The 121896-nt window shown below is 39.9% G+C and overlaps 2 protein-coding genes across 5 annotated transcripts in view; one reads left to right on the forward strand and one right to left on the reverse strand.

The window, feature by feature from the left end:
* The window catches only part of max (myc associated factor X), a 20342-nt gene extending 3682 nt beyond the window's left edge, over window positions 1-16660 (forward strand). For 2 of the 4 annotated variants that reach the window (XM_043698072.2, XM_043698074.2), the window contains 3 exons: window positions 826-945; window positions 11464-11587; window positions 15419-16660. In XM_043698072.2, coding sequence (XP_043554007.1) covers window positions 826-945; window positions 11464-11587; window positions 15419-15606 — 432 coding nt within the window. In that variant the 3' untranslated portion in view covers window positions 15607-16660. The remainder of the gene's footprint in view (window positions 1-825; window positions 946-11463; window positions 11588-15418) is intronic. The other 2 variants (XM_043698073.2, XM_043698075.2) reach the window with 1 other exon arrangement.
* Window positions 16661-33507: 16847 nt separating this feature from the next.
* fntb (farnesyltransferase, CAAX box, subunit beta) lies at window positions 33508-113661 on the reverse strand. Its single transcript, XM_043698076.2, has 12 exons — window positions 113390-113661; window positions 95110-95174; window positions 81051-81123; window positions 72696-72787; window positions 71558-71704; window positions 63743-63826; window positions 56828-56914; window positions 55662-55791; window positions 44357-44489; window positions 39153-39264; window positions 35897-36011; window positions 33508-33963 (listed from the first exon to the last, which is right to left on the reverse strand). The coding sequence occupies exons 1-12, from the start codon at window positions 113486-113488 to the stop codon at window positions 33859-33861; spliced, it is 1242 nt and encodes a 413-aa protein (XP_043554011.1). The 5' UTR covers window positions 113489-113661; the 3' UTR covers window positions 33508-33858.
* Between the last annotated feature and the right edge of the window lie 8235 nt (window positions 113662-121896).

Consider the following 121896-nt stretch of genomic DNA (forward strand, 5'->3'; position numbering starts at 1 on the left):
ACTGCTGTTCATAAAATCTACAGTTAACAAGACAGAAAATGTTAAGAATGTAAATTGTTGGAACTCCAGTGAACAGTCAGGCGACACACTTTTTTCTCTTTTTTATTCCCTCCGTCATTTTTCTTAAATGAAAAATTCAAACCTGAAATCCTAAGTTCATTTACTAAGGAACTTTAACTTTTAAATTTAATATCATTTGAAATCAACTAAATTTTTATTCCCTTAAAAGAAAGCATCCTTAAGTTGGGTGTGATATTGGCTGTTGTATTTAAGTGTATTTTCTTATTACCAGTTAGTTCAGGGTTGTTATTACACACATCTGGAGCATGTGAGAGTTGAACCTAGGCCTCTTGCTTTAGAAGTAGGGATGTTTTCACTGCCACAAGAGCCCTCCACAAGATCCTTTATTTTCACCTTGAAGGCAACAAGGATGGGAATCCCTGGCAGATGTTGCATTTCAAATCTAAACTAGTTAACGTTTAAAACCTGTGTGCCTTGTAAATGCTGAAAACAGATTAAATGATTCATTGGCTATATTAAAATAATTCGTTAATTTTAGCTATTTCGAATTTGGGACTCTAGCTGATGCAGCTGCAGGAGGGTAGGCTAGCACCAGATGCTGGCTGGGTAGAGAGAATTTGAAGACTTTGGTGTTTGTGTACTATTAACGTATGATTCAAAAATGATATTCTTTAACTGGATTGTCCATAGTAACTTGCAATTTCAGCACTATTAAATATCATTAAGATATGACTCATGAACATGTGTTTACCCTTTTATGAAAAGTACTTCAAGCTAACTGATGGTGTCATATTATTTTTTCAGGCAGATAAAAGAGCACACCACAATGCGTTGGAGCGCAAGCGCAGGGATCACATCAAAGACAGCTTTCATAGTTTACGTGACTCCGTACCATCACTCCAGGGTGAAAAGGTTGGTAATAGAGTTAAGTTCCAAAGGTCTTTTTTTTTTTAAATGGAATGTTTGTGTTTTGGCATTTAATAAAACCTTTGTTTGAGGAATGTGGGGAAATGCACTTGGGGAATGTTTGAAATATTTATTTTGAAATGATGTGTAATAGATTTGAGGGAAAATTATCCATTTGATTTCCTATGCTGTTCACTTTCTAATTGTGCTCCAATTCTTTAATTATCTTATTAAGAATTGTTTCAATATATTTCAAATACAACATAATGTTCCCACGCTTACATCTGTCACTTAAGTGCTTAAAATAAATATTACTTTTGTAAAATCTTTTGACACTGATATCTGTCTTATGATTGAAATAAATGCAGAACAATAATCTTACTTTCAGGTTGTTAAGACATAGCTGTGTGAGGGGTAGCAAAGTCTATCACATACCTCCTGTGCATTTGTTAATCAGGCTTTGAGTTCACATGTGTTCCATAGTCTGTTCTGGGTGACCTGTTGCAAATTTCCCCATATATACAACAATTATCCACCTCAGCTGTAACCTACGCACATGTCCATGGGTTTTGCTGAAGATTGAAACTTTCCATGCGGAAGATTCCTTCTGCTAAACTTTAGCAAGGCATTTGCTTGGAACTTCTTGTGAACTTAATTTAAATTTCATCCCAGTTGAAGTTGCTTTGTCAAGATTAAACGTAATCAAAATTTCAGTGTTGAAGGAAACAACATTGGGCTGAGTGGAGGAACGCATGAGTCTAATGTCATTTCTTATCCTGAATTTTTAAAAATTACATCATATGAACAAGCTGAATCTCAAACTCTATTCAAGTATTAAAGTGGATTGGGATAAATATGTTAAGTATATTATTGTATTAATTCAGTTTAATTTTCTTACAGTCGGAAGTGAATTTATTTGTTACAGGTCATGCAATTGCTTTCCTACACAGGAATTCATCAGAGGTGTATTTTCAGGTTATTTAGGCACAGGTGCAATATGTGGGTAACAAATGGTGCTTAAGCAATATTCCCAGTATTTCAGTTCAGAAATTTGTGTTTAGCTTTGTGTGCAAACAACAAATGTACAAACCTTGCATGCATGGCATAGAATACATTGCATTTGTTAATGTTTCAAAACTGAGTGAAGAAGGAAACTACTGTTAATGGATAGTGAGTTTTTTGGATCAAAATGGGGAGTAATTTTAGCCACCAAAATATAGGGATGGTTCGTATGTGGTTTAAAGAGCTAAAAATCTGGATCAGCGCTTGAACGCATCAATGTTAGATTTTAACCTACATAGATGATGTATTTGTGATCAAGCTACTCTTATTGGGTCAGTGGTTATCTTTTTAAGAAAGCTGTGGATTATTTTTACAAGGTTTCTGTTGTTGGCCAAAACTTGTGAGGTTTGGGAAACATGCTTTGGGTGAAAATGGCTAGATCCATTGGGTGTATGGCCTTACTGGTTAGGGCAGAATAAGAGTGCTTCCCAATGATCTATTCTGTCATCGCCCACATTGTGCAACAGTCCCACCTGAATTAATATCAAAGTTGATTTCATTAGTAATGAGTTAAGGACCTTCAATTCTTATAGATAACTGAATACTTGCACATTTTCATTTGGCATAAAAATAATATGTTAAATGAGACTGTTGTAAAAAGTTTATAACAGTGCTGGCAGATCAACCATTGTTTATGGCTAGCTGGAATATGAAACAGCATTGTGATTATTCAAGTGCAGATTATGTCTAATTATGAGTAACTCCTGAGCTCCATATCATGAGTCTCTCTCTTGTGGATACATAATTTCAATGTCATTACAATGTTGTAATTAATTTGGGAGAACCATTGTAATTTTGGCATGTCAGAGAAGATTTGGTACCTTGCATAGTATTTTAAAGTGCCTTTTTAAAAATGTTAGCTTTTTTTGATAATCTGTCAGATTATTGAAATATAAAAAATTGTTTAACAATTTGAACTAATTTAGTATTCTGCACTAAAACGGGTTCTAATGATATCAGTGCTTATTGTATTAGAAGTCCTGATTTCAAGGAGTAGAATTAATAGGGATGGAAGTATGGATGAATGGGGCTTAAGTTGTGAAGAGCTAGAAACCTAGCTGAGTGCAGTTTCTCATGTACATTGAAGCCAAAATACTCCAGTCAGGAGGTGTATTCAGAAAACAAGATTTTCTTGTAGATTTGATGGTGACATGATCAGGAAATCTGGCTCAGTTTATCAAGTGAAACTCCACTTTGTGGATCAATAGGAAAAGTCAAGGTAAGAGACTTTGAATAGCTAGTGGCATTAGTAAGATATAATACTCAAAATGGATTCTGTGAATGTTTAGAGATATCTTTTAAACAGCTTGTGTTATTGTGTGATCTTAGTGCTCCAAATCATAATTCCATCCATCTCATTTTATACCATTTGGTCCTTACTGGAAAGGATTTTGATATTTGAAGTTGTATCTAAAATGTTTCAAGCAGCTTTCACTCTGTCTTTTGAAATAGCTGTAGATATTAAGGGATAAAATTTAAGTACTGAGGCCAGCTTATAGAATTTAATTAATACCGTAGATTCAGTTATCCCTTCACAGAATTATCACCCAATTGACCTACATTTGTATCGTACCTTAATGCAGTTATATGAATCAAGGTGTTTTATTGGGATTTATTAGGCCCTGTGTATTTTGAACAGCACTAAGGTGATTTTGTTTTTTGGAGGCACGCTCAAATTGAGTTTCATCAACTGAAGAGAAGGACAGAAGGGAAGGTCTAAAATGGTAGAAGGCAGAAAAGACCAAGTGATGGTTCATGCAACAAAAGCTGAAAGGTATAGTAACAGGACAGGTGACAAATCAAAAGCTGTATAATGTGTAGATGTTGCATAGCAAGCATCCAGGTGCAAAGGGGAGGAATAAAGAATGAAAAATACATCAGCAAAAATAAACCTTCTGGAAGGAGAGGTTATGATCTAAAGTCATTGCACTTGGTCTTGAGTCCAGAAGATTCGAGTGTCAAGTTGAAAAGTGCAGTGCTTCTTGAATTCATGAAAGATCATGTTTGTCAAGTCTGTTTCTATCTGACATGCTTCCCCTGCGGAGTAATTTTAGCATTTTTTAATTCCAATTTCCAGCTTATGCAGAATTTTATTTTTATAGAAAGTTGTCACTTTGCCTGCCTTCCCTCTCTGCTATTGTATAAGTTCAAAATGCTTGAAATTGATTTGGACAAATAAATAAATCATAGCCAATGTTCTGTTATCAGAAGAAGAGTACTAAAGTAAGGAGATTATGCAGAACTTACATAATACACTTAGTAAAACCTCACCTGGAATTTGTCCAATTCTGGTTGCCATACTGTAGGAGGAATTGAATATATGCAGGAGTGTGCAGAAGAGATGTACAAGAATTGTTCCAGGGGTGCCAAACTTTAGTTATGAGGGTAGATTGAGGTTAGGACTGTCCTTGGAGAGGTAAAAACTATGATGAGATCTGGTAGACATTTTCAAGATCATTGGATAGAGTAGATAGGGAGAAGCTGTTCTTGGCTGTCTTTAAAAAAATCGCAAATGAGAGGACACAGATTTAAAATTGTGTGCCAAAGAAAGAAGTGTATGAAAAATCCTTTCTGGAATGCACTGCATGGAATGTGGTAGATTCAATTGAGGCATTCAAGAGGGCATTTGATTATTATTTAAATAGAAATAATATGCAAGGATTTGGGGAAAAGGAAGGAAATTTGCTCTAAGTCATGATGCTCATTTGAAGAGCCTGTATAGCCTGATGGGCTAACTGGCTTCCTTCTGTGATTCTGTGACACTTCTATGATTGATGTATGAAAGTTGGCTGAAAACATTGAAAATCAGTGGTCAGTAAATATACGTACAATTGTAAATTTGTAAGTTGTTTAACACACTTTGTTACATTTGAAGGTGCTTTGTAAATGCAAGTTGATGTAGATGGAAGCAGAATGTTGATGGATTGAGTGAGTGGGCAAAACCATCCCAGCTGGAGTTTAATGCATTGATTAGGCCTGTATTCCCTTAAATGTAGATGATGAAGGGATAATTTAATTTGAGATTATTTTAAGATGATCAGAAGATTTGTAAAGTAGGATGAGAGGAACGGTTTCCTCTTGGAAGTGCAGAACAGTCCATTCGATTGTGTCAGGCAGTTCAGGAAGATGCCAGCAGTAATCTCTTCTTCAAAGGGTGGTGGTAAAACACTTCCACTAAGTATTGGCTGAGTTGAAATTTCTTCCCAACTAAACATTGAGAATGGCAAAGCTATTATTCTCCGTCCTCTCCATAAACTGTTCCTTATCCCTCATTCTGGAAAAATGCATGAAGCTGAATCAGAATATTCACGACCTTGTCATCATGTTTGACCCTGAGCTTAGCTACTGATCAAATATTCATGCTTTTGTTAAGACTGCCTGTTTCCACCTCTTTAGTATTGTACAGTTACTGTTAAAATCTCTCATCTGTGCCTCTGCTACCTATGGCTCTGATTTATTCCAAGGCTATCCTGGTCTCACCTAAAATTTAGGTTACTGCTACGCTGACTGCAACCAAATTCTGTTGCACCCATCACTTCTGTACAGCATTCCCTACTTGCAAAGCGAAGAAGAACACCATTAGAGTCTTCACCAAGAACATATATCCCCACAACTTCATCTGCAGATGCCAAAAAGACAGACAACGCGACGAGGACGTGCCACAACCCACCACACTAATCTCTCTGCCTTACTTAAAAAAAACAGTCTCAGAACTGACAGCCAGACATCTCCGACAACTCTGATTCCTGGCAGACCATAAACCGACAACCACGCTCAAGCAACAACTCACCAGAACAAAAGACCCTATACCCATCATGTGCAAGACAAACGTAAAAGATTCCATGCAAAGACTGCACAAAACACTATTTAGGAAAAAAGGCAACTAGCAATCCACATCCACAAACACCAACTAGTCACTAAACGCCGCAATCAGCTGTCCGTAGTAGCCATACATGCTGATGAAGAGGACCATAAATTTGGCTGGGACAATACAACAATCGCAGGACAAGCTAAACCAAGGACAGTCAGAATTTCTAAAGGCATGGCATTCATCCACTGACTCCATCAACAAAACATACACACTGAGACCCAATATACCGGCCATTATAACAATCAATTGGAAGCAGCACCAAATAAATTCCAGAAGACAGTACCGCAGGATTTCACAGGAAGCTTCAAAGCCCTGAAGATGTCACTGAGACAGGGGAAGGAATGTCTGCAAATCAACTTCTCAGCTCGGCAAATATTCCCATGGCAAACCACACCCGAGCTACAAATCTTTATATAAACCTGGAGCACTGCTATATATTGGGTCTTAATTCAACAATTGATTCTGGTCAATTAATATGTTCAAAATTTAACTTAATTTTTAAAATTAAAGTTTAATTTTTGTTCCTATATTGGGGAAAATGGAAGCAAAGCATTAAAAAACAGATCAACAGTGTTCTATTTGAATGTCAGAACACCTTGATTGTCTGAATGAATGGCATCTTTTCCAATATTCTTTTGTTCCTATTTCAGTGTGAAGGGGTTACAAAATATGTTTGAAACTTTGTATTATACAAGTACTTAGTTCAAGTTCAGAAATTAAACTTGGACTTTACAATAATAGAAGCAAAATGCTGGAAATGTAAAATAAGCACAGATTGTGCTAGAGAAATTCAGTCTTGGCAGCATCTATGGAGAAAAAGGCACAACATTTCAGTTCCAATATGACTCCTGTTTAGAACTAGTTTTTACGGTGTTAGCTTATCAGTTAAGATCAAGGAACAAATATTAGCCAAGAAATTGTGAAGAACCACTCTGCTGTTAAGGGATTTTGAGGTTCTAACACAAGGCAGATGGATAGATTTTTCAGTTATAGAACATCCAGTTGTATGGTGGAATAGACTTAAAAGGGTGTTTCCTGTTCCTGTATAACAGATTAAAGAGACAGCAAGGCGTAGGTGTATGACCTGGAACTGAGAGCAAAAATATTAATGGTCGGTTTCATGAAGTAACTTAGAAGAAAGGGAATACCAAAAACATTCCCAGAAAAAGGACACGGTCCATGATTTATCATATTAATCCCATTTCACAAGGAAAGAATTGAGATTTGGTTAAATTGCTATAATTTACTTTGTTTCTAAAAAGTCATTAATCATGCGTGTGAGACAAGGTGGTTCATTGATGAGCACTACTTCGTCATAGCGCCAGGGACCCAGGTTTGCTTCTAGACATGTGTGACTGTGTGGAGTTTGCATATTCTCCCAGTAACTGCGTGGGTTTCCTCCAGGTTTTCCAGTTTCCTCCTCATCCAAAGGTGTGCAGATTAGATAGATTTTTTTGGCCATGCTAAATTGTACTGTAGTCTCCATTGATGTCCATAGGTTCATTAGCTTCGTAAATTTGTGGCTACGGGGCTTAAGTCTGAGTACAACACTGTCAGGGCGGTCGGTGCAGTTTTGATGGGCTGAATGGCCTCTTTCTGCACTGTGTGCATTGTATGATTCTATGATTCTTATCCATCAAAATTTGACAAAGTGTACATTAGCGCATGCAAGTCAAAATATCGATTCAGATAGCTGGATAATTCCTTTGCATTTCTTGAATGTTGTAATGTGCTATGATCAGAAAGAACATCTTGTGTTCTATTGAGAATTCTGTTGAGCAAATTCTCTCACCTCTTAACCAAGTTAAAAATATTAATTGTTTTGTGAGGACATTTTTCACAATTAGTGTGTGTAATGAAGGCAAGCGTGCCAAATGTTGCCTCCATCGCCCTGTCTACCTGCGGCTCCACTTTCAAGGAACTATGCACCTGCACCATTGGGTCTCTGTTCAGTAATACTCCCCAGAGTCCTACCATTAACTGTATAAGTCTTGTCCTGGTTTGCCTGACTAAACCAGTTTGTAAAGGCTAGGTATCACTGTGGAAATGTATTTTTCAGACTGGTTTGAGTAATTACCTGCCTTATTATCCCAGATGGAATACCTAAAGCTGATCCAAAACACACCATAAGATATTTTTGGCAGACAACTTTCTAATGATTCAGTTTTCCTCTCCAGTTATGCAACCAGGAGTGTGAAACTTCGAACCTAGAATCAAATGGGAGTTGGGGCGGGGGTGAGGGGTGATTGCCCTAAACTTTCCCGAAGGTAATATCCTTTTTATGTTATACGGCTACAAAAGCAGTAATGAAACTTCTGTCAGAATTAAAAGTGAGGTGTTTCTTAGAGTCATACAACATGGAAACAGACTGTTCAGTACAACTTGGACATGTTGATCAAACGTTCCGATCTGACCTCGTCCCATTTACTAGTATTTGGCACATATCCATCTCAACCCTTCTTATTCATGTACCCATCCAGATGCCTTTTAAATGTTATAATTGTACTCGCCTACACCACTTCTGGCAGCTCATTCCACACACTCATCATCCTCTGCATGAAAATGTTACCCCTCTGGTCCTTTTCAAATCTTTCCCCTCTCACCTTAAACCTGTGGCCTCTAGTTTTGGACTCCCTCCCCCTAGGAAAAAGACATTAGCTATTCACCCTATCAATGCCAATCATTTTCTAAATGTCTATAAACCCTACAGCCACTGATGCTGCAGGGAAAAAATGCTCCAGCTTCTCTATATAGTTCAAACCCTCCAGTCCTGGCAACATAGTTGTCAATCTTTTCTACACTCTCAAGTTTAACAACAACTTTCTTTGAAGGGAGAGCAAAATTGTATGCGGTATTCTAAAAGTGGCCTCACCAATGTCCTGTACAGCCACAACATGATGTTTCAACTCCTATACTTACTGTTCTGACTAATGAAGGCAAGCGTGCCAAATGTTGCCTCCATCACCCTGTCTACCTGCGGCTCCACTTTCAAGGAACTATGCACCTGCACCATTGGGTCTCTGTTCAGTAATACTCCCCAGAGTCCTACCATTAACTGTATAAGTCTTGTCCTGGTTTATCTGACCAAACCAGTTTGTAAAGGCCAGGTATCACTGTGGAAATGTATTTTTCAGACTGGTTGTACTTTGAGGATTCATGAAAAATTGAGCTTCGGGAAGTGCTGCATGATTGCTTTATCATAAACATGACTTTTTTTGGTAGCAGAAGCCACTGTTGGTTAATGACAGGTGTAATTCTTTGATTAAAGGTGAAGAGTGTGATGCTGGGAAAGCACAGCCGGTTAGGCAGCATCAGAGGAGTGGGAGAATCCACGTTTCGGGCATAAGGAACGAGGCTTGTGGGCCAAGGGGGCTGAGAGATAAATGGCAGGGGGTGGGGCTGGGGGATAGGTAGATGAAAATGGGAATGAAAGTGAGAGGAAGGTGGAGCAGGTAAGTGGAAAGGAAGATGGACAGGTAGGACCATTCGAGGGTGGTGCCAAGTTGGGAGGTTGTTACTGGGATAAGGTGAAAGGAGGGAGCACTTCAACCACATGGGATCAATGTGGATTTCACCAGTTTCCTCATTTGTCCTCCTCCCACCTTATCCCAGTCCCAACCTCCAACTCGGCATCGCCCTTTTGAGCGGTTCTACCTGTCCGTCTTCCTTCCCACCTTTCTGCTCCACCCTTCTTTCCAACCCACCACTTCCACCCCTTTCTATATTGATCTTTTGCATTCCCAGCTACCTTTCCCCAGCCCCACTCCCTCCCATTTATCTCAGTCCCCTTGGCCCACAAGCCTCATTCCTGATGAGCTTATGCCCAAAACTCCTCCTCGGATGCTGCCTGACCGGCTTTGCTTTTCCAGCACCACACTCTTCAACTCTGATCTCCTGCATCTGCCGTCCTCACTTTCTCCTACTTTTGCTTAAAGACTATCTTGACAACCTGCTTTGACAATTTTTAAATTGTAATAATTGCTTGGTTCTATCATTTTTGTTTTTCCGTAATGATAAGATATGAATCTTAACTGAAATCCACCTATTTCATAGAAGTACAAAGGTTTTACTTGTGAAATATTAGTCTTCATTATAAAAAGTTAGTATATAATGGTTTTTAAAAATAAATTAAGTGCTTGTAGAAATGACTAAAGGTGAAATAGTAATGATTGTGGAAATGTCTTCATGTTCTATTTAGTCAAATTTGATCCTGATTAACTGACTACTATGATGTTTAAAATTCCATTTATTAAATCTAATGTTTCTCAGAACCATAAGAACAACACTGAAGGAAGGCAATACAGTACAACCTCGATTATTCGAACGAGCTGGGCGGGGAGTATTTTGTTCGGATAACTGATCTGATCATAAACAAGCGGTAATTTGAGTGTCGGTTATCTGGCAATACATGCCATAATGCCATTTTACTGATATCTGATCGTAAACAAGTCATTTGAGTGTCGTGTTATCGAACATGCTCAGTTATCCGGCAATGCACGCCATAATGCTGTTCAACTGATAACTGAATGCTGAATTACCGTAATGCCATTTTTATGGGGCATTAAGATCTTGTTCGGATAATCCAAAATTCAGATCATTGATGTTCGGTTTATCGAGGTTGTACTGTATATTGCAGCCAGTCTCAGTAACCCAGACAATTTATTTCAACACTACTGTTATTCAGTCAAGATATGGATGTTTTATAATAACAAGATATTCACATCTACTGTCATATGCATCATTGAGATTCCTGCATGAAAATACTTTCACAGCTGTTTTATAATCAAATAAGAAAACACTAACTTGTATTTTAAGATAATGTTATTCTAGAATGTATCTATAACATCAGATAATTACACATACTAAATGGTAGCACAGTGTCTCAATTAAAATACTTCAGATAGGTTTTTCTCTCTTTTGACCTCCGATCTTTTGAGATAAAAATCTATGTGCCAGCTACTTTTGCAGTACCTTATTTTGTTGTTGTCATGTGAGCCTTATGTCACTAGCTATCAGGCCTGCACCAGGGAACCAAACCCCTTTCCCTTTAAGATTTGGAGATGCCGGTGTTAGACTGGGGTGTACAAAGTTAAAAATCACACAACACCAGGTTATAATCCAACAGGTTTAATTGGAAGCACACTAGCTTTCAGAGCGCCACTCCTTCACAATCACCTGATGAAGGAGTGGCGCTCCGAAAGCTAGTGTGCTTCCAATTAAACCTGTTGGACTATAACCTGGTGTTGTGATTTTTAACCTTTCCCTTAACACAGGCCAACTACATTGGCCTGCCACAACTTATCTTTCCCCAATCCAGATTAAGTAGTGGATTGACAGAGAACATGAATAGTTTGTAACAACCCCAATCTGGTTATTCACTGAATAAACTCTCAGTTCATTGATTTCATCTGTTTAAGCTAATTTTGATTAAAAATCTACTCTTGCATGGTACTTTTAAGCAATAAATATTTGGTTGGTAATTGTTCTGTTAACTACACAATGTGTTTTGCTCTTTGATACAATGAAGATTTGAATTTGAAATTAGATGGATTGCAGAACAGTTCAATAACTAACTTGGTCTTTCTTGAAAATTGTTTCACTAGGCATCCCGTGCCCAAATCTTAGATAAAGCCACAGAGTATATTCAGTATATGCGGCGGAAAAACCACACACATCAGCAGGACATTGATGACCTAAAACGACAGAATACTCTGCTTGAGCAGCAAGGTAAGATTCTAATTAAGTTCATTTGTATTTTGATTTGTAGTCTGGAAATTGTTGCAGGTTTGAGCAAACTTTATCTCTAATGAGGGAAGTGTCCCTTATACTTTGGCTCACTGTGAAGGTGCTTTTGCAATGCGTTAACTGCTTTTCCAAAAATGCACAGTACAATTTTAAAATCAATTTTTTTAAAAAAACTAATAATTGTATTAAATTTGTAGTTAGAGCAATCCCTTTCAAAGGATTTTATTAGTCTTTCTTTGTGCTGTTTGAAGGTTCATTTTAAAAAGCTTAGATGATTGACCCTGCATTCAGGATATGTGGGCTATTTGAATAGAATAGTTTGAGAATCTTTGGAAAGGCCAATAATGGGGTGGGGGGTGGGAATCTACTGTAACTATTTCTAAATTTCAAATTTATTGCAGTCTTGGCAGGCTGGCTGAAAATAAATAGACGTGATTGAAAATAGGTGGTTTTAAAACCAGCTCTTTCAAACAAACCTGTACAAATTATTAAATGAGATTATTCATGTCTTGACAACCGGAAGCAGCAGAGACAAACCACTATAAATGTCGGAGGAAACATCACAGAAGCGCATCACAGGAGGCTCCCAAGCACTGAGGGTGTTACCTAGACAGGGGACGAAACGTCTGCAACACAAATTCCCAGCTCAGTGAACAGAACCACAACAATGAGCGCCCGAGCTACAAATCTTCTCACAAACTTTGAATTATTTTCTGTTTTATAATATCTAAAAGGTTACCTCATTACCTAAATTCATATTTTCTCTTTGATAGACCAAATGTTCACTGATTAATATTGTCAATGAGATGTAGAAGTAGTCAATGTTTAATTATTAAGTATTTAGATGCAAAATTCATGCAGTGACTTTACTTTGTTCAAGTACTGATTTTGGTCTAATGGTAGGGGCGATGGGGAACATAATTCTTAAGCATTGAAATGCAAGATCGGATCTGCTTTGCCCACCACTCTTGGACATATCAATAAGGATGGTTCAAGTTTCAACTGACAATGCCACTCAGTTTCTATGTGATTTGAAATATGACATATCAAGACTGTTGTTGGTGAACCAGGCCTTGTTCTGAGGTATATCAAAGTTCTCAGTACAGTTGGCTGTTAACTTGTGAAGTGTTCTGGTGCTGCCATTGCCAACTGTAGCTCAGTTAGAACATTGTGCCTCATGAGTTAAAAGAGAGCGTTCTATTCTCTAAGAACTTAAAACGTAAAAATCAAAGCTGACACTTCAGTTTCGGACTCCAGGAGTGCTGTACTGTCAGACCAGATGCCTGTCACTTGAAATTCCCAAAGGACCTTCAATTCCATGTGGCACTATTTTGAAGTCGAGTTTCATCTTAAGCAAAGTGGACTGGCTAATATTTATCCCTCTATCAGCATCGCAATGAACAGTTATCTATTAGTCGACACATTTGTGGAAGGTTGCTGTGCACTCATTAGCTGTTGTGTTTCTCTCACTTGAAAAGTACTTGATTGGCTATTAAGTGCTTTGGATGCCCCATAGTTGTGAAAGTTGCTTCCAGAGCATTACAGCACAGTACAGGCCCTTCAGCCCTGTGCGCCGCCCTGTAAAGCCAATCCGAAGCCCATCTAACCTACACTATTCCATTCTCGTCCATATGTCTATCCAGTGACCATTTAAATGCCCTTAAAGTTGGTGAGTCTACTACTGTAGCAGGCAGTGCATTCCATGCTCTGACTACTCTGAGGAAACAAACTACCTCTGACATCTGTCCTATATCAATCACCCCTCAACTTAAAGCTATGTCCCCTCGTGCTAGCCATCGCCATCCGAGGAAAAAGGCTCTCACTGTTAACCCTTTTTAACCCACTGATCATCTTATATGTCTCAATTAAGTCACCAAAACCCCTCTAATGACAACAGTCTCAGGTCCCTCAGCCTTTCCTCGTAAGATCTTCCCTCTATACCAGGTAACATCCTGGTAAATCTCCTCTGAACCATTTCCAAAGCTTTTACATCCTCCCTAAAATGCAGCGACCAGAACTGCACACAATACTCCAAGTGCGGCCGCACCAGAGTTTTGTACAGCTGCAACATGACCTCATGCCTCAGAAACTCAATCCTTCTACCAATAAAAGCCAACACACAGTATGCCTTAAAAACCCTATCAACCTGGGTGGCAACTTTCAGGGGTATATGTACATGGACACAGATCTCTCTGCTCATCTACACTATCAAGAATCTTACCATTAGCCCAGTACTGTGCATTCCAGTTGCTCCTTCCAAAGTGAATCACCTCACGTTTTTCCACATTAAACTCCATTTGTCACCTCTCAGCCCAGCTCTGCAGCTTATCTATGTCCTGCCCTCATCGAGGTCATTTATAAAAATGACAAACAGCAGTGGACCTAAAATACGTTCTTGCAGCACACCACCAGGAACTAAACTCCAGTATGAACAATTCCCATTGACCACCACCCTCTATCTTCTTTCAGATATTCAATTTCTGATCCGATTCTGATTGATAAAATTGTTTAAAATATGCTGTATAAATCAGCATAAGCTGAATTGTATATAGCAGCTGTGTCCAATCTTTAGTTGGATTGCAAGTATAGAAATACTTGGGCTGCCTCAATGTTGGCATTTACTCCTTGCATTTTCTTTCAAAGACAAATGATTTCAAACTGAGGTGAAAAAACTTAACCGCTATCCTACACACGAATCTCTGTAGTCCATGGAGTATTTACTGAAATCTGTGCATGTAATTTGCTAGACATTAATTTTATACAATATGATATGGACTTTTCCATTCACACTCTTGACATGTATCCAATTATGTCAGAATTTCACCTGGAAGTAAAATGTTCTCATCAATCAGTGTCTCGGTTTTCATATGAAGATGTACTTCTATTGAGTGCAAAACATTTTGAAGTGAATACATTATAATGCCAGAAAATGATTTGAATTAAATGCTCTGCATGTACTGTTTCTGTCCTGCAATTTGACATCTAAGCATGCTGCTCCTTTGTTTGAGATACAGTTGATGACATCCTTTTTAAGTTATTTTCTTGTCATGTCACAAAGTCCCTTATATTGTGTTTTACCCAAACCACTTTTTTTTTGTCTCCTTACAATCCTTTCTCTGAAGCTTTGTAATGGGTTCTATCTTGTTTGTTGAATCCCCCTATTTCCAGTACTATAAGTGGCACAACTACTTTGTGTGCTGTCAGTGTACAACATAACTGCTTAACAAATATTTACCACAAGGTGGTAGTAATAGTACATTGGACATGGTTCATGCACAATCAAGCAACTTAAAATAATTCAGTGTACTATATAATAATTTAGTATACTAAAAGAGAGCTTTGCAGTGATTTACTTGAAGCTTGGTCAAATGTGGAACAATGTGTGACCACTCTCAGCTTATGCTGGAATTGTAGAACTCAAAAGTTAGCTGCTACCAAAGTAGATATGGACTAACACAATAAATCCATGAGCTGAACAATACATAATGTGATGAGATGGAATGAGATGTGAGTGATGTCCAAACTTTTGGGCAAGAGGAAGTGGTTTTAAAGACATTTTAATGGTTTACTTCAGATGCATTGTCAAAAGTAATTATAAGTTGGGTTCTTGTGAACAGAACAATCCTGTGGTACCCAGCACCAATTCACTTGTTTGATCTCAATTATGTAAAGTAGCAAAGCTGTATGATATGCTGAAATACAAGAATTTTAGATTCGTGCAGTGTGGAAGTCAGCAGCAAAGAATTTCACTGTGTGTGTAGTATATAAATCTTTTGCTTTGGTTTTTATCAGTGAACTGCCTTTCTTTTGCAGTACGTGCACTGGAAAAGGCACGGGCGGCTGCCCAGCTCCAGGCCAACTTTTCATCCTCCGACAGCAGTTTATACACCAATCCCAAGGGCAGTGCAGTTTCTGCCTTTGACGGAGGCTCTGACTCAACTTCAGAGTCAGAAACGGAAGAACCCCAGACGAGAAAGAAGCTGCGAATGGAGGCATGCTGAACCCCTTCAGGCAATAAACTGGCTGGCTTTTACTAGGGATTTTTGTGTATAGCTTTACTTTTCAGTGTGTCTTCTGTCAGACCCCTTTGTGCTTTAAGGATTATAACAATTGATGCTGTTAGCAGGACAGCATCTTGGTTCATCGGTAGAAGGACTTCCTGCTCTTCCTCATGAAATTACAACATGGCAGCTGTCAAACTTATTAAGGAACTCCACCTGCTGCAACAGGAACTTTGCAGCAGTTCTTGACTCACTGGCTGTGGCACCCAGTTTGGGCGTGGGGGTCGTCTAGATTTAAAATATTAAAAGACTAAGGAAGCAAGGCACAAGTTATTTGATGCACAATGAATCTGTATGTGTGTCTATTACAAACTGTTGGCCATGTAGAACTAATCTTTAATTTTTTTTTTAGATGTTTTTGCTCTTATTTTATTCATTTCAATTATGAAACAGAAATTCATTGTCACTTGGCATGGAAGAGATATAGACTTCAAAACTGTATACTTCAGGCATGTTTTATTTTTCGTATTTCCTGTGTTTTACAGATTTTTTTTTAGAACCCTCAAATATTCTGTGCCTTGTATTGCTTTTATGTAACCCTATGAAATGATGGAACAGCTTAAGTGCCCTAAAGCTATGCTTAATGGTACTGAAATGTCAAAAGTCAATACATCCAAAATGGGTATGTTAAGTTTAAATGTTTTAGCAGGAACCAAAATAATTGTATTTAAGCCTCAGTCTGCATAATACAATGTACAAAATTAAATTGATTTACATTACAGCTAATTATTGATGTCTGAACAATCAGCTGGCTGCCAAGCACTATTCAGGCTGTGTTGGGGGGGGGGGGGGGTGTACATTTGTCTGTCTCTGCCTTTTCAATTATTGGTCAAAGCTTAAACTAGCTTGTAGCATTATGTAGATTTGTCTCTTGTTATTTGATTCCATTCCATGGAAATTACAGGTATGTTGTACATACTGCCACGAATTGTCTTGCAAGTTGAGGCTGACCTTTACTATGAGACTATAAATAAAAACTATTTTATCCTTGTTATTTGTGATAGTTAATGGTCTTTACTAACGTCAAAGGGAAGAACACATTAGCTTCATTCAACCTACTTGCAATTGAATGAATTTGATATTGCTATCCAGTTGTCCAAAGGGGGAAGAAACTGTTTGAGGTTTATGCTAAATTGAAGTGTGAAGTGCATATCTCTCTCCTCAAGAACAACTGTTATTTTGTCCTGAATAGTTGCATTAATATTAACAATGTAGTTCTTTTATTTCTGTGAAAAGGAATAGGAAGTTAGATTTATGTGTCACGTTCCTTGACCTTTGATTGGAAGTACTCCAGCCAATGAAGTATTTTTGAAATGAAATATCTTTCCTGATATCCTAGCAGTGTCTCAGTAGCTGTGTTCATAGTTTGTTTTAAATCTTGTGTCTTTGGCAAATCATTCTGATTTGAAGTTTAAGTAAAGCTTGTTTTAGGAAACTTTTTTTAAAATGCTCCTGTGACAAAATGACTCTAGGAATACAGTATATTTTAAGAAAATACATCTAGACGTGGGGTATTCCACCTAAATCTTGATTGTGTATGGCTGTATTGTAGGTTAATCTTTGGTCTTTGTAACAACTGTTTGGAATATGTCTAACTCAGCTTGGAGCTTTAGTCCATTGCTGTTCATTTGGAATGGAAATTGAAGTATATGCTGAGTTCAGTCCTTGAATCGAATGCCGATTTATTGAAGATTTAACATGTTTGAGAATTGTTTATATTTAATTTCTTGAATTCTGCCCAAACTGATGGCAATTCATGTCACTCTGCTACATTGGTTGTACAAGTTAAAACTAATCTTTTTGTTCCCCAAACTAATTTTTGAGAGAGTGTAAGCTCAGTTATGTAAATATACAAGCATTTGCATTTTGCTCACCAAGAAAGTTCTGGATGGTGAACTTTAAAACTGCTGTGAAATTTCCTGAGGTTAAGGAAGTGTGGAAGAACATTGCTGGCTTTCTCTAGAAGCTCTGCACTTTTTCTGATGTACTGATAAATGTTGTAAAGCTGGCATTCCTCACTCGGAGTTACCTTCTTAAATAAATTACAGAGCAAGAGAACAGTGACTTCTGTGCCAACAAAGAAAATCTGAACAATATTTAACATTTAAAGCAAGGTATTTTTAATAACAGGTTGAGGTTCCATGTGCAATGCATCATGGAATGTTAATGGAAGCTCCAACAGCAGGAATCTGATTAGTTGAGCTTGCACAGAAGAAGCTTGTTTGTAACACCCCTAATGCAGTTGGAATTTTCTAAGTTCAGGCCCCATTCTGGAGCAATTCTATGATTTGCATAACAGCAATTCCATAAACATGAACAATTCCCATAAAAGTAGTCAATATTTTATGATGCAGTGATAAAGAAGTAAAGTATAATTTGCAACTAACTAGCAACGTAGGTAAGCTTTTTAAACTTTCTGTAGAAAGGAATATTGGAAGAGCCTATTTTGTCAACAATGCTAATGTTCACAGTATTTAAATTTAACACTTGCTTATGAAAAAGGTTCTTGCTCTTTCTCCAGAAATGAAAATATAACTAATGGAAAGTCTAGTTCCCAGTTTGTATTCAAAAGCTAATGTGGCTTGCATAGTTCTACCTGCAGGTCCAGTTTCTTTCTTTGCATGAATTATTTGGTGTTAGCCTTTTTATTTTGACTATTGTGTAAATTCTACAGCTCAGAAATAACTCATTTGATGCAACTGGTCAAAACTGATTATCAGTATAATGTATTTCTTTCTGCTTTGTGTGTTTATCTGGCTTTGCCTTAAATGCATCCTTAATGTTCTCAACTACTACTTGAATAAAGTTACGCAAATTCCTACTTCTGGCCAACTAACAACACTGGTTTCGAAGACAACAACTTGACTGGTAAGAAAACTGCTGTTTGGAAATGAAGCCTGGATGTCCATCTACATCTACATGGAAAGACAAGGTGTCCAAGGCATTTGTGATTTTGAGGGCAAGTATGCGAGTCCTGATCAAGGTCTGTATGCTAGGCCTGTTGGAAGATACCCATGACTGAAGGATATTCAATACAGGGAGGTAGCTGGGCTAAGAGAGCGGGGCTCTCAAAATTGCTTTAAAGATCCTGTGAAAGCTCTGTGTCAACTAGGAAACTCTAACTGACCATCTGTGCATTTGCAGTAAGTGCTACCACTTTGGCTTCAGAAGTTTCAAAGTTTAAAAGCCCTGCAACAAGACATCAGCAGTGATCACCCTGCGGCACCAGCAAAGGACAACTTCATGTGTGGTACTTGTGGCAAGTAGAGTCATAGAGATGTACAGCACGGAAACTGGCCATTCGCTCCGACTCGTCCATGCCAACCAGATATCCCAACCCAATCTTGTCCCACTTGCCAGCACCAGGACCATAACCCTCCAAAGCCTTCCTATTCGTATACCCATCCAGATGCCTTTTAAATGTTGCAATTGTATCAGCCTCGACCACATCCTCTGGCAGCTCATTCCATACACGTACCACCCTCTGCGTGAAAATGTTGCCCCTTGGGTCTCTCTTATACCTTGCCCCTCTCACTCCTTAGGGTGGCACGGTGGCTTAGTGGTTAGCACTGCTGCCTCACAGCACCAGGGTCCCAGGTTCGATTCCAGCCTCCGGCAACTGTCTGTGTGGAGTTTGCACATTCTCCCTTTGCGTGGGTTTCCTCCGGGTATCCGGTTTCCTCCCAAGTCCAAAGATGTTCAGGTCAAGTGAATTGGCCATGCTAAATTGCCCATAGCGTTAGGTGCATCAGTCAGAGGAAAATGGGTCTGGGTGGGTTACTCTTCGGACGGTCGGTGTGGACTGGTTGGGCCTAAGGGCCTGTTTCCACACTGTGGGTAATCTAATCTAAACCTATGCCCTCGAGTTCTGTTCTCCATCACCCCAGGGAAAGGACTTTGTCTATTTACCCTACCCATTCCCCTCATGATTTTATAAACCTCTGTAAGGTCACCCTTCAGCCTCCGATGCTCCAGGGAAAACAGCCCTAGCCTATTCAACCTCTCCCTATAGCTCAAATCCTCCAACCCTGGCAACATCCTTGTAAATCTTTTCTGAACCCTTTCAAGTTTTTGTTCCAAAAGTACAATATGTCTTGTCTGATGTCACCAAGGTTTGGAGCTGCATTCTTAACACCTCTCAGAAGAATACCAGTCGTCTTCCATTGATGATATTTGTTTTGTTTCCCTGTTAGTGGATTAATCTTTCCACACCTACCTGATCAAACCTACCGTACCTTCATTCTTTTAATAGCTTCTATTGGATGCTTGGAACTGGTTTATCACAATTTTGATTAACCCAATACTGAAAGTGATTTTTCCTCTTACAGCACTTGCTGGTCGATTTACAATTATGGTTCAGAGATACTACTGTGGCAATGTTGTCCACAGTTAATTCTATTTTAGGAATACTAAGCAATTTCAGGTTTGTCCCTGCAATTATATGAAACACAGCGCTACCCACTTGTGACCCACAACCACTACATTGAGTTCTTGATACACACTTAATAACATGGTGGAATTTTAGAACCATTTTTAATTGCTACTTAAGATGCCTTGAATTTTCCAGTTATTAGTATTCAAATTACGCCTGCATTAGTAGGAGAATCTTTGTCATTGTTACAATGGACCATGATCTCCATGTCACGGAAATGATCTGTCATTGGTATAGGAAGAACACGTGTTTATGCTGTTTTGCAATGTGCTGAAAAATCAGCTTCCTCAGCTGCCTGTATATCTAAATTCATATTTTAACAAGTTCTCTCTCTGTTCCTTCAGATAGCAAGGTGGCCAGAAGGGTAAATATTGGCAGCATTGTAGGTGTGAGCACCCTGGTAACAGCTGAACAGATCAGAAAATTTAATTGTATGGAGGGAGCTAATGCAAAGAATAAACAACAAAACGTACAGTTGTCAATGTAACATGCAATTGAATAATATTTGGAGCATACTTGTGCTGAGATTTTGGGGACTTTAAAAGTTCATGGTAAAGTCGCCAATTGCAATTGTTAAATGATTTTCAAAACAAATTTTCTTTTAAAGTTAAGTTCAAGGAGAAAATGACAGGAGTTTCTGCTACCCTCTATTGACATTGTTTGATCTTTGCAACGTAGGAACAAAACTAGCTTTTTGACCCAAAAAAATCAAGTAAGCTCGTTCGAACAAACCCTTGACAACAATGACATTAAAATGCCCTTTGTCAGAGCTCAAAAAGAATGGACTTAATCCGTTGCACACTTGTTTGCCTATAATGACCATTCATGTAATTTAGGAAGTTGTGCTGAGATGTTTCAAACAGTTGCAATGACACAATGGCATGCATTCAGCTGCTATATTGGTACCAACATTAAAAACATTCATCAACTGTAATTTTACTGCCTTCTATACTTTCATTTGGCCCAGCTTCAAATCCAACCCAAGAGAGCAAGGAAGGAAAATAAGAGCAAAGAAAGCTGGAAAATCTCGGCAGGTCTGATAGCACCTGTGATGAAAGAAACAGCTAACATTTCCAGTCGCTTAGCCAGTCTTGCTCCACAACCTTGGAGCTTGTTCAAGATACACAAACAGAACTGATTGTTTCACCTTGTTCGTGACTAATTTTCTCCTATCTCGGATCATCACTTTTCCCCTTTGTCCATCTCTACTTGTGCATTTTTCGATGCTCTTTCCAACAACAGAAGTTTCAAATTCTCCTGTCTCACAGTTGAGGATGGGGGCGAATGTTTCTTTGTACCATTTATAATCTGCCAAGTTGAACTTGTTCCAGTATTGGAGAGCCCTTGCCTCCGCTCTTCCTCCAGATAAATATTGTTGGATCGGGAGACAAAATGGTTCCAACCTCTTTGTCAGATATACAAAACACTCCTAACAGTTGTTTAAAGTCACGTTTTTTAATGTGTAGTTGAATCTGGATTGGCCTAGGGGTTGGGGAACAAGTGCATTGTCAGCATGACATCCTGCAGTTGGGACAACTTTATTTTTCTCTTCATCCATTTCATTCCTTTTTGTTCATATGGTGCTCCTTGCTCACTTCTGAGTGAGGAGCACCTGTATTCCTTTGACCGTCTAATGTATGGTCATCTTACTGATGATCTGTTATATCAGCAGTTTTCAACCCATTTAACTCTTCACCCTGTCATCAAAGTCTCATGTCTTGTTGTCTTCATTTCAGTCATACAAAAATGTCTGCCTATGTTTCAATAACCAGACTTGCTCAGGGTAATGGTTCTGAAATGTCAAACCCCTGTGTATACAAATGTTGACTGATCTGTTGTGTGCTTTCTATATTTTCTTCCCTGTGTTTCCTGCAAGAGTTCCTGAACATAATTCTTCAAAGATCATGTTTGAGGTGGGAAATAGTCTCCTCGGACCAACGATAGCAATTGTGGAGAGGAGTTGTCCCAGTTTCGAGATTCGGGTGGGACAATCCTGGACACGCTGGATCAATGTGACCACACAACATCGGCTAATGGTTGTGTCCAAAATATTCTTCAATTTCAGAAAATGTTTCTGAGGCCTGAGGTGTTTGTGTCAAATTGTAACAGCTAGGGGCTCACAAATAACGCTCTATCATTGCATGAGGTTGGGGGAAAACCGGCATACACGTGCCCAAGCCTGTAAAAAGGGGCGGCTGACTAAGTGTTTGGAATGAGAGGTTGGGAAGACGAGCTGCTGTGCGAATGAGGGTTAAGAATCTGTGTTCGGAATAGGGGTAAGGAGAGAAGGTCTGATTACGATGCACTGTGCATAACCTTTTAAAAAGCTAAGTGCTTTAAAACATATTTTCACATGATTTGTTAATTTTAGTATGTGAACTTTAATAATATGCTGAATTCTGTGCTGTTTTGTGGTAACTGTTATGTTTTGCCTTTGCTAAGTTTGAGTTAATTTTCAGGAGTTTAAATGGGATCACATGAGAAAGTAGTTTGGGAAGCTTTGGTTTAGTATGTTCCTCCAGTTTGTTGAATTTATTTCTGTATTACAGATGAATCTTAAGAAGTTGTAATGTTTGTATAAGTCATGTTATCTGCCTGCCATAGGATACTACTGAATGCACTTGTCTTATAACATGTGCCCATTTGGTCATGGAGAAAAAGCAGGCGCGCACAAGCCTATAGATCAAAAATTTAGGTAATTCTTATTGCTGAACACATTGTTGCAATTGCCCAACAGTTTGTGGCATTTCCGTCCTCATTGCAAAAGTTATCTCTTGTGAACTACTGGCGGAAATGAATATGATATTAGAACAAATACACAACATTTTAACGCACAAATTGCATTCAGGTATTTGTTTAACTCCAACCATTTCTCACCTGCAGTGACCTGATCAATGTCAACAAAATAAGTGCTGTTGAATGAATGAATGACTTTATTGTCATGGGTATTTTACAGTAAGATAAGCAGTAAATACAGTGAAAAGTTTTTCCAATGTCACCATGATTTGGTGCCATTTTGAGAATAGTTTAAGAAAAAGAAAGAAAGATATAGCTTAAAAGGAGTCTGTCAGTCCTGAGCCAGCTCATGTTGATGCCTGTGCCACCATCCCTCCACCACCGTCTATGCCTGACCCAACCACTGTCAGAGTTGTCACTCTTCAGGTCCCATCTTTTGCCACTGGGCTGATTCTCCTCTGCCACTACTTCGCAACCACCTATACCAGACCCACTAATGGCCGAATCACATCTTAGGCCGTTGGGCCCAGCTCAATGACATCTCTGCTTCACACCACCACCATCGGACCCAACCACTGACGATGTCTATCTTAAGGTACCATCTTTTGCTGCTTGGCCTACCTTGCCAATGCTGTCTTTGTTGATGTAGCAGCTGCCAATTCCAATGCCAGATCCCATGCTCATCTCGGTAAAGTAAATAGGGACTCACTTCAATCCACACCGAAGCCACTCATCACTGCCATGAGGTCCATGCTGGACCCACTCGAGTCCATGCTGGGAATCCCTCCCTGCCATTGATGCTATCTGAGCTCAAGATAAGAAGGTACTGGGGAAGAAAAGCAGTGGGAGTGGACGAGTGCTACAGCAGGAGCCCTACTCTACCACTATCTTGATGTTGTTACAGGTGAAGCATTTAGGTAAAATTGAACATCCCATTTGAATAAAAAGCAGCAAACATACTGCAGCAAGATGGGAGGTAGCTAACCCAATAGTTTCTCAAGTGTTGAGCATGATGCCTGATAGCAACAAATTTGTGAAGATATGTTCTTTGGACAAGATTGTTATTAAGATACCAGTACAACAATTAAATTGCAGGTTTCCAAAGAACAATCCATCTGGATTTAATTTTGCTTTCTTTCTTAAATGGCCACAGCCTTCAGTGGTATGGAGAAAATCTAAGCCAAATTGTGTTGGTTGGCTGTGTTAATAATAGTATCCAACAAATCTCACTCAATTAGCTTAAAAGTTGTGTTTAATGGTGAACCCAAGCCAGGACAACGGTGGCAAAGCCAAACCACTTGGAAAAGCCAGAGGGGGAAGATAAAACACAAATCACAACCTCACTTGAAATCAGATCTAATAACACTGGACAAAAGAGGTATAGCCAAGATCAATCCAAAGCTTTAAGTAATCTTGATCAAATAAAACAAAAAGTATGTTCTGACAATTAAAAGAAAGATTTATAAAATAATCCAAAGAAATATAAAATCAAAAGCCAACATCTGTTTTGCGGGAATTTTGGGAGTTGACTAGCCAAGGTCTTAGCTTGGTTTGCAAGTTTGAGCTTGCTCTTGTCTAAGGGGAGAAATGTTCAATTGTGTTGGACAGAAAGACAGAATGTTAGATTCAACCTTACGGCAACAGCAGGGTCAGAAATAGGCTGCGGTGTGCACCAGCAAACTCTCAATCACACGACTTTGTGATGCTTTCACGATCACAGGAGCAGCAAGATCATTTTCATGGCAATAGTAATGTTCAGAGTGGGTCTACAAAGTTGATAGAGATAGTGGTAGAGTGCCTACGTTATGCAGTTCATCCTCAGAATAATGCAAAATTTCAAGTCTCTGCATGGTCCCAAATTATGATATAAAAGTTTCAAAAGATTTTGATCTTCTAAACATCCAATAAGTTCACATTGTGATTTAGACCTGTTTAATGTTAATGTAAAATTCAGAGGTATATTGTTCTTAGTATTAAACACACAGCAACAAAGTTTGAAAATTCCTAGCCTTAACAGAGTCCAGAACTAGAGGGCACAGGTTCAGGGTGAGAGGGGAAAGTTATAAAAGGGACCTAAGGGGCAACCTTTTCATGCAGAGTATTAAATCAGCTGCCAGAGGAAGTAATGGAGGCTGGTACAATTGCAACATCTAAAAGGCATCTGGATGGGTATATATGAATAGGAAGGGTTTGGAGGGATATGGGCCGGGTGCCGGCAAATGGGGCTAGATTAGGTTGGGATATCTGGTCAGCATGGACGAGTTGGACTGAAGGGTCTGTTTCCGTGCTGTACATCTTCATGACTCTTAAGTTGGTGAGATATGACCTCCACTTAAAATATCAGTGCTATTATTGAATCATCTTGATTCTAAAATGATGATGTCTACCGTATCTCTGATTCTTTTTCCAATAGTTTGTCTGCCACCAAGATTAGGTTGTCTGCCTGTACTAGCTCAGGCCTTCTTGCCCTTTCAACAAATATAAATCCTAACAGTCCTCCAATCCCATTGCTATAATCAAGAAGGATTGGAAAATGACTACCGAAACATCCACCATCTCTTCCTTTGATTCCCTTTATAGCATAGGATATAATTCATCCGGATCAGGTGATTTATCCATAAATCCTCCCTCACTTTGTTTATCTCATCCAGCGTTTTGCACTCCTGAAATATACTGTCTGCTTCATCCCTTTTGTAAACACAAGCACAATGTATTCATTAACAGCTATGCCCAAACTCTGTGTTTCTACCCACAAATTACTTTTTTGGTCTCTCGCTCTTTATATATTTATAGAATGCCTTTGGATTGTCCTTGGTTTTAATTGCCAATATGTTTTCATTCCCTCTCTTTGCCTTCCCAAATTCCTATTTTTAAATGTCACCCTTGTACTTTCTACATTCCTTTAGCTACCTGTAGGATTGTGCTTTTGGTAGTTGACAAAAGTTTTCTTGCTTTTTGCCTTGTCCTAGTCGATGTGTTCTTTGATACTAGGGCAATGTCTTGATTTGGACTTTTTTCTTTGTGAGAACACATACATTCTAAACTGTCTTCCTTCAACAACCCCCATTCTTTAGAATCAATCTATGTTTCTGAGCAACCTGTTCAGAGATGTTATTTACATACCTCTGGAGCAGGTGGGACTTGAACCTGGGCCTCCCAGTCTAGAGGTAAGGGCACTACCACTATGCCACACAAAGGCCCCTACCCCCATTGCTTTGACATTGATTTGATTTCAAGCAGCATTTTCCAATCCACCTTTGTCAAATCATAGTTCTGCTTGGTTATTTCGGCTATTCCCCAATTGATAACTTGTATTCCAAATCTATTGTTATCCTTTTCCATAATTCCTTAAAATCCATCTGAATTATGATTACTACTACCACAAATCCTCCTCCACTGATATCTTTTCCCTTTGACCACATAAATTCTTCAAAACAAAACAGAAATTGCTGGGTCAAACTTGGCAGGTCTAACAGCATAATTCAAGAGGAAAAAAAAAGTTAATATTTTGAGTCCCACAAATACTGCCAGACCTGCTGGAGATAGGAATCAAAATCTTTGATCATCTACAGTTATTTATTTTACTTTTGTTCAGATCTGCCCCTTTGAGAGTTGGGCTGTGTACTGACTGAAGAAGTTCTAATAACATGTTTTAAGAATTCTGTACCCTCCATACATTTACAATGAAATTACCCCAGTTAATATTAGGGTAGTTGATTCCTTACTTTTCCTCTTCATTTTTCAGCAGTGCCCCTACATATTTGCTCATCTGTCTGGGGATCTGTAATTTACTTCCAGCAATGCAATTGCCCTCTTTGTTCCTTAGTTTAATTGAGTTTGATGTTCTTACAAACATTAATCTCTTCACAGCTGTATTTATTTCTTTAACCAATATTGTAACTCCCTTCCATTTTATTCATCTCTTTAAATCAAATGAAAACTCCATAATTTTGAACACTGAGCTGCCATTCATTTCCTCCTTAATGTAATGAGTGAATTTTTTAATGAGTGGATTTTTCAAGGAGTGGCAATTGGCATGAGATCCTACTCAGCCCTAGATTTTTTTAATAACAAAAGTGGAAGATTTGTAACATAAGATTCCTGTCAGGTCTCCTCCTGAAATGCAGAGCCAGTTGACAGTTTGTTCATAAAGCAGTGCTGTTGGGAGAAAGCAAAACACAGCCCCCTTTACACAGCAGTCTGTTGCTCTATTCTACATTTAAAGCTCAAGACTGTTGCTTTGACAGCTATTATCAAGGGTGCCATGAAGGTGAGGTGTCAGATGGGTGAGGGGGGAGAGATAGGGTTCTGGGGGCATAGTACCAGGTAAGTGGCAGGATATCAGAGTGTCAGGTGAAGAGGAGGCTCACTAAGAAGGTTATTGCCCAGTGTGGGTAAGGTGCCAGGATAAGTTGAGATGGGTGGGAGAAATCAGGTCCACCAGGGTGGGTGTCAGGTTGTGGGGTTCAGATCCCCAAAGTATGTTGAGTTCACAAAAGATGAACGGGGAATTGATTGTGGAACATTTGAGCAGCAGAGGTGTGGAGTGGGAGAAGTTTTGAGTGGAGGAATATGTCAGTGATGAGGGAAAAAGAGCACAGTCAGTGGCAAAGTAAGGGGGAGTCATGCAGAGGGGTGTGGATGCCCAGTGAGATAAATTATCTGGGAGGAATGTCCCCATTCACAACAACCAGACTTGGGCTGATAATGTGCAACAAACTTCCGTTTCTCACCAATCCTCCATTTACAGCCCTACCTTACTACCTTATTTATTCAATTCACCAGGACACTGATTCCAGCCTGATTTATAGCCAATAGGTGCAGGAGTAGGCCATTCTGCCCTTCGAGCTAGCACCACCACTCATTATGATCATGGCTGATTCATCCTCAATCAGTATCCTGCTCCTGCCTTATCCCCATAACCCTTGATTCCACTATCCTTAAGAGCTCTATCCAACTCTTTCTTGAAAGTATCCAGAGACTTGGCCTCCACAGCCTTCTGGGGCAGAGCATTCCATACACCCACCACTCTCTGGGTGAAGAAGTTTCTCCTCAACTCTGTTCTAAATGGCCTATCCCTTATTTTTTTTAAACTAAGTGGATAGATTCACTTTTCCTCAGTCTTAGTGCCAATGACTAATGCATCAAAAATACATTGCTGTCTAAGCCACCATATTTAACCTTCTGATTTGTTTGTTCCTAGGCTAATTTGGACTGCAGTTAGGTAACAATCCAGAAAATAGTATCCATGATGATATGCATTTTATCTTTGATCCTAGCTCCTCAACCTCTTAGTTGGTTCTAACTATAACTTTGTTTTCATATCATCAGCCAAAATCTGAACATCATTTAAATATTGCCACATGTCAACACATTATTTCAGTTTCAAAGCCATGAATGATATAGAACACTATATAATCATCAGTGAATATCCCCACTTCTGTCTTTACATCAGTGAAGGTAATTGATGATGCACGTGAAGATGGTTGGGCTGAGAACAGTACCCTGAGGAATTCCTGCAGAAATGTCCTCCAGCTGAGATGGTTAACCTCCGACAACATATGTTTCTTTGTACCACATTAAGACTCCAACCGTGGTGAGTCTTCCCCTTAATTACTATCAAGCTTCAAATTAAAGAAAGGCACTCAACAAAACTGCAGTACAGGAATTGTTGAAGATGCTAACAATGTATGAAGAATCTTATTAAAATTGAATTTAGTAAAGATGGTAGAAATTATGAGGTGAGAAGAAAGAATTCATCAGTTGATGCATAACCTGTGATGTGCCACAAGGATTAGTGCTGGGTCCACTGCTTTTCGTCATTTATATAAAGGGAACTTAAGAGGTATAGTTACTAAGTTTCCAGATGACACCATCATCGGAGGTGTAGTAGACAGCGAACAAGGTTACCTCAGAGTACAACGGGATCTTGATCAGATAGGCTGGGTGGTGGCAGATGTGGAGTTTAATTTAGATAAATGTGAGGTGCTGCATTTTGGAAAGACAAATCAGGGCAGGACTTGTACACTTATTGGTAAGGTCCTGGGGAGTGTTGCTAAACAAAGGGACCTTGGAGTGCAGGTTCATAGTGCCCTGAAAGTGGAGTCACAGGTAGATAGGATAGTGAGGAAGCCATTTGGTATGTTTTCCTTTGTTGGTCAGAGCACTGAGTGTAGATGGTGAGAGGTCATGTTCCATCTGTACAGGGTATTGGTTAGGCCACTTTTGGAATATTGCGTGCAATTCTATCAGAAAGATGTTGTGAAACTTGAAAGGATTCAGAAAAGATTTACAAGGATGTTGCCAGGATTGGAGGGTTTGAGCTATAAAGAGAGGCTGAATAGGCTGGAGCTATTTTCCCTGGAGTGTCAGAGGCTGAGGGGTGACCTTATAGAGGTTTATAAAATTAAGAGGGGCATGGATAGGATAAATAGAAAAGGTCTTTTCCCTGGGGTGAGGGAGTCCAGAACTAGAGGGCACAGGTGAGAGGGGAAAGATTTAAAAGGTACCAGAGGGGCAACTTTTTCACACAGAGGGTAGTGCACATATGGAATGAGCTGCCAGACCAAGTGGAGGCTGGAACCATTAACATTTAAAAAGGCACCCAGAAGGGTAGCTGAATAGGAAGGGTTTAGAGGGATATGAGCCAAGTGCTGGCAAATGGGACTAGATTAATAGGCAGGGAGCCATTAAAATTAGGTGGCTTTCGGACAATCGCAGCATTGACTTACGGTTCCAAAATTGCTGCTGTACACAGACCCTGGAGGCTCGTGCACCTAGAAAATCAGTGTATGCTACTGAGGACTAACTGGGCTGATTTTTTTTTTTAACACTAATCTGACTGCAATAAAATTTGCCATTTCTTTCTACCTGAAGCAGTCAGGAATTTTGCATTGTTTTTCATCACTTGTGGAATGTGTGAATCACTGGCTGGGCTAGCATTTATTGCCTATTCATAGTTGTCCTTGAAATATTGGTAGTGATCTGCTTTGTTAAACTGCTGCAATCCAGTTGGTAAAATGATTATGGGATGAGGGAGGCCTGTGCTGCCCACCCTTTCCCTGATGGAGGCCCTTAACTGGACACTTTCTACCTGGCTTCAATTTGCAGGCTGAAAGGTGGTGAGAGAGAATTCACAATTGGGGAGTTAGCCTGGAAAACCATTTTGCTCCGTCTTCAGGCACAAAGTACAGCACGCCCCTCTTAGTGGATCCTTATCAACATCCCTCCCCCAAAGTCTACAATCCACCTCCTCCATCCGGCCATCAAGACTTTCACCCACGCGACTACATGAACCCCAGAATTACCCAGTCTGAATATGATGGCTTAACCTCTGGAGACTGCCTACCATACCATGTTGGGTCACTCAATAACTGGTGCTGGCAGGATTACTGAGTCTTTGGCCAATCTGATTATCTGACAGCTTTCTGAAGTAGGCCCTCCTCCCAAGTGGGGGGCAGAGGTTTCCTCTCCGGAAAATTAATGCTCTATTGGTTATATTGGGTTTGAGGCAGCCAGCATTGGGTAAGTGTGTTCCCCACAGACTGTTCAGAGAGTGGGATCGGAAATCCTTTTATCTGAAAAAGCTTTATCTAAAAAACATTAAAAAGATCAAATAAGTGGAGTTCTATTTTAAAAGCATGCTGTCATTATGCTTTGATGCTACTTAAAATTATGAGCAAATAAATGTAGGTGGCCCGGTGGTCAGCACTACTGCCTCACAGCGCCAGAGACCTGGGTTCAATTCCCACCCCAGTGTGGAGTTTGCACATTCTCCCCGTGTCTGCGTGGGTTTCCTCCGGGTGCTCCAGTTTCCTCCCACAGTCCACCAGGTTAGGTGAATTGGCCATGTTAAATTACCCATGGTGTTAGGTGATGGGGTAAATGTAGGGGGATGGGGATGGGTTTGGGTGGGTGGCGGGTTAGTGTGGACTTGTTGGGCCGAAGGGCCTGTTTCCACACTGTAAGTAATCTAATCTAATCTAACTGGAACTCCAGTATTAGGTTTGCATAATGGCTTGTTGAGGCAATTGCCCTACTTTGGCAAAATAACATGACGACTAGAGATCAAAGGTATAAATAGAAGGTGTAGAAACGTTTATTTTAATTACTGCAAGTATAAAATTGATCCGTATTTCTGCTTACGTTCAAGTTAAAATCCAACTGCAAAACAGAGGAATTTTGTCATATTTGCTGAACAAACTAACCTCTCTCAAGATAATGGTCATGTGTTAAAAGACTCTGTAACATGCCCAACTTGCCCAACATAACTGGATTCTGCTGTCAACTACTGACAATCACCATCACCCAGTAATATTAGTAACATCAAATAGGTTGCACAAAAACTGATTGAAGAGTTTTCACTGATGAGAGTCAGGAAATAAAATGTACTGAACATCCTTCATTTGTTAATCATTTTACAGAGAATAATTTAAGGATTGTGTCTTACTGTGATTAAGGTATAGGAAGGATCATAAACTTCAAAACAATTAAAAACCTTTCAAATATATCACTGTACACATTTGAGATTTCACAAACAAAATTAGATTTTCAGAGAAGTTGTTACATTAATTATGAACTTAGTGTACTGTTTCAAAATAAGTTGCACCTTATTCAGCAAGTTGCAACATTTATCAAGGAATTTTACAGCAAAATGGTGGTGTAACACAAAAAAATGAAAGTGCAGAGCTCTGATGAAGTGTCAATGTTTTTTCTTCCATAGATGCTGCAGATATGCTGAATATTTCCCACACTGATTTTATTTGAGATTTCCAACATTCACAGCAACTTGTGATTTATGATGTTTTCATTTCTAGGAACTACATAGGCACAATCTGGACTAGCTGGGAAGCACTGACAGCAACATCTGGATTTCTGCATTTAACACTGAACTGCAAAATCCAGGCCAATAAGTATCACTGCACAAAACAAAATATCATAATATTTTATTAACGTATGCCAGATGTGAACAAGGTGTGAATAGCTGCATATCTAAATAAAAGGTACATTTTCTAGCACAGATGCTTGTGTTGTGCTAATCTTTGTCCAATTTGCAGTTGGTGTTAAAAGCAAAACTGGTTCACCCCCTCAGATACAAACAGCAAGATGTAAACATGCAGAAGCAAGATTAGAAATTCAAAACCAAAGGTGATTTTTAATTTTTAAACAAGTGAAATAGGTATAAAAATTGCACACCTATGTGCTGTAACAGACAAGTTCACACAATAAATTTGATAGAAGATAGTCGAAATTACAATGTCCTTGAAGAGGTTTCATTTAAACTAATCCGTTTGGAACATCACTTACCACATTTCAACATTTCCACATTAAAACAAAGAATTCACATGGAAAATAATTATTTACAACCTGGAGCAAGTTTAATTTTGATGGCAAGCAATCCAAACATTAATTTTCAGATAAACCACAGAGAGTATTACTCATTTTTAAAATTACTAACATGATGGGGTTAACTCTTGGTCATAGCCACATAAGAAGTTCAATGTTTATACCTGCAATCAAACTGCTAAGTTACTTTAAAAAAAGCTTTACAGAAATAGTTTTAATGCAACAGTTAGTATACCCTCTGATGTGGGCTCAGGAGTATTGCAATCACAGACAATATGTAGTGAGAGGCACCAAGTGAAGCTTAGGCACTTATCTGTCAATGTTATTTCACAATAGATCCATTGTGAAGAGAAGCAACTTTATTCACTTTGTACATATATTGCCAACTTTAATTAGAAAAATCAATCTTTGCACTGCAAGATCTTTCCATTGGCCAACAAGGCAAACTACATGCATACCGAAGTGACTCCAGTCAGGACATGGGTGGAATTGGAACCATTCATATTCCTGACTGACTGAGAATCTGTGATTGAAGTTCCAGTAAAACAGCTGGTTTGAAACCTCGGACTGTCAAGTGCAATTCTCAAAAATGTTTGAGACTTCTATGTTTTACAATGTTGGCAGAACAGGACCAGGTGATACAGCTGTGACACTCAGCAAGCCTAAAACCTGTCTCTTACATTTGTCTGTCATTAAGCAGTGCTGGGTCATATTACAGCATAAAAAACAAGAGGAAGGGATTCTTGTGGTGAAGTGGTAGTGTCCCTAGCTCAGAGTCAGAAGTCCAAGGTTCAAGTCAAACTGTATCATTACATTTCTGAACAAGTTGATTAAAATGTCGAAAACATGAAGACAAAGCTTTTTAAAATGTACTATTATTGTAAGAGCAAAATACTGCAGATTTTGGAAATCTGAAACTAAAACAAGTGCTGGAGAAAGTCAGCAGCCTCTGGCAGATCTGTAGAGAAAGAATCAGTTAATGTTTCAAGTCCAGTATGATTCTTGCACACAAACTATTAAATATGTTTTTCTCTCCACAGATGCCATTACTACTGCTGACATTCTGCAGGCCTTTCTATTTTTATCCCATTGATTATTTTGCGTTTCCAGGCATGATTTTCATCCATAAGGTATGATGAACTATCACCTTCTCAGTTAAACACATTTTATTATGACAAGTTTTCAAAACATACAATAAACTGCTCAACTTAAGTCTCAGGCATTCAACAATTCTTTGGTCATCCAATAAGCAACATAATCCTTTATATAGAAAAAGAAAAGCACAATAAAACAATGAAACAATGAAAATTCATTCAGACAAAATGGAATGCTTGAAAAGATTATTTTTATTGCAACTGTGATAAATTATTTCTGAAGCCAATATAAAGCACAGTGCTATACTTGCACTAATCCTATTCGGTTTTACTGAGGAATTCAGTTATAAAACTAAGAACACTTACAGATACCACACTTTCTCCAGCATTGAGGAGCAAGTTGCTGAACATAGACTAGTCAGTCACAGTATAGGCAGTGCCAATGGCTTGTTGTTGTCAGAAGAAAATAACTTGATACTAGTCCCTGCTTCAAGTGAATCATTTTACTTTGTAAACCACAATTCTTTGCACTCAGGTTACACAATTTGTACTTGGAAAGTTAGTTACTTTGAATACATAATGAATTTAATTTGAATTGCTTTTCATCTGTGGTACTGGTAGCTTGAGGAAGTGCATAACAGCTTGTGCTACTTTTTCAGGACTAATGTTGTATACAGGATGGATTGGTTCCTGTTGAAGGAAAAGAAATATCAGAGTATATATTTCCACTTTTAACCTACATACGTAAATGTACATGAAACTGCAAAGAGTCAGTTATTTGTCTTTAGAATTCTCTTCCACAGACAGAAATGGAGGCCGGGTATTCAAGGCTCAATTACTCTGATGTTTCATTGTCAAACAGGCGAGAGTCATGGGGCACAAGCAGGCAAATAGAATTAAGGGCACAATCAGATCATCCTCAATCTCACTGAATAGCAGGTGGACAAAATGGTCTACTCCTGCTCCTATTTACTCCAATCTAACAATTTTATACTTTTAAAATATCAATCACTTGGATAGTGTTTAAAAAAAAGAGACAAATGCAAAGAAGAATGAAAAGATGTTAATGATCAACATATTGGAATAATCTAGAAGACTTAAAAAGTGTTAACATCTGTAGAATTATTATCTGCAGAATTACATGTCTCAGTTCTTTGGCCATTGCAGAAAATCAGATACTTTTGAAAAGACAGAGGATTCGCTGCCTGGAAGAGAACAAAAAGGATGCAGAAGTGATTGGCAGGATGTGATAAGTGGAGTCCTGCAGGCATCTGTGGTGAGGCCCAGTTTAGAATTAGATTTAGTGGGATAGAGAGATCAGGTATTTTTGCTAAATTAGAGATGATGCCAATATAGATAGGCAAATATGCTCTGAAGACAAAAAAAGGGAATTGCAGGTGGATATAGATGGGTTGTGTGTGCAAACATCTGGCAGATGAAGTATAATATGGGAAAATGTGAAGTTGTTCCCTTTAACAGGAAGAATGAAACACAGAATTACTTAATTGGAGAACAACTGTGGAATTCCAAGGTATCCTGTAAAGGGATTTCGGTGTTCTTGTGAATGAGTTAGTTTGCAGGTACAAACACAATCAAGAACACTTATGGCAGCTAGTCTTTATTATGAAGGCATTGAATAGAAAAGGTCTATGTGGTAGAAGCTGGGGCACTGAATAAATTTAAAGAAGAGATAGATTTTTAAAGGATTGTGGGGAGCAGGCAGGAAATTGCAGTTGAGACTGAGATGAGGTCAACTATCATTGTATTAAATGACAGAGCAGGCTCAAGAATTGCCTACTTCTGCTCCTAGTTCTCATGTGGGTTGTCTTCTAAGGATGGGTTGGACAGGGCTGGGCTTGTTTGAACTAGAGTAGAAGAGTTAGGGATCACATAGGGCAGAAGTAAGCAATTCAACCCAGTGAATGGATGAGCAGATTCAATGAGGTCATGCTCAATTTGGTAATTCCTCGAACTCCACTTTCCTGCCTTATCCCATAATCCTCAACTCCCTTAGTGATTAGAAACGTATCGGCCTTGGGTATACTTAACGACACAGTCTCGACAAACTCTGTGGCAAAGAATTTCACAAATTCACTAACCTCTGCACCTGTCTCTTAACGGAAAACTCCTCACTCCGGGTTTATGTCCTCTTATCCTAGACTCTCCCAAAAGAAGAGCCCTCTCAACATCTACCATATCAAAACCCGTAAGAATCTTACATATTTCAATATAATCAGTATATGACCGAAGTGTATAAGACGCTGAACAGTCTTGAAAAAGTGAATATGTTTCCTTTTGTGAGTCCAGAACTAGGCCACAATACTTTAAAATTCAAAGATACTCTGTCAAGACAGAGGTGAGCAGTCTTTTCTTTTCCCCTCAGTGTGCTACTTTGGAGCTCACTGCTCAGGAGGCAGTGTGGGTGGGATCATTGAACATCTTAAAACATAGAGATGGGTAGATTCTTGTTAGACAGGGAATTAATTATTGGGGGTGATGGGAACGTGGAATTCAGAACACAAATGGATCAACCATGATTATACGGAATTACGGAGTAGACATGAGGGGCTGAATAGTCTATTCTATTTTGTAAATTCATGTGTACGTTTTGAATAATGCTTACCAGCCGATTGTTTATTTCGCCAACAATAACTTCGTGTAGAAGTTCTCCACTGCCAAAGTGCTGAGCCACTGAAAGACCACTTAGGCAATAGCAGGTATGGTAAAAATCCCTTGACCTGCAGACGAAATATATATATATGATGAGGTTCAATACCATATACGTATGGAGTCAGATTATTTGTCCATGAAAGCTGGTATGTAAATGAACCACATTTAATTTCTCAAGCCACAACGTTTCTTTGGTCAATCCATTGAATAATCTGAACAATCACAAATTAAGTAAGAGTGAAGGTTGCCACGGTGCTTATGCACTGGTCAATACTACAAGAAAGTGGCAGACTACACCATATAGTGACCAACATCCATTTCTTGAGATTATACAGTTGTTAGACTGAAGCTAACCAATAATGGAACTGGTTTGCTTTACTGCAGGTTACTACAAACTGCAGTTAGCTTGCTTTTTCCAATTCCCCATGATGTAAAATAGTTCCCTTACTTGCACATCTTGGACACCAACCAAACCTGTAATCAGCTAAACTCTGACTCAAACCAGAATCCCAGCACAATATTCAAACTGAGGGAAAACTTGCTGCTTAGGTCACATTGGAAAAAACTGACCTTGCTTTATGAAACCAAAAGGGAATTAGTCACAATCAGAGTGATGCTGAAGTAACCCTAAACATTTAAGAGACAATCTCACCGCTGGAAACACCATTCTCTAATGAAGCACCTTACATCATTCTTGATGAAAAACAGATCCAATATGGCAATTTTTGTTTATACTTTAGCAGCAAAGTAATCCACAGCATGATAGTGTAAACTTCAGAACTTTAATAACTGTTCAGGGATTAAAAGAATCATCAACAACTCTTTCTGGAATAAACGGTTTCCTGAGATTAAAAAGGTCAAGGAGAAACTATTATAACGGAATTAAAACCAACATGCCAATTAACCTGGAAAAAGGAGTTGAAACAACATAAACTGTTTCCTGGGAGAGAGGAGGTAACAAGTGCTTAGTAACTTGCTGCCTTCTGACAAATGGGCAATTAAGATTGCTTGCATGAGGAATGTTCTGAGATGAAGGGACTAACGATAGGGCAAGTTGTGTTTCAAATAGACAGTTAACAACGAATGTAACAACAAAGCTACTTTTGATTAAGGCGGCAAGCTACAGACTTGGACTCCTGAAATGTAATCAATGTTAAGAATAAATGGAACTAAAGGATTCCTTTATTGGTCAGAGCATTGAGTACAGGAGTTGGGAGGTCATGTTGCGGCTGTACAGGACATTGATTAGGCCACTGTTGGAATATTGTGTGCAATTCTGGTCTCTTTCCTATCGGAAAGATGCTGTGAAACTTGAAAGGGTTCAGAAAAGTTTTACAAGAATGTTGCCAGGGTTGGAGGATTTGAGCTACAGGAAGAGGTTGAATAGGCTGAGGCTATTTTCCCTGGGGTGTCGGAGGCTGAGGAGTGACCTTATCGAAGTTGACAAAATCATGAGGGGCATGGATAGGATAAATAGACAGTCTTTTCCCTGGGGTAGGAGATCCAGAAGTAGAAGGCATAGGTTTAGGGTGAAAGGGGAAAGATATAAAATAGACCTAAGGGGCAACCTTTTCATGCAGAGGATGGTACGTGTATGGAATAAGCTGCCAGAGGAAGTGGTTGAGGCTGGTACAATTGTAACATTTAAAAGGCATTTGGATGGGTATATGAATAGGAAGGGTTTGGAGGGATATGGGCCGGGTGCTGGCAGGTAGGACTAGAAGGGGTTGGGATATCTAGTCGGCATGGACAGGTTGGACTGAAGGGTCTGTTTCCATGCTGTACATCTCTCTGACTATCTCTCATCAGAAACTTCACAAGGTAGAAAATCCTGTAAGAATTCAACCTCAGGATTCTTTAGTAGCAGAACCCAAGAGAATCACACTGTACAAGGATCGAACCCTGGACATCAGAGGCAGAGAGTGTTGCCTGGAATCATATCTAAATTTCACCATTAAATTGGGTAGTCACTAAGTTGGTTGTGAGGCTTAAACTTACTTATTTGAGCAAATTTATTTTGGTTGCTACATGCACTAAAGTTTAAGTAATCAGAGTCAGAGAATTATAGTACTGAAACAGACCCTTCAGTCCAACTCGTTCATGCCAACCAGATATCCCAAATTAATCGAGCCCCATTTGTCAGCACTTGGCCCATATCCCTCTAAACCCTTCCTATTCATATACCCGTCCCGATGCTTTTTAAAATGTTATAATATTGCCAGCCTCCACCACTCTGTCTGGCAGCTCATTCCATACACGCACCACCCTCTGTGTGAAAAAGTTGCCCCTTAGGTCTCTTTTAAACTGTGAGCAGCATGGTGGCACAGTGGTTAGCACTGCTGCCTCACAGCACCAGAAACCAAGTTCAATTCCCGCCTCAGGCAACTGTCTGTGTGGAGTTTGCACATTCTCCCCGTGTCTGCGTGGGTTTCCTCCGGGTGCTCCGGTTTCCCCACACAGTCCAAAAATGTGCAGGTTAGGTGAATTGGCCATGTTAAATTGCCCGTAATGTTAGGTGAAAGGGTAAATGTAGGGGTGGGTCTGGGTGGGTTGCTCTTCGGAGGGTCAGTGTGGACTCGTTGGGCCGAAAGGCTTGTTTCCACACTAAGTAATCTAATCTAATCTAATCTTTTCCCCACCCTAAACCTAAACCTAGGCCCTCCCTCACTACCCCAGGGAAAAGACCTTGTTGATTTACCCTATTCCATGTCCCTTATGATTTAAAAAACCTCTCTATAAAGGTCACCCCTCAGCCTCCGACACTCCAGGGAAAGCAGTCCCAGCCTATGTTTTATTTTGATTGTCTGTCATACTTGTTAACAAGTACCGAAAAAAAACGCTTATAGTAATTTAAACACCAGCTTCTTAAAGCAGCTTCTTAAAACTATATCCTTGACAAACAACCAAGTATTCAGCATTGCACCCTGTCTTTTTGGTCCCCAATGTTACAATGTATTCAGGTGTCACAGAATCACAAAGTTATTAGTGCACAAGGCCATTCAGCCTATCATGCCTGCACCTGTTCTATCAGTGTACAGTATATTAGAGTCAGGTAGGGACTTTAAACACATCACAACAAATATGCATTGACAAAGGATGCACTTATAATTAGTATTTTATTTCACCAGTCAGGACTGGTAAGTGCATACATCAGTTGTGTTAAGTCAAGTGACAATATATTGTGCACACAATAAAAAGGTACCACTCACTTGCCAGGTTTGTCCAGCAATCCCCCAGTAGAATTCTGACAGCAAAGTAGGATGTACTCTTGTAGGGCTCCTTGATGGAACATCCAGCGTGTCATACTGAGAGTATCATTCCCTACAAAGCATTACATAGTATAAGGAGTTCACATCAACCTGAAACTAGAATCACTGATTCTCAAGGGCAGAAAGGATGGACAACAAGCTTTAGTCATGCCAGCAATATCCACATTCCATTAAAGAATTAAGAACCACCAAATATTTTGAACCAAATAAACATACTTGTGTCCACTGACATCAATTCCTTAACATATATGTGAATTCAAGGAATGTGGAAGACTGTCCTTCTGGAATATGGTGAGAATCCAGTCTTCAGCAAAAGAATGAAATGCTCCTTCCTCTAACAATCTCATACTGAACTAAGCTTTTGCAGTTTTGGCTCAAGTACTTATGGAAATACTGATAAACTCGAATGGAAATATCACATTGCTACCATGGGGAAACACTCAGACACAAATTTAAAAAAGGTCTAAGGACAAATATATAATCCAGAGAGAATATGCAAGTTAAGGAGCAGGGAGAAGTGTACATTATGGCATTAATACTTCAGCTTCACTGCAACAAAAACAAATCCTCCACTCCTTATTACAAGGCAAAGCAACAAAGTTAGTGGAACTGGAAATAACTTCACCATTCAAATAAATTCAGAGAGAAAACCCCAATGTCAACATAATTCAGCTGTTGAAATTAGTTATAATGCTCCTAATAATGATAATCTCTGACCATTTCCTTGCTCAATGCTTAAAAACACACAAAATTTTAAAAACATCCCCCATTTTCTACAAAGCAAACAGCTTCCTACCAGAATCTGAAGCTTCATTGTTGACTACTTTCTCCCCCATCTGATCTCATGCCACCTCCAAACTATTCTCCAAGATCAACTACGTTCCCTGGTGGTAATCGCTTCTTCAAAGTTCTGTGGCTTTGAAAATCTATGCCAATCCTCCCTGAAGCACAGATTTTGAATTTCTGGAATTAGGTTGCTACATATTTGTATCATCGATAGTCACAGGTGAGGTACCGGAAGACTGAAGATTGGCAAACGTGGTACCACTGTTTAAGAAAGGTGGTAAGGATAAGCCAGGTAACTATAGACCAACGAGCCTGATGTTGGTGGTGGGCAAGTTGTTGGAGGGAATCTGAGGGACAGGATGTACATGTATTTGGAAAGGCAAGGACTGATTAGGGATAGTCAACATGGCTTTGTGCTTGGGAAATCATGTCTCACAAACTTGATGGAGTCTTTTGAAGAAGTAAAGAGGATTGATGAGGGCAGAGTGGTAGATGTGATCCATATGGACTTCAGTAAGGCGTTTGACAAGGTTCCCTATGGGAGACCGATTAGCAAGGTTAGATCCCATGGAATACGGGGAGAACTAGCCATTTGGATACAGAACTGGCTCAAAGGTAGAAGACAGAGGGTGGTGGTGGAGGGTTGTTTTTCAGACTGGAGGCCTGTGACCAGTGGAGTTCCACAAGGATTGGTGCTGGGTCCACTACTTTTCATCATTTATATAAATGATTTGGATGTGAGCACAAGAGGTACAGTTAGTAAGTTTGCAGATGACACCAAAATTGGAGGTGCATTGGACAGCAAAGAATGTTACCTCAGATCACAACGGGATATTGATTATTAGATTACATTACAGTGTGGAAACAGGCCTTTCAGCCCAACAAGTCCACACCAACCCGCCGAAGCGCAACCCACCCATACCCCTACATTTATCCCTTACCTAACACTATGGGCAATTTTGCATGGCCAATTCACCTGACCTGCACATCTTTGGACTGTGGGAGGAATCCGGAGTACCCGGAGGAAACCCGCGCAGACACGAGGAGAACGTGCCAACTCCACACAGTTAGTCCCTTGAGGCGGGAATTGAACCCAGGTCTCTGGCACTGTGAGGCAACAGCGCTAACCACTGTTCCACCGTGCCGCCCAAAAACATTAGCCCAAATAATGGGTCAATGGGCTGACAAGTGGCAGATGGAGTTTAATTTAATGTGAGGTGTTGCTTTTTGGGAAAACAAGTCTTAGCAAGACTTATACACTTAATGCTAAGGTCCTAGGGAGCGTTGCTGACCAAAGAGACCTTGGAGAGTAGGTTTATAGCTCCTTGAAAGTGGAGTGGCAGGTAGATAGCCACTGTTAGAATATTGCATGCAATTCTGGTCTCCTTCCTATCGGAAAGATGTTGTGAAACCTGAAAGGGTTCAGAAGAGATTTACAAGGATGTTACCAGGGTTGCAGGATTTGAGCTATACGGATAGGTTGAATAGGCTGGGGCTGTTTTCCCTGGAGCATCGGAGGCTGAGGGGTGACCTTATAGAGGTTTATAAAATCATGAGGGGCATGGTTACAATATATAGACAAAGTCTCTTCACTGGGGTGGGGGACTCCAGAATTAGAGGGCATAGATTTAGGGTGAGAGGGGAAAGATATAAAAGAAACCTAAGGGGCAACATGTTCACGAAGAGTGTGGTACATGTATGGAATGAGCTGCCAGAGGAAGTGGTGGAGGCTGGTACAATTGCAACATTTAAAAGGCACCTAGATGGGTATATGAATAGGAAGGGTTTGGTGGGATATGGGCCCATTGCTGGCAGGTGGGACTAGATTGGGTTGGGATATTTGGTCAGCATGGACAAGTTGGACCGAAGGGTCTGTTTCTGAGCTGTACATCCAAATTTCAGATTAACCGAAGGTCGGGACCTTGCGATTTTGTATGGATAATCTGAAATTTGGATAATCGAATGCTGGATAATCGAGGTTCCTCTGTAGATTCTCTCCCCCCGCTCCCATCTTTATAAATATGGCTAAACTATGTTATGCATGGCTAACTTATGTTATCCGACATTCGATTAACCGAACAAAATACTCCTTGCCCCTAACCTTCAGATAATCAGGGTTCCTCTGTCATTGAAACATACAGAATACTGAATGGCCTGGACAGAGTATGTGTTTCCATTGGTAGGAGAGATTAGGACCCGAGGGCACAGCCTTAGAGTAAAGAGACCTTTCAGAACAGAGATAAGGAGAAAGATCTTTCGCCAGAGAGTGGTGAACCTATGGAATTCACTACCACAGAAGGCTGTGGAGGGCAGGTCATTGAGTATATTTAAGACTCAGAGATAGGTTCTTGAGTATCAAGGGGATCAAAGATTACAGGGAGAAAGCAGGAGAATGGGGTTGAGAAACCTTTCAGCCATGATTTAATGGTGGAGCATACTCGATGGGTTGAATGGCCTAATTTCTGCTCCTATGTCTAATGGTCTGCCACAGCACCAAAGCAGGCCTCACCAAAGGCACAAATGATTAGAGAAAGAGTATGGCAGCTGAATTCACAGATGATACCATGATAGGTGGGAACTTATGTCAGATTAGATTCTCTACATACTAGATTCCCCACACTGTGGAAACAGGCCATTTGGCCCAACAAGTCCACATTGACCCTCTGAAGAGTAACCCACCCAGACCCATTTCCCTCTGACTAAAGCACTTAACACTATGGGCAATTTAACATAGCCAATTCACCTGACCTGCACATCTTTGAACTGTGGGAGGAAACCGGAGCACTGGGAGGAAATGCACGGGAGAACGTGCAAATTCCACACAGATAGTCGCCCAAGGCTGGAATCGAACCTGGGTCCCTGGCGCTGTGAGGCTGCAGTGCGAACTACTGATCTACCATGCCATCGTTAGTGAAGACATAAAGAGGTCGGCAGACTGAAACAGATGCAGTTGAGTAAGTGGACAAAAAGCAGAGTATTAGATGGAGAACAGCGCAGATTTCTGAGGTGCAGAAGGATCAAGAAATTCTAGTGACTGAGTTGCAAAAATATTAGTATGCACATACATAATAATTAAGGCAACTAATACAATGCTATCCTTTTTTATGATAGGAAGTGAATATAAAAGTAAGGATGTATTGCTTCAGTTATACAGGAAATTGGTGAGATCACAACTCAAATCCTCATTTAAGGATGTATGTATGTGCACTGAAGACAATTCCGAGGTGGCTTATTAGAACAATACCTAGAATGAACAGGTGAAGTTATGAATGTAGGTTGCATATGCCTGGGCTGTTTCTCTTGGAATTCAGAAGAACAAGTTGCACATGATTGAAATGTACAAGGTCCAGAATGGAGAAAGTGAGGACTGCAGATGCTGGGGATCAGAGCTTAAAAATGTGTTGCTGGAAAAGTGCAACAGGTCAGGCAGCAAAGGAGAAGGAGAATCGACGTTTCGGGCATAAGTTTTTCCAGCAACACATTTTTAAGGTCCAGAATGGACTTGATAAGGTGGATGCAACAGGATATTTCCTCTTAATTTTAAAATGCTTCACTTTTTAAAATTAAGGGTCACTCTTTTAGAACAGTGATTGAGAGATTTTTTTTCTCTCAAAGTTTTGAAACATTTTGCAACTCTCTACCACTGTAAATAAGGTTATTAAACAATTTAAGACAAAGATGGATAGATTCTTGTTGGGCAGGGGAATCAAACATTGTTGGAGTAGATTGGAATATGGAACGTGACAATGATTTTATTGGACTGCAGAACAGAGTCACAAGCCAAAAAGCCTACATCTACTCCTATTTCACGTGTGCCAAATGTCCACATGTCCGCGTGTGTATGGAAATGACATTGTGGTGCATTTTTTTTCTCATCCTATTCAGCTGCTCTTGTCTGGTGATCACAACATCCTTCTCCAAGAACTCTCCTTTGTCCAGCTTACTAAGAATAACTTATTTTCTATAGATAAGATTTTAGCTATGGGGTTGATGCCACAGCATATTCTGCAATGGTTTGTTTTCCTCTGCTTTCACCAAAGTCTGCCAGGACCAATTTTACTTCCTACATGTTTTCACTTGCTTCATTTGGCAACAGCTAAAACAACAATTAAAACATGATAAAACTATTATTGTTCCAGATCACCTGTACAGTGAACTGTAGAAAACTCCAAATATGTAATGCTTTAAAAAATGACAGCAAGCCTACTCTGTAAGTTTCAATAAATAAAGCTTATGTTCTCTTGAAATGATGTTTTTGAAACTCAATATTTGTCTAATAACCCTTTCATCCATTTGCATAAAGTATATGCCTTGATAATAAGAATGAATCATTGTTTACCAGATGCGTTTACACTCACCGTGTGCATGCAACGCACGATGCAGGAGTGGTAAGAGTCCAGCTTGCCAGAATGAGTAACAACCATCCACCAATTTGTTGCACCGACCTTGAAATCCACCTTCAAACCGCATCTGCCGACTGGTCACCCAGCGCTATACAAGACAAAATGATATTGTGTGGAACATCTGAGCTACAGGGAGAGACTGAACAGGCTGGGGCTGTTTTCTCTGGAGTGTCGGAGGCTGAGGGGTTTACAAAATTATGAGGGGCATGGATAGGATAAATAGGCAAAGTCTTTTCCCTGGGGTCGTGGAGTCCAGAACTAGAGGGCATAGGTTTAGGGTGAAAGAGGAAAGATATAAAAGAGACCCAAGGGGCAACTTTTGCATGCAGAGGGTGTAAGTGTATGGAATGAGCTGCCACAGGATGTGGTGGAGGCTGGTACAACTGCAACATTTAAGAGGCATTTAGATGGGTATATGAATAGGAAGGGTTTGGAGGGATATGGGCCAGATGCTGGCAGGTGGGACTAGATTGGATTGGGATATCTGGTCATCATGGACTGGTTGGACCGAAGGGTCTGTTTCCATGCTGTACATCCCTATGTCTCTATCCCATTGTATTCATACCTTAGCTTTTCCTGAAGTTTACATTATTTTAAACAGATTCCCAAATAATTACCCAATATTTAGCTGGCAGTACTTCCAATATCACTTAACATGTTTTATTGATACACATGTACTAGAAATAGGACTCTCTTCAGTTTCTTATAAAAAGACAAAGTAGTTATTAATATTTGCACAATGGTAAGAAAAATAATCTTAGTTATTGTAAAATGAGTTCACTTCCAATGTAATGAAGTGACTAACTTTCAGCCTTATCAGCATTTCCCCTCCCTTACAAAAAAAGCTAGTCAGTAGAATGGATTGCTCATATTTGTTATTACTTACTTATGTCAAGATATTAGGGGATGAGTTTTAATTTTGTGATGTGCGGGGAGTGGGAAGAGAAAGGAGAAGGATGCAGTAGCACACAAGAAAACCAGAAGTAAGGGCAACTTGACACTTGATGGTGCTACAATCAAACTGCTGGGTTAGCGTATTATTTCCAAGTTTGTAGATCAGCTAGGGTGAATGGGCATGATGAGATCATGAGCAGATTTCATTCCAGTATTTAAAAGGCACATTGCAAATATAAAGATTGAAGGAGTGGGAAGTTGTGAACGGGACACAAGGAAATGACAGAATGGAGCAAACACTTTCACAGGCTGTTCTCTGAATATGACGCTGAAGGTGTACAGGTGATTACACTGATAATGTAATGATATTGCTGGGGTTGATACTGTGCACTACTGATGGAGTTGAGATGCTTGTCAGCAAAACAAAGGTATGACTGGAACTAGTGAAGGATGTCAGCAGCAGGACCATGGATTCAATATGAAAAGCAGTGTATTTATCATAGCAAAGCAGGAACTTAGAGGAATTTATGAGCCAACTGTATTAAAACACACAAAACTGGGTTCTTGCGGTGCAGTGGTATTATCCCTGCTCTGAGTTTAAGACTCATTGGCTGCAGAAATGCATAATTGGTTACAAAATACCCAGAGCATGTTTTGGCATAGTGTAGTGATGCTGTCTCTGAACCAGAAGGCTTGGATTCAGTACTGCCTGCTCCAGAGGGGTCAGAATAGATCTAATCATGTTAACTAAAGTATCTTACAACAATTGTAGAAAGAGATTGCTGGGTCAGTGGTGGTGGTGGGGAGGGGGGAGGGGGAGATAGATAGATAGGAAGCAGAAACTGGCAATACTGCATTCTGTAAACAAACATTTCTAATTACATACTTCAACAGGTTTTAATTAAAATAACCAAACTGAATACAACTACTGATGTGTGCATTATAATCTTCATGCTCACCAATCTTGCAGGTGCACTGATCTTTTTCTGCCTATACGTTCTCTCATGTCTCTACCTGTTAATTCATCTTTGATACACACATACCCATCGTTAAGCAATACCAAGCCTTTACACCTCACAATCACCTTTAACAAATATTTGTTATGCACTACCATGATTCTACACTTCCAAGACTCACGGGACCCCCCCTCCCTTTAAAAAGGTAAATAGGCAAGAATTTACTGGAATGTAAGCATCAACAAACTCTCTGCTTCAGAGGAAGCACTCTTGGACATCAGGGGAGTTACAAAATCCTACCTAATGGCCGAATTAAATGTCAGGCATAAGAGCTTGGTCATGTTGATTTATTGGTAACAAGAAAAATATGATCATTGCCTGATGAACATTTAAAATATTATTAATTTAGCAGATCTATGCATGTCTCCAACCTCACACATATCTGAAGGAGGACGAGAATACTTCAAAAGTGATCAATAACAAAAAAAGGCTCATTTAACCGCACGTCTAGTGGGACCTAGTGGCTCATATATCACAAGTGAGCAAGAGCAGACAGCGAAGGTGGACAGTGATAGCAAATCTACTTCAAAGGTTTCCAGATGGTCCAAACTCTGCTGCGCTGGATGCAGATGCTATACTTTAGAAGTCATAATTCCAGAGGATACTTCTGGAGCAGAAGGTAAAAAAAAACAAGAGTGCCTTCCAGCTGCACTATAACCTTTTGCGTAGAGATTAGTAGACTCTCAAGCACAAGTAGCTTGCTATTGAATGCCTTTGAGATGACATATTTGTCCAAAGAAAAAAATGGCCACATGAAACATCAAACAGGGTGATCAAATGAATATAAGCCAGATCCTCACCAACAGCTTTCACACAGCAAATGCAACTGAAATAACATGCATGAAACCCTATTCATCATTCTACTGGAGCAAAATGTTCTCCAGCTTATGGCTAGCACAGGAGTGCCTGTGGACCATGGGACTTGATTCACAGTCATAGAGATGTACAGCACGGTAACAGACCCTTCATTCCAACCTGTCCATGCTGACCAAATATCCCAACCCAATCTAGTCCCACCTGCCAGCACCCAGCCCATATCCCTCCAAACCCTTCCTATTCATATACCCATCCAAATGCCTTTTAAATGTTGCAATTGTACCAGCCTCCACCACTTCCTGTGGCAGCTCATTCCATACACATACCACCCTCTGTGTGGTAAAGTTGCCTCTTCGGTCTCTTCTATATTTTTCCCGTCTCACCCTAATCCTATGCCCTCTAGTTCTGGACTCCCATGGACCATCTTCAAAATTTACTCCCTCCACTAGCAAAGCACAGTGGCAGCAGTGTGTAACATCGACAACATGCACTGCAATAACTCACCAAGGTACCTTAGACAAAGTTTTCAAACTCTCAACCTCTGCCACCAAAAGGACAAGGACAACAGATACATGAAAACATCACCAGCTGCAAGTTTCCTCAAAGTGTTTCCACTTATTAGACAGCTGGCACCACCAAATGCTACCTTGCATTCCATTGGTTAAGACTACTTGGTGTGCCCTAGACGTGCCTCCAGACCCATAGCAACGTAATTGACTCTCAAATAACCTCTGAGAAATGAGGGATGGGCAATAAATACTGGCCTGGTTAGTGACACCCATATCCCGTGAATGAATTTAAAAACAAAGCCTGCAAAAGGTACGGGCGCCAATAGACAAGAGGCTAACCAATATCAACTCAGCAGTCACAGTCATTTTCTGAGCAGCCCGATTCTACCTCTGCTGAAACAACAGAAGTTGCATCATGAAGGAAGAGGAAGAGAAGGTAGTTACACAAGGGCATGCATATGGATGTGTTATACAGTGTCAGAATGTTAACATTTTGTTTAATTTTTTCATGCTGAAAAATTTGTTTCCAGAACTTTCTGACAATGACCACTTTTTGCCTGCTCCTTGGGAAGTGGCTTATGCACTTAGAATGAATATTAAGATCTGGTGCCAAGCAATGGGTAGACGTGGGGCTGTAAAATTCAGATGCTTGGTTACTTACAGGATCCCTTCATGTTGGGGAAAGGGGAAAGAGGAAAGAGAGTAATATTTAAGTGTGGCTATCAGATGGTTGCACTGGGAGACCCCAACTGAATTTCACAATGATGTCATCCTAGGCAACAATTTATCTGCATTTTGGTGCTTTGGCCACATCACACTCAGAAGAGGTCTTGCACTTTGTGCCTTTTTCCTCTTGTAGGTCTAAACCTTGTTGCTATGCATAGCATCAGTTTACCACAAGTAAACACTCTGGACAGCATGGGTGTTGCTTGTTAAAGAAAGCCTCAGATCTGTCCAGACACTTGAAGCACATCTCCAACATTCTGATGGTTGGCTGAATAATTTTGATCACACTGCTACTAGTATTCACTGTTTGGGTTCCTCACAGATTTCATCAGTGGGAATCCTTTGACCTCGAACAGCCAGCTGCATCAAGGTATGGACAGATTGCAAAGGGTAGACAAGTGGAAGGAAAAAACATAGCATCAAAATAGGTGCCAGAGAATGTTGCACCCCATCTGCATAAGTAACCTTTTTGGTTATTTGCTAACTATATGTTGATGGAATGAATGCCATTCAGTTGAAAGATACTGCTGGTGATCTTGGGTTACATCAATTGCTAAATGGGTTTGTCTGATGACAACTTGCACCTCCCAGAGGAAAAAAAATCAAAAAATACTTGAAAACAAACATACAAGAGCTCCATTACAAGACAAGCTGGACCAAATCTGTCATTGGCCAGTTTAATTGGCTTTTCCTTCCGGGTGATAGGAAGCCAGCCAGAGCTGCAAACCAAAATCTTCCCACCCTTTCTTAATCTGTGGCTACCTTGCTCACCTTGACAACCAAGTCATCATTCACCTATCCTATGCAGTTTTAGGCCAAGATCCTGCAGATGTCTCAGTTGTAGCACTAGAAGGAACCAGAGGGAAAGAAGGTGACTATGATGGTGACTTTAACTGCTAAAGGCAAAGTATCTCTACCACAACCTGTAGGAGACGCTTTTTATTCTAGCAGACTCTGGACCCCCTTACATACTGGTGTCAAGGAAGTTTATCCTTTATCTGTACACATAGTGGTATGTGTGTTGCCACCTGTGAACTGCACAGTTCGGGCCTTCTCCTTATCTTATGAAGCAGTAGGACCGATAGCAGGCTGTTGCTCTTTCTCTTGCTGCTGATCATCTTAGTCCTCATCCAAGGTCCAGAGTAAAACAGCACCAACGGCACCCCAAACTAATCTGACAGGTCCAAAGCTCCAAAGTTGATGAGCTGTGAAAACGTTGAAATTTGAGGAAGAAACTACTCAGCACAATTTCTCTGAACAAAACCTTCTACATAATCCAGGAAGAATTATGTTGTGCTTGACATCTTACCTTGGTATGTCTTCAGCTGCCTCAAGTGACACCCTGTTCTCACTGCATATTCACTGGCGAATTCTAGGAAACCCTGTACCCAAAGTAACATTCAAAAACTATGTTGCTATTTGACAATTTGATCAATATTAATGACTTGCCTCTCCATGTTAACATGCACTGCAGTTAAATGCAGAAATTGGAATGGCTTACTGACATGGTGTCAATTTCTGCACTTTCAAATTCCCACCTGCTCACAAGCAAACATAATCCTCAAGTTAAAATTTGCCTCAACTTTGCGGATTCATAGGGTTACTCGAGTTAACTTCAACATTATTTTTGGATTTGTACATCTGTGTGACTCTCCTTTCTCAATTATCCTAGTTTAAAGTATCAACAAGCACACTGCCTAGTTAATCAACACTGTCATTTATCCACTCATCCAGATCTTAGCAGCAATGGTGAAGCTTCAGATGAGTCGTCTTAATATTCGAGGATGCTCAAATTGGACAAGCGTGGTGAAAAGAACTGGACACAATACTCGAATTGTGGCCTTAGGCAGAACTTTATAAAACTTCAGCACAATTGCTACTCTACATTTCTGTTTATGAAGGCCAAAATCTGTGTGTTTTGGATCAATAACTTGCAATCTTCAAAGATCTATGCACATGAAGCAACAGGATTCCAAGCTACCTTTTCATAAGCCTCCATCTTGTTACCTATCTTTAACGTGGTGCTTTGTCAAGTCCATTCAAACAACATCAAATCCTTTCCCTTTTTAACTAATTTTTAAAACTCAACTAGACTAATCAAGGGCAACCTGCCTTCTATAAATCTGTGTGGCTCTCCTTAATTAACTCAGAACTCTTCAAATGTCTGCTAACGTTTTCTGATTATTGCTTCTAAAAACCTTACCCACCCACCATGACTCAATTGGGAAAATTGCACTGATAATCAAACCCCACTATCCCATAAGCCATCACAAATGTGTAATTATCCATTAGATCACCAAGATGATCTACTTTCTTGGCAGTCTGCTGTTCTGGACAAATATAATTTGCATCAAGTTTTGTCAGTAAAAGTAAAATAACTATTTATTGTTAAACAAATTATTGGTTAACCAACGGCAGACAAGAAACTGGATTACTAATTACTACTATGCCACTTAATCTGTATCCTTTGAAACTCCAAGTACACACACAGGGTACCATGAACAACTCTGGTATGCATATTACAAAAAGATGAGGTATTGGACAAAAAAGATTCTCAAGGATGAAACTAGAACTGTAACATTGAGTCCATCAAGAAATCATATACAAAGAAGTTTGAACAGTCTGGGGCTCTTTTACCCAGAAAAGCAAAGACTAAAGGGCTTTTCACGGAGGTCTTTAAAATTATGAAAGGACTTGATGGAAGGCCGCAATCTTCTTTGGCCATTTGGTGAAGCTGCTTTTCGTCTATCAAATTGTATAGAAAGTAGGTCAGTTCTCCACCAACTTCCTCTTCAATCTCAGTTGGCAAAAGACAAGAACATGAATATCAAAACAATTCACCTGACTATTCAATGCACACTTTTGAGATGACAGAGCTTCCTTTTATTGCAAAACCGACGTGTTAACCTTCTTTATTCTTGTACAAGGATACCCAAATCCTTCTACAAGGATACCCAAATCCTTCTACAAACCAATATTTAGTCATCTCTCATCTTTACTTTTCCCACAGCATACCAGCTTCCTACCTTCTCACTTAAATTGTGTATCTATCTGCAGCATTTTTGAGTACTTCTCACACCTTGACTTTCCCATCTAGTTTTGTATAATCAGTAAATTGGAGATATTGCATTCAGTGCATCAAAGGCATTAATATAGACTCTAACTGGTTAAGGACCCAGCGCTGATCCTTATGGAACTTCCTTGGTTACAACCTGACAAATTGAAAAAGTGATTTGTTTATGATCCCAGGTCATCCTTCTATAACTGCTGCAATGCGACTACTGTCTTAAACATGAACCATATCTACCTTCCCATTGTGGGAACTTGCTGTATGCAAAATGGCTGCTGCATTTTCTAAAATACATTAGTGTTTACGGTTCAAAGCCCTTTGAGACATCTGGTGGTTAATAGGTGCAATATAAATGTAGTGTTCCTTTTTCCTCCATACACTTTTAAAAAATGCATTCATTATTGTTTGGAGGTAACTGTGGCCGCTAACTTACCCATAGATCCCAAAGATACGAAATTCGAAAAATCAGATCATCTACTTTGATACTTTTTTTTGAGCAATTAATTGTTGGAGAAGGTTTTCTAATACTGCTACAATACGCATTCCCATGTGAACAAAAGTGAAACAAGAAAACATACTTGCATAAATACAGTACTCTATTAGTTGTGTCAACTAGAATTACAAGCTCAAATTCTGTAATAGACTTTGAATTCACAACCTCTTGACATCAAGATGTGGAATCTTCTCAGCCAGAAGGGAAAAATATAACAATCTTCGTGGCTCCAATGGACTGCTGGTGATCTAAGAATATCACAAAGAAACTTTCTACTTAAACTCACTGAAGATGCTCAGCAAACTAATGCTTTTCAAAACAATTTTTTATTATAAGAATATACTGCTCATAAAGTCAATAACATCCTGGTTGATTTGTTATTTACTCTCCAGCTCTCTAGATTGTTGAAACACAAGGGCTCGACATGACTGTGGGAGACTGTCAAGGTAGCATTTAAAAGGAATATATTACTACTTTTACCTCTGTCAAACTATGGGTGCAAACCCAAAGGCATCAGATGCATGATATAAAAAGGTATGGAACAGAGAGCACCAGATGGGAAGCAGTCACAATTTTGGTTCATTTCTAACTTTGCTAGTCAAGATTACTTTGGTTTTCATGACTTGGATCCTTTATGGGTGAGCCTAACTCTCCATTCCTTTGACAACGTCAATTCTTGCCTTGATAGCTAGTTAGGATTTCACTAATGTGCCTGCAAGGTGAGCAGCAAAACCCAGTTTGTAATTAATTTTAGCTGCTGAATTTATTCAGTACCTGAGATCTCACTCTTGATTTCAACAGTACAGCATCACGTCAGATCTGGTTTTAAGTTCTAACTATCAAGTGAATTTATTTTACAAAAGATAAAATAAGCAAGTTAGTAATCACATCATACATAGACTTATAAACTGATAGTAGACAGTCTTCTACCAAATAAGTCTTCCACTCAAATGAATAAACTAAAACTCAAAATATAAACTACATTTTTTAGTAACCCTTGAAATGAAATAGTTTCTTTTGACTTTCTCCACTGAGGGCCCCTTCCAGGCTCTCCCTAAAATCTTGAGTTGGACTTAATGCACTTTGCAGGTTTGTGTTGGGTATCTGCCTCCAAAACCTTGCTGTTCCTCCTCCATTAACTTCTAGTCCAATACCTTGCTTCCAGGTCTGTTAGATTTCCAATGTTTTTGTTACAGAAGGAGTAAGACAGATTTCTGGGGGTGACTTCTGCCAAATGCATAAATATTATTGGGTCCTGGAAGAAATGCTGAGTTCTGAGTAAATTTGGTGTTGAGTTGGGTGAAAAGACATTTCCCATTGGACTAAAGTAAGCTGTAGATTAGCTTTAAAAATAGGGACAACGTCTGCAAAAGTATTGGGTTATGATACATTTGTGAAAAGGAATGGTATGCCACCATTAGGAGTAAAGCACAATTTTGCACACCTCATAATTATAACAACAACATTGTCTCCACCTCTTTAGGAGGCTAAGGAGATTTGGCGTGTCCACAAAGACTCTTACCAATTTTTACAGATACACCATAGAAAGCATCTTACCTGGATGCATCACAGTGTTGTATGGAAGCTGCTCTTCAAAGACCGGAAGAACCAGAGTTGTGAATGCAGCCCAGTCCACCATACAAACCACCATTAACTCCGTCCATACTTCCCACTGCCTCAGGAAAGCAACCAACATAATCAACGGCCCCTCCCATCCCAGTTATACTCTCTTCCACCCTTTTCCGTCCACCAGAAGATATAAAGTGTGAATACATGTACAAACAGATTCAAGAACAGCTTCATCTTTGCCGTTATCAAACATTTGAATGGGCCTCTCAGATACTAATGTTCATCTCTCTCTGCACCTTCTCTGTGGCTGTAACACCGTATTGTACCATAGAAAGTGTATCAGGGTGGCAAAACAATCAGCCTGTCTAGAAAGCAAAACAATACTTTTCACTACACCTAGGTGCATATAACAACAGTAAATCAAACTCAGACTTGGTATCAGGTCAGGGTCTTGGAAAGGGTTAATTGGGTGTACGGGGTTGTAGGATCAATTTAATAATTACTCAAGCACTTGACTAAGTATTTGATTATCTAACATCTTCCTGTAGCTATTTACAGAACTGCAGGAGCCTTCAAGTTCTCCAATTTAAATGGATACTTTTGGAGAGCTACAGGCAGAGGGGGGATCTTCAAGTTTCCAGTCAATTCTCTTGGAGTTTATGTTGGAGATTCCATAGGATCTGAATGTGCAATTCCCACCCACATTGCTAAACAACCATCGAGCCAGAATTTCACCTATCGTATTAATGAGGTCTTGCACCTTCCTTTACACTTCAGAATATTTACTGTCTTCCATTTTACTATCTACTGCAAATTTAGATACAAAGTTCTTTCCCCTATATTCAAATCATTCATGTAACTATCATTAGAATAAACCATCTAGTTCACTGATGTCTTTTAGGGAAGAAGATCTACCATTCTTATTTGGTCTCCCCTACATGCCTCCAGACCTATAACAACTGTCCTCTGGCTTGTGAGACCATTTCATTCAGTTCAAGGGCAATAAGGAATAGAGCAATAAATGTGAGCTTGACAACACCACAAAAAGAATCCAATCACTTTGAGAAATCACCCTGAACCATCATTCTTTCTCACTTTTATTTAACCCCACAACTGCATACCAATCAATCTTCTCTAAGGTTTTTATGTTTTACTTTGTCAAAGCCTCCCAAAGTACAACTGTTCCACATTGCCACATTTCCTCCAACTGCCAAAGCTCCAGCTCAAGAGACTCCTTGATTTTTTCAGGTTTGACCTTCCCTTATAAAAACCTTTAATTGGCTACCTTCTCGTCATCCGGATATTTGCAAATTAATTTTGAATTGAACGGGACTGCAATATTATTGTGTAGGTGATAGCATTGCTCACTCTACTTAAAACAAGTATTACATTCACAAGACCCCAATCCAGAGGAACCCAGTTTATAGGTGGACAAAGATTAAGTGTGAAATACTTTAATCATAAACGCACTCAAGAAAATATCAAGAGGCAAGTTGTGGAGGCATGACTTCAAATTAGAAAAGATAAGACAAATGAGTTGACAATCAGCTTTAAAATTTCTTTGCTGGTAATCTTTATAGCAGCTGCCACCTAAAAGGTCAAATTTGACTCCGTGCCAGAACAGGCACCATTTTCTCATTTAAAAAAAATCCCAGCCTCATTAGTTTTAATAGCTGTGCGAGCTTCTTGAGAATAAAAATGAACTGCCATACCTTCAGGAGGTTTTCAATCACCATGCAATTATCAAAATTCTCGATAAGTGAGTATATACAGAGCCATAAAAATAGTGGAGAAAATTAATACAGCGAATGGAGTAAAAATGTTATAGTGACTTATGACAAATCACAGTTTAAACAATTTTTCTCAAGACATACAAGATCTCGAAAACAGTAATCAGAAATGTTGGAGTAAGTGCAAGTGGAATCAAACATAATCAACTGACGATTGAAGAGAAGCAAAGATAAATATTCTGGTCTGTCATTATTGTTGACTCAATGATAGTTTAGTTGCTCCATCATGTTAGCAATGTGATCGCAGTTCGAATATCCCAATATCAATTAGATAATAATTAATCCAATTTGTTCTTTCAACTGAGGTCCTTAAATCAGACAGATTTTATTATATGAAACAAAAAACACCAATAAAATGTAGAGAAGTTCTGACTTACTAACAAAGCTTTGAGGTCCAGCATCCACTCCTTTTTAAGGATAACCATGGCAGCCATACCACAGAAAGTATAGCCACCATGGGCTTCCATTCCAGGTACACCACCAATCCCACCCTCCCAATTCTGACATCTGTAAAGGAAACACAATTGTCACTGTTCTACAAAAGGTAATCAAAATCAATTTTTCACTTCCCCTCTGTGCTGATCCTTTCTACAGAGCATGCTCAGAGATATGCTGCAAGACCATGTTTAATTTTCTGTTTTGACACATCTTTCATATACAGTGATTTTTCGATCTTTTGCTTTGACATGAAATGGTCAGCTTTTCATGACCAGCTGAACATGATCCAAAATCCTGGGTATATTGTTAAAAAACAGCCTCTCAAGATAGGTTTCTTGAATATATGCACACTTAAGTGATCATATATTTGAAACACTGCCAAAAGCTTAAGTTTGTAATTGTCAGATTTGCATTTTGCTTTATATAGTAACATTATCAAATTTAAAAGTCACATCTAAAAATGCTTCTGAATTTCTTCATGATAAAGAAACCTACATCATAGCAGTTTAGTGAGGAGGAAAGTGACAGCCTTCCAACAGCAACTTCTTGACTTCCAGTACTTCCTGCAGTTTTGGAGAGATATTGAATGCAGAGGACATAGAAAGAATAGAATACTTTCCCAAAAGAGTTTGTCCAATCAGTTCTTAGAATTGATACTCAAACATTAATTGAACATGGGCAGCATTTTGGCTAAATAACATTTGATTAGATGAAGAGGTGACCCAAATTCCAATTGCAATCTCAATTGTTTATAACGTTTCTGCACCTTTACTGGATATTTGCAACTGCCAAGAGACGACAGTTGAAAATGAGAATTTTCTTCACAGCAGTTCAACTGCTAATCATGCTGTGCTCATCTAGTCATGGGATGCAATTCAGCAGACTGCCCATCCTCCCATCTAAGCTGGGCATTGAGGCATCTAATAAATAGTGCAATTGAGTAAAGGATACAAACAAATATAATTAATGTGAATATACCCTTCTCACATTACATGATTATTCAGAAGCAGCACATAAGCAATGCATCCCAAACATCAATACTAATTCACAACATTTGAAAACAATTGAATTGTCTATTGATTTTTCTCATCTCATAGATACTGACCTTAACACCCACTCAGGTGTCCCCTCAAACAACGTTGGTGTGATGATGTTCGTTAAGGATGCAACAGATGCCGCACAGTAGGCACTCCTAGAAAATAGCAGAACAGTACATTTGTTTCCTGCATCATTTAATGAAAAGTGTTTGAAATCAGTAGGGAACATTTCAAAATAATGAATTTGTGATTTTTATTCTTCACATTACTGATGTTAATAATTTATCAAAAAACAAAGTTTAAGTCTTTGAACAGTGTTTTCGGTTGCAAATAAATAATTTCAAATGCTGCAGTTTTAATCACGAAACAGAAGAACCTTAAAGCTAAGCATCCTGTACTCTTAACAGCGTGATTCGCTACATTGTCAATCCCTCCAGTCTTTGCACAGAAGCCAAGACAAGCAGCATTAATTATACACGAAAATATATTTACTCTTAAAAATACAAATTTTTAGATCAATTCGATTACTATAACGCACCAAACACTTTAAAATTTTGGATGAGTTATTGCATTCATCAAAACATCACTGCTGAAGCACTCAGCATCCAGTACTACCAAACAAAGTGTAACATCAGTGATATGTAAAGCAAAACTACTCTGGCCTTGTTCCAGTCATACAACTCGATCCCAAGCTCCAAGACCACAGTCCATCAAACTTTGGAAAATGTTACCCTTCAAAAGAAATCTTTAAAGCCTCCTTGCAAATTGCAGTTTTGTGGTGTGAACTGAACTGACCATTATCAGGGCTTCAGCAAGACAAATTCATCCTTACATAAATCACAGATAACAATATAATTCTCCATCCAACTCTAGGCTTTGAAATGAAAGGGCAGAATTGTAGAGATTGTAATGGTGTCACCCAGATGGACCTCAGAATATGAGTTCCCTGATTGGGGCTGTTAATCTGGTCCAATCAGGGAGCCTGGGCTGACAGATAACAGGAGTGTCAGATATCCTTTCACTCTGAGCTGGCTCTGAGAGAGCTGGATCAGTGTCAAGTACTCTCCATGTGTAAATAAAGAGTAACTTAGTGATGGGATCCAAACTATGTGGAGTAATTTCAAGAATGTTAACCTATTGCTTGCAATGGCCTCTTTGTGACTCCTTTTGGAAATTGTATGATCCATGATTTCTCACTGGTTTTCTCTGCAATTTTCTTTTTAAATTTAACTTTTCAAGAAAGGACTTATGAGTTTTCAAACATTATTTGGACACACGGTTATGATAGAACAATAGTGAATTCCAAAGACAAAATGCAGTGGCAAAATGATCTTCAAAGTTTGATATAACAGTTTTTAAAAAATGAATTGTGATTCAAATCAGAATGTGATCTATTTAGTGACTTATGAATTTTATGGTTTTGAAAACACCAATTTTGATGAACTACTGCAGGCACAGATGCGGATGAAGTTTAAAAGGCAGTTATAGGTGTGAACACTGCCTTTGAAATTGATTTAAGTCCAGAGATAGCTAGTGTTTTAGAACCTATCGATATTAGAATGTACCTTCCTAACAAGCAGGTAAACCAGCTCTTTGTTTATTGATTGACAGCTCCATGCTGAGGTAAAGAAATATATACTATACATTTTAATTGGTTCAACAACTCTTATTCTATTGCTCTGAAAGCCAATGCTATGTGAACTGACAGCTTGTGTCTTTTGTTCACCATGAGTGACAATGTGCATCATGTTTCATCCTGGTAGTTCAAATTATGTAATTAGTGTTCCACTTGATTGTAGAGGGAACAGCAATTAAAGGAGCAACTTTTTTTATATAGAGAACACATCTGGTGCAGCTGAAAATCCTAACCACCCTGAAATGGATTGAGAGGTTTATCTTGTTTCATATATTATGCAGTTGAAAGTGTGTACTGTACCTTTAAGAGAGAGTGAAAGCTGAAAGCTGGCAAGCACCTGTCATGTGACTGACTGGTAGTCACAGTGTGCTGGAAAATTGGAAGGTGGAACATTTGGCTGTAATCTAGATATCGGAGTTGTTTTCACTGCAGTTCGAATTCAACCAGTTTAAATTATGCGCCATGATACTAAATTCCAATTGAATTTGAATTTTACTGTTTTGACAACATCGAACCAATGAGACGATCTGATATTTGGGATATAAAAAAAGCAGGCATTTTGGACAGTTAGCCAGAAAGAGCACCAACTGCCATTGAAAGGCTGCTGTTCAATACACACTGTCAAAGGTACCTTTTTCATATGAAACATCTTTGCAGCAGAAGACCGATGACGACCCAGGGAGATCTACAAACAGAGGAAAATCGACACCAGAGATGACAGCTGCAGTCTGATAGGGGCTTTATTGGATCATTATATTGTTATAGAGTGGGAGGTACATAACAAATCTTTAAGCAAAAGGAGGCTTTGAGTTGTAAACAGTTGTTTAACGCTCACTTTCAGAGTTAAAAAATAAATTGATTTTTTTTCTTTAAATACTAGAATTTAGGTAGTTCTCTGTCACTCATACTTTAACAGATTACAAGGCGAGGTGAGCTTTTCTCTGTGCTTGGTTTAATTAGCAGATGGGTTTCCTGCTATGTCGTAACACATAATTCAAGAGAAAGAAACCCAACACTGAATAAAAAAGCAAACGAACCAAACATCAATACATGCTTCAGATTCACACCTCAGAGTCTTCAAATTGAAAACAAAAACAACTGGAAAGTCTCTCATCCAAAAAATTTAAAGGTGTCAAGCAAATGCTTTCTATGTATGATAAATGGAAGTTAGGTACTGAAATAAAACATTGTTCTAACATGGCCAATATGGTGCACTGATAATCCAAAGACTCAATGATACAGATTACTACTCTGGAATCTCCAGGATTGTGATTATTTACTGCTATCATAGAGAGGTAATAGTTGGAGATATAACATGAATGCAGAAACGGTTAAGAGGCAAAATGCACATGATTTGCCATGAAGAACCAGGGACATGAAAGATTATATTTAACCCAGAATCTTCTTTTCCCCTAAGGGCATTCAAATGATCAGCAATGCTTCCATCAAAATAGGCTGAACAGTTATATTCATAAGTACTGCACTTGCTCCAAGTACAGACTACTAGATTCATTGACTGAAAATCCATTAAGTTTAGACTAATAACTTTCCCTGTGCAAAAGTATTTGCTTTTAAATGCAGAACATACAGACCATACTTAAATAATCTTCTTTCATGTCCAATTTCTACATCACCAAACCCTGTCCTATGAGTGGGACAGGCTAGAGATGGTGACATATTCAGTCCAGAATGGACCAGGATCCTCAGCATCAATTCTGGACCTCACGAGGTAGCATGGTTACAGGTCAAACTTGCAGCTAATTTCCAAATACCATTTCCCTGGATCACAAATAGGTAACCAGTGTTGAACACCATGGAAGGAGCATTAATGATAGCACAGTTACAGAATATATTTAGAGGGCAGCATTACTGGCCTAGCTGGCAGAGTCCTGAAAGAGGTATCTGCCAGACCAGGGGCAGGTGAAGAAAGAGCCATTGAGGTGAAATCTACTTGACCTCATACACACCAAACTATGTGTCATAGATATTACTCTCCATAACAGTATTGGAAAAAGTGACCACAATCCCTCTTCACACGAAAGACATCACCTCTTATGGACTACAACTTTTATGCTAAATAGTAGAGATTCAAAGGAGATCTGGCAGAACAAAACCGAAAAGCTGAAAGATACAACCTGTGACCAGCAACATAACTGCACCCTACCACAATCTGGCTACCAAGCAGGGGAACAATTCTGGTTTAAAGACATGTCAAACAATATATGTGGTATAGCAAGAGGTAATGAATGGCAGGGTCAAATACAGCATCCTTGTTGGCATACTCCTGAGATCTTTGCGACTTGAATCAAGTGGCTTCACTCCACACATATTCAGAAATAGAGGGGTATGGTGGATGCAGCAAAGGGCTTGCTCGGAGTGCGCCCTGTGCTCAAGACTAGCCATTCCTTTAGCCTGTTATGGCACTGGCATCCACCATTAAGGAAAGAAAAATTTCCTGTGTATGTCTTTGCCACAAAAAGTAGAACATTTATTGCCTCAGCAGCATAGTCATGGAAGATGTCCTTAATTATGAGATCAGGTGGCATTTATGTTCATTAATGCTTCGGAAACAAAAACACAAAGGCTGGCAAAACTCAGCAGATTGCTTTCTTCCCACAGATGCTGTCCAAAGTATATATTTAGAGTCTGTTGACTGTTCACCAGAACTGACACTTTGGATCCCCAAGACCACTGAGGTCTGGACCACATTATGGTCCTGGTACAAATATGGACAAAGAGCTAAATTCCTAAGGTGAGGCAGAAGTGATTGTGCTTGACATCAAGGCAGCAGATGATTATGGCATGAAAGCGTCCTACTAAAATTTAAGTCAATGTGAATCAGGGAAAATCCCTTCTATAGCTGGAATCATATAAGAAAGATGGTTGCAATGTTTGGAGGCCAATCACCTCTGTCTCTAGTTACACTGCAAAAGTATCTTAAGTCTCCTCAGCTGCCGTATTGATAACTTTCCATGATTAGATCCGAAACAGGATGCTCACTGACATTTGGAGTGTACAGTTTCTCAGATAATAATCAGTAAGAACTTACATGTAGCAAGTTCTGGACAATTTCTGGGTTTGAGTCAATAGTTGTTCAGAGATATTTGTGCCTCGCAAGTGCCAGGCAGTTCCTACCTCAAACAAAAGGGAGAGTCTAATCACACCCCTTTAATATTCAACAGCATGAGAATTGTTGAATCCCTCATCGTGAGCAATCTAGAGTTGACCAGATCTTTAAATGGACCATTCATATAAATAAATACAGCAATAACAAGAACAAGAATCCTCAAAACTTTTCCACCACCTACAAGACATGGTAAGGAAGGAGATGGAACACTCTCCACTCACCTGAAAGAGTGCAGGCTCCAACAATACGCAGGGAACTCCATAGTATCCCAGACAACGTAATCTACTTGACAATATTTCCCCATCCTAAATATTTACTCCCTCCAGCACCAAAACAATGTTGTTGCAGCAGATAAGATCCATGGGATGCCCTACAGCAAATTGCCTTCCAAAACCATGATCACGAGCAATTAGAAGGGCTCGCATATTTGATAAATGCAAAAACAACAGTTACAAATTTCATTCCACGTCACACAGACTTTGACATAGATTGTTTAATGGGAAAACACTCATTGTAGGATATCTATACCACATGAACTGTCAGGGTTCACCATTGCCTTTCAGGCAATTAGCGATAGACAATGAATGGGGAAACAAAAAGGTAAAAACAATGACTGCAGATGCTGAAAACCAGATTCTGGATTAGTGGTGTTGGAAGAGCACAGCAGTTCAGGCAGCATCCGAGGAGCAGCGAAATCGACGTTTCGGGCAAAAGCCTATTCCTGATGAAGGGCTTTTGCCTGAAACGTCGATTTCGCTGCTCCAATGAATGGGGAATTTGAGTGACACCTTTATCCCACGAATGAATAAAATTTTTCAAAACATATGATTGTAATATAAATTAAACTACTTCAGCAATTCCATTTAGTGTTTGATTAAAGCATTGGCTGCCCCAGGAGTTCAACATGATGTTTTATTTCATGAGGCAGTATGATTTTTAAGGTAAAGGATTTTAAATAATCTGTCTATTTGTTGTACATCTTAACTTAAATGGTACATAGAGATGTAAAGCACGGAAACAGACCCTTAAGTTCAACTTGTCCATGCCGACCAGATATTCCAACCCCATCTAGTCCCACCTGCCAGCACCAGGCCCATATCCCTTCAAAACCTTCCTTTTCATATACCCATCCAGATGTCTTTTAAATGTTGCAATTGTACAAGCCTCTACCACTTCCTCTGGCAGCTCAATCCATACACGTACCACCTTCTGCATGACAAAGTTGCCCCTTAGGTCTCTTTTATATCTTTCCCCTCTCACCCTAAACCTATGCCCTCTAGTCTTGGACTTCACAACATCTTTCCAATAGGAAGGAGGCCAGAATTACACACAATATTCCAACAGAGGCCTAACCAATGTCCTGTACAGCCGCAACATGACCTTCCAACTCCTGTACTCAATTATCTGACCAATAAAGGAAAGCATATCAAATGTCTTCTTCACTATCCTATCTACCTGCGACTCCACTTTCAAGGAGTTATGTTCAGCAAAACTCCGAGGACCTTACCATTAAGTGTATGAGTCCTGCTAAGATTTGCTTTCCCAAAATGCAGCACCTCACATTTATCTAAATTAAACTCTATCTGCCACTTCTCAGTCCATTGGCCCATCTGATCAAGATCCCATTATAATCTGAGGTAACCTTCTTTGCTGTCCACTACACCTCCAATTTTGGTGTCATCTGCAAACTTACTAACTATACCGCTTATCCTCACATCCAAATCATTTACATACATGATCTCCATACAAATTTCTTTCTCAATTTCCCTCTGACTATTAGAGGGTGTATAATACAATGCCAATAAGGTGATCATCCCTTTCCTATTTCTCAGTTCCACCCAAATAACTTCCCTATGTATTTCTGGGATATCCTCTCCTCTGCATAGCTGTAATGCTTTCCCTTATCAAAAAAGCCACTTCTGCTCCTCTCTTGCCTCCCTTTCTGTCCTTTCTATAGCATGTGTGTCCTGGAAATAATTAAGTGTGGAAGACAAAAATAATTCAGAATTAGATAATGTCTGAAAATTGAGACAAAGGCATCAGGCTGTTTGCCCATTTTACTTGAAATGGATTGCAATATATTAGATCCAGTTTGAAAGTATTTACCATTTCCTTCCAATGTTGGTTGCCTCATCAAATAATTTTCAGTATTGTCTAAACATGGTTTTCAATGCTTACTGCCTTTCTTTCAATAATGAGCAAATCATAATCAAAACTCACCTAACATCGACTTCTCCACTCACGTGCATAGTAAAGGAACCATTAGACTGTTTCACAGAGTATAGAAATTCTAGCAGCTTTTCCCTTCAATGAGAACAAAGAAATACCAGTTAGAGAAGGTTCAGCCTCAATTAAAATCTCCAATAGTTTGAATTTAAGTTGTCAAATGCTTTGAATAATAATCAACACATTTAGATTTTTGGTCACAATCAAAGAATGTGATACTCTGAACACAAGGTGCAATGATTAAAGTAGAAAATAACAAAATCTTGCTGCAAAACTGCCCATGCTCAGTCACTTTGTAAGTTATTGTACATCTACATGGCTGGTGAATTGGAAGTCAGCTTTTGCCTGGTCTTGTGGTTCTGAGATATTTATGTAATAATACAAAAGGTAGAAAGACAGAATGTTGTGTACAAAGGTTTTGACTCATTTTAAGTCCAATCTCTCTCACACCACAAAACACACAACTATGGGAACACATGGATAGGTTCTTGCATCTACCGAATTACATTTCTTTAATAGGGACTTGAGTGCATCTAGTTATTGGAATGGGGAGAAAGAAGAACGATGATGGTTGGTGAACATTTTCCCATACAGATGAGGTTAGGGACTTAACACAAATATTTATCCTGCCAATTTATGGCATTCAATAATTCAATGGGCGAGGTAGATCTCCAACTGTTACTCAATCATTACGAAATAAGCCAAGGTGAGAAATTCATCATTCAAATTATAAATGATCACTTCTGAAAGTTCACTGCTTAAAATACAGTTAAAGTCACAGGGACATTAAACAGGTCTACAGGAATGGTGCAACATCATGTCCACATAAAGTATATGTTGAATGGGCATTATTTAGACATACTAGGTGACAGCATTTCATAATATTTTTGAACAGGAAACTCAAGCAGCCCAGCAGGTATCTTCATTGTTCATTAGACAATGGGCATTCCTAGTGTATGCTAATTAATTTCAAGGACTGGTCTAAAACATCCAAAAGCTGAACAAACAGTTCCATTCTTAATCAAAGCTCGATCTTTTGCCACTGTTAGACGTGCATCATTACGGTCAAGATTAGAATGGTGCTGGAAAAGTACAGCAGGTCAGGCAGCATCCGAGGAGCAGGAAAACACACTTTTCAGGCAGGAGCGCTTCATCAGGAATGAGTCATTCCTGATGAAGGGCTCTTGCCCAAAATGTCGATATTCCTGCTCCTCGGACGCTGTCTGACCTGCTGTGCTTTTCCAGCACCACTCTAATCTTGACTCTGATCTCCAGCATCTGCAGTCCTCACTTTTGCCTAGTGCATCATTATGACCTCTCACCAACAAAACAAAAATTCAAATTTTAAATTGACTGTGCCTATACAATTACATTGTTTAGAATTCCCTGCACCACCCTGTTACTTTTCTTTTACATTAAATTATCAAACCATTAGGCATAGAAATGGCTAAAATAGGCACAACTGTAACGATAAGTGCTGAGTCATTTGGAGAAAAGAATGAGCTGTACTATGATCATAAGGTTTCATTCAGTGCCATTATGGGCTCATCTACCATTTTTAATACAAAAAACAACTGGTGACAAATAAAGTAACATGTACATGCAGAGAAGTTGCGAACACATACAACTTTTGATCCTTCTGTTTCTGCATTTAAATCAAAGAGTGATACAAACTGTTTGTTGCCATTTCATATTACAATGAGAAGGTTTTAAATTTGATTATCTGATTTGTGATACTATGTAGAATATATTACATTAAATAATTTATTATCTATGGGACCAGAAGTGTGCCACTGGATCAAATATTCCACATAATCAAGAGGTATATATACATATATAAATATATAAAGTGGAGTAAACCCTTACCATGTGAAACTTCAAAACATCAATATTCCTCAAAAAATATACATACAAACATCAATACAACTCCTAAAATCAATGTAAAAATTCACAGGTAATAGAAACATAATGCACGGGATATACACATCACTATTACACTTTAGTTACAGCATAAATACTTGGACATCACCGTAGATTACAGTATTTAAAGTTTATAATTTTTGGTCTCCATGATGCCACAACCACCTAATGAAGGAGAAGCGTTCCGAAAGCTAGTGCTTCCAACTAAACCTGTTGGACTATAAACCTCTGGTGCTGTGTGATTTTTTATAAATGATATAATTTTTGCCGTTTTATCTAGAGTATCGGTTGATAAGGTACCGGTTAAAACAACATTTGCTGTGCTGTCATTTGGAAATTGTATTTTTAAAATAGTAGCAGATGGCCTTTGTTTTAGTTCTGAGAAAAGAACTGAATTTTGTTTTCACAATAAGGTCAGAAAGACATTTGGAAAATAGACCCAAATACATAATTTCCAAGAAAGCGTGTGACTTAGTAAGTATCTAGCCAGATGTCTGTAATGTTAATCGATGAAGTGTTTACAGTTCCTGACTGAAAAGCAAGTGACTGATAGTTTAGTCAATTCAGGAGAACTCTCATCCTAGCAGCAGGACTTTGTTAGTATTATACCAAGACCAAGTTGTAAAAGCCTGTACGATTTGAGTGTCCTCCTCTGGAGTAGTGTGTGCAGCTCTGGTCACTCTAATAATATCCTTCCTATAACAAAGTGGAGAGGGTTCAGAAAATATTTACCAGGATGTTGCTGGGAATGGAGAGTTGAGTTCCAAAAATAGACCAGAAAGGCTGGGATCTTTTTCCACGGGAGCATAGGAGGTTGAGGGGTGATTGATTAAAAAAAATGAGAAGGTGAACAGTAAAGGTCTTTTCCCCTTGGTGGGGGAGTTCAAACTTATTTTTAAGGTGAAAGGAGAAAGATTTTTTAAAAAGATGAGAGGCAACTCTTTTTTAAGAGCGTGGTCAGTGTGCGGAATGAGGAAGTGGTGGATGCAGATCAGGTTAGCACATTTAAAAGACATTTGGATAGGTATATGAATAGGAAAGGTTTGGAGGGATATGGACCATAGGCAGGTGGAATAGTTTAGTTTGGGAACATGGCCAGGTGGACTAGTTGGATTGAAGGGGATGTTTCCATGCGGAATGACTTCATGATTCTAAGTCTTTTAACTGTCAGAACTGAAAAGGAATCCAAGTTCTCTGCTCTGAAAGGAGATAAAGGCCATCAAAACTGGAAAAAGGTTTTAAAACTGTTTCAGCAGTCCAAGGAGGAAAACTGATAATAGCCAGTAAAGGAAAAAAATTAAGGGGTTAAGGGTAGTTTCTCTTGAATTGAGTACCTGCGGAGGATATTGTTGGGAATAAAGTTGGATCCATGCTTTTGTTAAGATACTTTCAAACTTATACATAGCTTTGCTTTTTTTTCCGTTTTGTGACACAAACGTGTGGAAACTAAAACATCAACAACCACGCATCAATATTTTCACTGAGACAAATGTAAAAATAAAATTCATGATCTACCAAGCTAAGTTTCATTTGGAAATTGACTCAAGGATTACAATAAGATCATAATGAAAACCATTTTTTGTCGAGAGGTCCAAAAGTGTGACTGACTATTGCAGATATACATCCAGACGATCTTGGCGAGAAAAGAGGATTGTTTGGAAATTACATAAACTATGTGCCCACCCCTTCTCAGGAAAATTAAACTACCGTTGAAGCATGCTGAAGTTGTGAATAAAGATTATAAATCCCTTGTAGAAAAGATCGTATTGAAATCTGATTCATATATTAAATATTGTAACATACCATCACACCAGGTTAAACACATACCTTTAGCCAAGGGATTTAGTGAAGTAGGAGCCACGGTTTTGATGATACAGGATAAAGATTAGAATGTTCATCTGTTACATTTTGTGCATATGGCCAACCAAGTTTAGCATATCCATGGTGTTGAACAAGGACAAGTAGGTTGTGCAGACAGTGCAGAGTGATATGGAAAAGTGGATCAGCACAGATCTTGGGTCACCAATATTTTTAATAGATAATGGAGGTGAATTTTAAAATGTCAACTGTTGGGACATTTGTGAGATTGTAAGCATTATCATAATACACACTGCTGCAGGACATGCACTCTGCAATGGCTCGTGCCAAAACTGGCTTTTAAGTTTTGTGCTTTTTAAAACTGTAGACTGAAATTAAAAATAGCTATTTTGAAACTCAGGATGGCTTGAAAGTAAGGAATTTTTCACCTTTTGTGAACCCGGTTTACGTAGCTCTAGATGGACTAGAGTCAAGAGGATGTTTACGAATGAAGTTGATTGATGTGAATTAGCGGTCAATTATCAATAACAAAGCTCCTCTGCTTGCGGACAAATATGTGATTGGTCATCAGGCAGCTGGGGCTATAAACAAGACAGAGAGAAGCTAGGTCAGCCCCAAAGCGAAACCAGCAGGTCTGCAGTAGTCAAAAAAACCCTTCAGTAAGCCACTTTAAACTGAAGAAATCCAATCCTTCAGTGGATACTGCAAGTTGCGACTTTGAATTGAATAAGTGAACCAGTCACCCTATGCCTATTGTGAACTAGTGGAGGCGTTTGGAAAAAGGTTGAGGACAAATTTTCAGATCAGCAAGAACCAACACAATAGATCTTGTGTTCAAAGAAGATGGACTGGTTGTCCCTCCGTTCATGTGTTGTCTCTCCCTGTTTGTTTGTCTGTGTGCAAGAGAGAGTTATATACAGCATTAATTTATAGATGTTACTTAATTTAGTTGAATTGCTTACCTGTAGGCAGAATCTAAGGCCTGGAATAAATAGTGATTCCTTGCTAAGTTCAGAAACCTGGTCTATGAATTCAATCAACTGTGATCTGAAATTGGGTAGCTTGGGAATTTGTGCGTTTTGTTTTGAAACTTTAATTTTTGGGATAACTCCAGAATAGCAGGGCATGACCTGCAGCACACTACACATTGTTACACTTGTGCCAAAGAAACTATGCAATAATGGAGATGTTGGACAAAATATCAGCAGATTAGTCAATTCTAAGTTACAAACAGTACAGGAATAAGCAAACGAACATAAAAATTCCTTACAAATAGTGATGGAATATAGCAATTACTAATTAGTTTATGGTTAGGACCCAAAATTACCTTCAATGCTGCATGAAGATTCTCCAACAGCAAAAAGACGTTTGTTTTTGTGCTCATCTAAATGCAATTATTAAAGCCAACAGCATTGAGTCATTGTTTCAAACCATCTGGGGGAGATTTCACACCTAGTGTCAGGATTCTTTATAAGAGGATGCAGGGAATGGACTTAAATCAGGAAAAGTTATTGGAGGTATCAGGAATGCTTTCATGTTACGACACTAATCATATCCCTTATGGCGGGGGAGGAGACTATGAATCATGAATTTTCAAATTCTGAGAACATAGTGTTGATAATAAGCGCCACGTACTTTGCATGCACGAGGCCTACAACTGCAGGACTTAAGAATTCAGGAAATACTTGCCAATATACATACTCAAAGATTTGTAGCTCGGGTGCTCATTGTTGTGGTTCTGTTCGCCGAGCTGGGAATGAGGACATGCCGCAACCCAAAGGACTAGCCCCACTACCATACATCAAGAGCATTTCCAAACTGACAGCCAGACTACTGCGACCACTAGGACTCATAACAGCACACAAACCAACAGTTACTCTCAGACAACTCGCCAGAACGAAGGACCTGATACCCAGCATGAGCAAAACCAATGTCGTGTACAAATCCCATGCAAGGACTGCACAAAACACTACATAGGACAAACAGGAAGACAGCTAACGATCTGCATCCATGAACACTAACTAGCCACGAAACGACACGACCAGCTATCCTTAGTAGCCACACAAGCAGATGACAAGCAACATGAATTTGACTGGGACAATACTACTATTATAGGACAAGCCAAACAGAGAACAGCCAGAGAATTCCTAGAGGCATGGCACTCATCCACAGATTCAATCAATAAGCACATCGACCTGGACCCAATATACCGAGGAGAAAGTGAGGTCTGCAGATGCTGGAGATCAAAGTTGAAACTTTATTGCTGGAACAGCACAGCAGGTCAGGCAGCATCCAGGGAACAGGAGATTCGACGTTTCGGGCACAGGCCCTTCTTCAGGAATGAGATACCGACCACTGCAACAGACAGCTGGAACTGACAACCGGAAGCGGCAGAGACAAACCACTACAAATGCCGGAGGAACGATCACAGAAGCGCTTCACAAGAGGCTCCCAAGCATTGAGGGTGTCACTTAGACAGGGGACGAAATGTCTGTAACACAAATTCCCAGCTTGGCGAACAGAACCACAACAATTTACATACTGACTGAAGAACATGAAAAAGTAGGGAATCATTGCCCAAAGTGGGTTCATGGATGATGTATGGTCAACGGTATCATATGAAGGGATAATGATCACAATTGTGGGACTTACAGGCAAGACCATAGGAAAATATAAAACCTGCTAACTGTCCACAGGTATATTTTTCATTGACACAGAAGTTGAGGGTTATGAGGGCAAGACAGGAAAATGGAGTTCTGGCTATAGTCAGACCAGCTTAAGTGTTATAATCTCAGCAATAGCAAAGCAGGCCTGAGGACTAAACGGCCAACTCCTATTACTGTTGTTATTCATGAGGCTGATAATATCAAATTTCATGCAATGTAGACAGAGAGACGATGCAAACTTTGCATATTAAAATAAGCATGCTGTAATAACATTTTATTTCAAAATTGACTTAACCACAACACTTTCACTATTTATTGTGGTGCAAGTCTTTTAAACCTAGCAAACAACTGGCTTGTCATTTTTGTCATTTTGTTTGACTGCTTTTAATTAAGAATGATTGAGATTATGAGGCAATTACCTATCTGCTGAGGGTCACCAAAAGGCAATAGATTTAAAATGGAGAGGGGACCTTGGATATAAAATGGTGTAAAACTTCCCAATTTTACTTTGATTCAGTTCAGTAGTCACAGAGTTGTAATAGCATAGGGGGAAGCTGAATGCCCCAGACTTTGCAGTCAGCACCACAACTTCCAAATCACTACATTTAACTGCCAACAAGTGCACCACGGTTTCACCATTATTTTTAATACAATTTGGGCCAATGAACTGCCAAACTCTCAGAAAAGGTTTGCAACACAGATACTCAATTAAGTTTCAAGTTTAGTAGTTCAAGCCATGTCAAGAATTAAGAAATTATTTTATTGATTTTGAGTTCAAGTGTCGATTTTCCAAACTAATACATTTTACCATGGCTTCTGTGAAATCTACAAGTAAATCAGATTTCGGGTTAACAAGCCTGGATATAATTCTTACAGGGCTCAATGGGGTGGATGCAGTAAAGATGATTCTCTTGGCTGGGATTTTAGAAGCAGAGGACAGAGTTTCAGACTAAGCACTAGACTATTAATAACTAAAGAAGGGAAGAAGAGTTTTTACATTCAGGATGTCGTGAAGCTTTGACATGTTCAAGTCAAAGTTCACCTATGACCTATTCAATGGTAGAATAGGCTCAAGGGGTCTACTCCTATTTCAGATGTTCCTTACATTCTTATGTTTCAAGATGCAAGATTTAATGGAAAAAATACTGATTTCCATTTCAGATTATAGCAGTCAGAGTGTGAATATGTGATCTAAGTATGCCTTTCAAATAGATATATGACTGGTTTTTTTTAAAAAATAAGCCAAACTGAAGGTTGGACATACTGTGCAGATTCCCTGTTGTTTCTTGGTATATAATATATACTGCACAAAATTTACATTGAATGTTTTGGTTTTGAACAGCATAACAATCCAACTCTCCTGTTGGTACTTTTGTACTATTCTTTGATTGCTATGATTGCTTACCTGTTAATGACATTATATGCCTCTTCTGTGCCTATAATGCAGAGTGCATTCACTGCTGCATATGTCGGTGCAAGATGTGGCTCTTGGCCTGGTCCACCAGCAAATCCACCATTTGGACTCTGACATCGTGATAGGAATTGACAGATACTATTTAGAAAGGATGAAAAATGTAACTGTTAAATTGTTGTACAGCTTATGGTTTTTCATCTTTTGCAAGAGACCACATCAATAACTGATCAACAGGAACAGTATCAGTTGAAAAAGGCAAGTATTCATGCATTTCCTATACAAATACCTGAGCATTGGCTGCCCTCAGTTCCCAAATATGGTGCCCATTGTCTCAACACAAAACTTAAATTCAAAACTACACTTTGCAGACATCAACATGGTCAAGTGCCTTTACTTGGAATACAGTGCAACTTAAAATGGCCGTATGTCAGTAGAAGCAATCCTGGCCCAATAATAAAGCATTAAACATCTGGAAAAATGTTGAGTATAAAAATTTAGGCTTTCATTTTACAGCAGCACATTTAGACTTTCATAAATAAACAAAGTAACCTGTTGGATTTTGCTGTCCATGTTGAAATGAACACTGTTTGCCACTGAATTTGAGCACCATTATGAAGCTCAGACCATGAGCAGTCTCTGAAGACTGACTGGTGTACGTACTGCATACTGTTAAAGCACAAAACCAAAATTAGGAACTGGCAAGGTACTTTTGAGTTTAAGTTCAACTGGACATCTCTATTCTGGGCAGGTACTGGAATGTGTTCTCAATCATATGGGACCTCTAACGAGATAGAACAGGATGCTACACTTATCTGCTGAATAAATCATTGTTCAATCAACAATTCCTCTGTATCAACTGTAGAAGATAATATATATTAAGTTCTCTAAAATTGGTCTCATTAGTTCCCTCAAGTCAATATCTACAAATACCAGAGCTGACTTTGCAAAATATTATTCTTTCCCTTTTGCTTCAACATAGAAGGGATATGAATTGCAATTCTCAGTCAAAGATACTTACGAAAATATTCGAACACAAATTTGGTTCATTCAAACAACAGATATGAAACAAAACCGAACTTTTCACATGGGCATTCACCAACTAAAAGGATCTTAAGCTTTATATACATACTCTGATGCCATACAATCATCGATTGGTTCTCCTAGCAACTCCAAGCTATGCAAGATCCAGTAACAGAGCCAGGGCCGGCTGGCGTCCAAACACTGAAACCAAAACAAAAACATTATTTATAACCAAATTATAAAAGAAATAAAGCAGAGAAAGATCAAACGGATAGAAACATTAATCAAATTTACTTGAGCTGTATTGCAGCTTTTGTCTGAAAACAACCTTTTAACTCAAGGATCACCACACCTTAGGCAAGGGGAGAGATTGAGGGGGAACATCCTTCCTGGTAACCTCAGCCAGTGCAGGAATTGAGCCGACACTGCACCATACACCAGCCATCCAGCCAACTGAGTTAATCAATCCCAGTTATTAAATAAAGTATGATCATTGAGAATATCTAAAAGCAAAGAGAATGCTTAGAAATCAACAAATAAATACTCTTTCCCAATCTAAAGTTAGTTTCTCAAATGGAATGAAACCATTTGCTGCAGGTTTTGAATTGGAGCAACACGTCACTTGATATGGCACTTTGGGGTTTTCAGATAAACGTGAAATTAACACACTAGTCTGGGCTCAGGTATAGATGTTGCATTTTATTCAGAACTCTTCTCCGGCTCCCTCTAAAAACTTCCTCACTCCCCTGCTTGTGCTTCAGAAGGCAGCTCAACTCTGAACGAGTTATCCTATTACATTCAAACATATGAATCAACCCCTTCTCCTGCCCAATTACACCCCCAACCCCTAGCAGCCTGCTTGATCATTCGATAAGATCATGACTGATCTAACCTCAAACCCACATTTCTGCCTGCCCCAGTAAACGTTCAACCCCACTTAATGTGAAGAACAACAAGCCTTGGTTTGACAACACTTTTAAATTCAAGATAAGAGTGGTGCTGGAAAAGCACAGCAGGTCAGGCAGCATCCAAGGAGCAGGGGGAAAAAAAAAAAACACGACATTTCGGGGGCTGAGAACCTCGGGGCTGGAGAGATAAGTTGGGGGGGGGGGGGGGGGGGGGGTGTGGGGAGAAGGTAGCTGAAAGTGCAATAGATGGATGGAGGTGGGGGTGAAGGCGATAGGTCGGAGAGGAGGGTGGAGTGGACAGGTGGGAAGCAAGATAGACAGGTGGGACAGGTCATGAGGGCGGTGCTGAGCTACAACTGCAGTACCTACTTCTGGCTACCAGTTTTAAATTGCCGGTGTGATTGCTATTAGCTTTAAATGTTTTGTTTGCAACTCTAATTTGAGACTAAATTTCCAGCTAGTAAAGGAATCAAAAGGTATGGAATTAAATGATAAGCCATGTTCAATCATGCCTTGAGATACTCAACTCCAATTCAATGTGTTCTCACACACCCCATACACTACTAGTGAAGCACTACATGAGTAAATATCGCAGATATATCAGTGCTTACATATCATAATGTAGCAATTTAGTAGTAGCACTACCCATGCAACTAGTAAACATGAGGTACTTTGAGATATTTCAAACTTGTTACTTTGACCTTCATCAGCTGTCACAAAACTGACCTTGCAAAGTGGTGTGAATTCCCATCTGTTAAGTCCATACTGATGCCATATGAAATGTTTTATGCTTCTGTTCCTTGTCAAAAGTGGCTTTTTCATCTCATTCCACATGCTCACCGAATAGCCTTAAGTTAGAAAATATAATTCCTGTTGCATGCACAGGGTTTGTTTTTTTAATTCACTCAACACGACGTGGCATTCTATGAATTAAAAATGGTGGCCAACATAACTCAATCTCACCTCCAGCTCCTGGATCTGGTCCACAGACAGTGGAATAACCTTCTTAATTTGTGTTTGTTTTAAATTAAATGTGATGATTCCTTAATGATTCACTTATTTGTATGAATGATATAACAGACCAGCTTTGACAACATCATGTATACAGGATTAAATGTTGCAAAGACAGATGGATAGAAAGCAGTAGATATGGAAGCATAGAATTTCAAGGAGGTGTTGACAGATTTATTAAATGCTTGAAACCTTAACAAATGGCTTTATATGTACGCATGTACAAGATCATCCACTTTTGATTCAAAGGTGATAAAACTAGATAATTTCCATATGAGGCAATGGAAACATTGGAGATCCAAAATGGCTTGGGAGTCCAGGTAGACAGACCATTAATGTGTCATGGACAAGTACAGAAATTAATTTTTAAAAATTAATTTAATGTTGACCTTTATACCTGAAGAAATAAAAAAAATACATAGAGTCATAGAGACGTACAGCATGGAAACAGACCCTTCGGTCCAACCCGTCCATGCCAACCAGGTATCTCAACTCAATCTAGTCCCACCTTCCAGCACCCGGCCCATATCCCTCCAAACGCTTCCTATTCATATACCCATCCAAATGCCTCTTAAATGTTGCAATTCCACCACTTCCTCTGGCAGCTCATTCCATACACGTACCACCCTCATAGGTCTCTTTTATATCTTTCCCCTCTCACCCTAAACCTATGCCCTCGAGTGCTGGACTTCCCCACCCCAGGGAAAAGACTTTGCCTATTTACCCTATCCATGCCCCTCATAATTTTGTAAACCTCTATACGGTCACCCCTCAACCTCCGACACTCCAGGGAAAACAGCTTCAGCCTGTTCAGCCTCTCCCTATAGCTCAAATCCTCCAACCCTGGCAACATCCTTGTAAATCTTCTCTGAGCCCTTTCAAGTTTCACAACATCTTTCCGATAGGAAGGAGACCAGAATTGCACGCAATATCCTAACAGAGGCCTAACCAATGTCCTGCACAGCCGCAACATGACCTCCCAGCTCCTGTACTCAATACTCTTCACTAGCCTATCTACCTGCGACTCCACTTTCAAGAAGCTATGAACCTGCTTTCCAAGGTGTCTTTGTTCAGCAACACTCCATAGGACCTTACCATTAAGTGTATAAGTCCTGCTAAGATTTGCTTTCCCAAAATGCAGCACCTCGCATTTATCTGAATTAAACTCCATCTGCCACTTCTCAGCCCATTGGCCCATCTGGTCCAGATCCTGTTGTATTTTGAGGTAACCCTCTTCGCTGTCCACTACACCTCCAATTTTGGTGTCATCTGCAAACTTACTAACTGTACCTCTTATGCTCACATCCAAATCATTTATATAAATGACAAAAAGGAGAGGGCCCAGAACCGATCTTTGTGGCACTCCACTGGTCACAGGCCTCCAGTCTGAAAAACAACCCTCCACCACCACCCTCTGTCTTCTACCTTTAAGCCAGTTCTGTATCCAAATGGCTAGTTCTCCCTGTATTCTGTAAGTGGGAGGACAGGAAAAATTTCTGGCTGTAACAGCCGCTCCTTTTTTGAGGTGCTGGAGGTGATTTCCTCGAATTCCAAGAGCAGCAATTACTGTTTTATATGCTAGTGCATTGTTTTGGAACTTTGGAAAAATAAAGTCAAAACAACCGCAGTTTTAGAAGGGAGAAGAACAGACAAAGGAAGCACATGGTGAGGTCATTGTACGAGAGAGAGAACCTGCACAGTTACTGCCTTTGCTGTTTGAATTCATGTATCGCTGGACATCAGAGTGCATCTGGGAAATTAACAATAAGTAGACAGAAATTACATTCCAGTTGTACAAAATCCTAGTCAGATATTGTGAGCAGTTCCAAGCTTCTCACCTCGTAGGAAGTGTGATGTACCTGGAATTCGTTTATGAGGATAAATTGCATAAATTTGGTCAATAATCCCTGGAATTTAGAATGGTGACGTATGGCTTGATTGAACTCTTCAAGAAAACTGAATGTTTTAGTTCATTTGCTTATGGGATGCCAGCATTACTTGCAAGGTCATTACTTATTGCTAATTCTAAATGCCCTTGAGAAGGTACTGAACTATGCTCTTGAACTGCTCCAGTTCTTGTACTGTCATTAAGGAGGAAGTTATAGGATTTTAATGCAGCATTGGAAATGTATTTCAATGTCAGGATAGCAAGCAAATTCGAAGAACATGCTGATGGTGGCTACTGCCACCCTGGTGTTCCAGGTGGGACTTAGTGATTGCTTCACACATGGTAGCTGATGAAGGTCCAAGAGTTTGACCAACTATCCACAATTTTTCACACTTCAACATAAGACCAGAAAATTAATCAACTCCATAAAGATGGCCAAGTGAGAATAATAACAGGAGGAATACAGGATGTTGACACCACAGTATATAAATTGAGCATTTATCCTCTGGTTTGTTACCAGGGACAGATACAACATTATTAAAATCATACCAACATTATTATCAATACATTAAGTAGGACAAGCTTCGTGCAATCTGTTGAATTTCCAGAGATGCCTCTATGAGGTGACTACATTGAATCATAGAATGAAAGCGCAGAAAGCAGCTTGACCCATTGTGTTTCCCCAACTCTGAACGAGCTATCCTATTACATACAAACATATGAATCAGGACCAGAAATGTCTTATTCAAGTCCCTCCTCCTCCTCCCCCTAGCAGCTCACTCACTCATTCAGTAAAATCATGGCTAATCTAACCCCAAATCTACATTTCTGCCTACCAGAGCGACCTTTCAACCCTCTTAATGTGAAGAACAACAAACTTCAGCTACACACCGCTTTTAAATTGCCAGTATGATTACTATTAGCCTTTTTTTTTGCAATTCTAATTTGACACTAAATTTCCATCTAGTAAAGGAACCAAGAGATATGGAGGTAAATGATCAGTCATGTTTTTGTTGAATGGCACAGTAGGCTTGACAGGCTGAATGGTCTATTTCGTTCTGTTTTCCGTATTCTCCCACTGACAACTCAGCAGGAGCAATTTTCTTTGCCTTCAGGGAAAGGCATGCAAATGGCTGATGTCCCTGTCTAAACGCAGACATTTCTATCAATAACCAGGCCAAAACTGAACATTATAATTGAAATAATCAATAGCTTGGAATCTGCAGTTGTAATGATGACCAAACTGCAAGCTTTCATGGTTATCATGGTGTAAAAATAATCGCAACATCTGGCATCTACACATCAGCAGTTAAACATAGAAAAAAGGAAACTACTACAGGTGACAAGACTGCTCCTCCATGGGAGGCAATAGTGAAACTTTCAGAGAAACAAGGAATCAGTAATTTGAAGTAAACTTTAAATTTTATATGCAATATTCTCCCTGCAAATTCCATTCAAAAATGTAAATCTTGTTGAATGAGGTATAAATAGTTCCTAATGCTATTCTAAAACATGGTAATTAAACACTTTTTTTGGCCGTAATAAACAAATTTTAGAAGTCTACAGTAGTGTATTCCTCCATTTAAAAAAATCCTTTTTTTAAAAAAACTGCAAAAGACATTTTTCTAAATTGATTAATATATTTCAGCTTTAAACCCGCTTGCACATTGTAGTGATTGTAACAAGGTCAGGCAGATGGACCTCACAGAATGAGTTCCCTGATTGGGGCTATTAATCTGGTCTAATCAGACAGCCCTGGCTGACAGATACAAACAGGAGCATCCCCCGTCCAATTCTATTTTAATTCAACCCCTATCCTCCCCTTCACTGTTTGATCACGCAGCACTGCCCTTTGATGTGAAAGGCACTGCTTGTCACTGGCCACTTGGGTGTTTCCTTTCTTCCTGGTGGTGGAAACTGAATAAAGATTCATGCACCTTGTGTCTTTCACTGTGTCTCACACCTGCACACACAACATGGGTGCTGGGGAAAAAAGCACTACCACAGTTAGGCGGTAGTGTGAGGGTAATAAGAAAAAAGAAAAGAAAAAAACAGGAGCATCAGAGATTACATTCATTCAGAGAGCTGGATCTGAGGAAGTCAGACCAGTGTCAAGTATTAAGCACAAAGAAACAAAGGGTGACTTGGTGATGGGATACCAGCCTCTGTGGAGTTATTTCATACATCCCAATCTCATTTCTACGCCATAAAAGTGAATGATAATCAGTGCCTTTTAATTCTGAGTTTGTGGACTGAGAGAATTCTTCAATCGAATTTGGTGCATAGCTTACTTAAGGATTTAATTACCTCAAAACACCCAAGATCATTACAGATGGCAGATTAACAATAACCGCCTTCTTAATCTAAAATCAACACCAAACAGCCCAATAAATATCTTTCTTCCCTGCTGACCACAAAATCTAGACCAATAGGAATGCTGAGTGTCAATATTAATAAAACAATGCTCTCCACTAATTCAAAATAAAATCTACAAGATAAACTTCATCCAAAATGGAAATACAACTGTGGAAACCTTCTAAACTTGAAATTTGTTTCCTTCAAATTCCAGGGAAAAGCAGATTTCACTACAAAGTCTCAGGGCATAAAATAAACTCAGATATCAGAGTTCTTAAGAAGCTCGGGTTATGAATGAAGTCATGGACTCGTTTGCTGAGCCAGTGTGTTTTTCTGAAAACGTTTCATCACCTTACTAGGTGACATCATCAGTGCGTCTTTGATAGGATGTTGGTGATCTGTTCCACCTGGTATTTATATGATTCTGTTTGTTGGTACGCGTATCTGAATGGTTTGTATATGGGATCCAGTTCAATGTGGCTATTGATTGAATTCCAGTTGGAGTGCCAGACTTCAAGGAATTCTCTGGCGTGTCTGTTTTGCCTATGCTAGGATAGTTACATTGTCCCAGTTGAATTTGTGTCCTTTGCTGTGTGTGGTTAGAAATGAGAGAGTGCTGTTTGTATCTGACGGTGGCGAGCTGATGTTTGCGCGCTTATGACCATCTCTGTCTTATACGTACGACCCCTTATTATGAGACACAATGCAATTAATTGTGGCCATGATATTGATTCCTGTGGCACTTCATTGGTTACAGGTTGCCATCCTGAAAATGTCTCCCCTATCCCAACTGTCTTCTATTAGTTAGCCAATCCTCCATCTATGCAAAGACATTACCTCCAACAAAATGGGTTCTATAAATAGCCTATCCTGTGGCACCTTATCAAAATCCTTAAGAAAATCCAAATATATTAGACATCTCCTTTATGCTATCTGCACTGTCCATTTCTGTATTCCTCCATTGACTCAACGGAATTAAATTGGAAGATAGTGGTAGCATGTTCTTCAAAGTCAGAAGAGACAAGATTCAGGATCTACACCAAACAGTGGCAAGTGGAGACCAGATTTCAATCCGATGTTTTTTTACATTGCTGAGCTACACAGGTGAAGGGCACTACTTAATTAAGTACCAACAACACTTGCATGGGACCCCTGAGACACAGTGACAGTGTCTGTACCTCTGATTCAGGAAGACTAGGTTCAGGTCCCACCTGTTCAGAGGGGTGTGATAACATCTCTGAACAGGGCGATTGGAAAACATCTCCAAAATCACTGATAAATAAGGGAACACTGTGGGTGGCAGACAGACTCTAATGCCTCTATCTAATGGCTCTTTTTGTCAATAAACCGATTATCAAAAAAGGATTACTGTCCAGCTTCATTCTTCATCATCCAGCTTGAGACCCAATTAACACTGGAGCTCAGTCTCTGAATTGTGGATTAACTTTAAGTGGGATATTTATATCAGTCAGAGCAGGAAGTAGTTGTCCCACATATAGGAGCCCATTAAACCCTCTCAACCTATGGGACAAAAGAGTCATTTAATATAAAAAATATGGTTATGTTAATGAAACAATAATTTGTACTGTGTCACACTTTTAATAAGTATATCAATCCTTCCACTTTCTCACAGTATTCTCCAAGTGAAGAGCTTAAAGAATCAAAAATATCAGCTGGTCTTTGATAGGGACCTGTTAATTCAACACCTGTTAGTTTCGGTTATATTTTTTCATATTTCAATTTTATTCCAATCAGAACTGATGACCTTCTCAAAATACTAGACAGTATAAAAAGTAGCCATAAAGTGGCTTTCACGGGATATGGATGTCACTGGTTTGGTCCTCATTTACTGCCCATCCCTAACATAGTGAGCTCCCTTCCTGACGGTGCACACACAATGCTGTTAAGAAAAGGAGGCTCCAGGATTTTGGCCCAATGATGACGAAAGAATGGTAACGTAGTTCCAAGAAGGGGTGGTATATTGACTGCAGTGGAATTTGCCAGCAGATAATGTACCTATGCATCTGCTATCCTTGCTCTTCCAGGTGGTAAATCATGTGGGTTTGGAACGTGCTGTCAAAATAAACTTAATGAATTGCTGCAATGTTGTACTTGGTGTACACAAGGCAAATTTGGCTAAGGCTGAATGACAAGTTTAATTGAAAATCATTTTACGCACACAAAAGAAAATCCATTTTAATAAGATATTAACACCTAAGTTTCAAATTTCCCATTGAACCTACACATTAAATTTTAAGGCACATGATCCTTGCCCATCCATTTTTCTTGCCTGCAGTCTTACCGAATACGACTCTGAGAGATGCCTCAGACCTTTCTTCAAGTATTGGAAATGTTTCTCTCTTTGAAGGACAGGTCTGGAAAAAAGTACATATGGTTAAATCAAGCAATGCAGATATTTGATGGCAATGAATCAAAACTAGTTGCATAATTAATATTTTCACTTATGTATTTAAACTGTATTAAATTATGGCAATGGAGAAAGACAGCTGAACCAAATTAGCACTTTCTTGAATTCACACACAGTAAAATTAAACCAAAAGACTCCGAATAATTACTCCAATGGTTCCTAAGCAGACTTTTGAATAATCAATCTAAGACTTGGTGAATAATTAATTCCAGATACCAGTTGGTATCTCAAATAAAAAGACTTAACTATTATTAAATATATAATAACTTTAGCAATTACACAAAACAAGCTTTATAACTGAAGCATTTGTTTTCACCGCCCATTCACACAAAAGGCAAACAAACAAAGACAGTTAATGGATAAATAAAAGAAAATAACAAAACTGGCCAGATTACTTAAATGCCTTTCACAATGCATTAATTCACAGGCATAAATGTGGATCAGGGTCACCTTCATAATGCACCTAGGCAGACAACATTACTTCTAACTCAGTTTTCTAATCTCTGTGCTTTTGAAAGCTGGTATAGCAGATTAAGCAGGGAGCTTTCAAATCTTCATGCTGTCGCAGCATCAGCTAAGAACACTCTTCCAAAAAACTAAAAGGAACATGGGACTGGGATATCATAGCAATTACAGAAACATGACTCAGGGATGGTCAGGACTGGCAGCTTAATGTTCCAGGATACAAATGCTACAGGAAGGATAGGAAGGGAGGCAAAAGAAGAGGGGGAGTGGCATTTTTGATGAGGGACAGCATTACAGCTGAGGAAGGATATTCCCGGATATATATCCAGGGAAGTTATTTGGGTGGCACTGAGAAATAAGAAAGGGATGATCACCTTATTGGGATTGTATTATAGACCCCCTAATAGTCAGAGGGAAACTGAGAAACAAACTTGTAAGGAGATCTCAGCTATCTGTAAGAATAATAGGGTGGTTATGGTAGGGGATTTTAACTTTCCAAACATAGACTGAGACTGCCATAGTGTTAAGGGTTTATAGATAGAGAGGAATTTCTTAAGTGTGTACAAGACAATTTTCTGATTCAGTATGTGGGTGTACCTACTAGAGAAGCTGCAAAACTTGACCTACTCTTGGGAAATAAAGCAGGGCAGGTGACTAAGGTGTCAGTGGGGGAGCACTTTGGGGCCAGCGACCATAATTCTATTAGATTTAAAATAATGATGGAAAAGGATAGACCAGATCTAAAAGTTTAAGTTCTAAATTGGAGAAAGGGCAATTTTGACGGTATTAGGCAAGAACTTTTGAAAGCTGATTGGGTGCAGATGTTCGCAGGTAAAGGGACAGCTGGAAAATGGAAAGAATTCAGAAATGAGATAACGAGAATCATGAGAAAGTATATTCCTGTCAGGGTGAAAGGAAAGGCTGGTAGGTACAAGGAATGCTGGATGACTAAAGAAATTGAGGGTTTGGTTAAGAAAAAGAAAGAAGCATATGTAGATTACTTAGATTTTTAGATTACTTACAGTGTGGAAACAGGCTCTTCGCCCCAGCAAATCCACACCAACCCTCCGAACAGCACCCCACCCAGACCCATTCCCCTACATTTCCCCCTTCACCTAACACTACGGGCAATTTAACTTGGTCAATTCACCTAACCTGCACATTTTTGGACTGTGGGAGGAAACTGGAGCACCCGGAGGAAACCCACGCAGACACAGGGAGAATGTGCAATCTCCACACCGACAGTTGCCTGAGGCGGGAATTGAATCCGGGTTTGTAAGGTATAGACAGGATAGATCGAATGAATCCTTAGAAGAGTATAAAGGAAGTAGGAGTATACTTAAGAGGGAAATCAGGAGAGCAAAAAGGGGACATGAGATAGCTTTGGCAAATAGAATTAAGGAGAATCCAAAGAGCTTTTACATATACATTAAGGACAAAAGGGTAACTAGGGAGAGAATACAGGCCTCAAAGATCAGCAAGGCGGCCTTTGTGTGGAGCCGCTGAAAATGGAGAAGATACTAAATGAGTATTTTGCATCAGTATTTACTGTGGAAAAGGATATGGAAGATACGGACTGTAGGGAAATAGATGGTGACACCTTGCAAAATGTCCATATTACAGAGGAGGAAGTGCTGGGTGTCTTGAAATGCATAAAAGTGGATAAATCCCCAGGACCTGATCAGGTGTACTCTAGAACTCTGTAGGAAGCTAGAGAAGTGATTGCTGGGCCTCTTGCTGAGATATCTGTATCATCAATAGTCACAAGTGAGGTACCGGAAGACTAGAGGTTGGCTAATGTGGTGCCACTGTTTAAGAAGGGTGGTAAGAACAAGCCAGGGAACTACAGACCAGTGAGCCTGATGTTGGTGGTGGGCAAGCTGTTGGAGGGAATCCTGAGGGACAGGATGTACATATATTTGGAAAGAGCTGAAAATGTGTTGCTGGAAAAGCGTAGCAGGTCAGGCAGCATCCAGGGAACAGGAGAAACGACGTTTCGGGCATAAGCCCTTCTTCAGCTTATGCCCGAAACGTCGATTCTCCTGTTCCCTGGATGCTGCCTGACCTGCTGCGCTTTTCCAGCAACACATTTTCAGCTCTGATCTCCAGCATCTGCAGACCTCACTTTCTCCTCATATATTTGGAAAGGCAAGGACTGATTAGGGATAGTCAACATGGCTTTGTGCTTGGGAAATTGTGTCTCACCAACTTGATTGAGCTTTTTTGAGGAAGTAACAAAGAAGATTGATGAGCGGCAGGTGTGATCTATGTGGACTTCAGTAAGGTGTTCAACAAAGCTCCCCATGGGAGACGGATTAGCAAGGTTAGATCTCACGGAATACAGGGAGAACTAGCCATTTGGATACAGAACTGGCTCAAAAGTAGAAAACAGAGGGTGGTGGTGGTGGGTTATTTTTCAGACTGGTGGCCTGTGACCAGTGGAGTGCCACAAGAATCGGTGCTGGGTCCTCTACTTTTTGGCATTTACATAAATGATTTGGATGCGAGCATAAGAGGTACAGTTAGTAAGTTTGCAGATGACACCAAAATTGGAAGAGGAATGGGCAGCAAAGAGGGTTACCTCAGATTACAACAGGATCTGGACCAGATGGGCCAATGGGCTGAGAAGTGGCAGACGGAGTTTAATTCAGATAAATGCGAGGTGCTGCATTTTGGGAAAGCAAATCTTAGCAGGATTTATACACTTAATGGTAAGGTCCTATGGAGTGTTGCTGAACAAAGAGACCTTGGAGTGCAGGTTCATAGCTCCTTGAAAGTGGAGTTGCAGATAGATAGGATATTGAAGAAGGTGTTTGGTATGCTTTCCTTTATTGGTCAGATATTGAGTACAGGAGTTGGGAGGTCATGTTGCAGCTGTACAGGACATTGTTAGGCCACTGTTGGGATATTGCGTGCAATTCTGGTCTCCTTCCTATCGGAAAGATGTTGTGAAACTTGAAAGGGCTCAGAAAAGATTTACAAGGATATTGCCAGGGTTGGCGGATTTCAGCTATAGGGAAAAGCTGAACAGGTTTACTAAATTATGAGGGGCATGGATAAGATAAAAAGGCAAAGTCTTTTCCCTAGGGTCGGGGAGTCCGGAACTAGAGGGCAAATGTTTAGGGTGAGAGGGGAAAGATATAAAAGAGACCTAAGGAGCAAGTTTTTCACACAGAGGGTGGTACCTGTATGGAATGAGCTGCCAGGGGAAGTGGTGGAGGCTGGTACAATTGCAACATTTAAGAGGCATTTGGATGGGTAGATGAATAGGAAGGGTTTGGAGGGATATGGGCCGGGTGCTGGCAGATGGGACTAGATTGGGTTGGGATATCGGGTCGGCATGGACAGGTTGGACCGAAGGGTCTGTTTCCATGCTGTACATCTCTATGACTCTAATTCTGGTTATGCCCTGATCTACTCTTCTGGCCTCATTTGCCTTTCAACAATTTTCATCTGCTTGAAAACAGGCGCTCTTCCAGACTTCCTAGAACGAATTCCCAGGTACTGACCTTGTTAATCACCCACTTCTACATTCTGTTTAAACACAACTCTCTTCATCGGGTTCTATGTCTGTTGGAACCCCTTTAATTAAGAATCAGCTTACAATTAGTCTGCAGACCCTGGTCTCACAAACAAAGCTTGTTTGGCCTATTCTTTTCCATTTACTATAAGCTGTCCCAAATCCACAAGTCATTTCCAGCTCTCAATTAAAAAATAATAAAAGAATAAAAATAACGAAAGTTATCAAGAGTTCTAACACGAAGAGTTCACAAATAGACATTTGCAGGCTGTGAAATTTGTTTTTCTATAATTCTAGGTCCAAACCAGACTATGAATGAATACATTGAATCTTCTGACACTTAGCTTTGCAAATATCATCTTGCACTTCATATCCACATAATATAAAGAAAGTTACAGTACTCTTGTATATTGATACCCTGCCCAAATACACAGCATTTAAATTGTCGCATGCAAATTTATTGTTACAGATGGGACTGATCCAGTACATATAACAATTCAATTAAGAAGTGAGATTGAAAAGTACAAAATTCTTAAAAAGCTAGAAATGTAATAATTCCTCTTGGGCTGTCTTATACATGAGCAATTTTTAGTATGTTCCTTTAAGGTTGCAGAAAAAGAAGATCCTAAATAGAATTTGCTCAATAATCATGAGTGAGGATGTCACAATTTAGAACAGAATTACACGTGTCATGGTTTCCATGGCCATTGCAATTTATTGCATTTGTTTCAAGGAACTTGAAGTTTAATAGCATTTGAAGCTTTAATCAGACAAGATAAGCTCGCACTGCAGCTGTTAAACTGCTCCAATAAAACACATTGGACTTAATTCAAATCATTGTATATAACTCAGACCTCAGCTGACAGCATCCAATTCTGCACCACGGTTACACAAAGCAGCATAAATGAACCCTGGCAAAGTACTATCATATATACATGTTAAACAATGCATAGGTTACTTTTTACAAATCACAAACCCATAAATATTTTGAGAGCAAGTCATAACCTGCATGATCGAATCTTAAAGTATTTATCACCTGAATAATGAGAGGTTGAAAAATATATAACCAATATACTTAAGAATTGGGTTTTTGGAAATAATTTTATCCCAACTCTAACGTTGTGCTGGTTATGGCAGGTAGCAGAGTCATAAATCAACAATCAACCCCATGTCAGAAGTATTGTATTGGGAGCTCTATTGTAGAAAGGCTACTCAAAAATTATACCAAGCAGGAGCTAGTCTGATTCTGAAGAAATGCTTGAAAAATTAGCTTTATATTGATCTAAAAAGGTTGATGCAAATAAAAAAAGGTTTAAGATCATCACTGGCTCTGTGAAACTAATATCAGTAGATTCATCCTGAAGCAAAGGCAATCTTGGAGGGATTATCATCTTAGGCCCTTCAAGTGAAGTGCTAAACTTCTGCTTTAAGTGGTGCTGGTGCTAATCTGAAATAAGGTTCATTGCTCTTTCAACCAAGACAGTTGTAACTCTCAGAAACAAAGATGGGAGATTTTTCTCAAACTAATTTCATTTTCGAGTTACCTAAAGAAACTTGTTATTAAAACACAATTATGCATCTAGTTCACAGGTCACACAACATGCATTCGACAATCAGCTAGGCCAAGAAATCGAGAAACTGGAAATATAAATCCACAAAGCCAGTTATTAAAATATTCCATCATTTGAGGGGTTAACTCCCTATAACTATCAGTCTTAGCATCCAATTACAGGATTTCTTTATATGGGAGCAGTAAATGTTCAAGTTGGGACAGTAGAGACTCAGTCTTCAGCAGTCATCTAATTTTGCTTCCAAGTTCAAAGTTTGTGCGAAGATTTGTAGCTCGGGTGCTCGTTGTTGTGGTTCTGTTCGCCGAGCTGGAAGTTTTTGTTGCAAACGTTTCGTCCCCTGGCTAGGCGACATCATCAGTGCTTGGGAGCTTCCTGCGAAGGCTTCGCAGGAGGCTCCCAAGCACTGATGATGTCGCCTAGCCAGGGGACGAAACGTTTGCAACAAAAATTGCTTCCAAGTCCCTGAGCACTGGAATATTAACAGACTAAATGAATGAACGAAGTGAGGCTCATAAATGCAATTTGCATGAGCCTTTGTTGGAGTATCATTTGAATACAAATCAATTTATTGAACAGAACAAAGTTTCCAAAATGATATCCTTGAATTAATACAAAGTAATTTATAACACACACAAACCTGTTCAGCTTTCCATATTTTAGGATTACTGCTTTCCTCCCCAACACTGCTCCTGAATTTAAGCTGAGATTAGACACACGTCATAATTGGGAAGATGAAGCTTTACCTTCATCAACCCAAACGCTGAATTTTGGGAAGATTTCCCTTTAAAAATGCAAGTCAATTGCAGCAGAGCACAATTCGCCTCAATGTGGGATTCAGGTAGGAATCAGATTGAACCCAACACAAGGGGTCTGACCTTATTCTGCCATGGATCATTTCATTATCTGCTTCTTTGTCCTGTCTGTGTTGGAGATGGCAGCATCGGGAAGTGGACCAGCTCTTGGGCAGAGGACTCCAGAAGAAGCAGTTGCCAATTTACACCAAAGTAGAGCCAGTGCGGAGACATTTCTTCAGCCAGAGAGTGGTGGGTCTGTGGAATTCATTGCCGCGGAGTGCAGTGGAGGCCGGAATGCTAAATGTCTTCAAGCCAGAGTTTGATAAATTCTTGATGTCACAAGGAATTAAGGGCTACGGGGAGAATGCGGGTAAGTGGAGTTGAAATGCCCATCAGCCATGATTAAATGGCGGAGTGGACTCGATGGGCCGAATGGCCTTACTTCCACACCTATGTCTTATGGTCTTATGACGTTTATTGGCACACAACACAGCAGGAAAACCCGGGACTGACTAGAAATAGTACTTGAAGAGCTTCTAGATTCTTTTGGTGTGGTACAGCAATATTTGATCATATCTTCTTCATTGCTTAAAATTTCAGGTCATTTGAGTTGAAACTTAAACAATTCTCAGCAGTTGATCAGTAATTATAGATATAATATTAATTGTCTAGTTAAAACTAAGCGTTTAGGTAGGAAACACAAGACAATGGTGGAAAAAAGTGAAACGCAAACTTAACTCTCAGGAACTGAGAGCACCATCCCTAGTTCATTGCATGAATCATAGTGCCTGTAATTACCCAGTATCAGGTTAATGTCACTTATGGTTCAAGCTGTAGCAACGCTGCAGCTTTAATAAAAACTGAAAGGTCAGAACTGTCAGATTTTTGATCACAGTGTCAGCCTCCTCTTTTTAATGGCTTTCTTTCTGCTCTGGGTCAACATAGGTAAATGAATCATCAACAGCTTACTAATGGTACAGCATCATTAACCCAAGTACCTCCCGGTGAATTTATTGCAATTTTTTACAACAATTATTTTACATGTTTTATATTTAACTCATATAGTGCAGGGATAAAAATATATCAAGTCTAAAAGTAGATGCTGAACACTTTCACCAGTTGACATTAGCAAAAACAAGAAATTCAAAATGGTGCTAAAACCAGGTTCTCAAATTGGAATATTTGAACTTATGGGTAAAAAATCAGAGGATTTAGTGTCCTAATTTTTCATGTAATTTTAATAAAATTTCTCTTTCCTCTTGCACCTGTACAGAACCTTCACCAGTTGCAGTCTTGTGTCACTCTCCTATAATCTCCTTCACACGTGACTATAGTCCATTGTCTCAGGCAACTGTCTGTGTGGAGATTGCACATTATTCCGGTGTCTGCATGGGTTTCCTCCGGATACTCCGGTTTCCTCCCACAATCCAAAGATGTGCGGCCAGGTGAATTGGCCATGCTAAATTGCCCATAGTGTTAGGTAAATTAGTCAGGGGTAAATATAAGGTGGAGGAATGGATCTGGGTGGGTTGCTATTCGGAAGGTGGGTGGGGACTTGTTGGGCCGAAGGGCCTGTTTCCATACTGTAGGGGATCTAATCCAATCTAATCTGTTCAATTTCACATGCCATGTTGATAGATTAATAAACTGTAAAAAGCATTACTACTCAGCTTGATACTGCCTTCAGCTGAACGCTATACACATGAAATTTTTAAATAGATGGTGCTGGGGAACACCATTTCCTTTTAGAAACCTCAAGGTTACAAAATGATCTGCAAACTCGCTAACATTGGAGAGCATAACTGAACAGAATCTGGGAAATCAATCCTGAGATATTCTCAGTCTCAAGTGAATAAGCTCAGCGCCTCTATATTTGTCAAAAAAGAATTAAATTACATTTTGTGGCAAGTGAAATCATTGTACTTTATATATTGCCAACCAATACAACAACTGAAAATCCTACAATTACAGTTCAACCCCTCATCAGGGGTAAAAAAGTCTTTGCACTAAACTTGGGAGGAATTTGGGCAAAAGATTTCAACATAAGAACAGAAATGTTTACTCCTCATGATGAACTCACTCCATAGGCCCTGGGGTCTACCAATAGCATGTGAACTGCAACATTGGACAACCAACTGATGAAGGAGCGGTGGTCTGAAAACTAGTGCTTCCAAATAAACCCACTTGACTATAACCTGGTGTTGTGTGATTTTCAACATTCAAGAAGGCAGCTCATCACCACCCTCAAGGACAATAGATGTTGGCCAGCCAGAGAAAATTACAAAATGACAAGAAAAACAAATTTGCATTACTTTCAGATTCATTGAAAAGTAAACTAATAATTCTAATTACTAAAAACTAAAAAAAAAACTAATGAGGAAAAGCACAGCCAAATAATGAAGAATGATACACAAAGTCTGTAAATTGCCTCTTTGCCTCCATCTACTGAAAAACTTGCAGAATTGACTTAGTCACCGCTCATTTCCCAGTGTCACACGCCACATGGAACCAAGTACTGTACTTGCTGTAAAACTTTCACCAGGTTATAGTCTAACAGGTTTAAATGGAAGCACACTAGCTTTTGGAGCGTCGCTCCTTCATCAGGTGATTGTACTCCGAAAGCTAGTGTGCTTCCAATTAAACCTGTTGAACTATAACCTGGCGTTGTGTGATTTTTAACTTTGTACATCCCAGTCCAACACCAGCATCTCCAAATCCTGTAAAACTAGATGCTTTCCATGCTTCACCATGATAATGCATAAAGTTCATGCCATCAAGATCACATGTGTACAGTAGGGAAAGTTAAAGACATTTGCTTTGTGCATCAGGATTATCCCGATACTACAGCAGCATTAAAGATGTTACCAAACACAGCAGCACTGCAAAATGAACCCTACCAGAGTGTTATAAGTAGCAATGGACCACAAATTAAGCATATATACTTTAAAAGTCATTTCTATAGTCTTCCATTTGCTGCTTTATGCTGTGCTCTGAATCAGTGAAACAATGAGTTCATAGATACTCTGCAGCAAATTTATTGAGGATTTCATTCCCCAGCTAAGAAAGATTAGAGTCTCAGCAGAATTTTCAGGTTTACAGCAACTAACTAGAAGATTTGAATGTTTTACTGTCTCTTAGAACTTATTAATTAATATTTTTGCAGCATGTGTGAAATATGCAGTGAATTAACACATTACTGACTAGAAAAGATCTTGAGAATTCTACTGGAATTATGGAACACTAGGACCTGCCCACCGAGGTAAATTCAGGACAGGATAGTTAGAGAAGTCTGAAACAGGGGATACAGCCTTGGAAGTAGTAGGCCATTTAGGTCAGCGATGAGGAGGAACTTCTTCACCCTAAAATGAAACTTTAGAATTGCCTCCCCAAGATGGCTTTAGAGTCCTCACTTAAGAGTTTATTCAAGGCAAAGACTGATAATTTTCTAGATATTAAAAATACCAATGAATTGGAGATGGTGAAGGAAACTAATGTTGAAGTAGAAGATCAGCCATAAACTGTTTGAGTAGATTAAAAAAAGGCAGCTGCTGGAATTCAAGTAGACAAGCAGGAGACTGGAAGATCACAGCAAGCCAGGCAGCATCAGGTAGTGGGGAAGTGGGGAAGAGGTGAAGACAGGCAGAGGGTATGACCTGGTTGGTCAATGGGAGGAATGAATCCGGTAGGTAGCAGGGAGGAGTGGAAGGGAGAGAGGGGGGCTGGGAAGGGAGTCAGGGAATGGGAGTACTCAATGTTGAGTCCTCCAGGCTGTAGGCTGCCCAGGTGGAAGATGAGGTGTCGTTCCTCCAATTTGCAGTTTGGTTCGTTGTGGCAACGGAGGAGGCCAAGAATGGTCAGGTCGGAAAGGGACTGGATGGGGAAGTTGAAATGGGTGGTGACTGGGAGGTGTGAGCATGGTTGAGATGCTCGACGAACCTTTCCCAAAGTTTACGTTTGGTTTCCCCGATGTAGAGAAGACCACATCAGGAGCACCTGATGCAGTAAACTAGGTTGGAAGCGAGGCAGGTGAACCTCTGTCTCACCCGGAAGGACTGTTTGGGGCTTTGGATGGAGGTTGGGGGTTTACCAGCAGGTTTTGCATCTTTTTCGGTTGCAGGGGAAGGTACCTGGGGATTCAGGGGGATTAGTGAGGAGAGTGGCACAAACCAAGAAATGTCGATGGGAACGGTCCCTCCGGAAGGCAGAGAGGGGTGTGGAGGGGAAGATGAAAATGTTCTTGGTGAAGGGGTCTAGTTGGAGTTGACAGAAGTGTTTGAGGATGATGCATTGGAACGGAGACTGGTGGGGTGGTAGGTGAGAACAAGGGGGACTGTGTCTTTATTGCTTTCGGGAGGGGTGTTGAGAAGGGTGAAACAGGGAATGGAGTCGGTGAGATGGAGGGCTGTCTGGATGACGGGAGGGGGAAGCACGTTGTTTGAATAGATGGACATCTTGGATGTTTGGGAATGGAATGTCTCCTCGTCTCAGCAGAGGCAGAGGAATTAGGAGAACAGGATGGAGTTCTTGCAGGATACTGGCTGGGAAGAGGTGTAGTCCAGGTAGTTCTGAGAGTCTGTGGGTTTGTAGTAAACATACAACTGGAGACTCTTGCTGGAGATGGAAAGGAAAAGGTCGGGGAAGGGGAGGGAGGTGTCCAAGACGTACAAATAAATTTGAGGATTGGGTGGAAGTTGCAGGTGAAATCGATGATTTGCTCCACTTCAGCCTGGATGCAGGATACTGAACTGATGCAGTCAGCCAGTCAGTCATCGATGTAACGGCGGAAGAGTTGGGGTACTACAGAGGGACTGTTCGACATAGCCAACAGAGGCAGGAGTAGCTGGGGCCAATCCACATGCCCACGGCAATCCCCGGATTTGGAGGAAATGGGAGGAGTTACAGGAAATGATTTTAAGGGTGAGGACTAATTTGGCGAGGTGGAGGGAGACTGGATGGGTCTGTTGTAGAGGAAGAAGCAGAGGGCCTGGAGGCCATTCTTGTGGGGTATGGACGTGTATAAGGACTGCACGTCCATTATGAAGGTAAAGCACTGGGGGCCGGGGAACTGGAAGTTACTGAAGAGATGGAGGGCGTGGTTGGTGTCTCGGAGTGGCAGAGACCTGTAACCAAGACTCCAGAGCCCTGTACAGAGACCTAGGAGTCTGTTTTAGAGAGTCCAGCTGATGTCAAGCAGTGACTAGACGAGAAGTGGAAGAGGAACAAGACGACAACAGAAAAATGAACTTTACGCAGTAAAATCTTACATTATATGCAATGCTTCAAAAATGGCGGTGGAGCACCACTTTACATATGACATGCAAAGATACACTGTTCCCTGCATTTTTATATACATGCGACAACAAATCTAAATCTAACTTGCCTACCAACCAACAATAATGCAAGCAAAGCTGAGAATAGTATAAGTAAAACACTATATTATCAATTACAGGAAGAAATATTGCTCCAGAGATACTACAGAGACAGTATCATGTTAATTTACTGCATATTTCATATGCTACAAAAATTAAGTGCTAAAATGACAGTAAAACAAATTGGAAGATTTGAATTTAAATGCATACTGTTCTATATTCTGTGCTTTCTGCATTATTCACCTGGATTTTACTCAATTTGACAGAATCTCTCCAAGAACCGGGTGGTAGGGTTGGTAGCAGTAAAAGTCCCTGTAATCCTACAGGATTATAGGACTTCTCTCTCATTAGAGAGATGACAGGTGGTTTAATTGGAGGGGCACCACACCCATGGCAAGGTTGAGGTGAGACCTTCATGATGACCTCATGGAACATTAGGAGTAAGGAGGTAAAAAAGAGAATGAAATCGCTTTTCATTCCAAGTTTTAGGTAATATGTTTATTAATATTTCAGTGTGTAGATGAGTCATGCAAAACAAAAGCTCTAAAAAAAGCCCACTGTGTTTCCATTGTTTGCAATGTTTGAGGAAAGGCATGGGAGGGAAGGGAGCATTTAATGTACTTTCAGACAAGAAGGAGCTGTTAGTGACTCTCAACATGGTTTCTAGGGAAAAGAGGTCAAGTTTATCAATCAGTTCAATTTTCTTTGAGAAGGTTGAGGTATGATACTGACAGTGTGGCACAATGGGATCACTTTTAAGCAGAGAGTCCAATAGATTGAAAACCAGGTCTTGTGGTCAATAAGGAATTAGGTGTGCTCCTTTAGCCACAGGATTGTTACCATTGATGGTGGTTTTGGATGAAGAATTTTTAAACAGCAGTGTCCTGCAGGAATATACATTAGGATTGTTGCTTTTACCAGCCACATTAACATTCTGGATGAAGGAACTGGAGAAACCATCAGCCAAATTTGTTTAGAATGTATGTGCTGGTGTTGAGCTTGAAGCATTGACAAACTGAGCCATGTAGTTAGCACTGAGCCAAGGCTGGACCATAATGCAAATTGGATTCGCACAAATGCAAGTACTGGATATTAAGAGAAAGAGGTGGAGGATTCATAACCATCAGAAAGCCAATTTAAAGGGGGCTGTATGAAACAACTGCCAATTTTAATACAATCATGGAGATCAACTAAAACTGCAAATAAAATATGGGGATAAACTGCCATAAGAGTCGAGCATTAATCTGAAGAGATAACGTCCAGCTCTTAGATTATGATTGGAGTAGCATGTGCCATTCTGCGCCTCTAGTTTCAAAACGACATGTACATACTGCAGACAGAGCAGAGAATGACAACCAAGATGAGCCTAAATGCCAGCACATTATCTACAGAGGTAATTATACAGAAGCTTAAGTTTACATTCACAATGTTCACTGACCAGCTGCAATGAATGGGATTCTTAATTCACGTTGGTGCATGTAGTCGTGAAGCATCAATTTTGAAAGAATGCTTCCATGAACATTATATACACAGTAATAGCTCATGTAAGATGAATTGAGAAAATCTAGCAAAAGAGTCTTATTAAGAACTTTTTTCTATGGCTTACCCTCCAGTAATGAAACTAAACTATTTAAAGCAGAGTTTTAAGTAGTTTTGACACACATCTATGTGAAAGATATAGCACAGTTCTCACTTGAATATTTCACAACCTTAACACATTCAGTGATCACACAATCAAATTTGATTTCAAAACAAGTTTCATGGAACTTCTACCTCCAGGCCAAGAGGTAAGCCAAGGGAAATTGCAATGACCGTGACATATTATTTGAGAAATTACTATTAGTTATTTACATCAATTTTCAATGCACTGCAACGTCTACACTTGGGGGAGAATTAATGCATGAGAATTACTAACAGGTAGTTTGACATGAATTAGAGAGGAACCATCCAAAACAAATTTGAAGCCAAAATGATGATGCTCACAATTAGTGTTATGCCATTTGAGCCAACTGATGCCACACAAAATACAATGTTTCATTCTGCATCAAAAGCAAAATCAAAGGACACATTTGATACAAGGTTCTCTGAAAGATATTCTGAAGAATTCAGGTGACTCTGGTTTTGCTTCTCAGTTTAATCCAGTGAATAAACGCAGACCGCCTCATGATTATATTGAGCAATTAGAGTTTTTATGGTTTTGATTCATGTACTTACTGTAGCGTGCTCCGATCAATTCTGAATGCTTTGTATGCCTCTTCCACATTCAGTTCTACTGTTTTCTGTTACATGGAAACAGAAAAAGTACATTTTTGCATTTTATTAAGATTAATATTGTATTCATGGAAAGTAGAATCATTTTTAACAACCGAATATCAATGTCCCTCTATCTCACCACCTTTTCAGAAAAACAGGATGAGGGGAGTTTACTCAGGAAATAATTTACACTTTTGAATCCCTCTTAAAGATTCCACTCTCGTTACGGATACCTGGGTTGCTCATAAGCAAGAGAACTGCATTTCTCAAAGCTGCCATGCCAAGTGCATTGAAGTGCATTAAATAACCTCCGCCCAATCAGACATGACATTTAAAGGTAATTTCAGAACAGGGTTTTATCTAAGAAAAACTAGTCTACTAAACATCACCAAAACCTTCAGAAATTTCCCCAAGATTAGTTATCACTTATGATCGAGTGTATATGAGGAGTGTCACCATTGGTTCAGGCAATAACACCATAACTTCTTAAGAAAACAATTTTCCAAAGGCAGCATTTTGCACATTCTAATTATTTAATAAGATAGGCTATAGGTTCAATTCCTCGAAGACAATTAGTAATTTGTCTCCTCTGACAAGAAGAAAATCTACGATTTTATTTTAAGTGAGGCTCAACGTACAAGCTGAAATACCTCAAAAGAAAAGAATGCAGCCCAGGCCCTTTGAATAAAGAGGATTCTTCTTCACTGCTGCAATGGCACATACAAAAATTGCATGCCAATGATTAGAATGTGGGCTGTCTGGCACACCATATTCAATAACACTCTTCACTTTGCCTGGATATAAATACAGACTGGCGGATTCAAAGACACATATCTCAACATTAAATTTCATTTGTTGTGTGAAATGATACATTGTGGAAGAAAGTATGAGGAGGACCAACGAAGAATACAATTCTAAAAGGGCACATGAGCAGTTGGGCCAGAGGGTATCTAAATACAAATCCAGGAAGATCAGAAGGTAGGTTGAGAAAGTGGTTAATAAGGAATTAAAGTACCTGGAGCGATATAAATAAAGGCATAAGAGTACTAAACCAAGGTGGTTATAGTGAACCTTCACAAAACACTGTTTTGCCCATTTAGACACTACATTTTAGGAATATGTATTAAGGAGGATGTGAAAAAGATTGACTGAGAATGGTTCCAAGGATGAGGGACGTCAGATACATGGATAGATCAGAAAAGCTGATAGTGTTCTCCTTAGAGAAAAGGGTGAGAGGAGATGATTAGTTTCTGGACAGAGCCGATAGGATAAAATAATACCCATTAGCAGAAAGGTCCAGACTAAAAGGCATCAATTTAGGGTGAATAAGGAAAGAAACAGAGGCAGCAAGAGAAAAAAAAATGTTTTATGCAAGTTGCAGTCACGATCTGGAATGCATTGCCTGAGAACATGGTGAATGTAAATTCAACCATGGCTCTCAAAAGGAAAACATTTTATCTCAAAAAAAAAGGGAAAAAAAAGGGCTATGAGGAAAAAGCAGGGGGAAGTGATACTAGCTCAGGTCATCTAACAGAGAGGTGACATTGACATGCTGAACCAAAACACATTATTCTATGACTTTCGACATAAGTATGTTTGGCTGCACAGGTTTGTGATGCAGAGTAATACTAACAGCATGGGTTCAATTCCCACACTGAGGTTACCATGAAGGACTCTCTTTCTCAACCTCTCCCCTGAGAGTGGTGACCCTCACGTTAAATCTCTAATGTGAGCGCAGTCTTATGGTGACTTTATTTTTTACATACTAAGTATAAAAAGAAACTATTTTATTCCAAAGGATTTCTGTATGTAATAACAGAGAACAATTTTGAATGTGCCAGTCTGAATTTCAGAAGTATTGTAATCCAGTTGAACATATCTTTTGAAGGAAAATCTTTTAAAACTAGATTGTTTTGCGTCTTAAACTGTTTAGCAAGAAATAAACTTTGAATCAAAATTCATCTAAGCAAATGAGTAAAAAGTTGCATTTTGTCATTAATATTGTCATTAGTAGTACAGAGCCATAATATCATTAGAAAAGAGACATGATTTATTGAAGCTTTTTTACCTCAACTGATCAGGACAATTTGCAAGAAATACCAAATGGAAAACATTATTCTGACTATGAACAGAGAGGGCTGATTAATTAATGTGTGGATTATGTCAGTAAAGAGATTGCCAAGATCTGTTTAAATTTTACCCATGCAGATTTTCATTCATAGCATCTGGGTGTCTCTAATTACTCAACATACATCAAGAGTCAATCACATTATTGTGGGTTCTGGAGTGACATGTAGGCCAAACAAGGTAAGGACGACAGATTTCCTTCTCTAAAGGATATGAGTAAATTAGATGTGTTTTTACAATAGTCAACAGTGGTTAAAATCAGACTAGTTTTTTTTAAAATCCCAGTTTTTTCCATTTAAACTTCACCTTCTACCATGTTTGGATTCAAACCCATGTTCCCAGTGACCCGGGGTTATGTATCACTGTACTTCCAAATAAGTTGGCTCTGGTTAATCAAGTAATTGCCCTGAGAAATAAGCTACAGTATGGTTGTCACCAATTTTGTTGGTTCAGAAGTGCAGTGCGTGTACATGTTCTTTCTCACTGCAAGAAACAAAACCCTTGTAGTAACATATGTAGCTTTCAGTAAGTGCACATATACTGCACCATGAGTCTGACTGACAATCCTAGACTGGTTATTGGTGTAATTCTTCATTCACTCAGGATTATTTAGCAAGTGTTGTTCAATTGCAGACAATACCCAAGCAGTTTATGGTTGCAAAGAGCAAAACATACTGTCCAACATTAGATGTGACTTTACAAAGGAGGAAAAGAAGATAGAGAGAGGTAGTGGGGTTCAGGCAGGAAATTCCATGGAAAGTTCAAATTCTGATGCTGAAGTGTTTAAAAACAGAGCTCTTCAAGTGACTAAATTTAAAGAAATGCGAGTATCTCAGAGGTTTAGGGACAGAAGTCAGGATGAGTGAGATTATGGTGTGATTTCAAAACAAGGACGAACATTTTAAAATCAAGATGTTGCTGAATGAATATCCAATTTAGGTCAGCAAATAGAAGGATGGAGGGTGAATGGAACTTGGTTTGAGTTAGAAGACAGGCAAGAAAGTTTGGATCTACTCATATTTAAGGAGTGCAGAATGTGGAAGGCTGTCCAAAAGTGCATTAGAATGGTTAGATCTTAAGTTAACAAAGGAAACTATAAAGATTTTGCCAAAAGAGCTGGGGAAAGTGTGGAATCAGGCAGTGCTTTCGAGGTGGAATTAGGTGTACATATGTAGTTTACAGTTCATTTCAGGTTCAAATACGAGTAGTATTGCGAACAGTCTGATTTAGCATCAGACAATTGCCAGGTCGATGGATGGTGTCACTTGTGAGACAGCAGAATATAAAATAATTGACTCAGTCTTCAAGATTTAATTGGAAAAAAAGTCTGCACATCCAGTACTGCATGAATGCAGAAAAATGGACAAGTCGAAGGAGGCGTTGCCATCATATATGTAGCAATGTTCAGATGATACGTGGATGATAAGCAGCAGCATGCAGATCAGAAGTAGCAGTCCAAGTATAGTTCTGTAATGGACACTATGGTGCCAACTGAAATGGGGCAGAAGAAGAGGAGAAGCCAATGCAGGAGATTCTCTGCTTACAATTGGATAAATGTTGTGTTTGTGGACAACATCACCACTAGGTGGAGCATCATGTATGCATGCATAATATTACAACATTTACCTGTATTCTGAAGTTATAGATGCAGTTTAAGGAGGATGGGGCAGCAAGCGCGGTTGACATTTATGATCAACCAGACTTTTAAAATAAGACCATAATGCATGGCAGTATATTTTAAATAATTTCTGCCTTAAAAGTTAACTAGTTCAACTGGGATTGGTTGGTATCAATAGGTCCCTTGCACAAATACCAAGAAATGCATAATAAGTCAAAATCTGCTATTGCTTGTCCTTGTTTGCAGTTTGCTTCAGCAGTGCAATTTTACTTTCCTGGAAGCATCTCATTTCAGTTATGAAGGGTTTATGGCTAATAAAAATGTGATACAAACAGAAGCAAAAACTGCTGGAGGAACTCAACAAGTCTGGCAGCATCTGTCAGATGCTTTAAGTCCAGAGATCCTTCTTCAGAACTGGACTCAAAATGTCAACTGTTTTCTTTCCGCAATGTGGCCAGATCTGCTGAGTTTCTCCAGCAATTTCCATCTTTATTTCAGCATCTGTAGTTCTTTGTTTTATTGAAAATGTTATGAATGTTAGTATTCTTCAGTAGGAAAATTCATAACCACAGAAGTAGTTTGTAGAACAATGTAATATTGTTCAATCACAGATGGCTTGAGGTCACCATCTTTGAATAGAGCAAGGTAAAGCAGTCCCAACCAATTAACTTGATAGCAAAGACATTTTAGAGGAGGATGGCTTGATCAATTGTGTCAAAACCTACAGAACATTTAACATAGCTGAGTGATAGTTTATCGTTGTCAGTGTCAGCATATGTTTATTATATTTATGTGGGCATGTTCTGTTTGTGTTTATATATATATCTGTATCATTTGTATAAAGTGTGTGAGAACAAATATCTCTGTGTATAATAGCTCTTGTGGGTGTATTATGAGGGTGTGCAGCCCACGTAGGTGTCCAATTAAATAAGTACTTGTGTGTTCATGTGTTTATCCGTGTGTATCTTTATATGTGCAAGTCTGCTTATATATACATTGTAGTGATTGTAATGAGGTTAGCCAGCTGGACCTCAGAATATGAGTTCCCTGATTAGAGGACTGTCAGAGATACTGTCACTCAGAGCTTACTCTGAAGAGGTAGTACTAAATTCAAGGACGGTTCATTGGTAAATATAGAAAACCTCGATTATCCGAATGAGATGGGCAGGGGGTATTTTCTTCAGATAACTCCAGAGGCTGAAGGATCAGATATTTCAGTAGTGACAAGCATAAAGCACAGTCCTAAAGAAACTCCCTCGCAACAGTAATCTTTGAATTGGGGTATTTCTTACATCATGTCTTTGCTTGGGGAGCTTGACTTGTTTGACCCCATTGTCAAGGATTGGGTCCACTGCGTGGAACATATCTGTTATTTTTCTGGGCAACATGTGGCAGATGGAAAGCAACAAGTAATTCTCCTGACAGTCTGTGGAGCCACAGCTTTTTCTGTTATTAAAAGTCTAACTTTCCCTGAGGCAGCAGATACTAAAACCTTTCAAAAATAGACAGACATTGTCGAGGAATATTATAACCCCCAAGCCTTCTCTAAATCTAAGACGCTATCGGTTTTACTCGACAATTCAAGAACCTGGGGAAATCATATTGGGATTTCTGACTAGGTTAAGATGACTGGCAGAAGCTTGTGATTTTGGTTTAACCTTTAAAGATGCTAGAATCTACTTGGTATTAATGATGTAACTAAGCATAAAACCCCACTAGTTGAAGCCCAACAGGACTTTAAACAGGCATTATGATTAGCTTTATCATTGGAAAATGTGGTAACTAGAGCGTAAGAGTTCCAGGGTATTCCGATAGAAGTGGACACTCTTGCCAGTCTAACTGAGCTTGAGGAAAATCTTTTGAGTGAAGGCAATTGTATGGCCTCAGTCGGGACATATCCTTATCAGAGGGATTCTAGGTTGGTCCACAGCAAAACCCCAAAACAAAATCAACTCTTGGCCAAACAGTCAAAACTTTCTTCAGGATCCTGCCCGGTAAGCCACTGTAGTTGCTGCCAGTGTGCGGACTCGAGACAGCTGAAGAGTTCTACTGGACCCAAATTGAGTAAGATAACTCATAGGCTGGTATCCAGGAGAGATCATATCCTAAGAAGTTCACCAACAATCTGGTTTGGAATAGTTAAATTGCTCAGCAACATCCAAATCAAGTTGCCAGGGTTAGAGGATCTGAGCTACAGGGAGTGGCTGAACAGGCTGGGGCTGTTTTCCCTGGAGCATCGGAGGCTGAGGGGTGACCTTAAAGAGGTTTACAAAATTATGAGGGGCATGGATAGGATAAATAGACAAAGTCTCTTCCCTGGGGTCGGGGAGTCCAGAACTAGTGGGCATAGGTTTAGGGTGAGAAGGGAAAGATATAAAAAGAGACGTTTTCACACAGAGGGTGGTACGTGTATGGAATGAGCTGCCAGAGGATGTGGTGGAGGCTGGTACAATTGCAATATTTAAGAGGCATTTGGATGGGTATATGAATAGGAAGGGTTTGGAGGGATATGGGCTGGGTGCTGGCAGGTGGAACTAGATTGGGTTGGGATATCTGGTCGGCATGGACGGGTTGGACCGAAGGGTCTGTTTCCATGCTGTACATCTCTATGACTCTGATTAAATGGTCATCCAGTTCTAATGGAAATCGATGCGTGCGCGACTATTTCAGTGACTGCAGAACCAGTTTTCAAACAGAACTCACTCTGGACTCCAGCCCTTAAACTTTTTCAAGACTTCAGCTAGATTGAGAACCTATATTTGGAAACCTTTACAGATTAAGAGTCCAACTTTGGTTCTGATCCCTTATAAACACAACTGGCTCAGTTACCAGTGATTATAGGAAAAGGCTCAGACCCAAGCTTGATGGTATGAAATTGGTTGCAAGAAATTCAAATGGCACAACATTTTGCAATTAGAAAACGGTTGCTCAAGTAAAATCCTAAATACTGTAAGTCTTCCAAGAAGGTCTAGGGACTATCAGAGGAGCAAAGACCACCTTGCATGTTGATCAGGAAAGAATTCCACGATTCCGCTCAGTGCCATTTACCTTACAGGCAAATGTAGAGGCATAAATCAGAAGGCCGGAAAGTAAAGGAATCATCAAACCAGTCTAACTTGCAGAATGGGCAGCACTGGTCATGCCAATTTTGAAGCCCAATGGGTCAGTTCCTCTTTGTGGGGATTTTAAACAAATGGCAAACTATGTTTCACAGCTGGATAAGTACCCACTCCCTCAAATAGAGGATTTACACACAAAGCTGGTTTGGGGAGGGGTGCTGTCCTTCACAAAGCTTCATGAACCATGCTTACTTGCAAGTGCGTTTAGACAAGGATTCCTAGAAGTATGCTATAATTAATATCCATAAGAGCTTGTTCCAATATACGAGACTGCCATTTGGGGTATCATTAGCCTGCTCAGTTTTCAGCAGAACAATTGAAATCTGCATGCAGATTATCTGGACACCAGAACCATCAAAGTGTTGGTCAAGGTTAATGGGCCATACTTTATCAGAAGGGATAAAAGCAAATTACTGCGGATGCTGGAATCTGAAACCAAAAACGAGAAAATGCTGGAAAATCTCAGCAAGTCTGGCAGCATCAGTAAGGAGAGAAAAGAGCTGACGTTTCGAGTCTAACTGACCCTTTGTCAAAGCAGATTTGACAAAGGTCAATTAGACTCGAAACGTCAGCTCTTTTCTCTCCTTTACAAATGCTGCCAGACTTGCTGAGATTTTCCAGCAGTTTCTCTTTTTTGATTTTACCAGAAGAGAATTTGGGTATTTCCTAAAGTTACACTGGATTCAACATAAGGATAGCTCCATACCATCCATCATTCAGTGGCCCAGCAGAAAGAGCATACCAAACTTTGAAGGCTTGCATGAAGAAACAGCCTACAGCCTCGCTAGATACGAAGATGTTGCGGTTCTTATTTGGCAATAAGACCACCCCACATGCAACTACTGGGATAGTTAAGTCTGATTTTCAAAGACCTGGGATAGGGTGAAATGGCATCAGGACAATAATGTCGGACACAAGGCTCTGCTGAGCGAGATACGGAGGAGTGGGTCGAAATTTGGTGTAAGAATCACAGAACAGCCCAACATGACCGATACAAGGTCAGGAACACAGCCATACATAGTTCAGGTCAGTATGACGGTCCTGACAAGCACGTGGACAATATGAAAGCCATAAACAGGCAAATAGAGCAAAATGTGCCTTCCACTCTCGGAACAGTCAGAAAGGCTGCTGAATCCTGTGGAATAACCTTCTCCATCAAGCGCTGATGAAATCTCAAAAACAGGTGATGGACATAATGGACTAGCTGTGTCGACACCTTTGCCACCAGAAGAAGAGTGAAGTTCTACTGAGACCTTCCTGGCACAAGAGACAAGCTCTTGTGTATTACATGCTGCCCGTAGTGGACACCAAGTCTGAGGAACCTGACCTGGTACTCAAATGCCCAGGAAGTTTCTTCCAAGAGAAAGGATTGGCCAATGTCCTCGGACTCAGAGGGGAAGGGATGTATTGATTGTAACAACGCCAGCTAACTGGACCTCAGAATACAAGCTCCCTGAATGGGGCTGTTATGACAGATAAAAAGGGAAGTGCCAGAGATACTGCTACTCAGAACTCTAAAGAGGCAGTACTAAAGTCAAGGACTGTTCGTGTGTAAATAAAGGGTGATGGGATACCAGTCTCTGTGAAGCGCTGTTACATCTGTCTAGTTTCTCATTCCAAAGTGGATGCTGAAGTTTGGAGGTGGTTTGCACAGTAATTAGGAAAATAATAATTTCTGCTCATTGAGAAACATGACACTGCAGCGAGGGTTGAAGCTTTAAAATCTCCAAGACTTGGAGAACTATTCCTTGCACCTCTATTATTTTAGCAGTAAGATCAACATTTTTAAGAAAGCTGAATATTCACAAGTTTCATGAAGTTTTGACAACACAATATTTAGTAGGAAACCATTAGGTTAACACTTTAATTTTGATCAATGAGTAGTTTTAAAGCTCACGAGTACAGTACATACTTATGGAAACAGTATTTACTTTACTTCAATCTCCTGAATGCTAGTCAATCTCATCTAAATGTTTGTCTGAATTTCATGGCCAATACATAGAAAAGAAAATTACATTATCAGTAACATGGGTGTCTTTATCACGTTCTTTGCTAAGTTAATACTAAAGATACATTTTTAAAAATCATATATGGACTCTAGTCTCAACAAAAATCATGGTATTGTGTCTCTTATTGTTCAGTGTAAATATCTGTGCCAGATCTAATCTGTCAGCAACCTGATTGTGCTCACTTTCAATAAAATGCAATCAAATTTCAACTTTTGACTTATTTTTAGCTCCTTTTGGTTTTCTCCTTGAAATTACAAAGCTCCAACAGTTAAGGTGCTAGCTCATTTGGCTAGTTTCTGTGCTTACAGTTTTCATCATGATCAAGGAAAATATAAATATTGAAATGAAGATGGATATTTGCCATGCACAACCAACAAAACATTTCAAAGTCATGAATCAATTGTTTTGTTATCATTCATGAAAACTACATCACAAAACTATTTAAGTATTAGGGTAATAAATAACTGGGGATATCAATTTCTCAACACCAGAAAGCATCAGGTCATAGGTTGTACGGCATAGATATTGCACATTCCACAATACGTTTTACCATGAGGAGTTTAGAGACATTAGAATAACACTCAAATAAAGACAAGTGGTTCAAAATATGCCTCAGTACAAAAAGAAATCAGCAAATAATGTCTAACTGCTATATTTACAAAACATATTGAAGGTCACCGGTTGGTGCAGAGGGCATACAGTTCATTATTGTACTAAACATTTTTTTACATTTGACTCCAACTCATAATTATTTGTGAAATCTGAACGGCCTGTTGTTTCTTTTTAGCATTCATGACCATAATGTTCTAATAACAGTACTTTCTTTGTCAACAGCAATTATAGGGCGGCACAGCGGCTCAGTGGTTAGCACTGCTGCCTCACAGCGCCAGGGAGTCGGGTTGATTCCAGCCTTGGACGACTGTCTGACTGTGTGGAGTTTGCACATTCTCACTGTGCCTGTATGGGTTTCTTCCGGATGCTTCGGTTTCCTTCCACAATCCAAAGATGTGCACTTTAGGTGGAATGTCCATGCTAAATTGTTCCATAGTGTACAGGTTAGGTGGGCTAGCCATGGCAAAAGTTTCATGCATGGTTACAAGAATGGGGTGAGGTAAAGGTGGGTATGGGTGAAATGCTCTTCGCAGGGTCTGGTGGAGACTCAGTGAGCTGAATGGCCTCTTTCTGTACTGCAGGGTTTCTATGATTATTGGCTTCATGCAATCACATACCTAACTACTGAGGAAGATCCTTTTCTTGCCACCTGTTTTTCACTGATAATGCAACATTAGTGATACATCACAAAAAATAAAACAGCATTTATTTCTGCTTTTGTGGAAAGGACATTAGAAATATAGGTGAAGCTAATAAAATCACTCCTATTGCTTTATGCTGATAAGTCGATAAGCTGTTACAAGCTTCTCAATATTTATATGCAAGGCAATCAAACAAAGCTAGTCAATTTGCTTGCAGCTTTTCCAAAACAACCACAACAAAGCTTTGCCTCTTTGCTTAAACATCCCAGTGCCCAAACCAAGACAAATGTATTCCAAGTAAAAACATAGAAATAATTGAGTATAATTGGAAACAGATCAATTACATAGCAGTAAACAACACAAAACAAATAGAATCCTAATAACAATATTTCAAACAATGCTTTTTCTTTCACCTGGTCAATATGCAAGTAGTCATAAACTCTGGATCCATCAGAAAGTTGCTTTAATGGCCAGCGAAATACTTTGGGTATACTATCCCCTCAAGAGTCCCTGAAAACAGAAGAACTTGCTAAACTGCGGTTTCTCGGTCACCTTGAAGCTAATACACTGTTTATTTTCTCCAAGCAGCCAATAGAGGTAACTTCAAAACAAAAATAAAATGTTGTGGAGAGGCTGGGAATTGAGTAAAAGTGGCTGTAAATAATCAGCATGTCAAGAAACATCTGGAAGAGAAACAAAATTATTGTTTCTCTTTCTAATGTATGTTGTGCGGCATTTAATGAATTGTTAGGACAAATGATCCTATTGTTGGTGACACAAAAGAGTTGAGGTAGGCAGTCGTACTCTTTGTACGTACATCCACTGTCCTCTCCAGGACCATCTTGGCTAAAAAAGCTCACTCAGCAATCTTCCTCAACGGTGCTGTTTAGTGCCAACGATGCAGATGATCGTACGTATTTATTAAATAGTTCACTTCTCAGGTGTGCTTTTTTTTTGTCTCTCTCACTTTATACTTCAGTTCATCATTTTATATATCAATTCCGGGCTTCCCCTCAATCTGTCATTTGTTTTATTATTTAGGTTTTCTTACACTGAGGCCAATGTTATTATTTCACAATTATATGTCACTTAACACAACAAATTCTATTTATCCAGCATTTTTAACATCCCAATCATTTCACAGGAGTTTATCAAACAAAATTTGATAGAGCCATGTAAGCAAACATTGAAACAGACAATCAGGTAAGTTTTAAAGAGGTCTTACAGGAAGCAAGAGATATAGAAAGGGATTCAGCAGATGGCTGCCAACGTTTGGGTTTAAAACCAGAAGTGCACAAGAGGTGTCAACGGGAGCAATGTAGAGTGGGACTGGAGGAGATTGTACAAGTTGTGATAGATGAGGCAATGAAGGAATCTGCAAACAAAAGTAGCCTTAAAAATCAAACAGTTGCTTAACCAGCAGTCACTACAAGTCAGCAAGTATTTGCTGAATGGGACTTGATGGGTGGATGGACTTGGAGAGTTCAGACACAGTCATGTTTTAGATAACCTTAAAATTATTGAGGTATCGAAGATTAAGAGGTCAGCCAGGAGTGTATTCGAATTCGTCAAGTCTAGGGGCAACAGAATGAGACTTTCACCAGTAGATATGATGAGGTGAGGGCAGAGTCAAAAGCAATGTTAAGAGAGTGGAATGAGATCATTTTAGCCTCAACACAGAGATAGTCAGAAACTTGTCTCTGGGTCAATGTGACATCAAGGTTGCAACAGTCTGGTACAATCTTAGGCAGCTGCCAGGATGGATCTTATGACTAGATGTAGACTAATGTCATGGTATTGATATGTTTGAATGGGAAAGTGAGGTTGAGAGATGGTGGGATGTCAGAGGCAGTCTTGCAGAGCTTGGGGCCTAGAGAAGTGAAGATATGGCCAATCGTTCAGCAATTAAATTTGGGGGTGCTCGGTAGACCAAATTAGAGGAGTACAGATTTTTCAGAAGATGCGGGGGTTTCCTGGAGATTATGACTGTATTTGGGATGAGGCTATGAAAAAAACAAAGATGATAATTTTGAAATGAATTTGCTAGAGATAGGAACAATTCATGTCAGTGAGCACAGGTGTCATGGTTGAGTGGAATTGGGTTTAAAACCAGAAGTGCACAAGAGGTGCACTTATGACTAGGGAGAGAAAACAATGGCTTCAATCTTCACAATATTTAGTTGGACTTGCAGTCCACTGGACTTCAATATTTCCTCAGATAGTTTGTGTAACTATGGCACCAGTTTATGCCAAGTGCCAAAGTAACTTCACAGCTAAGCAACCTGATTGTTCAAAATTTGCCAGTGGCAAGTAAGCCACTCTTTTTGTTTTGGCAATATTTTTATATCTTTTCAAATTACTATTTTGGCTCAATAGCCTCAATGTATAAATTAATTGTAAGCCTTCTGCCATTTAAACTCATATTTGAAAGCACAACTGTACCTAGCCGTTCACACTTAATCCTTTCAATATAATTACAGCAGTTAATTTTATTAAAGGAGTTTTACACGTCCATCATTCCATTTTAGATATAATTGCATGACTGAACATTTATCATTAAACAACGTAATAACAAAGGAAAGGTGTCTGTCAAAATTACAGTTTAGGTTTGGTTCCAAGTAATGAAAAAAATATAGTAACATCAGCAATGCTCTTGAAAAGCAATACCAAGTTCATTAAAAATAAATGCGCAATAAGCATTTTGCAATGATGAGCCTAATGAACTGTTGGTATCCAGTTGGAAAATAATAGAAGAAATTCATTTGCATGTGGCAACTTAAATCATAATGCATCTTGAACAATTATATAACAAAACCAGGATGCAAATGATCATTTCTCATCAATTTTGTTTTGATTTGACTTTTAATTTTTTTTTATAAAAAGTCTACATCTAAACCCTTGATCATATTTAATGTGGTGTGGCAATAAAAGGAGCTCCTCACTGACCTCAAAGAATGTCACCTGCAAGAGCTTAGCAATCCCCCTACTTTCGGTTGCACCTTCCTAACACTAACTTCAATCTGACACCAAGTCAAGCGATCGCCAGTAATAATTATGTCATCCAGCATGGTCAGTGGTCAATCAATATCAAGCTAAGCCAAAAGTATGATACACTGATTATTACTCAATGTTTTAGAAATTATACAAACCACCAAAAGATTGGGACTTACATTTGAGCAGCGGGAACATCATAAAACAAAATTTTACAAAAACATTGTTTAGTAGACCTCAAATTTATTTCACAATCTTCAGAAGTAATTATGATGTAAAAGCCCAGTTACATCACATTAACTAGGCATAACTATTTAACAGCACACTTACAGTGCAATAGAGGTTCTCACCAGTTTGGTGAAAGAATTTCAACATTGCATCCTATGGAAAAGCAAATAATCATCAAGATCAACTTCTGCTTTTCCATTTTTAACTTCAAACAGGAGCACTCCAAATGTTATTGCCCCAGTTTCAGAGAAGCAATGACAATGAATGCTGACTGTTACATTATCATTACCACAAGCTGCACACCTACCTAATCCAGCAGCCTTAGGACGAAGCCTCTGCTGGAAGGTCAAGTACATTCAATGCTCAAATACTTTATTCTACAATTGAATAAAGACGTCACCTTGACTTCTACCAATCAGAGAGTTAATGGGTAAATGATTTTTTAAACGACAACAAAAACAGGATTTAGGATAAAGAACAAAGATGTATAATGAATAAAGATTGAAGCACAGCCATGAGATGTCAATACAGAAAACCAGAAGTACTGCAGGTGCCAAGCCACACAGGTTGCTGGACTACAGACTGACAAATTAGGGAGGTACAACTGGTACCATAAATAACGATTCTTCAGGCCTAGTAACACAAATATTACCATCATTGTTTCTTAGAATTTACAACATAGAAACAACCCATTTGCTCCTTGTCTGCATTGGCACTCCTCAAGGACCTCATTTCATTCCTATTCATCTCACCCAATCAGCGCATTCTCCTTTTTTGAACACCAGCGTGACATTTGCTGTCTTTCAGTCTGCTGGGACCTGCCCCGAGTCCAGTGAATTTTGATAAATTACCACTCAAGCATCTATAACTTCCGCTATTTCTTTCAGCACTCTGGGTGTATTCCATCAGGAGCAGTGGACTTATTAACCTTTAGACCCTCAAGTTTTCTCAACACTACCTTTTTAGTGATAACAACTGAATTGACGTCCTCACCTCCCATCATATGCTTAACATCATTGTTTGGCACGTTAGACACATCTTCCACTGTGAAGACTGACACAAAATGATTATTGATTTCAACTCGGCCATTTCAACACTACCCAATATTAATTCTTCTTTCTCATCCTGCAAGAGCCTGACATCCACTTTTGCCAGCGTTTTCCGTTTTATATATTTATAAAAACATTTCTGACCTGTTTTTATAATATGTGCTAGTTTGCATTCATAATCTGTCTTTCCTTTCTTTATTGCCTGCTTCGTGATTCTTGGTTGCTTTTTAAGGTTTTCCCAATCTTCCTGTTTCCCACTATCTTGGCTACTTTGTAAGCCTGAGCTTTTATTTGGATGACTTTCTTTATTTTCTTGGGTACCCAAAACTGGCTCTTTCTACCCTTGTTTTTGACCGGAATATACTTGCCTTGAACACTGTGAAAAATATCTTTGATAGTCCTCCACTGTTCCACAATGTAACTTGTGATCTCAGTCTAATTTAGCCAACTCCTTCCTCATTTCATTATAGTCTCCTTTGTTTAAGCATAACACCCTGGTTTTAGATGATACTGTTGCACAGCCATATGTATCTGAAATTTGATCACACTGTGATCACTCTTTCCGAGAGGATCCTTAACGACCTTCATTTTACCTGCCTCGTTATACAGGACCAGACCTATGATTACACACACTCTTGTAGGTTCGGTAACATGCTGTATAAGAAAGTTATCATGGATGAGTTCTATGAACTCCTCTAGCAACTTGATTCAGTCAATCAATGTGCATGTTAAAGTCCCCCATGACTACTGCAACAGTTATTTCTTGTTTGGTTGCCTGTGCCATTGTAGCATTATTATTGGGTGGCCGATAGACTACTCCCATCAATGATTTCTTCCTCTTACTATTCCCGATCTCCACTTGGCCCATGTCCCTCTAAAATCTTCCTATTCATATACCCACCCTTTTAAATGTTGTAATTGTACTAGCCACCACCACTTCTTTTGGCAGATCATTCCATACACGCACTACCCTCTGCATGAAAAAGTGCCCCATAGATCCCTTTTAAATCTTTCCCCCCTCACCCTCGACCTATGCCCTCAAGTTCTGGACACCCCCATCCAAGAGAAAAGACCTTGTCAATTGAACCTATTCATGCCCCTCATGATTTTTAAAATACGCACTGAGGATATTCTTCATGCATTAACCTTCCGCATATAGATATATGCAAGTATTCACATTAGACTGTGTATCATAATAAGTTTGATACTTTCATCTGATACCCACACTAGCATAACTCCAACAGATGGTTACCATCTCCATAATTTGACCCTTGCCTAAGCTCACCTGCTGTTGAAACCCTCAGTCATAACTTCATTACCTCTAGACATAGGTCAGCGCAACATTGAGGGCTGAAGGGCCTGTACTGCACTGTAAAGTTCTATGTTCTATAACTATCACGTCACTCCTTGATCACTCACTTTGTGATAAAGGCAACAGAATTTTGGGTGACCTCCCAAGTCTGTCACCTTTCCCAGAGCTGTATACTTGAATTAATCCAATCTGGCCCTGACACAGCATGAAATGACCCATATCAATACCATGACATTAGTCTTAACTTATACCAAATTCCACTCAACCATGACACCTGTGCTCACTGACATGAATTGTTCCTATCTCTAGCAAATTCATTTCAAAATTATCATCTTTGTTTTTTTCATAGCCTCATCCCAAATACAGTCATAATCTCCAGGAAACCCCCGCATCTTCTGAAAAATCTGTACTCCTCTAATTTGGTCTACCGAGCACCCCCAAATTTAATTGCTGAACGATTGGCCATATCTTCACTTCTCTAGGCCCCAAGCTCTGCAAGACTGCCTCTGACATCCCACCATCTCTCAACCTCACTTTCCCATTCAAACACTCATTAAAACCTGTTGATTTGACCAAGGTTTAGTCATTTAACCTAAAATCTCCTATATGGCTCATTGTCATTTTATTTTTCAATAGTGCCTTGAAGAAACTCGGGGCATTTTACACTGTTAAAGAGCATAATCTATGTTTCCATTGAAATTAGATTTCGAAACATCCCAAATCCAGAAGAGAAATTATATGGTCAATGTAAAAGGATGTATCCTCTTGCTTTGGGAACAGTAGGGGGTAATTTAGAAATAAAAGGTCTCCCATTAAAAATGAAAATAACTTTTTTTTCTGAGGGTTATGAGTCATTGAAACTTTTCCCCAAGGATTGCTGGAAGGTCATTAAATATTTTTATGACAGAGATAGACTACTGAACAGCGAGGAAGTAAAATGTTATTGGGGTAAGTGGAAGTATAGAATTGAGGCCACAACCAGAATAACCCTCTATAGGAAGTATATTGTGAAACTTGAAAGAGTTCAGAACAGATTTATACCTATCATGCCAGCATTTGAGGGTTTGAACTGTAGGGAAGAGGCTAAATTGACTGGAGCTATTTTCCTTGGAGTGTTGAAGGCTGAGTGGTGACCTTATTAGAGGTTTATAAAATCATGAGGGACATGGGTACAATAAATAGATAAAAGTTTTTTTTCCAGAGTGTGTGGACTCCAAATTGAGAGGGCATAGGTGAGAAAGAAAAGATTTAAAAAGGGACCTAAGGGACAACTTTTTCACACTGAGGGTGGTGCATGTATGGAACAAGTTGCCAGAGGAAGTGGTGAAGGTTGGAACAATTACACCTTTTAAAAAAAGACTTCTGGATAGGTATATGAATAGGAAGGGTTTAGCAGGATATCAGCTAAATGCTGGCAAAAGGGATTCAATTAATTTAGGAGATCTGGTCAGCATGGATGAGTTGGACCGTGCTATATATCTCCATGACTCTCACCATAAGCAGGTTAATGTGCCAAACAGCCTACTACTTCTATTTATGTATGTCAACTGTTCATAGAAATTCAGTAAAGGAATCAGGAGGTGGATATTCGAGATGAGTTCAGATAGGAGAAAAATGACAGAACTTAAAATCTGAGTTGTGGCAGAGGGATTTTTAGAAGCGGTTTAGCCTGGTGACGGGAGGGAAAGGGTGAAACAAGCAGCAGACCACATGATGACAAAGTAGCCCATAAGCTTCTTACGCTTATTGTTAAATAGAGATGCACTGCATTTAGTTGTTATCCAATAGCTCTATATCAATAATCTATACCTAGAGTTCTGGCATTGAAACATGTGAACAAACATTTATAGCAAGAACTGAGTGTGGTGAAAAGATTTTTCAATAACTAGCCTCTCTTTACCAAGCTCCATGGACACAGAATTCCCCGCAGACTCTCTTTTCTACTCCACCTTTTTCTCGTCCACACCCTTTCCCTCAAATTTCTTAGTCTAACCGCCCTCTCTTGATGCTCCACTACCACAACCTCCCTTTGAAAAGAATAATCTCGCACAGTGACTGAATTTGATTGCAGGAGGGGGAGAACCACCAAATTCAGAACATCATTTTACCCACGTGCAAAGCACTCTTAACAAATTGCAAGTTTTATAGAAACCTAAAGGAGACCATGTTTCTGATATTGGATTAAATAGATTCCCGCAGACAACGAGAAAAAAAACCGCACAGAGTTGTGAGATTGCAGTGTAAATCCAAATAGTTTTTCAACAACAAATTGCAAATTATTCAGTTTTATGCAGAGGGACAAATCTGAACTGTTGCACTTCACCAGTTAAAGGTTGTTATGGGGGGGGGGGGTGAGCCGGCGATACGGATTAGAGGTATTGTAGTCGTTTTCCCAATCAAGGGGGCGCTATGTATAGGGCGAAGGGACTACAACTCCCAGAGTGCAGTGGGGTCGGAAACCAGCCTGCCATTCACCCCCAACCCCCAACCCCCAGCCAAACCCTCACGCGACACCAACCGCCCGTTCTCGCTCACCTGCTCCACCGAAGTCACCGTCAACACGTTGTCGTCCTTCAGTTTCTCTCCGGCGTGCTCCTCCCGAAAGCACCGCAACGTCTTCGGGATCTCGGCCATGGTGTAGGAGGCGCGCTTAACCCGGGCCGAGTGAATCGATTCCTTTCCTCTCGTGTGTACGCGTGCGTGTGTGATTTTTTGAAATTATTTCTTCCCTCGCCTCCTCCGGCCACCATTACCGCAGCCAAGGCGGGCGGCCCTTCAGCCTCTCGTCGGCATCGCTGCGCGTGAGCGGATAGCTCCGACAGGCCCGCGGCAGGGACAAACCTCCCGACAAATACGCAAGCGCGTTGTGCGCCTCCTGTGGGCATTTCGACATATCTGTCAACCCCCACAGGCTGCTGGCTCTGTGTGTGTGGTCCTGGTCCCCCTCGTCCTTTAGAGTGAGGATCGAGGAAAATCTTGCTTCTGATTAATAATAACACAAGCTATCACACAAACACGTACCGCGGGAGATATTATCTCCGTTTAATTGCTCTGAACGATTATATTCAGCAATATCTTAATAGGTTGTTTTTCTATTTTAATCCATAGACATATCAATTTAACATATCCTCCTTCCCCATAAGATTACAGTTGTTAAATCAATGTTTTTTAGACAGATGTGTATCTGCCTTCCCCTCTCTGATTTTGGATTGCTATTTCTTCCTCACACAATCACTATTGTGCCCCTGGTAGAAATCTTTCTGAAACATAAGTAACTACTCCCTTTTCCCTATAAAAGTCAACGTGTAACATTGTATTTCAGAATACAGAATACAGACATATCCGATACAAAATAAAAACTGAAAGAACTGCGGATGCTTCAAATCAGAAACAAAAACAGAAATTGCTGGAAAAGCTGAACAGGTCTGGCAGCATCCAGGGAGAGGAAGCTGAAAATGTGTTGCTGGAAAAGCACAGCAGGTCAGGCAGCATCCAAGGAACAGGAGAATCGACGTTTCGGGCATAAGCCCTTCTTCAGGAATATGCCCGAAACGTCGATTCTCCAGTTCCTTGGATGCTGCCTGACCTGCTGCGCTTTTCCAGCAACACATTTTCAGCTCTGATCTCCAGCATCTGCAGTCCTCACTTTCTCCTCCAGGGAGAGGAATCAGAGTTAACATTTCAGATCTAGTGACCATTCCTCAGACGGCTGAGTTGTTTATAATAGGATTTGTTTATAACCAATACAAATACTGCTGAAGCTAATCCTTTAAGTTTAAACAAAGCTTGGCAGTTAACTGTCAGACATCATCTAACTGGTGCATTTGCCACAGCAGCATCTCCACCAACCAGAGTCTGATTGCCAATCAATCATCACTGATTGCAGTAATCAAAGTAGAGTCTTGGGACACTGTTTAAGAAGGGTGGGAAGGACAAGCCAGTGAACTATAAACCAGTGAGCCTGATGTCGGTGGTGGGCAAGTTGTTGGAGGGAATCCTGAGGGACAGGATGTACATGTATTTGGAAAGGGAAGGACTGATTAGGGATAGTCAACATGGCTTTGTGCATGGGAAATCATGTCTCACAAACTTGATTGAGTTTTTCGAGGAAGCAACAAAGAGGATTGATGAGGGCAGAGCGGCAGATGTGATCGATATGGACTTCAGTAAGGCCTTCGACAAGATTCCCCATGGGAGATTGATTGGCAAGGTTAGATCTCACGGAATACAGGGAGAACTAGCCGTTTGGATACAGAACTGGCTCAAAGGCAGAAGACAGAGGGTGGTGGTGGAGGGTTGTTTTTCAGTCTGGAGGCCTGTGACCAGTGGAATGCCATAAGGATTGGTGCTGGGTCCTCTACTTTTTGTCATTTACATAAATGATTTGGATGCGAGTATAAGAGGTACAGTTAGTAAGTTTGCAGATGACCCCAAAATTGGAGGTGTAGTGGACAGTGAAGAGGGTTTCCTCAGATTACAACAGGACCTTGACCAGATGGGCCAATGGGCTGAGAAGTGGCAGATGGAGGTTAATTCAGATAAAGGTGCTGCATTTTGGGAAAGCCAAGTGTATGAGCAGGACTTATACACTTAATGGTAAGGTCCTAGGGAGTGTTGCTGAACAAAGAGACCTTGGAGTGCAGGTTCATAGCTCCTTGAAATTGAAGTCGCAGGTAGATAGGATAGTGAAGAAGGCGTTTGGTATGCTTTCCTTTATCGGTCAGAGTATTGAGTACAGGAGTTGGGAGGTCATGTTGCGGCTGTACAGGACATTGGTTAGGCCACTATTGGAATATTGCGTGCAATTCTGGTCTCCTTCCTATCGGAAAGATGTTGTGAAACTTGAAAGGGTTCAGAAAAGATTTACAAGGATGTTGCCAGGGTTGGAGGATTTGAGCTAAGGAGAGGCTGAACAGGCTGGGGCTGTTTTCCCTGCAGCGTTGGAGGCTGAGGGGTGTCCTTATAGAGGTTTATAAAATCATGAGGGACATGGATAGGGTAAATAGACAAAGTCTTTTCCCTGGGGTCGGGGTGTCTAGAACTAGAGAGCATAGGTTTAGGGTGAGGGGGAAAGATATAAAAGAGAACTAAGGGGCAACTTTTTCACACAGAGAGTGGTACATGTATGGAATGAGCTGCCAGAGGAAGTGGTGGAGGCTGGTACAATTGCAACATTTAAAAGGCATCTGGGTGGGTATATGAATAGGAAGGATTTGGAGGGATATGAGCTGGGTGCTGGCAGGTGGGGCTAGATTGGGTTGGGATATCTGGTTGGACCGAATCTATGACTCTATTAAGTATATAAGTCCTGCTAAGATTTGCTTTCCCAAAATGCAGCACCTCACATTTATCTAAATTAAATTCCATCTGCCACTCCTCAGGCCATTGGCCCATCTGATCAAGATCCCATTGTAATCTGAGGTAACCTTCTTTGCTGTCCAAATGCTCATGTTCCATGAAAGCATTGCCAATCAAGCTGGATCAGACTCTCAGTGGTCCTAAAAGTATGTTGGAAGACAGATTGCTGGACTGTCGTGGCCCCTTCAAACTCCTTTGAACAGTGCCATCTACAGATATGATGGCAAAAGTCTGATCTTCCTTGACAACCAAGTTAAGCATGAATGCCTTCAATCTGAGTTTTCATTGCAGCACCCATACACTGCAATGGAAGTTGCAACATTGGCCATCAGCATCTGCATCATTCGTGGATTCTCGTGGACTTGGGCCAACATTCTACACTGGCAGAGCTGCCCCAGCTCCGTGCAAAGCCCTGTGTAGGTGCTGACCATCTTTGACATTGTAGGCCTGGCAATACATCAAGCATTTAACCATGCATACCCAGCCTTCTATTGTTGGTTGCCATGTCAAAGTGCTTATCTATAACCTGCAGCCTGATCTAAGTATGACCATGCCCTCCAGTGACCTGGCTTATGTTGTCTCCTGCCCTGGCTGCAGGCCACTCATTCTTGGCATCTCATTACTCAGTGCTCACAATGTCAGTAACTGAGCTGTTGGCTGAGAGCATGAGAATGAATGCTAGTGTTACTCTTTACTAGTATCCTTCTCCTCTTCTACGTCCTTTTCCTCCACCAACGTTTGACTAGGTTGTAGTTCTTGGGTTTCTAAAAGGAGAGGGGCTAAAAGGTAAGGGGGGAAACTAGAGTTGTACAATTCAAATGTCACAGTTTGCAAATAAGAAGTATTTGTTGAATGAGGGTGAAGTGAGATGTGAGAAGGAGAGGGCTGCATAGCTTTAGCCCACAAAAGCAAAGGCCATGCCAATAATGGTGAAACTGTCTCCTCCTTGAAGGTCAGGATACGAAGCTGTTCGTGTCTCTTGCTGGTTTCTTCTCCATTCCTGAGCTATTTAAGAGAAAGCTTACATGTGCTAGTGAGTGTGGTGCAATGTATTTGGATAATATATCAGTCATGATTGAATAGCTGGCTGTGTGTGTAAGTGGGTGTGGGGCGAGCATCAGTGTGAAATGTCTGTGCAAGTAATGAAGTGAGTGAATGTTAGGTCTGAGTTGTCTTTGATTGTGATTGCTGGTGCATAAATGAAAACACTGTGGTGGATTGGGCAGTATATGAGGAAGTTGGTGGGATGTGACATTTGAAGATGCATCAGTGACCTTAACCACTCACGGTAGGTAATTGAATTCCTTAAAGCATTGGGTCTACAGTCTTGATATTGCCTGGGAAAGCTATCTGATCCCCCAGCCTTCTGAGAATCTGAAAGGTGTCCTGGTCTTCTATAGGTAGAGGACCTCTCTATTCCTGAATGTGTGCCCCAGTACAATATTGGATAATTTTGCAGCTTGCTCTCTGCCATGTTGTACGATCATTCACTGTAATTTTTGCTCACACTGTCTTTTGCAACCAGTTCTAGACCGGCTGGGATACACATCCCCATAACAGTTGTAAACTTTAAGTAGAGCAATTTGATGTTGCGCTGGAAGAGAGAGAGCAGCCTTTTATGACTTTACAACCCAACTCCTGTCATGTTTAGCACTCAGCAGCATGTTTAGTGCTGTCAGCATTCAAAGAAACGTGTATCTCGCAATTTGCTTGCTCCCTCCATCGAAAACAATGGATGGAGGGAGCAAGCAAATTCTCCTTGCCTGATATTCTTATCAAATTTCACAGCTACCATGCCTTGTTTGTATGCTGAAAATATTATTTATACCAGACATTGTCCCTGGTTTTTAATAACAGACCTGCCTGTGCCCCCAAATTTATTGATGTCTTCATCCTCCACCTCATCTCCAATGCAGCTTTAACATGAACCAAATTGAAAGAAAAATGCAAAATCAGCAGAAGATGGAAATCTGAAAAAGAAAGAAACATTAACACAGGATTTTGCAAATGCAAGTTTGTGTCAGTCAAGCACACTTACTGGAAAGCAAGATGCATTTTTAACTTATGTTGACAATGTAGATGGTGCCAGGAAGTTTCAACCCCAGGTGCCAGACTAAACCACGTTCTGTTTGTCGGATTTCCACCTTGGGTTTGTTATTGCATTAAAATGGGATGGAAAAGCTGAAAATATTCACACACAAAAAAAACACAATTGGACAACATTCCTGTGATTTTCAAAAACTATGTTCCATCTTGTGTATGTAACTTTCGCAAGTATTTCCATAGATTTCAAGGTATCATGCATTGAGTGCAACCAGAGCTGGTGTGAAACGGGAGAAAGTGGCCAGGAGTAGCATCACATTTTTGCAGTAAAACCAACTTGATCCTTGTTTGATGCTTTTCCCAGGCAGCACAGCTGCGATTGTCACACTGTCATGCAGAAGATTACTACCTTGCGAGCTGCATTTCTATATTCAGTCGGAGAATGAAGGGAAATTTCACATTTATGATTGAGCATTCACAGTTTTATATCTGAGCTTGAACTCATTTATGAAAATATACTGGAATTTCAGTTTTGCTTCATTGGTATGAACAAAGCCTATCCATATATCAAAAGTGAATGCTATTATCAAATTCTTAAGTGTCATTAAGAAAATTATATTTAAATGGCTGAGAACCTCTTGAGCAGTAAGTTTAAATGACCTTTTCTCAGAGCTTCAGTATTCAAAGACAGCTTCTCAGCTTCAGCGTCACATCTCGGTTTGAATTCTTGCCTCAAGTGTCCCTTGAACTCAAGTGAGGTTAAGGTGGTTTTCAGCATGGTTACCAGTTGCCCTTCTTTATAGGGGCAGATATATTTACCTCCAACAGAGAGGATGGAGAGGCACCTTCTGATGCCTGAATATGGAGCTGTAATGAGAACAGAAAATATCGAAAGTGCAAGACATTTCTGCTCACCACTTCATAAATAAAAGACCAATAACACAATCACAGTTCATAGAACTTAAATTTTATTAAAATTCACTCAATTAAATCATATGCACTGCATTTAAATAGGAGGGATGTTTGCATTAGAAAATCATCTAATTTAATATTATTTTGCAAAACCTTTGTTTCATGATTTTACTTGGGAGCATTTTCTGTGTCATTCATGTTCTGCACCAGTCACGACTCCTCAGACACAAGCAGTTCATGTTCAAATGCAACAAGGTCTGGACAATATCCAGGCTTAGACTGACAAGTGGCAAGTAACATTCGCACCACACAAATGCCAGGCAATGACCATCTTCAGTAGGAAGACAATCTAACCACTGTCCTATCACATCCAATGGTGCTATCAACATCCTGGGATTATCATTGACCAGAAACTCTACTGGACTCACCACATTAGCTACAAGAGCAGGTGAGAGGCTAGAAATACTGTGGCAAGTAACTCACCTCCCAACTCCCCAAAGCCTGTCTATCATCTATTAGGTACAAGTCAGAGGTGTGTTGGAATACTCCCCAATTGCCTAGATGAGTGCAGATCCAACAATAGTCAAGAAGTTTGACACCATCCAGGTCAAGCAGCCCACTTGACTGGCACCACATCCACAAGCATCCACATTCTCCACCACTGAAGCTCAGGAGCAGCAGTGTATACTATCTGCAAGCTACACTGCAGAAATTTACCAAAGATCCTCAGGTAGCACCTTCCAAACCCATGACCATCCCCATCAAGAAGGACACGGGCAGATGTTGGGAACACCACCACCTTCAAGTTCCCTTCCAAGCCACTCACCATCCTGACTTCGAAAAATATCATTGTTCCTTCACTGTCACTGGGCCAAAATCCTGGAATTCCTTCCCTATTGGCATGGTGGGTCAACCCACAGCAGGTGAACTGCAGCAGTTCAAAAGGCAGCTCACCACCACCTTCTCAAGTGAAACTAGGGATGGGCAATAAATGCTGGCTAGCCAGAAACGCCCACATCCTACAAATGAATTTTTTAAAATTCAGTTGGTGTTTTGATGGTATGAAATGTCAACTCAGCAATGAAAAAAATTTGATTAAGTTAGGCAATTGCTTTTATTTTGATAATTGCTTTATAAAGTATATACAATGCCATAGTGATTTAGAGTTTTTCAAAAAAAGTAAGGGTTTTGTTTATTTATTTTTAAGATCGAGGGGTAAACTAAAATCACTGTGCAGGGGACACAAAACAGGAAAGGTTTGTACAGCAACAATCGGGGTTGTCAATCACTTTTACAGTTATGCCAAATGATACTTCTGACTAGAGCAGGAGAATGGACATTTCGGGCTTGAGCCCTTCTTCAGGAAAGAGGAAAGTGTGTCCAGCAGGCTAAGATAAAAGGTAGGGAGGAGGGACTTGGGGGAGGGGCGTTGGAAATGCGATAGGTGGAAGGAGGTTAAGGTGAGGGTGATAGGCCGGAGTGGGGGTGGGGGCGGAGAGGTCAGGAAGAAGATTGCAGGTTAGGAAGGTGATGCTGAGTTTGAGGGTTGGGACTGAGACAAGGTGGGGGGAGGGGAAATGAGGAAACTGGAGAAATCTGAGTTCATCCCTTGTGGTTGGAGGGTTCCTAGGTGGAAGATTAGATTTTTTTTTTAGATTACTTTACAGTGTGGAAACAGGCCCTTCGGCCCAACAAGTCCACACCGACCCGCCGAAGCGCACCCACGCAGACCCATTCCCCTACATTTACCCCTGCACCTAACACTACAGGCAATTTAGCGCGGCCAATTCACCTTATCTGCACATTTTTGGAGTGTGGGAGGAAACCGGAGCACCCGGAGGAAACCCACGCAGACACGGGGAGAATGTGCAAACTCCACACAGTCAGTCGCCTGAGGCGGGAATTGAACCCGGGTCTCTGGCGCTGTGAGGCAGCAGTGCTAACCACTGTGCCACCGTGCCGCCCACTGGAGGCACTCTTCCTCCAGCCATCGTGTTGCTATGGTCTGGCGATGGAGGAGCCCAAGGACCCGCATGTCCTTGGTGGAGTGGGAGGGGGAGTTGAAGTGTTGAGCCACGGGATGGTTGGGTTGGTTGGTCCGAGTGTCCCGGAGGTGTTCTCTGAAACATTCCGCAAGTAGGCAGCCTGTCTCCCCAATATAGAGGAGGCCACATCGGGTGCAGCGGATGCAGTAAATGATGTGTGTGGAGGTACAGGTGAATTTGTGGCGGATATGGAAGGATCCCTTGGGGCCTTGGAGGGAAGTAAGGGGGGAGGTGTGGGCGCAAGTTTTGCATTTCTTGCAGTTGCAGGGGAAAATGACAGGAGTGGAGGTTGGGTTGGTGGGGGATGTGGACCTGAGAAGGGAGTCACGGAGCATTCCGAAAAGTCCACTCCCTCCGTGACTCCCTTGTCAGGTCCACACCCCCCACCAGCCCAACCTCCACTCCCGGCACCTTCCCCTGCAACCGCAAGAAATGCAAAACTTGTGCCCACACCTCCCCCCTTACTTTCCTCCAAGGCCCCAAGGAATCCTTCCATATCCGCCACAAATTCACCTGCACCTCCACAGAGACCAAAATAGTAAAATCAGGCCTATCTGTTTACTCCAATAGGTATCAATGTGAGAGAAAAATCATAGATTCGCATTTATTAGACCTACTGTGCTTTCTGTAATTGGCATATAGGTTTGTTTTGCACATGGCTGGAAGAGGAAGACATGCACATCT

Source organism: Chiloscyllium plagiosum, unplaced genomic scaffold (assembly GCF_037043375.1).
Source record: "Chiloscyllium plagiosum isolate Xiang-an unplaced genomic scaffold, Cpla_swu_hap1 HiC_scaffold_8, whole genome shotgun sequence".
Taxonomy (NCBI): Eukaryota; Metazoa; Chordata; class Chondrichthyes; order Orectolobiformes; family Hemiscylliidae; genus Chiloscyllium; species Chiloscyllium plagiosum.

Coding starts and splice junctions, on each gene's coding strand:
- fntb (XM_043698076.2), bottom strand. CDS start 113,488: ATGGCCGAGATCCCGAAGACGTTGCGGTGCTTTCGGGAGGAGCACGCC. Junction 71,705..72,695: donor GATGATTGTATGGCATCAGA/GTATGTATATAA, acceptor CTTTCTAAATAG/TATCTGTCAATTCCTATCAC. Junction 36,012..39,152: donor TTGCTGGACAAACCTGGCAA/GTGAGTGGTACC, acceptor TTTCGTCTGCAG/GTCAAGGGATTTTTACCATA.